Source organism: Equus quagga, chromosome 1, assembly GCF_021613505.1.
Source record: "Equus quagga isolate Etosha38 chromosome 1, UCLA_HA_Equagga_1.0, whole genome shotgun sequence".
NCBI classification, from domain to species: Eukaryota; Metazoa; Chordata; class Mammalia; order Perissodactyla; family Equidae; genus Equus; species Equus quagga.
Window position 1 is genome coordinate 18680584 of NC_060267.1, and position 141218 is coordinate 18821801.

Sequence of the window (141218 nt, forward strand, 5' to 3'; positions counted from 1 at the left end):
AACATTTTCCACTTTGTATGCTATACTTCACAATAAAACAGAGTGATCACTGCCTGCTTTGAAATAATTGTGAATTGTTTAAAGTCTGTCTCTAAATTATATTGGAGGAAAAGAAATGCTGTAATAAATTCAACATGTAATACTTGCGACCTACTCTAAAGAAAATTAAAAAAAAATTCCGAAATGATTAGAGTAACTGCTAAGGATCACAAAAGATCATTTTGAAATAACATCCATATGTCTCAGTTCAGCCTTAAGGGAATTAATTTATCCCAGGTTACCTAATGATCAAGTGGCAAAACTAGAACTAAAGATAAATCATGACATCATCTTCACCTTGGCAGATATATTCTGCACATATTAACCTAACCTAATTTGATACATTTCAGATTAGAACTTTTCCTGTGTTTTTGTTTGTTTGGTTTGAGTTGATATTTCATAGCTGAAGCGATTGATTGCCAGATTCCAGGGTTTGTTTGCTTGTGTGTGTGTGTATGTGAAGAAGATTGGCCCTGAGCTAACATCTGTTGCCAATCTTCCTCTTTTTGCTTGAGGAAGATTGTTGCTGAGCTAACATCTGTGCCAATCTTCCTCTATTTTATGTGGGATGCTGCCACAGCAGGGCTTGACAGGTGGTGCTAGGTCCGTGCCCAGGATCCGAAACTGCAAACCCCAAGCGAACTTAACCACTATGCCACTGGGCCAGCCCCATATTCCACGTTTTTATTAGGAAGTAAAAGAGGCTGAAGTTAAACTATAGTCTGAGAGACATAAAAATTTTATTTATTATCCTGAAGACTTGATAATCAGTGACTGTAATTGAAGAACATGATTTTTTAAAGTCTGGTGAACAAAGCTGAAGCTACAAACCACAAGAGGCACAAAGACAGGCAGAGAACATCTCATAAGGGTGTGCTTTCCCTTTGCTTGGACTACTTCTAATACCTAAGAATATTCATGTTGGCAGTCCAAACTGGGTGTCTTAGAAAAATTGGTTTCGGGGCCAGCCCGGTGGTGCAGCAGTTAAGTGTGCACAGTCCGCTTCGGTGGCCCGGGGTTCACTGGTTTGAATCCCGGGTGTGGAGATGGCACGGCTTGGCACGCCATGCTGTGGTAGGTGTCCCTCATATAAAGTAGAGGAAGATGGGCACAGATGTGAGCTCAGGGCCAGGCTTCCTCAGAAAAAAGAGGAGGATTGGCAGCAGATGTTAGCTCAGGGCTAATCTTCCTCAAAAAAAAAAAAAAATTAGTTTCATGGGATGCTAAATAGATGCTATCTGAAAAAAACTTATTCCAGGTCTAAATAAGTTTGGGAAACACTAGGTAAAATCAAGTTAAACTGGTTTCTTTACTTCCCAGAGCATTTAATATAGTAATGTGCTTTGTTAATATCAAAGTGAACGCACTATATAGTATGCAACTTTCCCCAAGGAGAGTTTTTTCTCCCAAGAGACTTCCGTGCAGGATTAATGTTTTTTTCAACATCCATTCCATAAAGTTCTATTACAGAGGTTTGATTAGGTAAGCATTTCCCATTTTACGGAAAACAAAACTGAGGTCCAAAGACATGGGTAATGTACTCAAATTCAGTTGTGTATCAGATGTTTAGAGCTGGAAAAAGCCTGAAATTATCAAAGGTTAAATTGTTACATCACAAAATTGGTGACAATGTCAGAACCAAAACTCAGATTTGAAACATTGAGTTCAGTGAGAGCACCTTGTAGGTTCATAAAAAACTTAAATTTGATCTTTAGTGAATTTGTTTCTATATGTAAGACATAGAACTAATACTGCTTTACAGTAAGTTCATTCATGGCATTTTAGCATGCTGTTTCTTTTTTTTTTTTTTAAAGATTTTGTTTTTTCCTTTTTCTCCCCAAAGCCCCCCAGTACAAAGCTGTATATTCTTCGTTGTGGGTCCTTCTAGTTGTGGCATGTGGGATGCTGCCTCAGCGTGGCTTGATGAGCAGTGCCGTATCCGCGCCCAGGATTCGAACCAACGAAACACTGGGCCGCCTGCAGTGGAGCGCACGAACTTAACCACTCGGCCACAGGGCCAACCCCTAGCATGCTGTTTCATTTGTACATTCTGTCACCATTTTTTTAAAAATTGATAACGCCTACCCTCTGTAAATGATTTATGGTTTATAAAGCACTCTCATTGTCTCATTGTCTCCTTTGATTGTCTCAACAACCCTGTGATGCAGGCATCCTTATCCCCATGTAACAAATGAGGAAACTGAGGCTTTCAATTGTTAAATAACAGTTTAATGTTTTTTCCCTTCTGCTCCTCAAAGCCCCCCAGTACATAGTTATATATTCTAGTTGTAGGTCCTTCTAGCGCTGCTATGTGGGACGCCACCTCAGCATGGCTTGATGAGCGATGCTAGGTCTGTGCCCAGAATCCGAACTGGTGAAACCCTGGGCTGACAAAGCAGAGGGCATGAACTTAACCAGTCAGCCCCGGGGCCAGCCCCACAATTTAACGTACTTAGTAAATGAACTGTTAGTTGCACTGGGAGAAGACAGTCCCTCCCCTCAGAGGACTTTAGTATAGTTAAGGAGACAAGACTTACATATATGAGACAGAGAATGATTACATGACAACATATAAGAAAATCCTTGATAGAATGGTACAACCTAGACAAAACTGCTGAAGGAATTCAAGGGGGAAAGATTACTGGAGATGGAATTAATCAGTGAAGGCATCGTTTAGAGATAAACCTTAAAATAGACTGTAAAAAAAAATGTAAAGATTTGGATTAGCAGACAGGAAAAAGAAGTACAGGAAAGAAGAGTGATATCAGCAAAGGCATGAACATAAGAACAAGAAACACATTGATGGAAAAGGCTTAGAAGGGAGATGGGTCTGAAATGATCGGTCTCTTAGCTGTGTAAGAAAAGTCAACCACGAAGAAGCAATGAGCCCCCAGTCACTGAATGTAAAATAAAACGGCACCATTTGCCAGGATTGAGCAGTTATTTGCTTTCCAACCCAGATTACATAGAAAAGCAGTAAACTTACACTCTCTACTGTAGACCCCAGGAGAGGAAAGGAGAAAGAAGCAAGAGAAGCCAAGCCCAAACTGGTGGTTATGGGTACCACCAGTTACCCATAACTGTAAGGGTACAGTTATTGGGTAACTTACCCATAACTTACTGGCCCTCAGATCTGTGACTGGGAAACACAGGAATAGAAGACATTTCTGTTTCCCCCATACCCTTCTTATTCCCTTCTTGATACTAATTCATCTGAAAGGTGCCTGACCTATTGATGCTAGGAGAAAATGTCCTTTGAGGTGGTACTTGCATAGTCTGGCTCACATGCTGACTTAGTCACTGTCCACAGAAGGATCTTCCCCACAACCTTTCTCAGCCCAGAAATGGGACTAAGGTCTGGCACAGAATGGATTAAAATAATTCCCTTCCAACTTTCACACACAGGGCACTGCTTTATTCTGTTGAAACTTGTCAGTGAAGTTTAAATCCAGAAAATTCAAGGTCTTGCTTAAAGCTATAATGGTTTGCAAATAAGCAGATGGACTATGGAAAGGGTGGATGAGAGGTGGGGAGAAAGAAGAGAATTTGGAAGACAAGGAAAAGGAAAATGAAGAGACCAACAAATTATTGAAATGAGATCTCTTTTAGCTGGAATCCTGTGTAAATTTTCTGCTGTAATTATTCAAAACCCACCTTAGCAAAACAAACAAAACCAGTTCGTTGAACGAGTTTCGATCTCTTGCAGTGATTAAGAGAAAGAGATGGCAAGGAACATAAAGACAAACAAACAAATCAGCTGCTCAGGATGGGAACTTCAAAAGCCAAAGCAATGGCATGAAATGTGTGTTCCAGCAAAGCTCTAACATGAACTAGACTGCTCCAGAGCCCCTGAGGAGATCAAATGACAACTGAAAAACACATCCAACTTCATAGCTGTTCTCTCCTTCCCAACAAGAGGGGAGGACTGAACTCTGGGAACAAACCTGCTAAGGAGGTGCCACTACTAGATCCTAAAAAAAAGTGAAGGAACATATTTTACCCTTGTGACAGCCTTAAGGCGCCATCTGCAGTTCTTAGCTAAGACTGCAGTAAACCCATACCTTCTGCTAGCTTGTTAGGACCACCCACTGTTTAAGAGAAAAGAAAACAAAGAAATACTAAATTCAAGTCGGGGAGTCCTCAAAAGCCCCTGGGTCCTAGTGTAGATGCAAACATAGCTTTACGACACAGTGCCTAGGAGAAGATGTAAGGGCCTTATTGGCTATAAGCTCAATGAGCAACAAAAAAAAGCTAATAAATTCCTAGACTGCTTGATTTAAAGGATGATATATTGTCCAGACCTTGAGAACTTAATAGCCCCACACCACCCCGTTCTGTCTGAACACATCTGAGAATTGCATTTAGTTCTGGGCACCACAATTTAAGAGCAATATTGACAAGAGCCATAAAAATGTTCAAACCCTTTGACCCAGTAATCCTACCCATGGGAATTTAGTCTGAAATAATTCAAGAGAATAGATGAATTAGAAGCATGAAAATATCGATGCAGCATTCTTTATAACAACAAAAATATATATATTAATAGCCTAAATGTCTCCCAAAAAGGGAATATTATATAGCATTAAAATATAGTGATGTGTTATTTGAAAAAATATATATGTAATGATAATGCATGCTACAACATGGATGAAGCTTGAAAACGTTATGCTAGTGAAAGAAGCCAGACACAAAAGGAGACATTGTATGACTCCGTTTATATAACATGCCCAGGATAGGCAAATCTGTAGAGAGAACATAGATTAGTAGTTGCCAGGGGTGGGGGGAGGAGAGAATGGAGAGTGATCATTAATGGGTACAGGGTTTCTTTTTGGGGTGGTGAAAACATTCTGGAATTAGGGTTCCTGGTTGTACAACCTTATGAATATACTAAAAACCACTAAATTGTATACTTTAGCAGAATGAATTTTATGGTATGTGAATTATATTTCAATTATATATATATATACATATATGTGTGTGTATATATATGAAGTCTTCATAGTAATATATATAAATGCTCATAATTCAATGAGGCAGAAAAACAGTACAAAATTATATCCCTGATGATTCAATCATGTAAAAATTAATCATGCACATTTATGGCTGAGGACTAGAAGAGAACATGAATAAATGAAAACAGACGGTTTGATACAGGTGAATTTTTTATTTGTGGGGGAGACAGCGGCCATTATATTGTTCTCTGAGCAATTAAATATTTTATTTTCTTCCCAAGACAGTGTCCACAAGAGGGCAGACAGAAGATGGCAAACCAAACCATTTAACACAAGCCTCAACTAGAAAGCTAAGAACCCAAAATCCAGTGTTGAAAGCAATCTTAAACGTCGTCTAAGTCCAACTTCCTTACATTACAAGGAAAAAACTGAGGCCCCAAATGGTAAAATGGCTCATCTAAAGTCAGCAGGCTTGTCATGCAAGAGGCAGAAATAGAACCCATCTCCTCACTTCTCCATCCGTCCTCTTTCTACCAAACTACAGTGCTTACTCAAACAAGGCAATGTTTAATCTGGAAAAGGGAAGATTTAGAGGAATAGGAGATAAAGGGCAGGTTCTCACCAAGAAAGAGTTTTTTGTTGGTTTTTGTTTTTTGTAGCAGAAGATACCAAATCTCGAACGAGGAAGTTATCTTCAATCCAATAAAAGAACTTTTTAACAATTGAAGATGTCAGAAAGGCGGGACAGGTAGGGGATTCCTTACTCAAACAAAAGCCAAAATAGTCATCTCTGAAGCAAGCTATTCTCAGGATTCTGCGCAAGATAAGTGCTGGAGGTAGAGATCTTCTCAGTTCCCTTCCAACTCTTTTTAAAGGTCTATAAATTTTTTATTTGTGGGAGTGGGAGAATAGGAAATCCTTGGATTTCATTAAATCAGCTCAGCTGGAGAATAAAGAAGGCCTCTGACTTGCTAATGTCTTCGCTTTTATTATTATTATTATTTTAGTGAATTTCTGCTTTCAGCTGATTTTCATAATGTCAGGTCCTTTGGAAAGCCCATCCCCAGAAAATTTTCTCCAGGATTAAAAGGTCCCAGGTTGGTGGAAAAGCACAATTCCCTTCCAGAAGTTCTAAATTCATATGATTTTGTGCCATTTCTTTCTTTTCAAAAAAAAAAAAAATAAAGCTGTTTGGGACAACATGGATAGACTTTGAGGGTATTATGCTAAGTGAAATAAGTCAGAAAGAGAAAGACAAATACCATATGATCTCACTTATATGTGGAATCTAAAAACAAAAACAAACAAGCAAAAAACCCCAAAAAACCAGCTCATAGATATGGAGAACAGATTAGTGGTTGCCAGAAGCAGAGGGTGATGGGCTGGGCAAAATGAGTGAAGGGGGTCAAAATGCACAAACTTACAGTTATAAAATAAATAAGCCATGGGGATGTAATGTCCAGCATGGCGACTATAATAACGATGTATTGCATATTTGAAAGCTGCTAAGAGAATAAATCTTAAAAGTTCTCATCAAAAGAAAAAAATGTTTCTGCAACTCTGTATAGTGATAGATGTTAACTAGACTTATTATGCTGATCATTTCACAATACATACAAATATTGAATCATTATATTGTACATTTGAAACTAATATAATGTGTGTCAATTATACTTCAATAAAAAAAGTGGTAATAGAAATAAAATGTCATGGCTGATAGCACAAATTTATGTCACAACAGTCAGAATTTAAACTCCAGTTCGGCCACTTAAAAGTCACTAGGTAAATTACTTAATGTCTCCCTATGACTGTCTATTAACCTATACAGTAGAAATAAGAATAACCTTCTCTGAGGAGTTGTTGATGGAATTGCTTGACATCACCACATGTACTGTGCTTAAAAAGTTACCTAGAATCTAGAAATAGTTCAATAAAAGGTTATTGTTATTCTTTAAAAAAAAAAAGGCTGGCCTACACCACTGGCTATTAGATATATGAACAGATGTCTTCTGTGGGTGAGTGGCTAGTCTAATCCTGGTAAGGACTCAATTTCAGCACCTGCTCACAGGCCAGGACAAGAAGGAAGATTATATCCAAACAGTTTCATCAAACAGTCTTTCCTCCTAAGAGGTAAACATTCTTTAACTTCTTTCTCACTTCTCACCTAGCACCCTGGCCTATACCCACAAAGCTCTCTCCCGTGGAAAACTTAATACCAATCCACACTAAACTGACCAATGGGGTTAGGAGTTGGGCAGCAGACCACCCATGCTGTAGCACCTCCTAAACTATAAATACCTCTGCTTTTCTGCGAAGGACTGAGACTCTAGATGTCAGAGCATGCCCTCCCTAATTGAAATGAATCTGCCAAAAGATGACAAGAGAGTTCTGCAAGGAGAATCTGCAGGTGAAAAGAGCCATCTTACAAGCAGTTCCCCATTTCCTTCCCACAAAATTCATCTCACTCTCAGAGTTGTCTCATTCTGAGAACTTCTGCTATTACAACTGGCCCAGAGGGGTTCTGCCCCATTTTAAAACTACAGCCTGAGAATGGCCAGACCCAAACCACTTCCCTGGTTCCCCATAAACCGCTAAAAAAGGGTGGAATTTTCTTTTCTTAATTATAAAACAAGACAGTCTAGAAAAGAGTTAGAGGGGAGAGGGACTACCTGTAACCCCACCACCACAACACAATCCACCATTCCTCTTTAGTTCTTTCCAATCATTATTTGTGGGCATTTATGCAGTGATTTACAGGACCAGGAGGAAATTTTTTAAAAAATACAAAATACACTAATACATTCTAGGAAAATTCAGCTGTACAGGTAGAACTTTCCTTTTATACCAGTTAACTCACTAGACACTCAAGCCCTATTTCTTTACATAAACTGAAAAGGGGGAAAGGAGCTACTAGTTATATCTGCTCACTCTACAAATGCTAGATCACAGCAACCCTTGAACCCTACCATACTATTATCTCAATTCTAGAGGAAACTAAAGCTCTAAGAAACCCAAGATCACATAGCTAGAAAATTGTGGAAGCACAGTCAAATCCTAATCTTTCTGACTCTAAAATTCACACTCAAAGTCAAAAGACAAGTCAGAGACTGGGGGAATATCTACAACACATATAACAAAGGATGACAGTTCCTAACAAGCAACGATACTAACAAAATAGATTCAGAGAGACAAATAGGAACCCAAGGTTTTCAAAAATAGGCAGATGATATGATCAGGCAATTCACTGAAGAGGAAATGCAAGTGCTCAATAAACATTTGAAAAGATGCTCAACTTCACTAGGACTCAGAGAAGGGCAAATTAAAGTAATTAGATACTGTTTCTCACCCATCACCTTGGCAAAAATTTAAAAGAGTGATAACAGTCCACGCCAGTTACAAAGAAAGGGACACTTTCTTACACTGCTGTTGAAAGTGTAAATTGTTAAAAATCTTTTCCAGAAGTTCCCTGATACAATATCAATCAAAATTTAAAATACACATTCTGTTTGACCCTACATTATCACTTATTGGAATCTAGCCTCAAAAAAACAAAAAAGCACCAGTACACATATTTAAAGGTATTTATTGTAGCATTGCTCGTGTTGAAAAAATAGAAACTGCTCGTCAATAGTTCCCACTTGAATAAATTAAAATATATCCATATTTTTGTAACAAAAACTCAATAAAATTTGAGAACAGTAAAATAATTTTCCAAATCAAGTAAAGCCCCTAATCACTCTTTTGTCTTTTTTCTTATAGACTATTTTTAATATATTTACACTTTGCAGATGTAGTACTACATATCATGTTAATAAGTTACTAATTAATAGCCTATGAAGGGGCCCACCCGGTGGTGCAGCGGTTAAGTGCGCAAGTTCTGCTTCAGCGGCCAGGGGTTTGCTGGTTCAGATCCCGGGTGCAGACATGGCACCGCTTGGCAAGCCATGCTGTGGTAGGCATCCCACATATAAAGTAGAGGAAGATGGGCACGGATGTGCGCTCAGGGCCAGTCTTCCTCAGCAAAAAGAGGAAGATTGGCAGCAGATGTTAGCTCAAGGCTAACCTTCCTCAAAAAAAAAAGGCCTATGGAAATGCCTCATTAAAATTCCATGTAATAATTGAAATTGTTAAGTACTTTTCAGAGAAAATGTATATCAATTTTTGGCAACTTTAAAAACGTGTGAAAGTTAATTTGGTCTTGAAATCATGGTATATAAGTTCATTGGCAAAAAACTTTTAAAGTTTTTTTATATATGAATGCAGAGAAAATACATCTACAAATTTCATTCCTCTCAGTTACTCAGACTATTTTTTTAATCTATAGGGAATACTAGCCAAAATAATTCTACTTTTAAAAATATATACTACTCAGAGTTAACTTCCAGAAAAAAAGAAAAAGTGTGAGAAATGCACACATGAATAAAGACAAGCAAGAAAGCTGATTAAAGGTACATAATTTTAACATCATAGACTGTTTCCTCCACACTTGGCTAGTTACTTGGTAATTAAACAAGGCCCCTTAAGATGCTCAAGCTGCTGGTTCCCTATGGTTTACCCAGAGTCTCCATAAGGGCTTATAAGATATAAAATAATGAATTTTTCCATGAGTTCCCATAAAACAATGTCATCTGTCCTTTCGCCAATACCCCAATGCACTCTATTTACACTTCTCATGACATTTAGTTCAAAACACTGAATAAGGCAGACTGTGATATCTGTGTACCTGTGTTATTATTCCCCACCAGACTGTAAGCGACTAGGGAGCAGGGTTTTTAGCTCAGAATCAGATCCCAAGTTTTGGGTAGACCTGAGAGTTCAGCCAGTCCAACCCTTCATGTAAAGTGTGAGGGCTCTCCACAACACTCCTCCAAGCAGAAGAGTCTGTGATGGGGGAACTACCTCTGCCCCACAGCAGCTTGTTCCTTCTTGGGGAAAGTGTAGCTCCTAGAAAGTTCTCCTATAAATGGAATTAAAATACTTTTATTGGGGCTGGCCCGGTGGCACAGTAGTTAAGTTTGCACGTTCCGCTTCGGTGACCTGGGCTTTGCCGATTTGGATCCCAGGTGCGGACATGGCATGGCTTGGCACGCCATGCTGTGGTAGGCATCCCACATATAAAGTAGAGGAAGATGGGCACAGATGTGAGCTCAGGGCCAGTCTTCCTCAGCAAAAAGAGGAGGATTGACTGCGGATGTTAGCTCAGGGCCAGTCTTCCTCAAAACAAACAAACAAACAAAATACTTTTCTGAAATTTTGAAATTTAACCCCAGACTTACCCCTTGGTAATCCAGAGAATAGATCAAATCCCTCTTGTCACAGAACAGCTTGTGAAATATTCAAACTTTCATATTTTTCCTTCAATCTCCTAACTCAGTTCTTTGTACGTTAAAAAAAACAAAACATTAAATAACCTTCCTCCATCACTCATCAAATTACCAGGAGTGGGATAATGTGGGGTATTCTCTAAAAGACATTTTATTTGTTTTATAATATGTCCTTCATTTCACTATCTGGTTTAAAGAAAAAACAGTCAGGAATACAACAGCCAAGAATTTAAAAATTCAAAACAAAAATACATTCTTCCACCATAATAGCTTTCCCGCCCCTTGAAGGTTTTCTCATCTCCACTGCAACCACAGTCTTTTTAAAGCTGTTGGGATGCCCTGAATGGGCAAAGCTGGGCTGGGACAAGCTGCCCGGCTCTGCTAGGAAGAGTCCATCCTCAAGGGAAAGTTTCTTCTCACCTCGAGGATCCCCTGGGCTTCCGGGGCTGACTCAGGACTTCATATGCAGCCTGGATCTCCAGGAAGTGCCTCTGAGCCTCCTCTGTCTGGTGCCGGTTGTGGTCAGGGTGCCAGATCTTCACTAGCTCCCGGTATCTCCGATGTACTTCTTCATTTGTTGCCCCCTCCGAGAGACCCAAAGCCTTAGGGAAACAGAAGCTAGCAAATGAGAACCTCCTAAGTGGTCAGGGCACCGGGGTCTCTCTCTGCTCCCTTGCTAAATCTGGCTGTAGTATCTCCAGAATTGGCTTCTACTTGTCCAGGGGAAAGATCTAGAGCCTCAGATTAGAATTCTAGACTTTTGAAACATGGGCAGGCTCTGGATCTCATGGCAAGAACCAGGATGTGCCTTTAATCACAGCTGCCCATTTTCCAACCTGGAACTTCGCATCCCTGTCAAGACCTCTTCCTTGCAAGAGAAATGAACATATATGTCCACCAAAGACATGTACAAGAATGTTCATGGCAGCTTTATTCAGAAAAGCCCCAAAGTGGAAACAACCCAATGTTCATTAACAATAGAGTGGATAGGTAAATGGTGGTATATTCATAGAATGGGACACTATACAACGAAAAGCAAAAACAATTGACAACTACATGCAACAGTATGGATAAACCTCACAAACACAATGTTGAATGAAAGAAGCCAGATACAAAAGAATACATATTGAATGATTCCATTTATACAAAGATCAAAAATGGGCAAAACTGTGGGGCTGGCCTGGTGGCATAGTGGTTAAGCTTGCACGCTCTGCTTTGACAGCCTGGGGTTTACGGGTTCAGATCCTGGGCGCAGACCTACACACGTCTCATCAAGCCATGCTGTGGCAGCACCCCACACACAAAATAGAGGAAGATTGGCATAGATGTTAGCTTAGGGACAATCTTCCTCAAAGATTGGCAACAGATGTTAGCTCAGGGCCACTCTTCCTTAACAACAACAACAAAAAAAGAATGGGTAAATCTAATCTATAGATAGAAGTTAGAATAGAGGTTCCCTTTGAGGAGAGGAGTATAGATTGGGAAAGGGCATGAGGGAACATTTTTAGGGCTGGAAATATTCAATACCTTGATCTGAGTGGCTGTTACATAGTTCTATATATCAAATTAATGCACTTTACTTATGTCATACCTCCATAAAAAGTAAATAATATACACATATCATTTTCCCACTCACTATTAGAGCCTCTGCACCTTCACCTTCGCACACAGAAGCCCAAAGAAGCCAGGACACCCTTCTGGGGCCTGACCCAGCACATGTGAAAACAGTACTTCCACATAAGGAGGATCAGCTCCAATAAGGCTTAGCGTAACTCTCGGACCGGTCCCAGAAAGGAATGAGAAGGAAGAAAGCCTTACCTGGTAAGCCAGCTGACGCTTCTCATCCTGGAAACTGCGAACAAACTCATAGAGCTTCTCCCACTCCTGGAAGTAAGTGCTACTGAAGCCAGGATCCCCCACCAGCAGCCTCCAGACTCGATAAGGCAGAAGCAAGACAGATTCCATGAGGCGGCCAAGGAGGGGGAAGAAGCTGAACCAACTCAAGAAGGAATCAAGGGTCTCTGCCACATAGCTGAGGGTGGCAGCTGTGTTGCAGAGGGCACTGTATGCTAGCGGGCCCGTGAAAGCAAGGTAAGCCAAGCCTAGGCGGTAGAGTCGCACACTGAGAGTCTCAGAACCAAATGAGGCTTTGTAGCGGCGATGCTTCTGGGCTGTGATGCTGGCAGCCAAGCTGATGGGCAGGATGGCTATGGGGCGGCCATAGAAGAGAGGAGAAGTAAGAAACGCCGCCCCTAGAGTATTCTTAAAGTCTGAGGTCTGGTTGCCAACAGCAGCCACCAGCAAGACTCCTAAGCCAATCGCCAGTGGGAGGCCTACAATATAGAAGTTGGCCATGAAAGAAAAGCTAATGAGAGCCACAAGGCCAAAATAGATGCCCACTATCATCTGGGCAGCAAAGCGAATGAGACTCAGGGGGGGTGTCCCCCGTCCTGAGCTCTGCCTCTGCCCCTGGGCTCTGTTGGCCTGAGCTACAAAGCTTGGGAGCTTCCAGAACTCCCAGAGCCAGCCCACCCCGCCACCCCCCAGGGTAAGCATCCAGAGCAGTGCATGGCTGTCTCGTCCCAGGTACAGGTGGTGGAGCCCAGCAGGGCCCCCTACAGCCCAGAGGGCATAGGTCAACAGGAGCCCCTTGGCCATCCTCTAGAGAAAAGGTTTCAGAACAAGTCCAGCGGCACCTGATGTTGCTCAGAGTGTAGAAATCTGGGATCCTCTGTGAGAATCATGTCCGTCATGGCCCCAGAGTTATCCTTAGACCCTAAGAGATGGGAAAAAGCAGTCATAACATGACACTCAGGTCCTAACACAGTAACCATTTCTCCTTCCAATATCAATGGAGTCCAGATCTTCCTGAGTGAACCTGAAATGCTGGTTCTCCCGTAGCCTTCAGTCTAGCATCTCATTTCTGTTTTTTTACAACCACAGCAACTCGATATTTAGGGGAGAAGAATGTTTTAAACGCTTTCAGTTGAGTAACTGAGAACTCCGCACACGGGACAAAAAAGCAAAGCTTAAATTTCAGCGCTCCCCTCAGACCACTGACTCCCCCTCCTCCCCAAATGACCCATGAGGTGGTGGGGGGGAGTGAATAGGAGTGAATACAATGCCCTTCCAAGTCCTACACATTTTGAAAGTCCCCTGCCCCACCCCCAACTCTGACTATGGCTGCACTCAGACACCTGGCCAAGGTTTTAGCTCCTCTCCAGCCTCCCGTCTCTCCAGGTCACGAGTCAAACTTGAAAGAGGTCTTGAATTCCCTCCACTTAAACAGCTCAGGAAAGCTACATTTTGATCTAGACCCTGGCACCCCATAATTCAACCACCTCCTTCCAGGGCAGACTTGGAAAGTCTCTCCAAAGCAGCCAGACGAATCCCCAGAATATCAAACCAGATGCCAAAGGTGTACCTGCCAGTCTCTACTCTCTGCGTAGTGTGGGCCTCAGGAGTCAGCACCCGCTAGCCCCTGGGTGAGCGGCCGTACCTGGGTACCCCGGCTCCCGGACCCCGGCGGATCAGTCATTTCCTTAGACCACAGAGTCAAAATGGCCCCTCTCACTCTGCTCCCACTGCCATCCAAATGGACTTTGTCTTTCAGTGTTTGCTTTGTCACGGAAGTCAGGCCGTCAGGGCCAGGCCCCTCCCTAATGCCCTCCCCAGGCCCCTCGGATCACCTTCCAGCCTCGGGCTCCTCTCTCCCGTCCTCTCGGATAAACTGTTTAAGGTTTTCCCGGCATATCCAGCCTCCCCAGGCTCTAAGGGACGGGCGCAGCGCCCCGCTCCAGACCGAGCACACCTGCACCGCGGCACCACAACCGCCAGGTGGCGCTGCCGCTTACGGCCGGGCGGGGCCGGGCGGGGCCCCAGACTCACCTTGTCCAGTTGCCCCGGCAAAGCAGCCGAGGGCGGTCCCCTATAAACGCAAAAATAGGCCCTTGATCGCCCCTTTCCACCCCTACAAATGGGAGAGTGACTCCTCCCTCACCTCGGTCTGCACTCTCTTCTCTCCCTACTCCGTTGCTCTTCAAGACTGCCTCAAATGGCTCCATTTCTAATTCCTCTAAGTCAGAGTCACCCACGGTCAGGCTGCAGAGAGGGGACCCCTCCCCGAGTTTGCCTCACTGCCCCACCTCCAGGCCTACCAGTCAGGGGGTACTACATCTAGACCTGAGCCTAAGACCTGAGGAGCCTCCCAATCCAGCGAGAGCCCCAAGTCTGCTGTATCCACTGGCTGTGGCGAGGAGAACCAGGAGCAAAAAGGGGTTGGGGGTGAGGGGCGTCCCACCAGGAGAGCGAGGCGCAGCCCAAGAGTAATCTGCCGTCCTCCCGCCTCGGTGCTGGCATGGAGCTGGGATGCAAGATGCCTTCATTTCAATGTCCCGGGCTCCAATCCTGGTTCTGCTATGTGACCTTGGCAAGTCATGCCGCTTCTTGGGCCTCTTTCCGCCTCTGTAAAGGAAATGCTTGGATCTCCAACGTCTCCCAGCCTCCACTTGGGGTGGTGTGGGCCTGGGGGGCTTCACCCATGTCGCCTCCCTGCAGTTGGCAAAGAGCTTCTGTTCCCTCCACACCGCCAGCCCCCTCGGTCCTTATCCCGGCCAGGGGAGGGAATGCGGCTCGCCGAACTGCCCCTTAGGGCTCACTGAGGGGCCAGGGCTGGGAGGGGCCCCAAAGCGACGCCGGAGCCACCAGCTGGGGGCGGGGGCGGACAGGGGCGGTGAATAATGAATGAGACTTAATTGGGCCCGCAGTGCGTGGCGGCGAGCTAAGCTCGGCAAACAGCGCGGGCGGCGGCCGCCGCCGCTGGACAAACAAACTCGCTCCGGGCGCAGGGAGCGGTGTGGGGGAGTCAGCGGCGGCAGGGGGAAGGGGCAGGCCGCCCGGGCCCCTGGGCCGACGCGCGTGGCTAGCTTCGAAGCCCGAGGAACCCAGGAGCGCGGGGCTGTGCTGCCTCCCAGAGAGTGGGGGTCGCGGAAGGGGCTCAGGGCTCGATCTCAGGAAGCCAGGACTGGAGAGGAAGAGAAGAGGCTTGTGCGATGGGAGTCAGGGGCCCAAGGGCGACACGAGCCCGAGGAAAAGATGGAGAAATGAGTGGAGGGCGGAGGAGAGGGGGAGAAGTGAGAGAGGAAAACGCGCACCAGAGGAGGGGCTGCAGCGGGGTCGGGGCGGGAGAAGAGCCGTTACCGAGAGGAAAGGGAAGAGCGATGGAAGAACAAGCGAAGGGAGGCGCGAGGGGCCGGGAGAAGACGAATTGGAGAAGAGTCAAGGAGAGGGATGGGAGGTGATCGGAATGAGAACGACAGGGCGCCGGGGCGGGCGGGAGGCACCCCTGCCTCCGCCTCGCCCCGCCGCGCTCCCGCCCTAGCGCTCTCTCCAGCCGCCCGCACTCACTTTGTCACAATTACGGGGCCGTCACTCGGCCCGGATTGTTTTCCCCAAATTGTTGTTCTATAAACTGGCGCGAGGTGGGGAGTGGGGGGAACTGACAAGCTGGAGCGGGCGGGGAGGGTCTGAGCTGCGGTGGGGGAGCTGGAGGCGTGTGTACCGCCAAGCGGACCCGGGGTGGGCAGGTGAATCCAGAGACGTTGGGAATTGTGTTGCTGCTCTAGCCGCGTCGCTGATCCCTCTTTTAACCTTCCTGGCCCTTCTCAGCCTCGGCTGCCTCGGTCTCCCCAGCAGAGAACTGCGAGGATTGGCGGGCAGGGGCGTCGGAGCCGGTTGTAGATGCGGCCCAAACTTCCCTGCTCGCTCCGTTCTCTTTTGTTCTTAACTACCCTCGTCTCTGGAAGAGGGGGTCTATTCCAGCTCAGCCGTCCCCAGATCGCCCTCGGGTGCCTGCTCCCCCCACCGCGGCCGTCCAGACTCCCACCCTCGACGGGCCTGGGCCGCCCCCTGCCCCGCCCGGCCCTCCAGCCCCGGCTCCTCGCCGCTCGGTGACCCACGCCACCTTGCTGTCCCTCAATTCCGCAAACATCTGTTGCGCGCCCACTGTGAGCCAGAGCCGCGCCAGCCTCCCTCCCAGCTCTCCCCCGCCACCCTCCCCTTCCCGGCCCGCCCGGCCTGTCGGCTTCGTGACAGCCGCCGCCGAAGCCCAGGCCCCGCGGGAGCGGCCGGAGAGGAGCCGCCGCATGGCTGGCTCCGACACCGGCCTCCCCGGCGGCTCCAGGGGCAACGGAGGGTGGCGGCCGCTGAAGCGAGACCGGAGCCGGCCCGCAGAGTTGGCAGAGCTGGGCGGGGGAAGGGGGGAGCCCCTGAGCGGGCTGGTCTCCCGGTCTCTAAGGCCTGTTGGTCTCCTCATTCCATTGCGCTGGGGTTCGGCCGGGGCCGGGACCCGCGGTCCGCGAGGTGGGACGCCGTTGGCTCCCGCGCCCCCTCCCCCCATCCGGGTGATTTACACGCGGGCTCGGCTCAGCGGCCGCTTCCCAATCAGGAATATCGACCCCGGGCGGGGCCCCCGGGCCGCATCGATCCCTCTAAGGCTCAGGATTTAAAAATGTCAAATTTGCCTTTTCCAAGTGGGCGGAGGGTTCGGGGCCTGGAGGAGGGCGGCTTGCGGGGGGTTGGGGGTGGGGGTGGGGAGGGCGGACAGCCGGGCAGGGTCCAAGGTGCCTGTGCCCTGAATAAGAAGCGACCCCCCTTCCCGGGCCCTGATACTGCGTGGCCATCCTTGGGTTGCAGTTGCCCCTGGAAGGGGGCAGGAAGGTAGCCCTACTCCTTTTCCCCATCCACATGAGCCTCACTGGTGCGCAGGGGTATTCCCAGAGGGAGAACAAAGAGACACATCAAAATGTAGGGAGACAGATTTGGAAGAGATTCCTAAACGTGGAGACATGCAGACACAAGGATGGGTGCAAAGACAAAGGTCTGGAGGCTCCAAGAGATACCCTAGCTATGAAGAAGAACAAGTCAACGGAAAGGTGGCTGAAAGACACAGTGAACAAAGCAGGGGACCAGAGAGCCAAAATCACCCCAACTCTCTGCCCTATAGACCCAGGAGATTCAGGCCTGGGGAGGAGGCCATGCTCAACCTTTTGGTGTGTTTGAGAGTGAGGGAAGGGAGTAGAGACAAAGCCAGGTGATGAAAGAGAGTTGCTAGGGAGGAGGAATTAGATTATCATTAGCATTATCCTCCCAAGGTGTCAAATAGTAACTGGACCTGAGATCCAAAAGGTAAGGGTCCCAGGGGCCACTAGCCCTGGCCCCAAAGAGGTGGGCTCTCTTGTGGGTCTGATGGTCTGCCCCTTCCCTTCTTGAGATCCACCTCCTCCTCTCTGACCACCACCTGCCTGGGGAAACCAGATGGGTTGGAGACCACACTTGTATTGCAGACTGTTTGTATATGCGATGGAGATTGTGTGTATGTGTAGGGGTGTGGACTGTAGAAAACTGGTACCACTTCCTTCCCCAGGACTCAGCGACTAAGTCTTCAAGATTTTGTGGGGGGAAAAATTCCACTACTTTCAGGAGGTCTGGGGAAGGGACTATTTGGGGAGGGGGGGTGCGGGGGGAGGGGGCAGATGGAAGGATGCAGTTGTCCAGACCAGCATTCTCACAGTTAACATCTCTCCCCCGACCCCCAGCAGCACACCTCAGCTGTCACCGTGCACACTGCCATTTCCTACAGAACTGGAGACAGAGAGCTGACAGCAGGTGGTGTGTTTTGGGGGGTGGGCACAGAGACAAGCAGGGAGAGGTGGCAGCTCATCCTCAGACACAGGCAGCTCACACCTCCACTGACAAAATCAGGCGGACACATCCCTAACACTGACACTCACAGTCACTGGTCCCCACTCCCGATCCACACCCATCAATCCTTGTCACACACAGCACCTCTGTGTGGGCAGACACGCGCAATTCCTCCCAGGTCAGGCTGAAGCGCCTAGTCCTAAGGCCTGTCCACATCGTTTCTTGACATCTTAGACCTTAAATCGCCTAACCTGAGAAAGGGCTTAGGTCCCGCCCCCCTGCTCCCCAAATTCTGCAACCAGAGCCCTCCTACAGCTGAGAGACCGAGCTCAAGGAAGTCAAGTACCAGGGTCCAGGGGAAGAATCGGGAGCTGACCGGGCGTTGGGGCTGTTAAACGTCTCCCTTTCTCTCCCTCCTGCCACTGGCCTCTTTCCTCGCACGTCCACTCGAGGCCCGCCCGGTCCGCCGCCCGCCTGTCAGGCGAGTAATGAATGCGAGCTCCCGGCCGTGGGCCCCCCCCCGGAGTCGTTCATCACTGCCAGCACCGCCCACCTCTCTGCCTCCCGCCCGGAGGGCCAAGCCAGCCCGGCGACGAGGGACCCTCTCCCCCCACCTCGACCACTAATTGTCAGATTGAGATGTTGATTTGTCAGCTGGGAGGTAGCGCCGAAGAATCCGCTGTAAAAACCCGAAGTCCTTGAACTTCTTCTCGGCTCCATTCGGGTTTGCCCAGCCTTGGAGCTTTTCTGGATTTGATGTGGATGGGTTGGATTTCACTTAAGAGTCCTGGGAATAGAAGCGTAGTATCATTCTATTCCGATAGGAGGCGCATCAGGCTACAGACCCTCAGTTTCCCGAGGGGGCTCGTCCCGGCCGCAATTCCCCTCGTACAGACCCGAGGCCCTAGAGCTTCGTCCCCAAGTCTCTCAGCAGGCGGAGCCTGGGCCACCATCCTTCTCTCTCCTGCGGCTAGAGTCCCCGCTTCTGCACTGGAAGTCCCCAGGTAGGGTTCCCCAGGATGCCTTCAGGGAACGCCCGGGGCCATATTCTGCCCTCTCTCCTCTGGGGGCCTCCAGCCTCCCGCAGTCCCGCCGTCCTCCGTTCTCCCGCAGGAGGCGTCCCTCCTGCTGCCCTAGGTGTAGGTCCACCCTTGCCCTGCCCTGGGTGCCTAGGCTGCAGTCCCACACCCGGCCTCTCCCCATCCCCGGCCCCCGAGCTCCCCGGGAGGCGAGCTGAGTGACGGGCGGCCAGTGATTATGCGGAGGGGGGAGCGGGGTGCGCCGCGGGCGGCAGCGCTGACCCTTCACATTTCCGATCCGCCGGGACCCTCATCCATCCGAAGCTGCTCTTTGTCTGGCCGCCTAATTGCCGGCGGACAGGATGGATGGCGGGACCGACAGCCGCGGAATCCCTAATAAAGGCCGCGGCCGCCGGGGAGGGAGCGCGAGAAGGAGGGGGAGCAAGAAGGAAGGGATGGAAGGAGGTGGGAGGAAGCACCGGGCCGCGGCCGCCAGCTCACAGCCGCTGCGCGGGGCGCCCACGGGAGCCAGGCCCGCCTAAGGTGCGGGAGCAGGAGTCCCGGGCCTACTCGAGTCCGGGCGCGGAGGGGGTGGGGCTCGTTAAGTCTCCTGCTTTTCGGAGAAGAGGAAAGAGCTAGGGGCCCCGGACTGAAAAAGCATCCTAAGGCCGACCCCGCTTAGCCGAGCCCTCGAGGCTTCCAGTTTGGCGCTGCCCCCCGGGCTCCGGCCTCTCACCAGCCGGGGCCCCTCCCTCGGCTCCCCGCACCACCCCTCCTCTGCTCACCTGTCGGTCTCCCAGCGCGGGATCCAGTATCCCAGCGGAGAAATGAGGGGTCTGACAGCTGTCTGTGCGGCCTCTCGCCACATTTCATTAACTGGAGGCTGAAGCAGGCTGACGGAGGGGACGAGGGGGGAGCAAAAGGAGGTGGAGAGGCAGGCTACGGGGAGGAGACGCACCTGGCCAAGGGTCAAGGGCTGCGGAAGTCAGACAGCAGCGCGCTCTCTCCTGACAGACGCCTTGGAAGTAACCTTTACCACCTCCCCTGGGAGCCAGGAGCCAGTCTTCAGCCCTGTGGGCGCTGGTGCGGCCCTTTGAACCCGTTGCTGCATGGAGCTGCGGTGCCGGGCGCTCCGTGCGGCGGAAGAGCGGAAGCCCTAGGCCTGGGGGCTCACTCACCCTCTCGCCCGCGGCTGAGGCCTGTGAACCCTCTGTGCCAGGGGACAAAGCTTGCAAGCTCTTGGGGCATGACCGTTCCCCCACCGGTTGTGGGAGGAGGAGAGCGACCCTCAACCCTCTCGGTCAGCTCTCCTCCCTTTCGCCTCTTGAGCACATTTTCCTCCGGTTCGTTTCGTTATTTTCTCCCTCTCTTTTCTATGCCCCCTCCTCCTCCGGCTAAACAGCTCTTCTCCGCAGCTAACTTCGGCCTACCGACATCCTTTAGCTAACAGTTGAGCACCTGTTGGGTGTCAGGCTCCATAGCGCTGAGGGTGGAGGATGAGGGACACACTGAGTCAAGGCCCTGCCCCTTTGGCCTCATTCTTAAGTCTCCCCTGAGACCCATTCATATCTCACTCCCCACTCCTGTCCTGCTTCTCTCCCCCATCCACTGCCTCCACACCATTTCTCTTCTCCAGGGCACTGAGACAGAAGCCAGGAGATCAGAATTCCAATTCTGGGGCTGCCACTTACAGGGCGTTACAGCACAGGCCATTTCTCCTTTCTAGGCCCCAGTTTCCTCATCTGTAAAATGTGGAGACACTATATCCACCTCTCAGGGGTGCTGCCAGGATGCAGGGAGAACTTGCGTGTAAAAGCCCTAAAGTACAGTAAGCCCTTAATAATGTTATTTTCCTTTTCGTGCTACCCCCATCCTCTCAGGTGGGCAAAGTTCTTTTCTATTCATACTGGGGGTGCGGTACCAGGCAACCCAGGCTGCCTCCATGTCTATGCGATCGTCGATGCGGGAGCTGAAAGCCAGAGAGTGTGTACAGAGTCGGGGAGAACCACACCATGAAAGACACTGAAAGGCGAGGAAGCAGAGTGTGCTAGAAAAGAAAAGAAAAAAAACCAAAACCCACTTCCTTAGATCCTAAGGTAACATCAGCCAGCTGGTTCCTCTCCTCTTACAGATGAGGAAATTGAGGCTTGTGGAGGTTACACTGCAAGTGACAGGGGCAGATCACACTGCCAGGATCTTCCCTCTCATGAGCCCCCTGTTGCTCATCTTCTCACCTCCTTTCTTCCCTTGAGAGAGTCTGGGTTACTGACAAGGAGTGTGGGAGAAGGAACAAAAAAAAGAGAACCTTCAAGGAGCCAGGACCTTTCCTCTAGACTCATAAAATTTTAACAGGAAAACTTCCTCAGAGTAGAAGGTACACATCACATGCAAATCATATGCTAATCACATGCTAATCCAAAGTCTGGTTCTCAGAACTCTGACACACACCTAGCTGTAAGCCCTGGGGCAAATTTGGGGGAGGCCTCTGGGTTCCAGGACAGGACAGGACAGGTGGTGATGGGTTCCATTAGGGTCTGGTTAAAGAGTTAGGATTCATTTTAGGAGTAGAGAGGAGTCAAGTCTATAATTTGGGATTAGGGTCAGGGTTAGTGCAGAGTCAAGGGTAGAGGTTAAGGTAGGATTCTGACTGGGTGGTGCTTTTATTTACTTTTTTATTATTATTTTTTTAAAGATTGGCACCTGAGCTAACAACTGTTGCCAATCTTTTTTTTCTTTCTGCTTTATCTTCCCAAACCCCCCTGGACATAGTTTTATATCCTAGTTGCAGGTCCTTCTAGTTGTGGGATGTGGGAGGCCACCTCAATGTGGCCTGACGAGCGGTGCCATGTCAGCGCCCAGGATCTGAACCCTGGGCCGCCGCAGTGGAGCGCGTAAACTTAACCACTCCGCCACGGAGCCGGCCCCTGGGTGGTGCTTTTAAATAAGGGAGCCTAGGGGACTCCTTAAAAGCTCCCTCTCCCCTCCCATCCCCCTATCAGCCTTGTCCCCACCTCCACTGCCCCTTCTATGTCCTTCAGCATACCCTTCTTTGTCTATTTCCCATACCCAACCACACCATCTCCCTGGGGCCTTCCAGTTTGGCTGCCTAAGCAGCTCTGGGTAAATCGTCCCAGACCCCACACTGGGCCCCACTATTTCCTCTTGAGCCCAGACACTTGACTTCTGGCTCCAGGAGCACTGGCTGGCCTTGACCCTACCCAGGTCCCTCCTCGACTGAATGTGACAGCTGCAGGGGAAGCAATAAGGACCTGGTGAGCTGGCAGCTTCATTCCAGAGCGTGGGGAAAGAGCAACAGAACATGAATAAATTCATGGAGCTGGCCCCTCGGCTCCCTGTGAGCCAAGCCTGCTCCCCCCACCACACACAACCCACTGCTGCCTGCAGCCCTGCTGGTCACCGCAGCTCACAGCCTGGGCTGGGGATGGGAGGAGAAGGGAAGCTCCCGAGAGAAGAGGGCTGGGACCTGGAAGGGGCTGAGGTGAGGGGCTCAAAAGGAGGGCCTTGGTGAGTAAGAGAGTGGGGTGGGGAGCCGAGAGAGCTCTGGTGACTGAGGGATGGGAGGGGAGGGAGGAGGAGGAAGGAGACGGGTGGTAGGACCTGGGTTGATGGGGCTTAAGGATGGGGCAGGGGAGGCCCGTGTGAGCCCCTGCCTGCTCTCTCCTCTCTGATCCATCCATCATCCAGCCTGGGGGAGCAGATCTGGAATTAGACATGCAAGGGGCAACATGGCCCTCAGCCCCCCGAGGAAGACAAATGGCGACAAAGACCTTGAATAAAATTTGTATTTATGGTTGGAGGAGGAGGCCCCTCCCCCACTGACTGCCAATCCTTTCTCTCCTAACCCTTTCAAGCACACAGGGGCCTCTCTCCACACAGGCCCAGCCCCGGCAACCTCTTTCTCCCTGTCCCATTGTGGGCTGGAAGGTGCAGGGAAGGGGAACAGGAAACAAGAGATGAGGACATCACCTTCCACCCAATAACCATGCCCCGGCGTGCCCTGTGCCCACCTTTTTACACAACTGATTCCTATACATGACAGTCTTGGCTTATCCTTATCCTAGTCTCAAGGAGCTCCTTTGCAGCCGTCCACCTGCAGGGTCTCCAACTCCAGGGACTCATCCCCACTTTTGCCCCAGTCCTGGAGTCCCTTCTGCAAGCCTCTGGCCCTGGGGTGCCTATGAGCAAGAAATTTCCGGCAGAGAGGCTAGACCCTAAGGAATGATGCAGCCATTAGCTTTTTCCCTGGACTCTGACACCTCACAGAGAGGGATCTAACAAAGCTTGTGTTCCCTCCGGGTCAACAGAATGACAGACACAGTCACCTCTCACAGGAGGGTGCCTAACACTTAATCTGCATTTTGGTTATGTTAATTTGCATAACTTCAAATCCCTCCCCCAAACATTTATTATGTGGGGTCCTACTTCTCTGGGTTTCCATCTAACCACAGACCTTTGAGGAAGGGAGAAGGGGCAGAGATCCTGGGGCTGGACAAGGTGTAGGACTAGGGCAGGGGTGGGGCTGGGCTGGGCTGGGCAGGGCAAGTGCGACTAGAACTGCGTTCTGACTATTTCTCCCCAGTAGACTGTCTAAACTCTTCAGTCCTGAGATAGGAGGGATGGCATTCCTGGGGTCCCACATTTAGGGACTAAGAGGAAGACATATACAAAACCTCCCTTGAAACAGCCCTCACACACACACATGCAACGACAACACACAATCTGCAATCCCACTCACCCAGGGACACACGAGGCCGGGGTCCCAAGGCCATGTCCACACTTGCCAGCACACTGTCACAATGCACAGGCCCAGAGCCTACCACTCTGCTCCAAGAACCGCCCCGCCCCCGCGTCTTCCCCACAGTTGATATGTCACATTGGAGTCCGAACACGGACCTGGGTGTCTCTCTGCAGCGCGCCATTTACATTTCTCTCTCGATCTGTCAACCTGTCTCGGCTCAGTCTCTCTCTCTCCGTCTCTGTCTCTCCCTCTCCCCCTCGGGGGCTGTCAGTTAGTCTCTTTCCCAAGCTTTGTCTCTGTCTCTGCGTCTCTATCTGGCTTTCCGTCTCTTGATTTCCCTGTCGCTCCTTCTCTGCTTTCCTGTCGGTTTCCTGCTCGCTCCCCAAGGCTGGTCTGCTTTCTCGCTCTCTCTCCTCCCTCACTCACTCGGCTGCTCTGCGCCCCCCAACACTGGGGGTCGAGGGGACGCGGGACTGGAGATCTACCTTTTTCCGTTCAGGCCACCATGTGCCAGTTGAACCCTTTACCATATGTTCTTTGGTCACGGGCACTGCGGGGCGTGGGGTGACGAATTTCTGTCTTTTCTCGCCCTTCTTGTTTGTGGGCTTCTCTTTGGGGGAGGAGGGTTCTTTTTAGCCCTGGAATCCGTCTCCGTCTTTTCTGTGTGTGTATCTCCACCCCTTTTTATCCCATCGCTGTTTCTGGCTTCTCTGGGCTCAGGGAATACCACACTCGGGGAAGAGGGTGAAAGTAAGGATAGGGTGGGGGCAGTGAATCCCTGCAGAACCGGCTCAGAGCGGGGCAGGAACCGAGAGGCTGGATGGACGCGGGTGGGGGCCTTTGCCTGCCCCGCCCCCGCGCTTCCCGCTCTGGGCACCAGGGGTCGCTCCGCCCCCCGCCGCTTATAGAGGCTCCCGCCGCGCGGCGGCTCACACCACCCGCACTGCCGCCCCGGGAGGGAGGGGAGAAGGTTGGGGACGCAGAGAGCCAGAGCGCTAGCAGGAGAGAGACGCGGGACCAGGGCTCTAGCAGGGGCTGGGGCAGCGGCGGGGGTCGAAAGGCAAGTCAGTGCTCGCCAAGAACCAGAGCGCAAACCTGTGAGGAGGTCGCGTCCGGTGAGCGCCACCCGGGACGTCCAGAGTGCGGAGAGTAGTCCCCGCTCCGGCCGGGAGCGATCCGTCTGGGTAGCCGGGGACCCAGGCGCCGCCATCCTTGAGAAAGCAGCTGTCCGGAGAGCAGGCATCCTAGATCTGTAAGAAACCAGCCGTCCGAGAAGCCGCTGATTTCAGGCGCCCGGGAGTGTTAGGCTGAACAGGAGGGTAATAGAGGACCGCGGGTTCTGAACCGTCGGGAGCTGCCTGTGGCCCAGCCCACGGGGGGACCTCCGCCTTGACAGATTTGGGGAATAGCACCGCTGAGGCGGGAGCCCTCAGGGGCGGGGGGGCCGGGCGCAGCCGTCGGGGGGTTCCCGACCCAGGCCCGAGCCCGGCCACCGCCTCTGGGGCCCGAGGAGAGCCCCGGGCCTCCGTCGCCATTGCGCCCAAGAGTGAAGAGGATCTGCTGGCCCTGGCCGCGTCTCGGCTGAGCCGCCGAAAGCGGGTGGCGGGCGCGGCCGTCGGGGTGGCCATGGTGCTGCTTCTGCTGGTGGCCATTCCACTGCTGGTGCAGAGCTCCCGCGGGCCGGCGCACTACGAGATGCTGGGTCGCTGCCGCATGGTGTGCGACCCGCATGGGCCTCGAGGCCCAGGGACCGACGGCGCGCCAGCCTCCGTGCCCCCTTACCCGCCGGGCACCAAGGGAGAGATGGGCCGGCGCGGGAAGGCAGGTCTGCGAGGACCCCCGGGACCGCCAGGTCCCAGAGGGCCTCCAGGAGAGCCCGGCAAGCCAGGTCCCCCGGGCCCTCCCGGCCCAGGCCCGGGCGGGGTGGCGCCCCCTGCTGGCTATGTGCCTCGCATTGCCTTCTACGCGGGCCTGCGGAGGCCACACGAAGGTTATGAGGTGCTGCGCTTCGACGACGTGGTGACCAACGTGGGCAACGCTTATGAGGCGGCCAGTGGCAAGTTCACCTGCCCCATGCCAGGTGTCTACTTCTTTGCTTACCATGTGCTCATGCGCGGCGGCGACGGCACCAGCATGTGGGCGGACCTGATGAAGAATGGACAGGTGAGATGCCCTCTCCCACCCAGCCCCAGATCCACCCGGGCGGCTTTATTTCCCTGCACTCATTACACAACCCGAACCCCTTCCCCGAACACCGTGGCTGAATCCAGGAACGGCCGGCTGCCAAGAACTTAGAAATCACTTCATTTAGCCAGAGGAATTGGGGGCTGAAGAAAGGAAACGACCAGCTCAGGGTCTCATGGAGCATTAGGAATGGTGTCAGAATTAGAATTCAGGACTCAAAATTTAATGTCTCTGCAGCTGCTACCTCAGACTCCGACTATAGGCAATCGTACACCAAACCTCTTTGGTGTCTTTCCCTGCCAATTAACATCCTTTCTCGTGCGGTCGTGAGACACCCTCTCTTTCGGGGTAGCCCTCCTGGGCTTCCAGCTTCCCAGACTGGCGATGGGCGAGTTACCTGGAGTCTTGCTCCTTCGAATTAGAATGGAATCCTGGTCTCAGGCAATGGACAGTTGGCAGCCATTCCCATGTGGGGACATTCAGCTTGGATTTTTGAGGAAAAGGTAAAAAGAAAAAAAAAACACTCTCTCATTTGCCAGGCAGGTCTGTTGCTAGCCCCAGGGCCTGGGGCTAGTCTACAGCAGGCCTTACCCTCTGCTGATAATACTGAATCCGTAGGCAGAGGTGGGAAATGGTAGGGCAGCTCAGGGGCCAGCCAGGCGGCTTGAAGGAATGGATTTGGAGGAAGAAAGAGGCAAGGGATGGAAAGAGCAGAAGCCTTGGGACCCCAGCCTGGTCAGTAGGCCCCACATCCTCCCTGGCAACCTCTCCGCGCCAGGTTCTGCTGCTCTCTGCCCCTGTGGTCAGATCAGAGTCACTGCTGCCTTGGCTTGGGACAATAGTCCTCAAGGACTCAGCTCAGGACTGGGACACGCATAGAAGGAGCAAGAGGCCGCAGGAGTGGGTGTCGTGTGAGGTGCTTGGGCCAGGCAGGCCAAGGGGGGGGGGGGGGGCGGGGTAAGGTTGGGGGTTGGGGCTGAGCGGTGACCTCAATGCCGGGATGGATAGGGTGGTGTTGACAGGGCGCATCAGGCCTGCTGTCTGGCTGTCCAAACCCCCGTCCGGATATGGCGCAGAGTTCTCCAGCTCCCAAGACCCGCAGGCACTGGACTGGGGTCTCCTCCCGGCAGGGCCGCCCCAGGAACCCAGGGAAAGGGAGTGAGCGTGTATGTGTGTCTGTGTGGGAGTGAGATAGTGCATGAGTGTAAGGGAGTGTGCGTGTGTGCCTGATGCGAGTGTGTCTGTGGGTGCGGGGTGCGAAGGTGTGAGAATAGAGCGGGGTCTATCTGCGTGTGGCGCTGAGTAAGTGTGTGTGGTCTGTGTCCGGTATCTGAGCGCAGAGGGGGCGAGGCTGTGTCTGAGCGTGTCGGTTTCCGAGGGGGCGGGGGCCGCGCGGCTCCCACTCAGTATTCTGCGGCGCGGGCGCTGCGGCCCTGGGGATGGTAAATAGTGATTAGAATAATGATGAATAATTAATAAGTTAATAACCAGCCCCGCGGGACAGCAAGAGTGGGAATGGGGAGGGGGCTGGCGGCCCGAGGCGACCGGCAGCAGCGAGGCCAGAGGGGAGGAGAGGCCTGTTAGTATGGAAGGCGACCCCCAAGTCGGGGCGCCAGCAGGCGGTAGGAGGGGAAATAGGCTCCCGGAGGCAAGAAGGCATCATTGCACTTTGCTATGGCCCGGCACTCTTGCGTACGCAGAGACACACCTGAGCCCTATCACACTGGGGGAAAGGAATGCAAGTTTAGGGGTTCAGCTTCTTAGAAATTTTCCTACAGGCAATTTTTATTTTTTAAATGGTAATCGCAAATCCTATATAGCATTTTATATGTGCAAAGCACTGTTCTAACACACTTCACGTGTAACAACTTATTTAGTCTTACCAACCTTATGAGGTAGGCTCTATTATTATCTCCCACCATATAGCTCAAATTGAGGCCCAGAGAAGGCATGAAACTTGCCTGAGTCACACGGCTAGTGAACGGCAGTGCCTGAGCAGCTCAGGGATCTCCTGGACTCTCCTTGTCCTCCCCTGCCCCTGCCGTCTGCTACCCTCACCGGGCCTTCACATGCCCAGCTGCACCTACTGGGCCCAACCCCTCTCATCGCTCCAGCCCCACACAGGACATGAGTGAGTTGTTCTCTTCTTCTCCCTCACTAGGTCCGGGCCAGCGCCATTGCTCAGGACGCGGACCAGAACTACGACTATGCCAGCAACAGCGTCATCCTGCACCTTGACGTGGGTGACGAAGTCTTCATCAAGCTGGACGGGGGGAAGGTGCACGGCGGTAACACCAACAAGTACAGCACCTTCTCTGGCTTCATCATCTACCCGGACTGAGCCGGGCCCCATCCCCCGCGCTCCCGCTCGCCCTGCGCCTGAGCTCCCCTCCTCACCCACCTTCAGCTGGCCCCACCCAAGGCGCCACCCCATCCTTTGAGAGCCTGGCGGTGGGGCCAATCCTCCCACTCCCGGAAGCGGCCTTAATGGGCGGACTCTTGGTGCTCCGGGGTATAAGTGGCTGGAGAGTGGAGGAAGCCAGGGCGGAGAAGGAGCAGAGGGGCTTGGGAAGGGACCAGTGGCATCCCTGTCTGCCTGTGAAAGCCGGGAGGTAGAGAGGCCACGGTCGTGGCTTTCCTCTGCCGGTAGCTGGGGAACAGTTTCACTAGCTAGAGCTCAGAGCCACTGAAAGCAGAAGGGAAGCCCTGGCATCTTGGGAGGGAGAGAATAGAAACAGGAGCCCATCTAGGCGGGAGGAGAGGAGACACTAGGATGGGGTAGGCGCTGGTCCTGTCATGACAACCTTCTCCTGCCATCCCCTCCTCCCCTCATGTCTATTTTCAGGCTCTAAGGTCTGGCCCTGGAAGCCTTCCTGTGAACTGGAGGAACTAATGAATTCTTTCCTAGCATTTAGAACTCATTCTGTACAGTCCCCATTTCATCACCATTTCACCCTCATCTGGGTTAGGCCCTGGGGCTACAGCTGCTGTTGCCTCTTCGAATAAAGTGAAGTTGGAGAATGTGTGTGCCTCCTAACTTGGTGCACAGAGTGGGCAAAAGTGGCTGACCCAATCCCTCACTCCTTCAAGGACTCCCACTGTGACCATCACTGTCTGCCAAAGCCTGCCTCCAGGGGAGAAGAAAAGGGGAGTAGCTTAGGGCTTCTACTCTGCTATGGAAAGGAAAGGGTCTCAGCCTCAGGACAGCTTTGAGGCCTTACATTGTAGGGAGACACCAACCAGAGTGACACTCACAAGGGAGGATTCCAAAGACACAGGTCTGGTGCTTCTGCTTTCTGCCTGATGCAGGGAAAGAGTTCTAAGAGGAGCTCTAGGGGCTAAGGGAGTAGCTGGTGGTTCCTGTCAGTGGCAGTGATCTCCAAGAGCTAGGAGAAGGGCAGGCGGTAGGCCCACATTTGCCCCCCAACACACTCCTAGCGCTTGCTGAGTGGGATGACTTCCTCCCTTCAGGACAGCTCCTAGGTGAGGGAGCCTAGGGCATCCTGAGAGCCCAGGGCTGGCTTCTAAGCTGGAGGACACTGCCACCATGTGGGCCATCAGAGAGTGACAGCAGTAGATGGCTTAGGTTGGACCAGAAGGAAACAGGTATTTTGACACTTAAGAAACTTTATTGAAGGACAAAAGGGTGTTGGCTCCCAGTCCATGGGGTGGACCAACAATAAATAAGGGCTAAAACAAAGGAGCAAGGCAGAGCAGGAGTAGGTGGAGGCGGATGCCTCATGATGGCGAGTCCTGAGGGACAGCAGAACCGACTGGAATAAAACACTGGAGACAGAGAAGACCTTGTCACAGCCCACTCATCCTTGAACAGTAGCCAACCCTGCTCCCTGACCTCTGTAAAGGAGCTGAGGTTGGCCCCTGCCCCACTTCCTACTTCCACAGGCTTGCCGTGCAGGCACAGCCTGGATGTGGAACACAGGCTCACCAGGGCATCCTGCCATTCGAGTAACGTGGCCACAGGGTTGGTGCAGACCCGGGTGGGTCCTGGGGGAGGGGCTCGGCTGGTGTAGAAGGCACACTCATCATCCAGGCGGGCTTCATGGAAGCAGTGGATGGCCGTCAGACATGCTTTGAGGCGCTGCCTCAGGGCCAAGGCTCGAGGGGCCAAACTGTTGGAGCCTGAGGGCCAAGGGCCACAGAGAGTTCAGGGCAGGCTCTGGAGTCCTATCCTCCCACCATAACCTGCCCTTTCTCACTCCCTTCCCAAGGGTCAAGCCAATTAGGAGCACAGGGCTGGAAGCGCAGCCTCTCCCTCCCTCCTGAGGGAGAGCCAGGCTGGGGCAGGGGAGGTGGGGAAGGGAAAGCATGGGATCACCTGGTGCAGGGCGGGGCCCCTGCTCCAGCATGAGATGAGGACCTCCTTTGTTCACAACCCCTTCCAACCAACTCCTTACCTGCCTGGCCTGTTGGGGGCTTCAGAGACTGGAGTGAGCAGATAGAGGGGCTGGCACAAAGTGGGCGTTGGGAGGAGAAGATCAGGCTGGTGGTCTCTGGAGCCCCCTGACTGTGGCAGGGATGTGGGCTGGCCTCTGGACTTCTAGGTTCCAGGGAGCAGGCCTCTGATGCCCCAGACTCTAGCCTAGGGGAGGGCTCTGGGAGTCCAGTCTGCCTCTGGGGACAGGCCTGAAGGGGTCCAGGCTCTACCGGAGGGCAGGGCTGTTCCTGGGCAGAGGGCTCTGGTACCTCAGGCTCTCTCCTATGGCAGGACTCTGGGGGCCCTGGCTCTGCGGGAGGACAGGGCTGAGCTACCTCAGGCTCTGCTCCCGGGCAGGGCTGTGGTTCCTCACCCTCCTCTGGAACGCAGGGCTTTGGCAGCCCAGAGTGCTGAAACAGTCCAGGAAGGTGGGAAGTCCCCAAACTGTGCTCTGGGGCATTCCGAGTTTTAGAAATCTCAGCCAGCAGAGGCCGAAGTTCAACCATATCCAGAGAGGAGCCTCCATTAAGGGGGGCACATTTGCCCCCTGCCAGCCCCTCTACCTCCTGTCGCAAAAGCTGCTGCAGGATACCAATGCGCTGTGGATGGGAGAGAGTAAGAGAGTACCCCAGTGAGGTGTCAAGATGTGGGTTCAAGTCTCTATCCACATTGTCCTATCCCATACCCGCCTCTTATGCTGTTTCTCCCTTTCCCAGCCCTTTCACTACCCATCAGGCATCACAGCTGTTGCCCACTCAGACCCACCTGCATCTTCAGCTCCTGGAGGTTGGGGGTTCTACTGGGGTGGGGTCCATAAGGAGTTGCCACAGGTAGTGTCCCAGGCCCCTCCTGCAACCTTATACAACTCTCCTGGTCAAATAACCGAACTGCAATCTGCTCCTGCCATATGATAGGGGAGGATAGGGGCCATGTGAGGAAGCTAGGCTAGGGCAGGAAGAGCAGTCTGAGTCCCACCCTCAGGAAGAAGGGACCAAGTTCCCTAACTGAGAGGCCTTAGACTTAGATTAAGAGGGACAGCAGAGAAGCAGGAGAGTTAGCTTTTCCAGAGAGCCCACCTGCCTCAAACTGCTGGGCCTCATGAGAACAGGAGAGTGAGGGATCTCAGCATGGAAATGCTTCTGATACTTACCCAGGGCAGGGCAGGCTCTTCTGGGCAAGACTGAGGGGAGAGGCCACTCAACCACTGGGCCTGGAATAGAGGCATGATGTCAACAAGGCACCCACAGATGGGGCCCAATCTCCCCTTGCGTCTTGACTCTCCCTGTACCCATCCATTCCCTTCCTCTCCAAGCCCTGGCCTATGCCAGCTACCTCCCCTGTCCTCTCGTACCTGTTGAACTCTGGGGGCTGATGGGATGGGTGTAAACTGGATTTTGGGGCGAATGGCCAAACGCCGCAACACTGAATATGAGGTCTGGAAAGAGACAGGAGTGGTTGAGCAGAAACAAAACCCAGACCTAGCAGAGATCCTGGCCAGACTGTTCTGTCCTTGCCCTGCCCCCAGGAGTTATGGATACAAACCGGAGCTGAGGGGGCAGGGGACAGGACACGCTGAGCCCGTCCAAAGGGTGATGGACGGGCAATGGAAGGTGGCGCCACACAGCCAGGGGAGGGCATCAGGTGGGAGTCATGGCTGTCCTGTGGAGAGGAACACAGAGGAAGAGTGAGCCCCTCCCCCTTTGTTCTCACTGCAGTAGCCAGTGTGATTCTTTTAAGACCTAATCAGATCATGTCACTCTCCCTTGTTCATCCCCCCACCCCATGGCTTTCCACTCATTGCAAGTAAAAGCCAAGGTCTTACAATAGTTTATAAGTCCTTACCCAATCTGATCCTGTCATCGCTCTAACCTCACTTTCTGTGGTTCTCCTTACTCTGCTTCAGTCTTGCTGGCGTCTCCTTCTTGCTGATCCTTAAACACACTAGGCACGTGCCCTCCTCAGGGCCTTTGCACCTGCAGTTCTCTTGGCCTGGCACTTCTTCCCCCAGATATCCGTATGTCTCACTCCCTCAATTCTTTCTTTCTGGTCTCCACTTAAATGTCGTCTCCTCAATGAGATCCCCCTGACTAATCTATTTGAACTTGCAGTAGCAATTCCCCCACTTCTGCTTCAGTACCTTTTTTTGTTTTTTTACAGAGAACTTATCACTGTCTGACATACTATATATTTTACACATGAGTTTATTTTCTGTCTCCTCCTTCTAGATGTGAACTTATTTACTATTGTATATCCAGAACCTAGAACAGTGCTTGTCACACAGCTGGTCAATAAATACTTGTGGGGTGAATAAATGAATGAATGCTTTTGGCTGACAAGTGTCAGATCTGTCTGACTCTCAGCACTGTATGGTAATACAAATATATACAGGACTGTGACCTCTTACCCCAGGCCCCAGACACCTGGTAAACAGAGGCCAGTCCCACTCTAGAAAGGGCGTAGGCCCATCTGAGGCAAACTGAGGGTCAATTAACATCCAGAGGCCCAGGCCCAGAACTGCCTGGCTCCACCCACAATCCTCAGTGCTGGTTGGGGAATTTCCCCAAGTATCTCTCTGCCCCTTTCCCCCATCCCAGGAGGGTCCCATCTCACCCTGGTTCGGGTTATCTCTCTGGTTTCTCTTAATGGTACCCGCTGGGCCAGACCAAGGGGACCCCCTCCTACTTCATCTGAGTGAGTGACAACTTCATGTTTTCCTTCAGGGAGAGAGGAAGCTAGGAGGAAACAGAAAATTTAATATAATGTCTGGAACACCCACCAAAGTCTGGCACAGGGCACTGCAACCTCCTCTGAAGAAGGTAAGCCAGTTTGACAGGCCTCACTCCACCATCAGGGGCAGGACCCATCCAGCATCCCCTTGGAGTCCAGCACTATCTCAGTAATCACTTATAAATCCGGACACTCTGAGTGGGCTAGGGGTGTGGTGATGGCTCTTAGGGGCTGAGGCGAGAGCAGTGAGTGGAACGTAAATCTTGCAGGCAGTGGCAGGGAGAGGGTAGAAAGGGGGACCACCTCCTTTGACACAAGTGCAACTGAGCCAACCTCTGGCCTATCAGGAAGGTCTCTTCCTTTCTGGCTCCTTCTGATCTCGCCTTTCCCCATCCCCCCCAGCCTGCTGAGCTTTCTCTTGTCTTGCTCCCTGCTGCAGACAGCCAGCTCGCCTGCCCCTATTCTCTTCCCATGGCCAGACACACTCACCAGGCTGGACTGGAGTCTCCAGGAGCAATCCCGAGGCCTGGCTCACTGAAGTCCTGATGACAATAAGGACAATGGGCTAGCAGTCACTGAGTACCAAGTATGAGCTGGGCACTGTGCTAAGTGCTTTACAAACATCATCTCATTTAATTCACATAACAACCTCTAATGATGATACAAACATTAACCTCATTTGACAGATTGAGGAAACTGAAGCTCGGAGGTTAAGGCAAACTTGCATAACTAGTAAGTGGTAAGAGTCAGGAACCAAACCCCAATTCCATTTATTGCTACAGTCTATGCTCTAGCCACTAAACAAAAGAGATGGCACCTCTCATTTCTGTCCCCTTCCCCCCCCCTACAATCTGAAGAAACTGATGCCATACTGAGGTCTGGCTGTGAAGGCCTGCACCCTCTTCCAAGCGCTCACCCTGGGAAGGCACAGGTTTCCTCCTTCCCATCCCGGGAAGTCTAAAGCTTCCGAGGAAGGCCCCAGCCCCGAGGGACCCCTATACCCAACACTGGATCATCCTTTTCCAAGTGACCCTCTCCTTCTCACCGGCTGCTTCCACTTGTCTCTCTTCTTAGCTCCTTGAAACTGGGGCGAGCGGAGGGGTGCAAGGAACGTCCTGAAGGTGGGATCTGACCCATAAGAGCAAGAGATAGAAGCAGAGTCAGAGGTAGTCCCCAAACCCTCCGGCCTCACCACCAATGTCATCTGCTTCCACAGAACCCCTCTGGCTTATCATAAGGTATCTTCTCTCCTGAGGCCCAGCTCTGTCCCTGGAAGGAGCTCCCAGAAGCACTGAGGTCAGCCCCTCAAGGGCACTCACCAGAGCCTCTAGCCTCTGGGGGCACAAGGTCCGGCCGCGTGGTCCTGGTCCCTCCAGCCTCGAAAAGCAGGAAGCCCTGGCAGGGTCCAGTTGGTGGGTGGGGGTTTTGGGGGCCAAATATGCAGAGGCCCGGGCACCCTAGGACATCAAAAGAGGCTATCAGCACAGGCTCAGGATTCCCTCCTCAGTGTACCCCAGCCTGATTTCCTCATATCCTTCCTGTCTCATTACCTGGCCCCTCCGGATGGTGCCTCCCTGGCTCCCTCGAACCAGGACTCTCTGAGCCAGACTGGGCTGCCGCCCCAAGTGACAGCTCTTCACCCCCTCACCTGACAGGATGGTGGCCAGGGCTGCAGGGTCAGCCACAAACTCTATGGCCCCTGGAGCCTCTGCAAGGGAAGAGGAGAAGGAAAGGTGAGAAGGAACAGGAAGGAGGAAGGCTGAAGGACCAGGGACCCTAGTGTAGTCACCTTGAGATAGAAGAGTGAGCCAAAGAAACCCATTCAATTGACCTCAGCTCACCAAACGTTCACAGTACTTTACATAAGTCACTGGGGCCCAGAGTTGAGTAAGACAAAGCCTCCATCCTGAAAAAGCTATTATCAAAGTATAGAGAGGTAAGAGACTCAAGCCAAAGGATGGATGTGTTATAAAAGAAGTACTGCAAGGTATTAGAATACAGAGCAATTGATCATGACTAGGGGAGTTGGAAAAGGCTTATAAAGAGATGACATTTTGCTGAAGGAAGGAGAGGGCTTCTGAGAGCAAAGAGCTTTCCAGGAACAGAGACCAGGACTCATAGTAAGCAGGAGATCAGGAGAGTGCAAAGCCCCAAAACCCCACTGCACCCATCCCATTCTCCCAACCAGCCAAGGAAACTGTGTGTTTTCAAGCCTCCAGCAGGTACCTGTCTGGGTCGAGGGCCCAGCCTCCACATTTTGTCCCCCAGGGCTAGGTTTGAGCTCCTCCAAGGGGTTTCGGAGCTGAGAGCTCCCCACCAATCTCTCTAATTTCTCTGTTTGATGTGTGGCTTTCAGCCTGAGGCCCGCTGAGTCAACGAGCGGGTGCTGAATACTGAGCTTCTGCACCAATCTCTGCGGGAGAGGAGGACAAAAAGCTGGGGTTCAGCGTTGAGGTGTATGGCTGGTGTGTGCTGCCTCGTTGTAGCTGCTGTCTTCACCCACCAGGCCCCTCTTACCCTTGGATCTTGGTTCTCCTGGTCCACGGCGCAGGACTTGACTGTGGGGAGAGGCAGCCGTCTCTGAGAGCGTACGGGAATCTTGCTAGGGGTGGGAGATACACCCGGGAGGAGAGGATCCTTCCTGGCTCGGAGGGTGGCCATGACGGCTACGACTGAGATGGAGAAGAAGGCAGGATGGAGGATCAAAGCTCAGCCAGTTCGGGTCATTGGTCTCGACATCCCTAATACTCCCACCTCCGCCCAAATTCACGCGCCCAGAAGACCCCGGCGCCTGCAAGGCCTCTCTTTAGGGTGCCACCTCCAGACACCCTGAGCCACTCTTTGGCTCCAGGACCCAGAGCTGCCTCTCCTCCCTATGAGCCTCTACAGCCCTCATTCCCTCCAAGATCCCCGTGCCTCGCCTTCACCAGAACCCCTCAGGGTCGCCCCACTTGCTTCGCTTTTTCCCTGACTCGGCTTCTGCTGCTGCTACTTCCCCAGTTTGTAAAATACGCCACGCTCCTGATTGGCTCGTCCGCACTCCCGCGGAGGCTCGTGACACCTGACTCAGCCGTCCAATCCGCAGGCTTTGGAGGCGGGGCCGGAAGAAAGACTAGTCGTCGAACCGCTGTCTGGCCAGGAAATTACTGACCCGGCTCAATCAGCCAATCCGAGAGCGGAGCGCGGGGTGGAAGGTGGGGGAAAGAGGAAGGAGGAGGCCATTCCGAGGCCGGGAAGGCGTGGCGCTCCGAGTCTAGGCGACAACGGGCGCCGTCGTACTCTCGCGAGGTCTCGGGACTGGTGAGGGAAGGTCGCTTCTCGCGGCTTTGTGGGATGGACTGGTTGCCCTGACTGCGGATAACGGTGTTGGAGGAAGGCCCGAGCGTCTGACCTGACTCTAACCAGAGTGCGGCGTCCAGCCTTGGGGACGTCATTCCAGACGCTTATAGGAAACACGTTATGCCGGGGACGAGGAACTGCCCCCAAACGGGTGGAGCGGGTTGAAGGGAATTGAACTGAGCCTAACAATAACAAAAATAAAAAGAAACAATCGTTTTCTCACTCCAGCCTCACGACCTGATGAGGCGTGATCTCCGTTTCACAGATCAGAAACAGGATTCAGTGTTATTGGAACTCATTCAACACTCAGACCTAGAGGAGAAGGGTCTCACCTGCCTGTTTTTGGCAGGCAGGGGTGTGAAACTGAGGGAACCTAGACTGAGGAAACCTAAAATACACTGGTTAGAACGGATGGGGTAACCCCTAATGGAAGATTGGAAATGGGCGATGGTTTCAAGTGGACGGGACTCTGGCAAATGTTGCCCTCTAACTACAGTGGTTCCTCTTATACAAGCCAGAGACTTGGAATTATTCTTGAACTCCACTTTCCCTCCCCTGCCAATCTCTCATTCACTCTTACTAATTTTACCTTTTAATTATCCTCAGAATTCATTTACTTTCTTCGTCTTCGTTACTACCACCGTATTCTACCCAAATGTCACCCAGAGGATTGCAGGAGGCTCCCGTCCTCCATTCTCTCTTGCTCTCCACTGTAATCCATTCACCGTGTAGCAGCTAGAGTAATCTTTCCAAAAAGCAAACCTGGTCATGATGCCGCTGTGCGTTGACCTCTCCCCACTCAAACTCCCGGGCTTGTACCACGGTCCCCCTTGTTCTCTGCTTTCCGACTCTGTTGCCCCTTTCAGTTCCTCAAATTGTCGTGTTCCTCTAGTCTCTGTGTCTGGAATGCCTTTTTTGCTTCCACTTTGCCTATTTGTGCCTGCGAATTGATATTCACTGTTACTTCCTTAGAGAGGGCTCCCTTGAAGCCCTCTACTCATGACCCGCTCTTATCTAAAAAAGATTCTTTGGTTATGTTCTTGAAGAAGAGTGTTTGTTTCCTCAGAGCATGTATCTCAGTTGGTAATTGTATGTTCATCAATGTGAAGATAATATGTTGTGTTTACTAAACTCGATCTCCTCTGCTAGATATCCATGAGGGTGCTGACCCTTTATTTTTGGCTTACCATCATATTTTCAATGCCTTGCGTTGTGCCTAGCTTGTAAAGGTGCTCGATATTTGTTAAATGAGTCAATGGATGGATGAATAATTGATCAAATGAATGCATGGAGAGACATGGAAGATCTCCAAGAAGTAATATTTGAACTTCCTCTTATAAATGAGAAGACTATTCTAGTCACTAGAAATAGTGCTTGCAAAGGCAAAAAAACAGGAAAGAATATGGAGTGTTCCAAGAGTAGTGAGTCCTTACGGGTAGATGGAACATAGGAAATAGTAGGAAATAAAACTAGAAAGGTGGTGGGGCCAGCCTGTGGCCCAGTGGTTAAGCTGGTGCGCTCCACTTCGGTGGCCCAGGATTTCTCCAGTTCAGATCCTGGGCGCAGACCTAGCACTGCTCATCAAGCCCTGCTGAAGTGGCATCCCACATAGCAGAACCAGAAGGACCTTTAACTAGAATATACAACTATGTACTGGGGGGCTTTGGGGAGAAGAAGAAGAAGGTAGAAAAAGAAGATTGGCAACAGATGTTAGCTCAGCTGCCAATCTTTAAAAAAAAAAATTAGAAAGATGGTCTGAGTTAAGATAAAGGGAAAGTCAGCTTGTTCCACTAACAGATACTGTGAATGTGCCAGATCCTAACCACTAGTTCAGGAGAAATGGCTGCTAACAAGCTTTGTGCACATACTGTGTATAAGGCCCTTTGCTAGGCATTTGGAATACAGGGAGGAATAAGACTGAAGTTTGAAGGATGGGGAGGCATCACGACAGAGGCTGGCTGCAAAGTGGCTTCACACGATTTTAAGGTAGTCAATGCAGGGCAGGTCTGGTCCTCAGCTTCACGAACCTAGGAGCTTGAGTTTGCCAGGCTACCCAGAGTAGATCTTGGGAGTGACTCACACTAACCAAATTCGTAAGAGAAATTGAGTGATTTACCATGAGTGATATACCTTTCGATGACCAAAATATTTATGCCTGCTCCTCAGGGCACCACCTTCACAGAGCCAGGGTACAAAGGAGACTGATTTTATATCAGAAAAGTCTTTAAAAGAGCCAATGTTCAGAATATCTGCCACTCCTATCAGAGCATCTAATCTGTTTTCTACGTAGCGGTCAGAGTGATCTGCTTCTGTCTGTCCTTACAGGACCTTGCATGCGAGGATTTGAATTAATCTTCCTCCTCAGGTTATAACATAATGTTTTCATCGGCATGCAAGTCACCTTTCTTGTTTTATTCTATCATCCCCCTTCATTCCCTGCCTGCACTCCTATTCCTCTCCCCCCTAGACATCACTCTAATGTGCTTGATATATATATGTTCTTAACTATGCACGTACACTTGTAAAATATGTAGGGTTGTGTATTAGTTTCCTATTGCTGCTGTAAGAAATTGCCATAAATTTAGTGGCTTAAAACAATGGGAAGTTATTTTCATATAACTTTGGAGGTCAGATGTCTGAAATCAAGGTGTTGGCATGGCTACATTCTTTCTGGAGGCTTCAGGGGAGAGTCTGTTTGCTTCCCTTTTCCAGCTTCCGGAGGCTGCCAGCATTTCTTAGCTTATAGCCCCTTCTTTCATCACTCCAACTTTTTGTATCAGTCATCACATCCACTACTCACTCTGATCTCCTGCCTCCCTCTTATAAAAACTCTGTGATTACATCAGGCCTGCCCATATAATCCAGGATAATCTCCCCATCTCAAAATCCTTAATTTAACCACATCTTCAAAGTCCCTTTTGCCATATAAGGTAAGATTCTCAGATTCAGGTGATTAAGGTGTGAACGTCTTGTGTTTGGGGGGGGGGCGTTATTCAACCTACTACAGGTTGTTTAGTATATGTGTTTTTCATTTGCATAAATGGCATTACCCTGTAATTCTATTTTTACTTTTTTCAGTGAACTCAGTTTCTGGGATCCATCCTTATTGCTATATATAATCTAGTTCATTGCTTATAATGGCTGTTTAGGATTCCATCATAGACATCCATTATACTTTACTTATTCACTTACCACTTCTATAAATAATTCCAGAGGATGATCATCTTAGTGGTCCCCTGTGAATGCATTCAAGAATTTCCTTGGGACATATATCCAGGAGTGGAATTTCTGGGTCATGAAGCTTATGCATACTTAACTTCACTAAGTACTGCCAGATTATTCTTCAAAAGGTCTGTGGCTCTTTACACTCTCAACAATGTTACTTGAAAGTTCTTATGGCCTCTATCCTCTCCAACACTTGATATTATACCACTTTCTAATTTTTACAATTCTAATGGGTTATTTTAAACTACTTTTCTCTGATTACTAGTGAGTTTGAGTGTTGCTTCATATTCTTTCACCCAACAGAGCTTCCCCTCTTTGAAATGCCTGCTCATATCCTCTGTGCATTTTTTACTTTTGGCTTTCCTGTCTTTATTCTTGTCAATTTATAAGATTTCACTGTATATTCTGCATATTAACCCCATGTCCACTTGAGACATTACAAATATTTCCTTTTGGTCTGTAGAGGAATATAGTTGATTTTCTATCTGGCAAACTTAATGAACTCTTTTCTTGGTTTTCCTAGTTTGTTGATTCTGTTGGGTTTTCTATAGAGATAATTATGTGTTTTACAAATAAAAACAATTTTACATGTTCTCTTTCAGTTTTTACACCTTGTTGAGTTTTCTGTTATTCTTGTTGGGTTTGTTTTGTTTTGTTTTTTTTAAGATTTTACTTTTCCTTTATTCTCCCCAAAGCCCCCAGTACATACTTGTGTATTTTTCGTTATGGATCCTTCTAGTTGTGGCATGTGAGATGCCGCCTCAGCATGGCTTGATGAGCGGTGCCATGTCTGCGCCCAGGATTTGAACTGGCCAAACCCTGGGTCGCCAAAGCGGAGCGTGCAAACTTAACCACTCAACCACGGGGCTGGCCCCTCTTGTTTTGTTTTGTTTTGTTTGATTTTGTTGGTTTTTTCTTACTTCATTGTACAGAACTTCCAATATTATGTTAAACAGTAACAGTGCCAGGGGCAATCTTGACTTGTGGGAAACCATCTAAAATTTTTCCAAAGAATAACCTATTTTTTCACCTGTTTTATGAAACAAGCTCAAACTTTACAGAAAATTCACATGAATAATACAAAGAATTTTTTTGCTTAACCATTTGAGCGTAAGTTGTCAATATATTGCCCCATCTCCCCCTAATATTTTAGTGTATATTTCCTGCTAACAAGGACATTCTCTTACATAACCACAATAAAACCATCAAAATCAGCGAAAGAGTATTAATGCATTCTTACCATCTAACCTTCAGAACCCATTCAAGATTCATCAGTTTTCTAAGTAATGTCCTTTATAGCAAAAGGATCCAGTCCAGAATCGTGTGTCAGATTTAGCTGTTATGTCTCTTTAGTCTCCTTCAATCTGGAACAGTTCTTTATTCTTAACTTTCAAGACCTTGACACTTTTGAGGATTACAGGCCAGTTATTTGCAGAATGTCCCCCAATCTGGATTTGTCTGATGTTTCTTCCTGATTAGAGTCAGGGCATCTTTGGCAGGACTGTCACAGAAATGATGCTGTTTTCTTCCTACTGCACCCTATCCGGTGGCATCCATTTCCCTTTGTCCTGTTACTTGATTAAAGTGCTATCTGCCAGTTTTCTCCACTGTAAATGACTCTTCCCCCTCCATAATTAATATTTTGTGTGAGGAAGTACTTTGAGATTATGTAAATATTCCATTCCTCATCAAACCTTCACTTTATTTACTTAATTATATCAGTATGGACTCATAAATTCCTATTATATTCAGTGGATGATTATCCAATGACTAATATTGTTGATTCTGATACTCAAGTTCTCTCTGATGTGGTCAGTGGGAACCCTTTCAAGTTGTCTTCTGTATTCTTTCAGCATAACCGTCTCCTGTTAGCATTCATCATTTTTTAGCATTTCTTTTCTTTCTGGCATAGCAACATGTTTCAGGCTCAATTTATACTTTCCCTGCATCAGCTCTGGAATCAACCATTTCTCCAAGGAGCTCTGGTTCCTTTTAGTGGAGAATTTAGTTTAGAAACAAAGAGCTGGACACTAGCTGTGCTCATTGCTTATTAGGCTATTGCTGCCCTCAAGCCCTCTCAGTGGACAGAGCTAGGGGATATACTCTACACCCACACACACATCTGAAAGCACCTCATTTACATCTGTATTTCTAGATCTAAATATATTGAAAACCACGAGTTTAAGATTGGCCTTTAGGGACTGGCCCCATGGCTAAGTGCTGAAGTTTGCATGCTCCACTTTGGTGGCCCAGGGTTTCACCACTGCGAATCCTGGGCACAGACATGGCATTGTTCATCAGGCCATGCTGAGGTGGCATCCCACATGCCACAGCTAGAAGGACCCACAACTAAAATATACAACTAGGTACCAGGGGGCTTTAGGGAGAAGTAAAATCTTAAAAAAAAAAAAAAAAAGACTGGCCTTTAAAAACCATATCATTTACCTGGCTTAAAATACTTCAAAGGCTTTTTATTGTTTTTACCAAATTATCTTAGGAACTTGCCAAAATAAGGGAGGCTTTCTTCTCTTTGCCAGACTCCTTTTAATGAATTGAGATTAAAAATTTTCACAATAAAAAGAGAGATCAGCCAAAAAAAAGATTTTGTTCTATAGCTGATTTATTTTAAAATTAAGATACCCAAATATTAAATAATAATCAGACATAACCTACAGTGGTTTCTTAGCCCTCTGCTGGTGAGGTTTATTCTTTCATTTCAAATATTTAAGATTCCTTTGTCTTAACAGGGGTAGCACAGAGAGTTTCATTTATGGTCAAGTTCTGTGGATGTGGCCTAGTCACTGGTTCCTGGAAGAAAGGTGTTAATATTCCCCTTGTGTAATCTTTATTAGGGCAGAAATTACTAACAATGATGACAACCAACTGCAACTTTTTCTTTCTCATTTGAGGTATTAAGAAGCAAGCATTGGGGCTGGCCCAGTGGCGCAGCAGTCAAGTGTGCATGTTCTGCTTCGGTGGCCCGGGGTTCGCTGTTTTGGATCCCGGGTGTGGACATGGCACCGCTTGGCATGCCATGCTGTGGTAGGCGTCCCACATATAAAGTAGAGGAAGATGGGCACGGATGTTAGCTCAGGGCTAGTGTTCCTCAGCAAAAAGAGGAGGATTGGCTGCAGTTAGCTCAGCGCTAATCTTCCTCAAAAAAAAAAAGCGAGCATTTTCTATTCTCTAACAGAAACCTTTAAAAGTAGCAAGCATACTGGTCTGGGCAAAGAGATATAAGAATTTTGTTGTATGTTGTATAAATTTTCTCTTGGACTAGACAGACCTCACTCCAGTAACAACAGTGATAATTTAGCAATTCCATTTCTTCTCCAGAAAAGGAAATATTGTAACATGGCTTTTCTAGAGTACTTTGCAGCTATGGTCAGGATCAACCAAAGTTTTTCCAAGTATTATGGCTCATAAGGCCCTACATTGTCTCCTTCTCTGCCTCCTCTCCAACCACATGCAGACCCCTCTCCTCTCTTACTAAGATCCAGCTACAATGGCTGGATCAGTTGGATAAACCCCATGCAACAGTGGCTTAAATGAGATATAAACTTATTTATTTATCTTCCACTTAAAAATCCAATAATACACTGTGGTGCAGGATGTTGATTGTGGTGGAGGTTGTATGTGTGTGGGGACAGGGAGTGCTATGGGCTGAATTGTGTGCCCCCCCCAAATTCATATGTTGAAGGCCTAACCCCCAATGGGATGGGATTTGGAGATGGGGCCTTTGGGAGATAGTCAGGTTTACATGAGATCCTAAAGGTAAGGCCCTCATGATGGGATTAGTGCCCTTATAAGAGAAACCAAAGAACTTGCTCTTTCTACTCCCCTCCAGCCCCCCACAATGTGAGGACACAGTGGGAAGGTGGCCGTCTACAAACTAGGAGAGGAGCCCTAACTATCAGAAACCAACCATGCTGGCACCTTGATCTCAGACTTCACCCCTGGAACTCTGAGAAAACTAACTTCTGTTGTTTGAGCCACCCAGTCTATAGTATTTTGTTACGGCAGCCAGAGCTGATTAAGACAGAGGGTATATGGAAATTCTCTGTATTTTCCAGTAAATTTTCTCGTGAACCTAAAACTACCATAAAAAAATAACGTTTGTTAAAAAAAAACAATTCAATAGTAGGCAATCCAGGGCTGGTACGGCAGTTTCTTCCAGCTCAATATCCTGTCCTTCCCTGGGTATGGCCCTTATCCTCAGGCTCCAGAGTGGCAGGATGTGGACAGGTTCGAAGAAGGAACAAAGAAGAAGCAGGAGAAAGGGCTCTCACCAGCTATCCCTTAAAGAAGAGCTGCAGGTTTGCCACATGATACTTATTCTTGCATCCTATTGGCCAGAACTTAGTCACATGACCATACCAAGCCCTATGGGAGGCTGGGAAATGTGGTCTTTATTCTGATTGGTGATATGCCAGCTGATATTTTTATTATTGTGGTCGAAGAGAAAACTGATTTTAGAGGACAGGTAGCAGCATCTGCCATCACTGGCCTTTCTTTAGTTCCTCAAACATTGCAAGCTCCTTCTGGACATTTAGGGCATTTTCCCAAGCTGTCTGCCTCCTTCTCAACCACAGCACTGTGTCCAGCTGCCAGAGTGGAGCTACCTGGGTTTGAATCCCTTCTCCTTTCTAACCCTGTAACCTTGAGCAAGTTGCTTCACCTGTAAATTTCCTCATCTATAACATGGGGATAATCATTGTATCCATCTAATAGGTTGTTCTGAGGTTTAAATTAGTTAATTCTTGACAAGAAATTTATTGGGTAAGCACTCAGTAAATGTTAGCTACTATTATTTTTAACTATTATTGAGATTTTACTTTCCCTCTCACTTCCTTAGAAATATCTTTCCTATTATTTCTTTCACTATTCTCTCTCATGGTATCTTGTTCTGTTCCTTCATGCACCTCCAGTTTATAATTATATATTTAATTGTTTACTTACTTGTATTATCTGTTTTTTCCACTGAACTGTAACCTCCATGAGTGGACAGTGTATTTGTTCATCTTTATGTCCACAGAACAACCTCGTACCATACCTGGCATATGACCTGAGAGCAGATGCTCAATAGATAGAAACAATGTAGAAACAATGACTGAATAATAGACAGATGGAGGACAGGCAACGTAGCTCTCGGTATCTACATGAGATGCCACTCATGGCTTTTGTTTTTGTTTCTAGCTTGAAAATATTTTTCTGTAATTATTATTTAGATTTAATGTTTTATTAATTTTTCTTCTTTTTATTTTACTTTATGAGGTCATATTGGTTTATAACACTGTGTAATTTCAAGTGTAACTTATTATATATCAGTTTCTGTATAGACTGCATCTTGCTCACCACCAATAGTCTAGTTTTTATCTGTCACCATACATATGTGCCCCTTTATCCCTTTCACTCACCCCCTCCACCCCCTTCCCCTCTGGTAACCACTAATCTGTTCTCTTTATCCATGTGTTTATCTTCCACATATGAGTGAAATCATACAGTGTTTGTCTTTCTCTGTCTGGCTTATTTCGCTTAACATAATACCCTCAGGGTCCATCCATGTTGTTGCAAATGGGATGATTTTGTCTTTTTTGTGGCTGAGTAGTATTCCACTATGTATATAAAACACATCTTCTTTATCCATTCATCAGTTGATGGGCACTTGGGTTGCTTCCATGTCTTGGCTATAGTGAATAATGCTGCAATTAACCTGTGGCCCTGAGCTAACATCTGTTGCCAATCTTCCTCTTTTTTGCTTTAGGAAGATTAGCCCTGAGCTAATGTCTGTGCCAGTCTTCCTCTGTTTTGTATGTGGCTTGCTGCCACAGCATGGCTTGGTGAGTTCTGTAGGTCCACACCCAGGATCCAAATCCATGACCCTGGGCCACCCAAGCAGAGGGCACCAAACTTAATCACTATGCAGCCAGGGTGGCCCCTCTCATTCTCCCTTATCTACTGTGGTGGCCGGCCACACGAGCCAAGGCTTGGTCAGTGACTGTAGCCACTGCATGTCAGAGCTAGAGGAGCCACTGGGAGAGGACTCCCAAGCCCACTGCCAGGCAGTCCAGAGCTGAGTGCCTTCCACAGGCCCCTGCTGACTCGCCTGCTCCATGACCCTGGTGTCTTCTATCTTCTTCCTCCCTCTGAGTGGCCCTGAGCCCCTGAGCCCCTTCCCTGTGTCACCCCTGCCTGAGCCTGGCTCCCCCTCAGCTCTCATCAGCTCTGCTAAGACACCTACGCTCAGCCCTATGTACCCCAGTGGCTGCGGGGCGAGGCGGGGAGGGGGGGGAGGAGGGGAGGAGGGGAGGGGGGCGGGTGGGGGTTGGGGGGAGCTCCCACTTCTCCTTCAGCCCTGAGGACACGCAATGGTACCTGCAGGCCCACACCCACCCAGAGTGTCTACAACCAAAGCGTCTACAACCTGAGTCCCCACGCCCTCCTGCACTACCCTGGACCGGTGGTGCCCCAGCCCCAGTGCCCTGACAAGTGCCCAATGATGCCGTCCCTGGCATCCAGGACCCCACTCCTCCCCTCTTCGGTCTCGGGGGCTCCTCTTCGTCCCCATTCAAGTTTAGGCTCCAGCCACCGCGCTGAGACGCCGGCAGGAGCCGGGGAGAAAGCTGAGGGGTTGGGAAGCTGGCCCCGCCGCCACCGCCGCCACGGGTCAAGGTGGAGCCAGTCTCCGAAGGCGAGTCGGAGGACCTGGAGGTGGGCGACCTCAGCGATGAGGAGAAGGAAGGCGCGGAGGTATTCCAGGAGCCCCGTGCCCCACCTGCGCCCTCCCCCTCGTCCCCGGCCCCCAGCCGGACCCGCGGGCACCGGGCAGGCCAGGCATGGTGTCCCGCAAGCTGCGCCTTAAAGGACCCTGGAGTGAAGACTCGCCTGGACAGGTAGGGGCCCGCTGCGGGCTGGACGAGGAGGGCAAGGGCCGAGGCAGAGGGACGCGGAGCCGAGCCCTCCCCCGAGCGGCGACCTCTGCCCGCCAGCGCTCCGCCGCCCAGCTCTCTCCGGAATGTCGTGGAGCCCCGCCGAGCCCTGCGCCTCTTTCGCTGCTTTACCCGCCTCCCAATTCCCTGAAGGTGAGGACGGCTCTCTGGTCTCTTCTCTGCCACCTCCCTTTCCCCTCCCCACATTATGTATAAAACTTTACTTTTAATGATGAGGGGTGCCCTGGTGGGCCACAAATCTCTGCAAGTGCCTGCTGTCCTTCTCCCGCTTCCCATCCCCGCTGTGGTCCTGCCCCTTCACCCCTCCACCCCATGCTCCTAGGACTGGCCCATGGGCAGGCGGGCGGGCGGGAAGGGGGTGCCCTGAGACCAAAGGGGAAGCGTCCTTGCCTCCCGGGGTGGGGTTGGGGGGGAGCAGTGCTGTGATCAAGCCTTATTCTCTACTGGGGACCTGAGGATAGAGAGGAGGGAGGGGCGGCTGCTGGAGACTGTGAACGATGAATGAAAACAATGAAACTTTGAACCTTTGAGGGGAAAAAAGAATTATCTGGATTTCTGGCCCACTGAGACTTCTTTTTCTGGTTTTAGAGCGTGGCTAAGTATGTGTTAACTTGTTGGTATCTATTTTCCGTCATTTCTAGAGGTTTGGATGTCCCGTGGTCAGTTTTACGTGTCAGCTTGGGAGGGCTGCCGTCCCCAAACACTAATGTAGGTGTTGCAGTGAAGGTGCTTTGTGGATGTGAGTAAAGTCCACACTCAGGTAAATTTAAGGGAGGGAGATTATCCTGGATAATCTAAGGGAGCTTGATTCAATCTGTTGAAAGGCCTTAAGAGCCAAGCTGAGGATTCCTTGAGGAAGAAGAAATTCTGCGTGTGGACAGCGGCTTTGGTCTGTGCCTGAGAGTCCCCGCCTGCCCTTCTTGATGACCTGCCCTCTGGGTTTTGATCTTGCCCAGCAAGCCCCAACAATTGTATAATCCAATGACTCGCAACGAATCTCTTAATGTGTATCTCCTGCTGGTTCTGTTTCTCTGTTTGAACCCTGACTGATGCAGATCTTGGTCCCTGCAAATGGGTGCTGTTATAACAAATACTTAAAAATGTGGAAGTGGCCTTGAAATTAGGTTATGGAGAGAGTCTGGAAGAATTTTGAGGAGTGTGATAGAAAAAGCCTAGCTGCCTCGGACAGACTGTTAGTAGAAATATGAGTGTCAACAACTCTGCTAGTGAGGGCTCCGAAGGAAGCAAGGAGCGTGGTAGAGAATGCCTACAGCATCTCAGAGGACGCCTAAGTCAGACGACTGTTGGTGGAAATATGGATGTTAAAGGTGCTGCTGGCATTGAGGGTTCAGAAGGAAAATGTTATTGGAAAATGGAAGAAAGGGCATTTTTTAATATATCATGGCAGAAAGCTTAGCAGAATTGTGTCATACAGTTATGTGGAAAGCCAAATTTGATATGGATGGACTTGGGTATCTGGCTGTGTTGCCAGGTGTTGAAGTTGTGGCCTGGTTTCTTCCTGCTGTTTACAGTAAAATCTGAGAGGAAAGAGATGAATTGAGGGAAGAACTGTTAAACAAAAATGAATCCGAACTTGATATTTGGGAAGCTCTCAGCCTACCCATATTGCAAAAGATGCTAAAATTAGGCCATTGACTGTCAGGAAAGTGTGCTCTGAAGAGAAATCCAAAGATGTACCTGGACAATCTTTTGCTAGTGCCTAGGGACGACCACAGGTCGGAGTATTCAGTCACACAAAGGGCCCTTTGGAGAGATTAGCCATGTGACTTATGGATCTCCTCAGCCATCAAAGCAGAAACCATGAATAGAAATGGGATTATCCTTGGGGTCCACCGGTGGCGCAGCAGTTAAAGTGTGCATGTTCTGCTTTGGTGGCCCGGGGTTTGCCCGTTTGGATCCTGGGTGTGAACATGGCACCACTTGGCACACCATGCTGTGGTAGGCGTCCCACATATAAAGTAGAGGAAGATGGGCATAGATGTTAGCTCAGGGCCAGTCTTCCTCAGAAAAAAGAGGAGGATTGGCAGCAGTCAGCTCAGTGCTAATCTTCCTCAAAAAAAAAAAGAAAGAAAGAAAGAAATGGGATTATCCAAAAAGATTTGTGGAGGTACCTCTTGTCTGACAGAGTGAATCCCAGAGACATTCACAGGAGACGTACACGATTCGTGCGAATGTCGTACAAGCAGAGACACTGCCAGCTTGAATGGAAAGAAATGGAGCGAGGGCAAAATGAAAGAAAGCCGTCAGACTGCCAAAAGGTACAACCAGAAAACAAACAGCTGGAAACATGTGGAAAAGGAAGGATGATTCCAAGGACAGGGCTGTGAGGCCAGAAGACAGAGCCAGGAACCACAGAGGATTATTCCCAGGCCTTGAAACCTAACGTTATTTTCCCAACTGGATTTTGAAATTGCTTCAGAAACTCTTTTTTCTCTCCTTTTTCTCCCTCTTTGAAAGGGAATGTCTGTAACTGTCATCGTATGCCTGTCCCACTGTATTTTAGGAACAAATAACTTGTTTGCTAGTTTCACAAGTCCACAGATGGAGAGGAATTTTCCCCAGGATCAACTATACCCATAGATGCACCCATACCTAATTTAGATGATTTAAATGATGATATTTGGGACTTTCGAGCTGATGAGATCCAGATGAGATTTTGCTCTTTGGTTGATACTATAATGTGTTGAGATTTTTAGGAACCTTGAAATGGGGTGAATTTATTTTGTATGTGAGACCAACAGGAATCTTTGGAGGGCAAACTATGATAAGCATAATAATGCCCTTCCCAAAAGATGTGCACATCCCAATCCCCAGAATGTGTGGATGTTTTCTTAGATGGCAAAAGGAACTTTAATGATGTAAATTAAAGATTTTGAGATGGAGAGATTAAAATCTCTCCTGGATTTTCTGGGTGCACCCAATGTAATAACAAGGATCCTTATAAAAGGGAGCAGGAGGATCGGAGTCGGAGAAGATGTGATAACTGACGCAGTGATCAGAGGGGTGGGACTGCTGGCTTTGAAGACAGAAAAGGGCCAAGGGCCAAGGAATGTGGGCGGTCTTTAGAAGCTGTAAAAGGCTCCTTGAGAACTTCCAGCAGAAACGCAGATCTGTCACCCCATTGGAGACTTCTGACCTCCAGCACTGGAAAATCATTACATTTGTTGTTTTAAGCCACTAAGTTTGTGGTAATTTGTTACCATGCAATAGGAAATTAATACAGCATGAAAAAAGGCTGCAGCAATGCCCAAGCTGTCCCCTCGAAACAGGACAAACCCTTTGAGGTTTACCCTGCTGAAGAATAACTAGAACTGTGAGCCTTGGTTTAGCGTCTGACGGCCCCACGGTGCGCTGCTGAGGGGAGCAGTTTAGGAGGCCGCATTCTGAGGCACGCCACCTCATTCTCCCGCCGACAGGATAGCCGAGCCCACTCACCTCTGCAGGAACCATCTCATTTAATCTTCGCAACAATCCTGATAGAGATAAAGAGAACTACTATTGTTATCTCCATTTTACAGGTGAGGAAACTGAGGCAAAGAGAGGTGAAGTATCTTTCCCAAGGTCATGCTTGTAATAAGTAGAAGATCCAAGATCCTGATGCAGATTCTTAACCACTATGCCATCTGTTAAACAAAAATTGTACTTTCACACTCTTTCATTAGTTTAAAAAATACTTGCTTGAACTATGGGATTAGATAATGAGTGTCAAAAACAGATTTAGGAACAAAACCAACCAAGATTTGTTATGCATTTAACAACATTTGTTAACTAGCGGGAACTGAAGTGCACAGGGGTCGAGAGCAGCCTGTTATCCTAGAGCTCAGTGTTATGATCTCTGAGGGTATGTCTCACGACGGACTGGAAAAATGTCAATCAATCTGGCAAGGCTAGTAAAGTGAACATCTTCTGTGGTAGTATGTGAGAGCCGAACCAGAGAAAGCCCCAGAAGTCAGCCTGCAATTGCTATTAGGCCCATGGAAGCCATAGGACAATTGAAGCCATGAGTAAGGAGAAACTATGAGTAAACAAAAGCCAGGGTAGAGGCGGAGGTCATTTGCTCATTGTGACAGGAGCAATAGAAGCAGTAGGACCCTGGCTCAGGGAACAGGGTGCTCCTGCTGCTGAGGGGCTTCCTGACCCCTCTCATGCTCAGCAGGCCCAGCCGGGCTGCAGAGCCCGTTCTTCCTGTGGGGCCGGGCCACACAGTCGTTTCTCGGTTCCTGGGAACCAACTCGCACTCCACCCCAGGCAGCTGCAATTCTCGTCCCCCTTATTTCCATGTGTAACCTCACAATTAACTCCCCCTTGCCCAGGATATTTGGTTAGTCTCTGTTCTTTGCAACCCAGATAACTGAACTCCTTCTTCAACCCTGAGGAACTATGCCTGCTACCACAGTGGGCACCTCCCCGGGACCCGGGATACATGTGCCCACCACAGTCCGGTCCCCTCTAGGGGATCGACTAGATAAATGTGGCCACATCCTTGCCTTGGAGATAACCTTCTTATAGATGTCGTGAAAACTATCTCCCTTCTTCCACCAAGTGGAGTGCAATAAAATCCATGTGGTATCAGCTCTCTTAATTACAGTCAAATGCCAGGCCTGTCTCCCTGAGGTTGGCATCAGATCCTCTTGATTAGAGTTGGATTCTGAGTTTTCCAAAAACCCTTCAATCACATCCAAGTCTGAGGTTCTGTCATTTCAAGAGGTGGCTGGGCCCACCTGTGACAACTTGATTTTTCTAAACTCCCCAGCATTTAAACATGTTCAAGTTTGGTCTTTTTTCAATTTTATTTTTTACCAGAATTCAAGATGAAAAATGTGTTTTATATGACAACCCAATACACATGTATATAAATATATTGAAAATAAAAGTTTTACCACACCCAAAGTTTTCTATTCTTTTTCTTTAAAAATGTTGGTCTTGACCCAATAGTTTATATTACAATGTTTCATGACCTGCACTTTGAAAATTATTGATCTAGTTTCTCCTTTCTTCAAAATTTCACTTCTCAAACACAGGTCTTTCTTTTCTTCTAACAGTCAAATGTCTCGAGAGAGTGGTCTGCTCTCTGCTTCCTCATCTCTCATTCACCCCTCAATTGACCATCTTTTGTCTCTGACGCTACCCTGCTCTGAAGCTGTCCTCGTTGAGGTCTCTTAACACCTTCCTTGTTGATAAACCCACATTTTCCAACTGTCATCTCACCTTGGCTCCTAGCATCCTTTGACACGGCTAGCCACTCCCTCCTGAGAGCTTTCTCTTGCCTAGCTTCCTGGGGCCACACTCTCCTAGTTATCCTCCTACAGCTTGGCCTGTTCACCCTCAGGGTTCTCTTCCACTGCCTATGCCCAGAGCCTCCCCAAGGCCCTTCTCTTTTCTCACTTTATACACGGTTTTTGGTTGGTTTTATTTCTTCTCATGTGGGACACCTGACAGGCCCCGTGCCCCTTTCTCTTCGGCTCAATCTTTCTTCCTTGTATCCAGTACAAATCATAGGCCACTGACTCTGATGTAAAAGTTTACAAACTTGGGATTTTGCTCACTTGAAAACCTAGACATTTGAAACTCTAAAGCTTTTGTCTGCTTTCCAGCAATCATATATCTCCCGAGGTAATAAGTGCCACTGAGTGAAAGGGAGAGAAGGCCAGGTGTATAAAGAATGTATGTGGAGGGTGAGGGCAGTGGGAAGCCTGAGAAATATTTGCAACGGATCTTATGGTTGATTCCCAGCATCCCTTCCATGCCTGACGATTAGCCAAAGGCAGTCAGTGGCTTTCCCCTGGTAACTGTCATTGCTCCAGGAGTGAACACACTGATGACATTAGGCAGACAGCCTAAAGGAAAGGACTTGCATCTCATACCTGGGAGCAGGTTTTGTCTTTCCTCCACTGGATGTGAAGAGAGAAGTGTCATCCAGTAGCTGCTGGCAGCCATCTTAGGACCATGAGGAGAACCATCCCAAGGGCAAAGCTCCCTTCAAAGAAGGAAGGCTGAGCAGAGCCATGGAGAGAGTCTGGGTCCTTGATGACACTGTTGAACTGTTGGATCAACCAACCTCAGAGCCTGTCTACCTGTGGCTCCTTGTTACATGAGATATTTCTTTACTTTATTTTTTTTTAAATAAATAAGGTGATATGTTATTTGTAGCAGAAAAGCATCCTGATAGATTCAGCATCTCAAAATATCACACCCAAACTCCAGACCTGTGGATCCAACTGCCCGGCGGCCCTTCCTCTCAGCTGTTCCACGGCATCTCACACTCAGTAAGTCTAAAACTGACTGTTGTCTTGGGCCCTCACCCCTCCCTGCTCCAATCTCCCTCGTTTCTGTGAAAGTTCCCACCATCTGCCTGGTTGATCAAACCCAAAACTTGGCTGGTCTTGCCCTTCCCCTCACACTGCCAATCTCTGCTTAGGTGCTGCAGATTTCACCCCCTGAACGTTTCTCAAATCCGTCCTCTTCTCTGCCCACCATCATCTCACATGTTTCATGGCAACAGCTTCCGAACTGCTCCTCCATCTCCTTCTAATCGTTTCTGCACACTACAGCCAGCTGACCTTTCCAAAATGCAGGTCTGAATCCTTCACCCTCCTGATTAAAACCCTTAAGTCTCCTTCCCTTTTCTTTTTTTTTTTTTTTTTTTTTAAACTAATTTTTTTTTTTTTTAAAGATTTTATTTTTTCCTTTTTCTCCCCAAAGCCCCCCGGTACATAGTTGTGTATTCTTCGTTGTGGGTTCTTCTAGTTGTGGCATGTGGGACGCTGCCTCAGCGTGGTCTGATGAGCAGTGCCATGTCTGTGCCCAGGATTCGAACCAACGAAACACTGGGCCGCCTGCAGCGGAGCGCGTGAACTTAACCACTCGGCCACGGGGCCAGCCCCTCTCCTTCCCTTTTCTTTAGGATAAATTCCAAATGCCTTAATATGGCATATAAGGCCCTCATTTCATCTTTCCAGCCTCAACACCATTCTTTCCTTTCTATTCTCTCCAGCATCATAGAACAACTTTCACTTTCCAAACTCCCTCCCTCCTACCTCCCACCTGATTTACCTGCCTGGAAAGCCCTCCTCCTCGGCTCACCTGACTGACCCCCGCTCATCCTTCAGGGCCCCGTGTGAGGGCGCCTCCTTGGGGAAGCCATCCCTACCATGCAAGGCTGCGTGCGTTAGGGGCTCCTCTTCATGCTCCCACCACACCGTCTCCTTATCCTGGTCATAGCACTCGTCGCCAAGTGGAATTCTCCACAGATTTGTCTATCTCTGCCACCCCAGGTTGTGACCCCCTTGGGAGCAGGGCTCCTGGCTTACTCCCTGCACTTAGCTCCATAATTGAGTGAAGAAGATCATTTTAAATTCAAAAGTAGACTTGGACTTGAAGGCAAGAGTAGGATGGAGCGGAGTTGAGGGCCAGCATAGAAGCAGACATTTTCAAGCAGGGGGAGGAGTGGTGGCAGCAGAATCTGATTTGCCGACTAAGAGTGTTGAATCGGTTTAGGTGGGTGGCAGGGCAAGGCCAGGGGAAAGAGACCATTGATGTAGATAATGTAACCCAGGCAAGAGATGATTGTGGCCTGGACTAGGGTGGTGGCAGTGGGGATGGAGAGAACCAGACAGAGTTTAGAAGTAGAATTAACAGAATGGGGGGGGGGGGGGGGAAGAAAAGAAAGGGGTAGAAGATGAAGTGAGTTCTAATTTGGGCGACAGAGGTCCTCGTGGTGCCTCCTTCTAGAGCGAGGAATCCAGAAGGAAGAACCTGATTGCAGATGGTGGAGAGGGAGATGACGAGCTGTGTTGGACACATTGAGTGTGAGTGGCCTTTGGGACACCCAGCAGGCAGCGGGACACTCAGGGCTACAGATGGGGAAAAGAAGCAAAGAAATGAACAGAGAGGTAGGAGAAAAACCAGAAGAGTAGATGGGAGTCATAGGTGCTGAGATCGTGGGAGCCAGAAAAGAAATGACTTGAGACAAGGGGAAAATACTGCTGAGTTTCCTCCCCATCTGGGTTGGCATCCCCACTTCCACAGACACAAATGCACTGGACAGGGTTCTCTTGACAGCAGTTTTATTTGATTCAAAAGTGACACTCAGATGCTGGCCCACGCATGATCATGGGGTCATGTCAGGGGCACACTAGTCCTAGGGATCATTGGCGTCTTACCAGGATGAGAAAAGGGGAACATATTGATCATGTCTATGTGTCAGGGCAGGGACAGGCCCAGCTACAGCTGCTGGGTAGGGCTTGGCCAGGGAAGGGGTGACTGGTGTCATCCCCAAGATACATGCAGAGGGAGAGGAGACTAATTCAGGACTGGCGTCGGGGTTCAGGCTTAGAGGAGGCCTAGGGAAGGGTCAGGGAGCTCTGGACCAACGGGTTCAGTAGCTGTGAGTAGAAGACTTGTCCAGCTCACTACGCTGCTCCTTCTGGGACTCTGTCACCACCTGCTGGGGGCAAGGCATGTGAAGGGCACAAACCATTCAGCACCACCCTCCTTCCAGCTCCTTTGGGGCACCGTGTCCCCCTCCCTGGCATAACCAGCTGAGCCTCCAGTCTCTCCATCCACCTTCTCTACCTCCCTCTCTCCCTCCCACCCCAAGAACCACTAACCTACAATACCCTAACGTCAGCTGCAGCCTGGCTGGGGCTCAGAAATAATATGGGAAACGATAGGGTCCCGGGCTCAAGTGATCCATCTCACCTCCCCATTCCGGGTCTCAATGGTCTTGATCAGAACCATCTTCCGGCTGTCCTGGGGAGGCTCCACCTCAGGCACTGGAAAAAGCACAATGAGGCGTGGAAGGGAGGAGGCTTGGGTTTTCTCACTCAGTCTTAGAGGGGAAGGGATAGGAGGGGAGGGGAGGACCAGGGCATGAGGAGCAGGAGCGAGTGTAGACCAGGGCTCAGTAGTTCTAGGAGAGAAACGATCTCTGAGCTGAGCCATAGCAAGAGTCAGGTCAGGGCAGAAGTGGACAAGGGGCCGGGCAGGTTGGAAGCCAGGCGTGGGGGACTTACCAGTCGTCTTTATACTTAAGGATGCAAAGGAATGGACTGGCACGGAGATCCTGCGAGCGAAGCAAGTGGTCGGCGACTCGGCCCGGGCCCCTAGCCTTCCCACTACGCCGTCCCAACCACGCCCTACCCACCTCCCAGCAGCCCCGCCCCTCACCGGCTCTCCTCGCCCTCCAGCAGCTTCCGGTAGGTGGCGATCTCGATGTCCAGGGCCATCTTGACGTTGAGGAGCTCCTGGTACTCGCGCAGGTGCCGCGCCATCTCCTCCTTTAGCTGCCGCAGCTCTTCCTCGAGGCGCGCGGCGCCCGCCTGGTACCCGCCGGCCTCCAGGGCAAACTGCTCCTCCAGCTCCCGCAGCTGTCTGAGCAGCGCCTCGTTCTGGGGGGAAGAGGGGGTCAGTGGGGGAACAGTCTTCATCGTCCAGCCCTCCGGGCCCGGGCGCGCAGCCTGGTACTCACGGTGCCGCGCAGCCCGTCCACCTCGCACGTCAGGCTCTGGATCTGGCGTCGGGACTCGTTCATCTCCTGCTTGGCCTGGCGCAGGGCCTCGTGGTTCCGGTTGGCAGCGTCGGACAGGTCCGCATACTGCGGGGTGGCGGGGGGGTGGGGGCAACCCGGCTGTGAGAGGACGGACGCGCCCTCCTCGCAGCGCCCCACCCTCCCAGGACCTCCCAGACCCTCCTGGGCTCTCGTACCTTGGACTTGTACCACTCCTCTGCCTCCTGCAGGTTCTTCGCCGCGATGCTCTCGTACTGCGCTCGGATGTCCCTCAGCGCCGCCGTCAGCTCCGGCTTCACGGTCGCCTCCACCTCGACCTGCTGCACCTGCTGGCTCTCCACGCTCACCTGCAGGTCTCGCAGCTCCTGCCGCCCAGGGCAACCAGACGTCGAGTTCCCGGGGCAGATGCCACGTGGGCCGCGCAGTTCGCGCACAGAAAAGAGAAGAAACACTTGAGTGAGAACAGAAGGGGGCGCCAGGGTGTGCGGCGCGTGTAGGACTGCGCGCCCGCGCCCCGCCAGCGCCGAGCCAGCCGCCAGGTTACGCTGCTGGCCACCAGGTGGCGCAGGGGTGGGAGTCAAACCACCTGTAGATGGGGGTTGAGGGGCTGCGTCTACCCAGCAAATCTCGCTTCTCTTCCTCAGGGCGATTTCTCCGCTCCACCCGCCAGTCTCCTCCAGAGCTTGTCCCCCAGCTCCCAGGAGACCACCTCCAACTTCCGAAGCCTTCCCTGACCGCGGGTCCACGCACCTCCTCGTGCAGCTTCTTGAGGAACTCAATCTCATCCATCAGAGACTCAATCTTGCGCTCTAACTCCAGGCGGGACAGGGTGGCGTCGTCCACGTCCTTCACGGGGTGGCAGTGAGGATTCAAGAGCAGGGAGGGGCTGCTCAGGCCGAGGAAGGGCCAGCCCCTCCCTGTCGGCCTCTGGAGGCATTTGGTCGTCTCCCTGTGCCCACAGATGCCACCCTGGATCCGCAGGCTGGGGATAGGGGAGGGAAGGCGGAGCACGACATGGGGCCTGGGCTCACCTTGCGAAAGAGCACGAGGTTGTGCTCCGCGTCCTCCCGCTTGCGCGTCTCCTCCTCCAGCCTGGCGGGAAGAGTGAGCAGAGGCTGAGCTGCTGGGTGGCCGCCAGCTCTCAGAGGGGCGCCCCCCAGGATCTGGGTTCGAGGCTGCTGCTGCCCGAGGAGGGGTCTTCAGGCTGCCTGATGGAATTGCCCCCGTTTTCTCTCTAACAGGCTGGGAGCGAGATGGGGCCCCTTTATATACAGGGAGGGGTCCCTTTCTCGCCTCCCCAGAGACTCAGTCAAGTGGTAGAGGGAGGGCGGGGGGGGGGGGGGGTTGGGGCCCCGGGGGGGGGGAGGCTGCCTGCACCCGCTGGGGTTGGCAAGGGGAGCCACTCCTTCGGGCGCTGGTGGGGACGGGAGGGGAGGGAGGAGCAGCTGCCTCGACGGCCACCGCCCAGCCCGGGCCCTGCCCCCTGACCTCTGCTTGAGCGCCGCCAGATCCTCCGCCAGCCCGTCGCGCTCCACCTGCACCCGGTCGCGCTCGCGGCCCAGCAGCTCCAGCTCCCTCCGCAGCTCGCGCAGCTCCTGCTGGCACAGCTGGTCGGCGCGCGCCTGCTCCTGGCCGCGGGCCTGGCTCAGCTCCCCGCGCAAGGCCGCGTTCTGCTGCTCCAGGAAGCGCACCTTCTCGATGAAGTTGGCGAAGCGGTCGTTGAGCTCCTGCAGCTCCTGCTTCTCGTTGCAGCGCGTGGCCAGGAACTCCTGGTTGAGAGCCTCGGCCATGGAGAAGTCGAGGCGCTCCGAGGGCAAGCGCAGGAGAGCGCCCGCGCCCGCCCGCGGACCGCGGAAGCTGCCCAAGCGCACGGAGGAGCTGGGCGACGCGGAGCCCAGCAAGCGGCTGCTCGAGAAGCGGGAGCTGGACGAGTAGGAGAAGGCCCCAGGGGACAGGGAGGGCGGTGGCCCGAAGGTGCGGCGGTATGAGGTGGAACTGACGCTGGCCCGGAGGCCCGACGGGTGGCTCATGGCGGCCGAGGATGGGCAGTCACCGCTGGCAGGGCTGGTCCAGAGCTGGGAAGGAGCCGCAGACCCAGACCGCTGCGAGGCGGCTTTATAGCTAGCCCTGCGGGCTCAGGGGGGGCACGGGCAGCTCCTCCCACTGGCCTGATGGCGGGGCTATGTGGGGAGGGGGACGCCCCACCCCTGCGGAGCAGCAGAAGCACCGCACCCTCCCTCCCGGGTTGCTGGCGCCCTGCCTGCTTGATTCCCCCTGTTGTTGGCTGGGAAGAAAGCAGGGATGACGACCACAGACGGGTCAGGGCCGGGGCTCAGCGCCTTCCTGCAAAGCATCCAGCGCAGGAGCCTAGAATGTGAGGGCCTGACTGGAGCTGGGGTCCCTGCCTGAAAGAGCTGGTAAAAATTGGGGGATAGGAGGACTGGAGGTTACAGGGCAGGCTTCTGGCACATCAGTAGGGAGGAGGTGGCCCAGATGGATGGAGAGTTGTCTTGGTTTAGGCCCAACAGCCTGTGCCTCCACTTGTCCCCTGAAGGCTAGGCTCTGCCTTCACCTGCTGTCAGCTACCCTCTCCATCGCCACACCCAGGGCGAGATGGGGGGCAGGAGGGCAGAGGCAGCTGAGGGGGTGGGGAAGGGCTGATCTCTCCGTAATCCCCAGGGCCCTGTGGAGGGCTGTTGCCTGGCGCCGCTCTGCTGCTAATGGACTGGCCCTTTCCCCTCCCCCTCTCCTGGACATTTGGCCAGGGGGTTGCCTGCTGATGTCTCAGCCTTAAAGACACAGCTCCCAAACCTGGACCTTCACCCGACCTCAACAGGGTGGGCACATGGGAGGGGTCTGAGGGTGACTGGGCCCAGCTCTGGGTCCCACTTGGGAAGGTCTGTGCCCTGCCAGGGGCTGAGCCGAGTGAGCTGGTTATAGGCTGTCTGGCTTTACTGGACTTTTCCCTTCCCCCAACCAACTGCTGCTCAGTCACGGGCCTTACAGGAACCAGGGTGATTCCTGAGGTAGGAAGGGGAGGGGGCTGAGGAGTGGCAGCTGCTGCCAAGGCTGAGAGATGGAGGGACTGGCAGGAACCGGTTTCTACTATTGAGGAGTTACAGGTACCCAGGGATGGGTGGGGCTGGATGGGGAAGAGATGGGGACGGAGAAGGTGTCCATCCCCAACGGTCCAGGGACTGAAAGAGGAGAGAGAAGGCCACAGGACAGGTCCACAAGCCCATGCACACAGATGCATAGGTACACCTATGTGTACACACACACACACACACACACATATCCCTTCCTACCCTCCCCCACCCGGGAGTTAGCAGAAGTCTAATGTCTGGCCTTTGCGTGTCAAACGGCTTCCAGAACACAGGCACAGGCTGCCCAGGACTGGACAGGGCAGCTCGGATGGTCTGCAGGAGCCGGGGTGCTGAGGCCTGTTGGGTTTTCCAGAAGCCATGGGGCTGCTGCTGCCGGGGACTCCAGGGCTCTCCAGCAGGGACAGGCGGACCTGTCCCTGAGGACGAGAGCTGGGCGACTGGGGATGCCTGTTTGGAAGTCGGGCTGGATCTCTGGCTGAGGGGGTGAGGAGGGCGGCTCCCTGGCAGGCCAGCTCCTCGGCATTGCAGGGCAGAGGAGCCTCCCCCGCTTTGTGCGGCCTCTGAGATGGGCCAACGCCCACGGCTCACTTCCCTACCGCCTTCATCTCTCCAGGCCCCTCCTTCCTTCCGGGCCATTAGTCTCTCCCTGCACAGCTGCCAGGTCCTTCTCCTTGATGGGTCTGGTTTGGTTGCCAGGGGAATGGGAAGACGGAGGACGGGAGAGAAGGGATGGGATGGATAAGCCAGGACTTGTCCCCCCTAACTCCCGGGATGGTGGAGGGGGAGGGTCCTGCCTAGGCTGTGGGTGGGGGGCTTGACAGGTGTAAGAGAGGGCTGGGGAAAGCTTGGTGCTTTCTGCCACAGCCCTGGGCTTCTGAGCTCCAGCTGCCATTGGCCTAGAGCCCCAGGGACCCCAGCCGAGGCCCTGACCGGCCCCTGCCTGCTGTCCTCCAGAAGCAAACTGGGAGTTTGAGCTGGTGCCACACACGAAGAGGCAGGCAAGTCCTGTGGAGGACCAGCTCAGGCCCTGTCTTTATAGGAGCTGCTGGTAATCCTGGGCCTTTGAGAGTGGAGGCCCCTGCCTGGGCCTGGGGAGTTCCAGGTGGGGTGTCCCCCCCCTCCCTGTTTAAGCTCCCAGCTCCCAGCCCAGATGCCCCAGAGGGCAGGGGACCAGGGCCTCCTCAGTAGGGCTCTGGGAGCTGTGGAGGGAGTTAGGCTGGGGCTGGGAGTGGGGGGACCAGGCCTGCTGGCAAGGCAGAGACTCCCCCCCTTACTCAGAAAGAGCCAGGCCTGGGAGATCTGGGGGCTGAAAGAAGGATAGGAAAGGGTCATGGTTGGGAGCCAGGGCTGTGGCATCCAGCTGCTGAGCTTCCCATCTGACTCCAAAACTCTATTGTATGAATTTAGGCTCATTACTCTGTCCTTCCATGTCCTTCAGTAAAAGGGGGTAATTGTAGCTTCTGCCTCATAGTGTTGTTGGGAGGATTAAATGGATAAATACGTGTAAAATACTTAGGACACACATAACAAAGGCTGAAAATATAAGCTAATTTTTTTATTATCCCTACTATATTATTGTTGTTGTTATTAATTTCCAGCTCCCGAGTGCAGTGAGGAGCTGGACCGCTTTTGGATTGTCCTCACTAGTGGCTGAGAGTAGTGCTGGACCCAGGGTGGAAGAGGGCAGGGACCTCCCGGCTGATGGAGGGAGGGGAGGCTGGCCGCATCCTTTCTCTGTCCTGGGCAAATAGTGTATCAATCAAGACATGCACTCTGGACGGACGGCCTGGGTGCCAGCACGGCCCCTCAGCTTAGTTAGCGGGATGCTCCGGGTTTGGGCGAGGGATTTAGCCTCCATTCACCCCATTTTCTTTATCCATAAGTGGGGATGATAATAACAGTATCTTAGAATTGGAGGATTGAATGAGTTACAAGATGTGAAGCACTTCGTGTGTGGCACACAGTCCACCCGTAGAAGGATTGGCCAGTGTTAATATTGCCCCTCCTCCTCTGCCGCCCTGGCTGCTCTGGTGAAGACTTGGAGAGAAATGACAATTGGACACATTCGGAGGTTTGCAAGGCAGGTGAGCATTGAATTTTAGGTTATTGACAAGAGTGCTACCAGATGACGGGCCACAGACTCAAAGCTGGATGAGGAGGGGTGTGTGGGCAAGAGAGGGTGGGAGATTGGCAGAGTAAAGACTGGACTCTTGATAGGATTCCAAGGGTATTTCTAAGGGAGTGGGCATTTGAGGCTAAGGTGGAATGGAGGGAAAGGTCATGGGAGAAGAGATCAGGCTGCCACGGGCACTTACTTGCTGTGTGACCCTGGGCAAGTTACTTGTCCTGTCTGAGCCTCAGTTTCTTAGTCTACAAAATAGGGATGATGACACCTCCTCTCAGGGGTGTTGTGAGATTTAATAATAGTACTATTTAGTAATAGTACTATTACTATTCCCATTTTACAGTTGAATAAACTGAGGCACAGAGAGTTTTGGCAACTTGCCCAAAGTCACACACATAGTAAACCAGTAATGTTTACATGTTTCCTCCCCCCTTCTCCGGATAATATGATCAGGTCTTATTTGCCTTTGTGTCGGTGGTGTCTAGCACAGGACCCAGGTCAGATAAATGTTGGTTAAACTGGAGGCAACCCTGAGGCACTTAAAAAAAATCTTTCCCATGGTTGTCAGTCTGGAAAATATAGAGATATATTGCTGCCACCTTCTGGCAAGAAGTTGGAATGACATGTCTGCAGTCTGAACGCATCTGCGACTCAAGGCTCATGAAAGGTTGGAATTTGGGAGGTGCTTCAAAATTAGTTATTATGACCACCTTTTTACAGATGAGGAGAATTATCCTAGGGTGTGTGAAATAGAAAAGCATCACTAGTATTAGGAGTTCATAGCCCTGATTTCATTCTTCCCCTGGACGCTAGGAGCCTCCTCTGTCCCCCCAGAAGCCAAAAGCCAGAGAAGGAGGCAAAATCCGCCCCCAACACCACCACCCCAACTGTGTCCACAATCTCCAGTCTTGCCCTCATTATAACATCGCAACTCCATCTGCCTGCCTGACCCTTCCAACCAGCTACCCGTCAAGTGGAGAACCGGAGAGTAGCTTACAGCCACAGAATGCTAAGTGAATCTCCCTTCTCATGGTGTGGCCTGGGGACCTGACTCAGAGTCACCCGCGGGCCTGTTAAAAGGCAGATCCCAGTGCTCCACTCAGATCTTCTGACTCTGTAGAATCTGCATTTTAACAGACTTCCTAGATGATTTTTAATGCACATGAAAATTTGAGGATACCTGGATTAAGATTCTTCTTTTTAAATTGTCCATCTTTTCCCCATTTTATTTCGAAGATTTTCAAAGCCAGAGGACAGTTGAAAAAATGCTCCTATGAACACTAATACACCCTTCTCCCAGATTTACTGATTGTTGATATTTTGCCACAATTCCTTTGAAAGTCAGTTTCAGACATCATGATATTTCACCCCTAAATACCTCAGCACGCACCTCCTAAGAACAAGGACACTTTCCTACATAACCACAGTAGTATTAATGCACTCAAGAAATTTAACATTGGTACAACATTCTCTCATATACAGTCCGTATTGAAATCCCCCAACTGTCCCAATAATGCCTTCATAGCTATTTCCCCCGAAATCCAGGATTATGTTCAGTTGTCCCCTAGCAGAGACAGGAGCCAGAGCACAGGGGTGAGGCTGGGATGAGTTTGGCAGGTTTGAGGAATTGGAGACAGCAGGTGAAGTGGGCAGGGAGGAGAGAGGGAAAGGTGAGCTTAGAGGAGTGGACGGAGTCAGAGCATGTGGGGCTTTGTAAATCAGAGTACAGAGCTGATGGCTTATTTTAAATGCCATGAGAAGCCATTGGAGGGTTTTAAGCAGGGAAATGACTTGGTCTGATTTATGACTTTAAAAGGTCAATCTGAAGACAATTTCAGAATTGGGACCTTCTATAAGACAATGATTCCTAGACTCTTTAAGAAGTCAATGTCTTTTTTTATGTGCGTGTGAGGAATATTGGCCCTGAGCTAATATCTGTGCCAATCTTCTTCTATTTTGTATGTGAGATGCTGCCACAGTGTGGCATGAAGAGCAGTGTGTAGGTCTGTGCCCAGGATCTGAACCCATGAACCCTGGGCCACTGAAGCAGAGTTTGCGAACTTAACCACTATACCACTGGGCCAGCCCCTCACTTCTTTTTAAATATAATGCAAATCACTGGGAAAAATAATGAAACATTTCCCCTTCCCCATATTGTAAGATCATATATTAGAGAACAATGAAGCCTCAGTGAGGACAGCCTGACTAGGGCCGAAGAGGGGAAGCTGTGGGAGTCCTAAGTAGGTGGGTCTGGTTTATGGAGGGTGGGAAAGCCTGGCAGAGGTGTTTACACTTGAGATGTCTCATGTTCAAGGAAAGAGCACCTCACCCAAACCGAGAAACCTGGTCCCAGTCTGGGGCCAGCCAGTGAGCTTTCTTTCCTCACTGGTAAAATGAAGAGGTTGGATGAAATCATTTCTGACATTCTTTCCAGGCACAGAGATTGTTGAGTAGGGCACTGGGTCATAACAGGAGCTTTTATTTATTTTTTTGAAGATTGGCACCTGAGCTAACATCTGTGGCCAATCTTCCCTTTTTTCCCCCTTCTCCTCCCCGAAGCCCGCCAGTGCATAGTTGTATATTCTAGTTGTGGGTCCTTCTGGCTGTGCTATGTGGGACGCTTCCTCAGCATGGCCTCATGAGCAGTGCCACGTCTGTGCCCAGGATCCAAACTGGTGAAACCCTGAGCTGCTGAAGCGGAACGTGTGAACTCAACCACTCGCCATGGGGCCGGCCCCAGAAGCATTCATTAAAGGTCATGGTGGGTCTCAGAGCACCGTCCCCAAGGAGCTGTAAGCTCTTCCTTCACGGGGTGATGCTCCAAGATCCTCCGGGTGGAATGAGCAGCAGTCCCTATGCAGAGAGGGGCAGGGGAGGGGGAGGCAGGGCAACTGGTCTCGGGGTGGTGCCCGAGCTGGAACATACACAGGACCTCATCCGCAGCTGAAGGGTCCATTTGCAGAGCAGCCCATGGCCAGGTAGTCTATGGAGGGCAGTGGCTGCATCCCCCACCCCCAACTCTGTTTACTGGGGTTGCCCAAGAGAAGGTGCAGACTTTGCGCAGGCCCACTTGGCAGACTCCCTCCCTCCACACACCTTCCACGCACCCCTCAGCCTGGAATCCCAGAAGGTTAGAGCCCGTGGGAAACTCTGGGATCACTCAGGCCTCCTAGCCCCCATTTTCCCAATGAAATGCTGAGATGGGAGGCAGTCCTGACAATTCCATGGGCTGTGAGGACATTCAGCCCTGGCTCTGGCCCCTGCTAGAGGAGCCCTGGTCACCCCTCCCTACCCAGGCAGGGGCTTGAGCACATGTATGTGCCTGAGATGTGGCAGGACGGGGGCTCCTGCCCATCAGGCCAGCTGCTGAGAGGCTCTTTTCTGGAATTGTGACACTCTGCCATCCATCTCACCCCACCTCCTGCAGGGAGAGGCCAGGAAGAGCTGAACAGACAGGTTCAGAGTCCGAGGCCCTACAATCTGCCCTGCCTGCCCTCTGCCTGCCGGCCTCGCAGGTGATCATGACACCTGGGCCCACTGGCTGTGAGCATCCAGCTTCTAGAGCCCATGGATCTCCCAGCCAGCGAGGGCCGACTGTCAGCGTCTGTTAGACGTTCCCTCCCTCTCCGGGGGCATTCTCTCTGCACACACTGCTGTGCTGGCGCCAGGCTGGAGGGAAGGGAGTTGATGGAGGAATTGGAGGTGGGGAAGGGGGGAGATGCATGGGAGAGAGAGGGGAGGGAGAAATGGAAGTGGAGGGAGGAGCGATGAGGGCAGGGGTAGAAAGGGGAGAAGGGAGGAAGAGTAGAGGAAACTGCCCGGGCCAGAAAAGGAGAACAAGCCTCTCAGGGACCCAAGGACCAGCCCCCCCCACAGGGAACCACCAGTTGAGTGATCCCTCTTCACACCCTGGAGCCTCCAGAATCTGCTCCCGTCCTTGTCCCAAGACTTCCCCGGCACCAACCCCTTGTCTCCAAGGGCAGCTCAAAGCTCTCGAGATTTGGGGCTGCCCTGGGCTCAGGCCCCTTCTGGCTAGGCTTCCGGGGAAGAGATGACTTCCAGAGTGGGCCTGCTTGCTCAACCATACCTCTGCAGGTCAGACCAGGGCTCCATCACAGTTACATATCAAAGGGAAGAAGGTACACTCTTCAGGCCTCTGTGTGCTTTCAATTTATGGTTTAAGTTCGGCCAAGTCTCCTGGAAAGACTGAAAGGAAAAAGCAGATCAGTTTGGTTGACCTGAAACTGCAGGGAGAGGAAGGCCAAAAACTGAGGAAAGGAAGGAGAGAATGGAGTCTTTGCTCTCCCAGGGCAATGTTTGCACGGGAAAGGAAGTTATACAGTTCTCAATAGGTCTTAATTGTTTTCTTATTATTTTCCTAAAAGTTTCTATGGCATAAGTCTCTTATATGAGTTAGAATGGTTTTGGCAGGAAGCAATGGAAGACCCTGCTCAAAATGTCCCAAACAATAAGGGGATTTATAATCCCACATAATAAAAAACCCAGGGGCAGAGAAGTTACAGGGCTGGTTAATTCAAAGGCTCAACATCCTAGCAAGGACCCAGGTTCTCCGTATCTTTCTGCTCTGTCATGCTCAGAGCATCAGCTTTTGTCCTAACGTTTGTCCCCTCGTGGTCATAAGATGGCTTCAGCCACTTCAAGTATCAGGTGCTCACAAAATAATGTCAAAGGTTGCAAGAGAGGAAATGCTTTCCCTTCGTTTCTTTTTAAGAGCAAGGAAATTTTTCCCCAGAGGAACATCTTCTCCCCAACCCCCACCAGCAGACATGATCTCACCTCTCATTTCCATAATTGCATCACATGCTGGTTCCATTAACCAATCCCCGCCAGAGAACTGGAATTACCTGGATCAGCGAGGACTAAGACTCACCCTAGGGGTGGAGGGGCCCAGCCTCCCCCTGCCCAACGCCTGAGCACTACTGGGCTGCGCTGGCAGGTAGAACAACCCACGGGGATGGCTTGGGGTAGCGACGCAACATGTGACAGCCTCTTCTGACATGTGGCATATACTGCCTTGAGTTTGCCTGTGTGATCTGTCTCTGCAGACTGAGGGGGACAAAAAAGCTAAACAAATTCCCTATAGTACACAACACAGGGGCTTGCACCAAATAGGTTCTCCAAAAATAATGAATTAAACTTAAAAACTGAAATGGCTGTTAAAATAGTATAGTTGGACATGATTACCTTTGCCAGGGGCATTTCAGTATCGGTTTACCGCCAGGCTAGACATCTCCTGTGAGTCGATGAGATATCTGATAAGAGCAGAGTGTGGGGAAGGAAGGAGGGGCAGCAGTGGGATGGTATTTATATTTATCCCCCCCCTGCCCAGTGGATTAAACTAATTTGAGAATGTAGACAAAACTCTTGTGTAATTAGGAAAGCTTTATATTCTGTTCTTATTTTTAAAAGAGAGAGAGAGAGAGTCTTCTGGTGTGAGATAAGTGGTTAAAAGTATTTTCTATCTTATGACTACAAGAGACGTCTCTAGGTCTGTGAGGGTCATCGTTGCTGAGTATTTCTCTCCTGCTGCAGATTCCGACGGACTGTGAGAGAAGAAAGAACTGTTGTCCCAGAACCTGCTCAGGGCTGACAAACTCAGGGACACCAGGCTCTTGGAATGAAGGGGGCAGTGACAGGCTAATGAGATGTCAGCTGAGGGGACTTTCTGCACAGGGCTGAAGGTGGGAACCTCTCCCAGCCCCACAACCCCAACACATCAGGTCTATTCTCTCTACACCTTCTGCTGCCCTGGGTCTCCTAGACAGCTGCCCTGGCATCAGGCTTTAGGAGCCATCTTCACCTTGTGGCCTGCCAGCTTCACCTTGTGGCCTTGGCTGACACGAGCTGATCATCCTGGCCCCTTGTGCTTAGGGGTGTGATGCTCCAGGTGTGAGCTGTCCTGTCTGCACTGTGGCTGGTGTCTTGTCAGCAGGAGTCCAGGCAGGTGGTAGCAGCTACTCTGCAAGGACACCATAAATCTATGAGCTGAGAATTGATTCAGAGTTCAGACAGAGGCCTGGACAAAAACGCTCCTCACTAGGGAAGCCACAGGCTTGGATAGGGCGGACCAGCTGGCTTTGCCCATCTGGACCAGCATGCTGCCTTCCGGGCCCAGGAATGAGGCTCCTGGGAGATGATCTGACAATGAATGATATAACGAGATCTCCCTTCTGTGGTGGTGGCTCCATCCAGTGGTCCACGCAAGGGCTGGCCCCTGTGGGCCTCCTGCCTGACATGGCCCGGGACGTGGCCCTTCTTCCCCAGGATGGAAAGGCTGCCAGGTGCGGCGACGACTTCCTCTGGTGCTCCTTGGAGGCTGCTCGGTAGAATGGAGTGAGCACAGGCTTTGGAGTCAGAGTTCTGGGGTCAAATTTCAGTTTGCCCACTTGCTCTGTAGCCTTAGGCTGGACACTTAATCTCTCCACGCTTCAACTTCCCCAGCTGTGGAAATGGATACAATAGCATCACCTCGCAGGGTGTTGTGGAGATCAAGAAACACCCAAGACATGAAAGCCCCCATTCCTCCCACAACCCCACTCAGGGCTGCGACACACACCTTCCACAAGTTGGAGGCCTGAAGACAGAGCCATTTGCCAGCTGCTTCCCAAACACTCAGGATGGCAGGTAGACAGGACAGCACAGCAGCCCCTCACAGCCAGTTTCTCCTTCTCACCCCAGCTCACAGCAGCTCTGCCTGGGCCCCGGGGCCCTCAGTGGCCGGCAGCCTCCATAGGGTGGAAGATGGTCGCTCCAGTCAGGTCAAGTGAGGGCAGCCTAAGCGCTCTGTCTGCTGAGCCAGAATCTGGGGCCACAGCCAGTCTCAGAGCCTGCAGCCTCTTAGGCTTTCTCCATTTATCCCCATCAAGCATCCGCAGCATCAGTGATGGCTGCAGTTCTGAGTCCAGACTTTCCATTTGCGCTCAAGGGCAGATCAGATGATTGTCAGCCACAAAGCAGTGACCTAGACCTTGGGGTCTGTTTGTTCTTGCTGCAGGCTAACTTCTATTCCCTCCCTGGCTAACACAGGAGGGGAAAATCATTGCTGCAAGGACAGATCCCTCCCCAGCCACCGGCACTTTGCTCTTCCAATTCCCCAGGCTCCGTTCTACTGGAATATTTTTTCTCAGCTAAACTCTTCTCTCACCTTCTTTCACCCCCACACCTTTGCAGCTGCTTAAATGTTTCCAATCTTTTTTTGCACATTTTGGCACATGTAGAAAATGCTTCGCCTGTAAGGCTTACTGAGGTAGTTGGAGGGGGCCGGTCCTGGCCGGGGTGACTGGCCCAGGGGCTCCAGGCTCTCCAGGTTCCACCAGGCTGTTCTGGTGGCTGAGGGATTATACCCAGGAGCCCCTGAATCCCATTCTCAGGGCACCCTGCTTGGGAAAGGCTGGTTCAGAGAATGGACCTCTCAGGTATCGTGGTTTATCTGCTCCTTCTCACACGTGAGGGTCCTCTTTCTTCCAAAGCTCACACTGTGGCAATCAGCAGATCTCCTAAGTTGGGAAGGTCTCCAGGTGTCCCTCTGGTGGCTGGACTGGCAGACTTCTCAAAGGTTCATTTTCATCCCAGACGCCCCCAAGCTCAGGCTGCAGGAGGAACCTGGCCCATCTGATAAGTAACATTAACTGGCTTTATACTCAAGGATGGGGCTGTCTGGGCCTTGCCCTGAAAGACATAAGACCTTGGTTGCTCTAGTGATGAATGTTGTAAGATGCTCCTGAGCACAAGCTGAAGCAGCTCAGGTGGGAAGCAGTGCCGTGCTGTGCTCACAGATAGAACGTGCACATTTTTAGATGCTCGCCTCAAAGAGTAAGGGGGCAGAGGTGAGCAGTGGATAAGGGGTGAAAACACCAGTGGGAGAAGAGAGTTAACTGAGCACCATCGGAATAAGCTCAGTCACGGAGCAAAGGTGAACCGTCGGCAGCTCTGTACCCACCATCTCCTGTCTTGCCTTTGGCATTCCCATCCTGCCAGCACCCAAGCACCAGAATTGGTTCCTCCCTTCTGTGTGAGGCCTGGCCCTTTGGTCGTCCTTGTCCTTTCCCATTGCTCAGTTTAACCTTATAGGCCACCTGAGTACCAGTCACCAAGCTCTCCAGCCACCCATATTCCTGCCTTCTTCTCCCACCAAAACCTCAGAGCTCCCTCCTGCCCTGCTAAGAACCACACTGCTTCCAACAGGTGCTTCAAAGAGTCCAAATTAGGCAACTCTTCTCCGATCTTTCCTACACACACGTCACTCTTCAATTTTCCTCACAACTCCCGTACTTCAAACGTTCCCCATGACATACCCTTGGGTCAAGTACCAACACTGTAACAACCTGTGACTATTGGAATTTTCTCAGCCAGCTCCACTTTCTCCAAGCAGTAACTTCCTAAAGTATAATCTTGCCATTGTAGGTTTTGACTAAGTATGGAATAAATCAGCACAATTCTAAGCCCTCGCCACGTGACTCTAGTATTTCATGAAATACTGGCAGCAACAGTTCTGGCAGTCTGGCTGGTTCCTTGAATTTTGGCTCCACCATTTATTAGCTATGTCACCTAGCCCCTTGCTACTCCACGTGTGGTCACAGCAGACCGAGAGTATCAGCTGGAAGCTGGTTAAAAAACGCAATTATCTGAAGCCCCACCTCAGACCTAGATTTGCACCTGCATTTTAATATCTACAGAGGATTCACATCCACACTCAAGTGTGAGAAGCATTGGCCCAACCTGAGCCTGTTACCTCACTTACAAAATGATTTCATCAATTGTCCATGAAACAGACACACCTTTGTACAGTACAGAGCAGCCACCTGAAATGTCGATCAAATGATCAGGTGGATCCTCTGCCAGCCTCCTCCATCCCTAATTGGCCTAGATTAAGCAGGGCAAGTGTTTACTGTGATACAGAAGCCAGCTTCACACTTAAAACAGAAACATCACTTTTATTGACAAGTTAGGACCACAACAGGCAGCTTCACAGAACAGAAATAAGACACTTCCAAGACAACAGAGTGTAACACTGCAGCAGACTGGTTAATACTCTTCACCTTCATCTTCTCCCTCGGCACTATCTGCTCCAACCTCCTCATAATCCTTCTCAAGGGCAGCCATGTCCTCACGGGCCTCAGAAAACTCTCCCTCCTCCATGCCCTCACCCACGTACCAGTGTACAAAGGCACGCTTGGCATACATCAGGTCAAACTTGTGGTCCAGGCGAGCCCAGGCCTCAGCAACGGCTGTGGTGTTGCTCAGCATGCACACAGCTCGCTGTACTTTGGCCAGGTCTCCACCAGGGACCACAGTGGGAGGCTGGTAATTAATGCCAACTTTGAAGCCAGTGGGGCACCAATCCACAAACTGGATGGTACGCTTGGTCTTGATGGTGGCAATGGCAGCATTGACATCTTTGGGAACCACGTCACCACGGTACAACAGGCAACAAGCCATGTATTTACCATGGCGAGGGTCACATTTCACCATCTGGTTGGTTGGGTCAAAGCAAGCATTGGTGATCTCTGCTACAGTGAGCTGTTCATGGTAGGCTTTCTCAGCAGAGATGACAGGGGCATATGTGGCCAGAGGGAAGTGGATGCGGGGATAGGGCACCAGGTTGGTCTGGAATTCTGTCAGGTCAACATTCAGGGCTCCATCAAATCTGAGGGAAGCAGTGATGGAGGACACAATCTGGCTAATAAGGCGGTTAAGGTTAGTGTAGGTTGGGCGCTCAATATCGAGGTTTCTACGACAGATGTCATAGATGGCCTCATTGTCTACCATGAAGGCACAATCAGAGTGCTCCAGGGTGGTGTGGGTGGTGAGGATGGAGTTGTAGGGCTCAACTACAGCTGTGGAAACCTGGGGGGCTGGGTAAATGGAGAACTCCAGCTTGGACTTCTTGCCATAATCGACAGAGAGACGTTCCATCAGCAGGGAGGTGAACCCAGAACCAGTTCCTCCCCCAAAGCTGTGGAAAACCAGGAAGCCCTGAAGACCTGTGCACTGGTCAGCCTGCAAAAGAAAAGAGAGTCTTCTTAATTTTAGCCTCGGTGAAAGCTGTAATGACTTTTTTGAATCCTAATAACACTGATTAACATTTTTTAAAATCTTCTGTATTTGCTGAGAAAGCAGTCATGAAGAGCTGCTAAGTGATTCAGAGAAACTTTTCACAATCAGCTCCTTGGGGTGAAAATCTGCTAAAAGGATATTTTAAAATGAACTATTTTCATTTCCACAGGTAGAGGAATCATGAGTTCTGGAAGGGATGCAGGGCTCAAGTTTTGGTGACCAGGAGGGCAACCTCTGGTGCCCTCACTGTGATCGCAGAGCAAGGGCAACTTCTTATCAGTTGGAGACCCACCAAGGGCCAGACTGGGACCACAAGCCCCGTACAACGATGTCGTAGGAAGATTTGGCGGCTGCTTTCCAGGCTGGAATACGACAGAATAGCTTAATTCCAAGGCCCTGCTGCTGGAGACGGGCTGGGCTGGATCTGGCTCTCCCAGTTCCTTGCTGAGTGACGTTGACCAAAGTCATTTCTCAATCTCAATTTTCATTTATCGAATGAGAAGAGTAACCTACCTCAGGTTGCTGAGAATTAAACGAGTACTTGGCCAGTGTTTGCCACAGTAAGCACTACTTACCAGAAAGCCTATTCATCTTGGGAAAGGCGATTTACTGTCACTGTTCCATGAGGCCTTCTGTCACTGGGCTTTCCGACTGAGCTATTCTGGTTAACAAACTGCTACTCTACAAAAGGACGATTTTAACCTTCAAATGAAGTATTCTGATGGCAACCCTCACTTTTCAAAGGTGCTCAGAGATTTGTGGACCTTCTCTACCAACCCTCAGTTCACTTCTCCTGTGAGTCCATACTCTGAGAAGAATGTACGGGGCAATCAAGCCCGCTAAGCCTCATGTGGATGTAGGAACACCACCAAGAACAAATACAATGGTTCTCGTAGTTAATGAACTTCACTCCAGAACCCCCAATGGCTGTTACTAGGTTTATTTGTCCCTAAAGGCAGGTCCTGATTTCCAAGCCAGAGTGTGTAGCTGAAGCTTGACTTGCAAACACAGGAACCATCAATCCAATTTTGCTGGGAAGACTATGATAAATATCTGGAAAAGTATGAAGCCATGAATGATGCAAAGCCATTCTTTTTAGAATAGACAGTTGTGGCTGGGTTTAGTATAATGTGATTTCCCCAACAAGGTACTCCACCCAAAGCTTCATTCTTGACTTTTGGTTAATTACTTACAAACTGCCCACATGCCTAAGGAGCCAAGAGTCATCTGATTGCCAGACTCTTAATTAGAATGATGCAAACAGAACACTTATCAACTTTATTGATGTGAGTGAGTATAGTTGCCCAAGATTTTTCTGCCACAGGGCCAGCTCCCACTGCCCCGGGCTCTGCTGGGAAAGTAAATGCACGCCTTCCTAGTTTCAAGGACTGACACTTGTTTCTGAGCTCCCTTGACTCCACTTTCAACATTCTTGGGAGTTTCCAGAGTCGGCTGTTTCTAGTCAGTGTTATACTGGCTTCTTGTGCTTTGAACTTTCTGTATTAACATAAGGCACCAGTCCAGATTTTTTTATGAGCTTAATCAGTTACATGTCAGAGTCAGCCACCTACTCACGCAGTGTGACTAAGATGACCTAAAAAGGATGTCTCAGCTTGAAGCAGGGAAGCTGTCTGATTAATATGAGCATGGATGTTTAATGGTCTTATACGTCAGTAACATTGTTAAAGCTCCGTGGTTCTCACCTTGACTCCAGGTAAACTGCCCTGACTGAATTAGCAATTGCCCAAACCTGCCTTGTAAGACACAGCAATAGGCAACAGAATACTTACCACCCCTGCCCTACATAGTTGTCCTATAACCCAGGACCATCTGGTTTAGAAGTCCAGTTACTTAGTGAGCAGTCTAAGGTTCATTTTACTGTGCAGAGAATGATTCTTATAGTTGGGTCTCTTGTAAAAGTGGAAGACAAAACTCTCACCCCTACTTTAAATAAAGTACTGTGTTTACCAGCTTCCGAATTCGGTCCAAGACGAGGTCGATGATCTCCTTGCCAATGGTGTAGTGCCCACGGGCATAGTTATTGGCAGCATCTTCCTTGCCTGTGATGAGCTGCTCAGGGTGGAAGAGCTGGCGGTAGGTGCCAGTGCGAACTTCATCTGGAAGAGGAAGACAAAGCAGCCACCCATCACTAACCACCTGCACAAGCCTGCCCAACCCCAGGGCATCAAGGGAGCCCCAGGGCAGACCTCCTGTCCCAGACCCCTGGGATCTCACTCGGGTTAGTGTGGTCAACTCACCAATGACCGTGGGTTCCAGGTCTACAAACACTGCCCTGGGCACGTGCTTGCCAGCGCCGGTCTCACTGAAGAAGGTGTTGAAGGAGTCATCTCCTCCCCCAATGGTCTTGTCACTTGGCATCTGGCCATCGGGCTGGATGCCGTGTTCCAGGCAGTAGAGCTCCCAGCAGGCATTGCCGATCTGGACACCAGCCTGGCCAACGTGGATGGAGATGCACTCACGCTGTGGATGTGGAAGAAAGGAAAATGTCAGAATATGACCCATCAGATAGAACATTTAGGAATGATTCACACCTAAATGACTAATTAACCTCTGGGATAGATGATCATGCCTCTGGAGGCCACTCCTACCCAGGGACTATTTCACAAGCAACCTTCTTTGTTGAAGACTAATTCAGAGAAAACGCTTTGAAAAACCAAAGATATGTTAGGTAAGACCAGAAACCAGATCCTGGCTTTGTAGCCACATTAGATATTCAAGGTCAGGTTCCTACCATTTTAGAATGACATAAGCTGTTCTATAGCCATACATTTTCTCCAGCGCCTGGGAAATATGCCTGTTGATTCCCCCAAGGCATGCAAAACTCCCCCTTCCAGCTCTGATTCATTCTGTGAGATTGTGTAACTTCTGAGTTCATTCTGGCCCCTCTTTAATCCTATTCTTTCAAAGACAAGAGCTTTTCCCTCTTCCTTTAAAACCAGCTTAAACCAGCAGACGAAAGCCATGTGACTCACGGAGAAAATACCAGATAAGCAGCAGTTAGCTGTATTTTAAAAACTGTGGTCAGAGGCAGCTTTTTAACCCCTTAGCAGAATTTAATCTTAAGGAAGAACATTTTCCCTTCACTATCAACACATCTGGGGGGAGGTGCTGGTAGCAACACACGGAAAGAAAAGCTAGGACTAAGAGTTCAAGAAATTAGCACTTTTCTAGGAAAATGTACATATATCTCAGGCACTGTGGAAAGTCTGGTTTCAAGAACTGAACGATAACGAGAAAATGTTTGTTTTCCTTTACTTGCTGAACAAGGTCATTTATAAGTTATCAAACGCATTCCTGCTTAGTAAAATAAGGCAACAGACCTAGACTCTATACCCTCAGACTCAAGAGGAAAACAAGAGTGTTTACTGTATTTCATCACGAGCCAGATTAGCTACTTTGGAGACCGGCAGAGGACTTTCAAAATATGAACTCCAAACATCTCCCACTACATCTTCCCCGAGTAAGAGGGTTTCAAGGTTTATAAAGCTAATAGAAAATTAGTTAAAGAAAATTCAACACAGCTGAGATCTCAAAGGGCCTCCTTTCATAACCTGAGGATAATAACCCCAGTTGCTCACACCTTTGACTTATAGTCCCCTCCTCCCCACCTCCGCTCCATGAGACAATCATGGTCTCCTGCTCGCATCAGCAAACTCAGCAGTACTTGCGTCTACTCGCCCGGCTCAAGGGCTGTGGGAGACAGGGGAGCTGCTTGTCCTAATGAACCCATGACTATTACCATTGCATCATGTTTACCTTTAACTGGACTTTGGAAATTCCAAGGCCTGAGAAAACTGGAGAGAACCAGTGATCTGGCCACCAAGAACCCCACGCCCAAGAAGACAAAGTATCCGACAGAAGATCCTCTCATTCTCAGGAAACGCTTCTTCCACTGAAGCCTTTTGAGCCCCAAACCTCTTCATTGTGCAGAAGTCTAAACTGCTTTCTCCTATAGACTGTGGCCTCTTGGTAGATGAAGTAAGACACAGGTGATGGAGTCACCTAACCTAGCTTTAACTGGATGAGCTGCCGCTGTCTTGTGTTAAAACCTATTAATCTAACCAGCATTTGCCTAAATAGGTCTGCTGCTCTCCTGCCCTTTAAACACTGCTTTCTGAATCACACTTTTAACAGTATCTTTTTTTTTTTAAAGCCTTGATGACATTTTATTTTTCGTTAATTGCATTCTTAAATTTTCTTTTGCTTAGGTCATGCACATCCGGAAACTGCTTCAGAAAATGGATCGTCTAAATGGTCTTTATCCAAATTATTTGAACCCAAGAACAGGTCGCTGGGGTCAGTGTAAGTGTTTCTAGTATAACTGATACTTTTTTAACAGTATCTTTTTGGGCTTGCTTGGTGAAAAGCTGTCAAGCAAGTTGTTACAGTCAGACACACTTGATAACGTTGGTGGTCTCTGAAAAGGGTAACCGGTCGACTATTCACTGTATTCCTTTTTTTAAGATACTAAGAATACATTGTCAGTACTAATTTACTCTGTGGTTTTATAAGAAAATATCCATTTAGAGATTTGTTTTTAAAAACTTGACTCAAGGGACAGGCCCAAGGCACAGTGGTTAGGTTCGTGCTCTGCTTAGGCGGCTGGGTTCGCCGATTTGGATCCCAGGGTGAATCGGCACACCACTCATCAAACCACGCTGTGGGGGCAATTGGCACAGATGTTAGCTCAGGGCCAATCTTCCTCACCAAAAAAACAAAACAAAAACAAGTAGAAAGCTTTAACTATAAACACCTCACTAAATTAACTCTAGAAATGCAGGATTAGACAACGTGGCAGTTAATAATTCCCTTCCGAGGAGGAGCCTGCCTGCATTTTCCAGGTGTATTCGTGCAATTGAAAGCTCTCCCCAGAGCCGACCACAGGTGACTCAGCAGCGAGTCACAGGGCGCTGGAGAGGGGGCGCCAGGAAGTGCCTGCACCTTCCGCGCGGGAGGGCACGAGGTGCTCCAGGGGTCTAGGGTGTAAGGCAGTGGGAAGGCGAGGCCATTAGGGGAAATGGAGGGGAGGGATTTTTAGTTTCCACAAGTCCTTGGGGACCAATATGAAGGCTCCCTGGCCTGCTTTGGGCGGTGGCGGGCCCTGGGGCGATGCTCCCTCACTAAGATCACTAAGACCCCTCATTAAGAGTAAGAGGGCTTTCCACGTCCCACCGAGAGCAGTGCCCAGGCCGCGTCTTCGAGCCCCAAGAGGGGTGTGCGCGGTGAAATCGGCTTTCCCAGCCCGCCCACCAGAAGCCAGTCTGCCGGGAGGCGTCCAGGACGCGGCGCCACGTGCAACCCGGGTCCTGCCGCCCCTTCGGACTGCGTGCTCCGCCGCCACGCCACCGCCGGGGGACCGCACTCACCATGACTGAGACTCCTAGGGCTCCGAGGGGCTGCAGGAAGCGAGGGGGCGGCGAGAAGGCTCTCCCACTAACAGACTACCAAGGAGTCCGGGGGAGAAGTAGTGGGGCCGAGCGGCCCCGAGGGACCTTATATACCCCTTCCCGGCCACGTGTCCGGAGGGCGGGCACCGGTCCCCGCCGCCCCGCCTCCGAGCTGCGCGGCCTGGGGCCAGTCGCCCGGCCGCACCCGGCCCGCGGGAGAGCAGGGGCGCGCGGCGCTGATTGGTGGGTTCAAAAGTTCAAACCATAACTCTTCGGAAAGAGCAGAACTAAGCAGGGGAGGAGACGTCCTGGGGTGGGGAAGAGGGAGGAGACGGCGACTGGAGCGAGGAGGAAGGCGGAGCGTCCGCACCGTCCTCGGTGGGTGCGGAGGGGCGTCAGATGGGCAAAGCCTGGGCGGGGACAGGCGCCAGGTACACGGGGCTGCGGCCGGAGCCCCGGGGTCCCGGCCCCTCGAGGGTCCCCGCCCACAGCTCCCTACATGTCCGGCCTGCTAGCCGCCCGGCCGCTGCCGCCTCGCCTCGCCTCCCCTCGCCTCCGCCGCTGAGACAGAGGGCCTGGTGCCCCATTCCAGGTCTTAATTACCACCCACCGGCCTGAAGCCCTTCTTCTCACCTTTTTTCGGTTGCTTTTCTTTACTTGTTTTCCTACCTCCTTGTAAATGAACCTTTTGGTTCCTAACAACAGTCTCCTTCCAGTTGGTGCAAAAGCAGTTTTTTTCAGTTCCTTATAATAACTCTTCCATGTTTTGATTGCTTACCGTGCAGAGTAGTTGGTTTTTCACACTAATCACATTTTATCCGTGCGACAAACCCTGTGAGTTATCCTTATTTTACAGATGAGGAAACCAGGGCTCAGAGGAATTAAACTAGTGGGAGGTCACACAGCTGGAGCGGTGGAGCTGCCCCTAGGCTCTCACCGCCTTATACCGCCTCATGCTAGATACACCGCTCCCACCAGCCCTGCAACGGTTTATTTCTCAGAAACATCCTTTATTTCAGTTGTTCTTTCTCCGCAACTTCATCATGCTATCTTAGTTCTTAAATTCCTTAACCATCTCTGGGTGATAAAGTTTATAGCAATATTCGGAGAACAAAAGTGACCACTATACAGAATAGAAGTTACAGGGCTTCTTCCTGAAGAAAGAAAAGGCGGGATGAAAGCAAAAATGGGTTTTGGATATAGAATAGGCAGAATTCAAGATACTCTCCAACTCACGCACACAAAAGGGATGCTATGGAAATATGTGCAGAGGTTCCTTCTCTGATTGCAAGTCCTAGTTCCTTCATGAAATGCTTATGGAGCTCCTATTGTGTGGCAGGATATTCTGAAATTTGGAATAACTAGCATCTTAGTCTGCTGCTAAATATTTTAGTCTTAATTAGTAGAGCTTTCCAGCTTTGTAATTTATTCCACAGATGTATTTAGATGTATTTAGCACAGTTTCTAGGTGCTTGGGAATATGTATGTGAACAAAACTGAAGATCTCTGCCTCATGGAGCATATGTTCTAGAGGGGGAAAGGGAAGAAAGACAAACAATGAACACAGTAAATAAGTACATTATATAATTTGTTAGAAGGTGAAGAGTGCTATAGAAAAACAGAGCAAAGTAAAGTGGAATGAGAGTGCTGGGAGGGGAAAGTATGGGGGAGTTGCAATATAAACAAGGGGGTCAGACTTAGCCTTAATGATGAGTGAGAGTTGAAGAGAGACTTGAAGGTTGTGAGGAGTTAGCCAAGAGGCTACTTGGGAGAAAAGTGGTCCCAAAAGAGGGAGCAGGGGGGCCGGTCCGTGGCCAAGTGGTTAAGTTCGCGCGCTCCACTTTGGCTGCCCAGAGTTTCGCCGGTTCAGATCCTGGGCACAGACATGGAACCACTCATCAAGCCATGCTGAGGCGGCATCCCACATGCCACAACTAGAAGGACCCACAACTAAAAATATACAACTATGTGCGGGGGGCTTTGGGGAGAAAAAGGAAAAATAAAATCTTAAAAAAAAAAATTACAAAAAAAAAAAAAGAGGAGCAGCTAGAGCAGCAAAGACCCCTAGGCAAGAACGAGCCTTTAGCGTTCCTGGAAGGAAGGGCAGGGAGGCCAGCTTGGTAGGCGGTGAGGCTGGACAGGAAATGGGAGCCAGATCTTGTAGCTTCTTGTAAGCCACTGCAAGACCTGTGGCTCTTACTCTGACATGGGGAGGCGATGTAGGGTTCAAAACATGGAAGTGACGTGACCTGATTGCCATTTTTAAAGATCACTCTGGTTGTTGTGTTGAGAATAGATTATAGGAGGGCACAGGTAGAAGCAGGAAGACATTTTAAAATGATAACTCACTGCAGTAATCCTTTTGAGAGATGAAGGAGACTCAGACCAGAGTGGTAGCAGAAGTGTTGAAAAGTGGTTAGAGTTGGCTACATTCTGAAGACAGGGCCAAAATGATTTCCTAAAGGCTCACATGTGAAGGAAAGAGGAGCCAAGGATTACTCCAGAATTTTTAGCCTGAAAGAGTGAGAGAGGAATTTGCCATCAACAGACGCAAAAGGCCGTGAGTGGGGCAGGCATGGAGGGGGATGATATCAGGGGTTTGTTTTTGGTCATGTTAAGCTGAGATGCTGATGTCCATATGGAGATGGAGATGTCCAGGACACAGCTAGATGTGAGAGTCTGGATCTCAAAGGAGAGACATCTAGGTAGAGATACACATCTAAATGCCATTCTAGGGGCCAGCCCCGTGGCAGAGCGGTTAAGTTGGCATGCTCCACTTTGGTGGCCTGGGGTTTTGCCGGTTTGGATCCCAAGTGTGGACATGGCACCACTCATCAGGCCATGCTGAGGCAGCATCCCACACAGGACAACCAGAGGCACTCACAACTAGAATATACAACTACGTACTGGGGGGCTTTGGGGAGAAGAAGAAGGAAAAAATAAAAAAATAAATGCCATTCTAAAGTCATGACACTGGGTGAGATCACTGAGGGAGTGAGTGTAGAAACAGAAGAGAAGAGGACTAAGGACTGAGCTCTGGGAAAAGAGGCAGAACCTGTGAAGGACATGGAGAAGGAACAGCCAATGAGTTAGGAGGAAACCCAAGGGTGTGAGGTCCTGGAAACCCAGGAAGGAGTGATCAGCAGTGTCAAATGCTGCTGATAGGCCAAGGAAGATGAGAACCCAAAAATGACCACTGGATGTAGCCATATGGAGGTCACTAGTAACCTTGATGAGAATAGTTCAGAGTGGCAATTTAAGAGTAAGAGGCATTTTATTTCTAGATTCTGTTTTCATATGATTCATTAACAAAATACCTTTATTTTTTCTTCCTCTCACTCCCACCACCTCATTCAAGCAGATAGCCCCCAAGGAACCACAATATATTTAAGGACTTGCAGTCCTGATTACCTTGGTTTGGATTCTGGCTTTTTTTGTTTTCTAGTTGTGGGTCCTTGAGCAAATTTTGTAATCTCTCTAAATCTCCCCCCTTATGAAATGAGGATAATATATAACTCTCAGGTGGATATATTGTTGTGAGGATTAAATGAGATAAATAATACATAGCAAATACACATAGCAAAGCACTAAATAAAATCAGTGTTTATTACTGTTGGAGGTGGTAATGGTGGTGGACAAAATTAGAGATAAAGATACATCGTCTTGCATTTTAAAATTATTTTAAGCATTGGGATCCATATATTTTGTGTGTGTATGTGTGAGAGGAAGATTGGCCCTGAGCTAATATCTGTGCCAATCTTCCTCTGTTTTATGTGGGATGCCACCACAGTGTGGCTTGACGACCAGTGCTAGATCCTTGTCGGGTGTCTGAACCTGCGAACCCCAGGCCACCAAAGTGGAGCACGTGAAGTTAACCGCTACACCACCAGGCCAGCCCCTGGGATCCATATTTAAGTTTGCTGCCCCCCTGCTGGGGTTTTTTTGGGGGGGAATCTCTTTCCTAACTTTTATGTAAATAGGTCTTCATGGGTCTAAAAATTACTGCGTGAGAAAAAGCAGAAACTGATTTTACTTTCTAGTTGAAATTTTCCAGAATTCACCACAAACATGTTGTTATTAATAGAGAGCCAGTGCTCTGCCAATTTTGGCGATATAACTTTGGACAGGCATTTCTTCTCCTTTGGCCCCAGATTTTGCATGTGTGATATGAGGGGACTGAGCAGGATCATCTCTAAGGCCTCTTCCAGCCCTAACATTCTGTGATGCTGTGTCTTGAGGCATCTGCTGTACACGTGACCAGTACAAAAATGAGCAGAGTTGAAAACATGCTTCATTCAGTCAGAGTCTCCTAAGAATCACCAGAACATTCAATAAATACTTACAGATGGGGCTTTTGCTGGAGTCTTACAATGCTTTATGGAAAGAAGTGTTGCATACTTACTCTGGCTTGGGGGAGCTTGGATCTTAAACTGTTGTCGTGTAGCATGTCCACAAAACATTAGTAAAGAGAAAAGAATTCAGATAAAACCAAGCCTTATGTTTTTTCAGTCTAATGCCTGTTTTCTATCCTAGGATACCAGTAATACTGAAGAATTTATTTGTGTTCAGTTACAAATTACATGTTACAAATTATAAGGGAATACAAATATTCTGTGCTCATAAACAATTTATAACAAAATATTTTCTACTCCAATAGCACCTTGGAAGAGTTTTCCAAAGCAAGTTTTTAACAAAGATATTTATTATGGAACTGTGGGAAATAAGGTCCTGAAACTTGAAATAATTTACCTTAAACCACAGGAGGTAGAACCCAGAACAAATATCTAAAGTAACAGTTGCCTTTTTATTTTACTTCTAGGCCCTATGTTAGCCTGTTACTGGCTCTAGTTCATAAGGAAAGGAAGTCACTTATTGCATTTGTTGTCTTAAGGCAAGGCTACTACTAAAACAAGAAAAAACGACAATTTGTCCTACTTTCAGGACCTCCAAACGAAAGCTAGGACTCCTTGCAGTTAAATTCAACCACCTTCTTTATGCTAAGCATTTTTTAAATCTATGTATTTTGAGAAAGTTGTTTTTTCTTCTTTTTACTCCTTGTAAAGACAGAAGACCAGGACATTATTTTCTAGATAGTATGTAATTTTCTTTTATGGGAAAAATAATCCTTAGATCCTTTAACTTTCACTTATTGCTCTTTTTATCCTGAAAATATTTGCAACCTTCAAAACTTTCTTAGGCATTCTTTCAAAGTCCTCCCCCCATGTCTGGAGTGGTGTTTTGGACTTCTTCCCTTCCATCAGGACTCTTTACATGAAATGCTGGTTCCATTCTGGGAGACTACCAGAGAGAATTGGCTTTCCTCTCTGAAATCTCACATTTTATTTCCACTGAGTTGTCATTTGGCTTGTTCTAATCTGCTTTTCTGTTCCCTAAAAATACAGTACTTTGGGGTCGTTTCCTCACAGTGACTAACTGAAACAATTGAGTAGGTTGTGTTTCCCCTGTATTTCCACTTTATATGCTACAGCCAAGCCTTCTTACCCCAAGCTCTTTCTCATCTTTCCTGTAATTAATAACCATTCTCTAGATCCCCCTCCCCCATCCTTTTAGGTTAGACAAGTAAAATTCTCTTGCAGAAAATTAAAAGGAACTACTCACCTTCTTCAGTCATCTACATGATTATTCTGGTAAGTGGACCACATCCTGGAGTCTGGAAATCTTTTCTATTTATGGCAATGTTTATTTAATAATTTTATTTATTCGTGTACCTAAAAAGCACCCAGGCAGCCCAAAGTGGAAGGCCCCTGAGGTCTTCTTTCCTTGTGACTGACTTCTTGCCAGCAGCTGAAACAGTGGGGGATTTACTTCGAGTCTGTGAATCTTTCTCCTTTCACTTTTCTGGGCATCTTTCTACCTGCCCCTTCCCCTCCTTCCGGGCCACAGAGCCAGCCATTTTCAGTATACGTATTTGTTTTTTCCTACCTAATTAGCACAACAGCACCTCCATACAAGGGAATATCAGTGCATAAATTATACACAGGAAACTTAGAGGCGAAACAGTCTCGTGTTAACTCAAGTGGTTAGTTTAATTTGGCTGAAAGCTTACAGCCTCTTCCAGTGCCTGTTTCTTCCCACTTCAAGTCAGTGGGCTTCTCCGTAATCTGAAACCCTTACAATTCTTTTGTGCCTGACGCCCTGTTCAGCTGTGTGCTAGAGCCAACTGTTAGATGTTCGGGAATTTTATGAGCCAGTTGAACATCATGTTGGTAGCTTGAAATCAGCAATGGTGGATATATTTACACCATGGAAATTGGTGGATACTGCAAATTAGACTCTCACCTCCACTGCTAGCTGGTTGTTAAACATTTACCAGCACACTACTGCCCTACTTCCACACTAGTCCAAGTCAGGCCATTTCTCTTAGTTCTTTTTTAGTTCTGGCATAAAAAGGACTTTTGTTTTTTGTCTCAGAGCTTGGTTCATTCCTTGGCTTCTGGGTGAACCTTCTCCTCACAGCCAATCAAAGTGTAAAAGCCAGCCTGGCTTCTCCTCCCAATTTGGGCTTTCAGGGCTATGACAGGGGTAGCTCCTAGTCCTTGCAATCCCATCAACTCATTCTTTTCCAGCCCTTTAGTCTCTCGGGTTATAAAAGCCCCCAACTCCTTTATTGCCCTACCCCCTCCACCCCAGCATCTCCACCACAAGTACCAGCGTCACCACTCTGGGGTTTCAACCCAGGACTGAGGAGTTTACATGCTATAACTTATTTATGCTTCACAATAACCCTGTGAGGTAGAAACCATTGTTACCTCCATTTTACAGAAGAGGAAATTAAGGCTCACGGAGTTAAGTAACTTCTCTAAAGTCACACTGGCGCATCCAGCCTTCCTCTCTGGAATCCTCTGGAGGTCAGCTTTAAGGCTATAATTTCAGAACCACTGTCTTCTCTCCAAAAACATTAATGTGGAACCACTTTTATATCCACAACTTTAATTACATGTTTATTTCCCCATATCATCCAAACCTGGAATGATCCCCAAACCCTTCAGTTATAAGACAGTTTTAAGGAAGGAGGCTGGTACAGAGGTCTAACAGATGTGGGCCTGTACGTACAGGCCTCTTTTTATAGCACTTTGCTATTTTGATCCTCCAGTCTATGTACTTTTTTCCTTACCCTCCAGCATATTTTGTTCCAACAGAGTCAGGAATATAAGCCCTTTAAAAACCCCAAAAGGTCTTTGCTTGTTTCTCATAGATCAACACTTCCTCATTTTAAATTATATACTTCTTTGTTTTGGTAAGTTGTGGTCCCTACTGACCTTGTAAACGGGTTATGTGGAACAGCCGGTAACTACAAAAATCAACTTGCTTTCCTTGTTCCCTCAGCAGCTCCATTTATTTGTACTGAACCCAAGGGACAGAGCCTGCCTCACATACTGTGGGAAAAGAAAAAGAGAAGAAAACAAAGAAACAAATCTTACATTCAGGCTGCTCTTCCCTTTTACTCTGCCTGAAATGACTGATAGTAAACCAAAGTTGTTTCAGAGTAAAAAGAATTAATCTGGAATGTAGGTCACCTAACAAACTGCGAAACCTGTTTCCTTGATGCCGGTTTGCTCAATTGCACTGGGGGGTTTCATGGCCTCTGGTCAGGGCCCAGACAGCCTGCAATGGACTAAATGTTTGTATTCCCCCAAATTCATATGTTGAAATCCTAACCTCCACTGTGACGGTGTTAGGAGGTGGGACTTTGGGGAAGTAATTAGGTCATGAGGTGGAGCCCTCATGAATGGGATTAGTGCCCTTATAAAGGGGATCCCAGAGAGCTCTCTTACCTTGTGGGGATACGATGACAAAATGGTGCTCCGCAACCTGGAAGAGTGTCCTCACCAGAACTGGACCATGCTAGCACCCTGAACTCGGACTTCCAGCCTCTAGAACTGTGAGAAATAAATTTCTATTGTTTACAAGCCATCCAGTTTATGCTATTTTGTTATACAACTTGGGTGAACACACAGCCTAACCTCAAGCACATTGTTATGGAAACCGAAGTCCAGGTATGAGGGAAAGGAGTGGTTACTTACTGTCAACGAAAAGAATCCATAACCAATCTGTAAATGAAAATTTGGGTGAGTTTATTCTGAGCTTAAATTTTAGGATTATAACCGGGAGAGTCTTTCCACAAAGGAACAGAGCACTCCAAAGAAGTGGGGGTACATAGGGTGGTTATATACCCTCAAAGAGGGTGTTTCACATGATTGAAATGTCCCTCCCACAATAGTCACAAGATTGCCCTATCGGCACAGCACTTGATGGACACAGCAGGTAGTGGGTCTGCTATCTTGGTGGGCATAGCAGGAGGCAAGTCTATTGTCTCAAGCTGGGCAGTCACAGGTGAGAGCACAGCAATCAGCTTCTAGCCTAAGGAAAGATACTTAATCCTTAAGGAGACGCCAACACTGGGAGGGGGAGGGAAGTTGTACCTTTATCTCAAGGGCCTTTGTTCTTGCCATAGGGAATCTCTAAAGCAGGTATACAATGCATGCTCAACGGCCTCAGTCAGGCCCTTTTGGAAAGCCAAGGTCAGGCCGAATTAGGTTTACACCAAATGGCTTCTTCATTTATTCCAATATATCCTATTACTTGCCATTTTTATTTGTCATTACTTAGCAACAGAATCATTTGACCTCTAGAGACAAGGACAGAACAAAATGCAAAGGGAAAGACACTGGGAGGTAGGGAAAGCAAAGATTAGAATAATAAAATATTGAAGTGAGGACTTGTCACTCCTCAGTGACAAAAGTGTAAACGCAGAGCCACTGTAACTACTAGGAACTGGGAATTCTGGTTTCCAGTGTGATTAAATAACACAACCTTTGGCAAAGGCCCCAGGTGTAGTGTCTGAGCTTCCCCATCTGCAGAGTGAGGATAACACCTGCTCTAAACAGTCTTGGAAATAGATCACTGGATTGGGATTTGGGAGATCTGGAATCTAGTTGTAGCACAACTGACTGAGTGGATCTTACGTACATCATTTGTAAAACAAAATATAGCCTCTAAGCTTTCTTATATTATTCAGTCATTTTACATAGTGCCTTGGAAATGTAAAGATTTTCTAGAAATGCAAAACTACATTATTATTTTATTCAATCAATATTTATTTGGTCCCTAGTGTCTATCAGGCACTGTACTAGGAACTGAGGATGAAATGAGGCCCGTCAAGGAGTTCATTTTGCATTTAGGCAACAGACACGATGTAGGAAGAAAAATAAAGCTGAGTGAGAAAGCTGGAAAGTAATGAGCAGCGCCGCTTTACCTAATGTGGCAAAGAAAGCCTCTCTGATTTGAAGGAAGAACTGAGCCATGTGCATGTCTCGGGGAAGAGCCTTCCAGGCAGAGAATGGCTGGAGTAGTGTGAGTGAAAGAAAAGGCAAGAGAAATTTCTTTGAAGAAAAGAAAAGAAAAGAAATTTCTATGTGGTCAATCTTGTAACCTATGTAAATTATATAAATTAACCCATATAAGTATCTCATGTGTTTTCCCCATTTACAGAGAGACACAGGAAGTTATAATTTCTCACCGAACTGTCAACAAAAAAAATCCATAACCAATCTATAAATGAAAATTTGGGTGAGTTTATTCTGAGCTGAAATCTGAGGACCATGGCCCGGGGCCTTTCTTCCCAAAGGAAGAAAGGGCACCAAAGAAGTGAGGTGTACAGAGTGGTTATATACCCCCAAGCAGGACGTTTCACATATGATTGAAATGTCCCTCTCACAATAGTCACAAGATTGCCCCGTCAGCACGGCGCTTGATGGACACAGCAGGCAGTGGGTCTGCTATCTCAGAGGGCATAGCAGGAGGCAAATCTGTTGTCACAGTTGAGCCTAGCAATCACTTTCTAGCCTAAGGAAAGATGCTTAATCCTTAAGGAGATGCCAACGTTGGGAGGGGGAGGGAAGTTGCACCTTTATCTCAAGAGCCTTTGTTCTTGCCGTAGGGAATATCTAAAGCAGGTATACAATGCATGCTCAATGGCCTCCGTCAGGCCCTTTTGGAAAGACAAGGTCAGGCCGAATTAGGTTTATACCAAATGGCTTCCTCATATTCTCCAATATATCCTATTGCTTGCCATTCCTCAAAGACTGCAACTTCTCACATTCTTCTCCACCCACACTGCTGTATGATTCTTTTACCCATCTCTTTTATTCCTCATTTCTCGAGGCATAACAGCTGCTGCCACTGTCTTCTATATCCTCCAAGATCCTAATCTACACCTGCCTGTTCACTCCTAGCAGATAACCTGGATTCCTAATTTAGTGATGGGACTAAGAGCTCTAACATGAGCTCTTACAGCTTTGATTCCATCTTCAGCAGTGTCCGTCTCTTGCTCCTGATATTTTCCCTCCCTCATCTCATCAGGGTCTCCTCCAATTTTATTGATACTAATCCTATCCACTTGTGCCCTAGTTTTCATTCCTGTTCATGGCCTCTGGGATCTTGCTTTATAAATTAACCCTTTTTCTTGACCCTTCAGTCTTTGTCCAAACAAATTAGGACTAAACAACTCTAGTGTCATTTCCTGCTTGAGTTACTACCCTACATCTCTTCCCTTTTATTCACATTTGACGCTGTTCTTTCCATCCTCCCATTCACTTCTTAGCTCTAACAAGGATCCCCACCACACCACCCCCATCATGATTTCAGTGTTAAGCACCCCACTATCCAACTATCACCTCCACCTTTCCAGCCCTAGAAAACCAATCCCAACATCCCTTCTACTTGACCAGACTGACAAGCCATTGATCCTACCACCTTTTTATTGTCTTTTACCCCCTTATGCCCTCACGTCTCTCCTTCCAGAATCCATCACTATAATTGCACTCTAACTTACACCTGCAACTCTCTTGCTCCATTTTCTTTGTCATGTTCACTTAGCAAAACCTCAAAGCTGATTAAATCTAACCCTGCCTACCCCATGCCTGCAGGCAAGGCTGGGGCATGCTGACAGGTCCATTAAAATTTATAGCTATGAACCTCCAGTGGGCCTTACATTGCTCAGCAGTCATACTTTATTTCCCCTAATCTCTTCACTTTCCCAATCTCCTCAAAGTCTTTTTATATCTTCTTCACTACCCTCAAACTCCCAAAATTTCCTCCACATTCTCACTCTCAGTTCATAACTTTGCATCCTTATTCACTGAGAAAATAGAAGCAATCAAAAGAGACTGTCCACAAGCCCCTACTATACACTTTCCTTGTTAAGATACAATTTTCAAAAAGTTAAAATCATGACTCGTGTAAATATAGCATAAGCGTGTCCAAGATTTATTAACTAAGGGAATCAAATGATAAAGCTGGTGCAAAGAACATTTGAGGAGCAGGAATTTATGTGTTTCATCAGGAAAGGCACTTAGATATTAGAATAAGATTGCTAGGTTAGGTTAGCTACAAAACCGGTTAATGCCCTACGAGGCAAAACAAATCATAACCTGCTATTTTTCCCATAGGCCAGAAATTATTTGTATTTCTCTCAGACAAGAACTATTTACATTGCTATAAGTTTTCTATAAGAAACAAAGTTGTAAAATACTCTAGTCAGCAGTAAGCAGAAAGTCAAGCAAAGGTGTACCTGCCTCTAGAACATCAGGTAATTGCCAGAGGACCTGCAAGACAGAGCACAGCTCCTCACTAAAAAGATACCCCCTAATCCTGTTTGCCTATTTTCCAGTTTGGAATAATCCTTCTTAACAATCTACTTAGTTGTGACTGTATCCATATACCCTTGCCTGTCTTCCAGCTTCTTAAGAAAATCTGTCCATGCTCTTATTCAAAGCCAGCCTTTCCACTCATATGTTATAGCCCATCCACTTTTGCCTGCTTAAGGAGATTACTCTAGTGAACCTCTTTTCTGTCTCTTGCATCAATTTTTCCTCTCTACTCAATGTTTTCTTTTAGTATAAAAGACGTGTTCTTCCATCTCCAAAAGAACCTCTCTTGATTTCACTTCTGCCTGTGGCTATGATCCCATTTCTCTCTTTCTCTTCATAGTAAAGAATTATCTACAATCACTGCCTCCAGTTTGTCTCACCCCATTCCTTGAACCCACTGGAATCAGGCTTTAACCCTCACTACTTCTCCAAAACTGCTTTTGTTAAGATCATCCATGACCTCCACATCACCAAATACATAGTTCTCTGGTCTCATCTTATTTAACCTACTGGCATCATTTGACACATCATCCATCATGGTGAAATACTTCACTTGAAGCACTTTCTTCACTAGGCTTCCAGGACTCTTCTGGTTTTCTTCCTGGCTGCTTTCTTAGTCTCCTTTGTTGTTTCCACCTTTGTCTCCTAAATTTACTGTCAAGGGCTCAAGGCCTCCCTTCATTCCTATTTATGCCAACTCCTTTGCGGATCTCATCCAGTCTCTTGCTTTATGTACTCCGTACACTGATATATACATATGTCTTCAGCTTCTAATGCTTTCTAGAATTCCAGACCCATGTATCCAACTGCCTGTGGGACTTCTCTGCTTGGATATCTTAATAGATTCTTAAACCTAAGCTCCTAATCTTCCTGCCCAAACATGCTCCTCCCCTTTCCCATCTCAGTTAGTGGCAACTCTATTCTTCCAGCAGCCTGGGCCCAAAACCTTGGAGTCATCTTTGGCTCTTCTTTTTCTATCACTTCCATCAATCTATCAGCGAATCCTGTTGGCTCTCCTTTAAAATATATCTAAAGTATGACCACTTTTCACTCTCTCCACTGTAGCCACTTTGGACCAGTGCCACTGTCCCTACTGCTTCTACTCCTCTTGTCTATCTACTGTCTACTCCTGGCACAGCAGCCAGAGTGATCCTGTTAAAAAGTCAGATCATATCACTTCTCTACTTAAAGCCTTCTAAGGGTTTCCCTTATGTGGTAGCTTGTCTCCAAGAGAGGTGCCTTCAATTCCTTCTTCAACTTCCAGCCCATCAGGGACATACAGCCCAATCAGGCCTGCTCTCTGCCCTACGCAACCACGGATCTGCTTTCAGTCTCTATACATTTTCTGGACATTTCATACAAATAAAATCACAAAATAGACAGTCTTTTGCATCTGGCTTCTTTCACTTAGCATGTTTTTGAGGTTAATCCTTGTTATAGCATGTATCAGTATTTCATTCCTTCTTATCACTGAATAGTATTCCGTTATACGGATAGCATATTTTGCTTATACATTCATCAATTGATGGACATAGGATATTTGTTGAGAGTTTTTATCATGAATGGTTTGGATTTTGTCAAATGCTTTTTCTGCATGTACTGAGATGATCATGTGGGTTTTGTCCTTTATCTTCTTAATATGGTGTATTACATTAATTGATTTTAGGATGTTAAACCAATTGTGAATTCCTGGGATAAATCCTACTTGGCAACAGTGTGTAATCCATTTTACATGTTGCTGGATTCAGTCTGCTAGTATTTTGTTGAGGATTTTTGTGTCGCTATTCATAAGGGATATTGATCTATAGTTTTCTTTTCTCTTAGTGTCTTTGGCTTTGGTATCAGGATAATACTGGCCTTCTAAAACGAATTGGGAAGTGTTCCCTCTTCTATCTTCTGAAATTATTTGTCAAGAATTGGTATTATTTCTCCTTTAGATATTTAATAGGCTTCACCAGTGAAGCCATCTGGGACTGGGCTCTTCCCTGTGGAAAGATTTTTGAATACTAATTCATTCTTTTTCATTTGATATAAGTCTATTCAGATTTTCTATTTCTTTTGAGTTGGTCTTGACAATTTGTGTCTTTTTAGGGATTTTTCCATTTCATTTAAGTTGTCTAATTTATTGGCATAAAGTTGTTCATAATATACCCTTATTTTACTTTTTGTAGAGTAGATACTGATATCCCCTTTTTTTATTCCAGATATTGGTAATTTGTGTCTTCTTTCTCTCTCCTTCCCCGCCCTCTCACTTTGGTTAATCTAATTAAAAGTTTGTTGGTCTTCTCAAAGAACCAACTTTACCTCCCTGATTTTCTGTATTGTTTTTCTGTTTTATTTAATTGATTTCTGCTCTAATTTTTATTTCCCCTTTTTCACTTGCCTTGGGTTTAGTTTGCTCTTCTTTTTATTTTTGACTTTCTTAAGGTAGAAGCTTAGATTATTGATTTGAGACTTTTCTTCTTTACCAACATAGGTGTTCCCCTCAAAGCACTTCTTAGCAGCATTCCACAAATTTTGATAGGCTGTGTTTTCATTTTCATTCAGTTCAAAATATTTTCAAAATTTCACTGTGATATTCTTCTTTGAGATCTAGAAGCATGTTTAATTTCCAAATATTTGGAGATTTCCCAGATTTCTTTCTGTTGTTGGTTTCTAATTTAATTCCACTATGGCCAGAGAACACAGATTGTATGATTTGAATTATTTTAAATTTTTGAACACTTGTTATACATTCTGACGTCTGATCTATTCTGGGGAATGTTGCATGTGCACTTGAGAAGGATGTCTACTCTGCAGTTATTGGTCAGATATCAATGAGCTCAAGTTGGTTGATAGTGTTGTTCAAGTCTTCTGCATCCTGGCTGATTTTCTATCTAGTTGTTCTATCCATTATTGAGAATGGCATACTGAAGTCTCTATTATTGTTGAATTGTCTATTTCTCCCTTTAATTCTGTCCATTTTTCTCTCATGTATTTTGCAGATCTCTTGTTATATGTGTACATGTTTACAATTATTTTATATCTTCCTGATAAATTGGTCCCTTTATCATTATTAAATATTTCTCTTGGTCTCCAGCAGCATTTTTTTTCAGCCTTCAGTCTATTTTGTCTGATATTAAAATAGCCACTCCAGCTCTTTTATGGTTACTATATCTATGGTATATTGTTTTTCATTCTTTTACTTTTAATCTATATATGTCATCGAATCTAAGGTGTCTCTTGTAGACATCTTATATTTGCATCTTGCTTTTTTATACATTCTGCCTTCTGTCTTTTGATTGAGATGTTTAGATCTTTCACAATTAACGTAATTATTGATGTGATTTGATTTACATTTGCCATTTTGGTATTTGTTTTCTATATGTTTCCTTTCTTTTTTGTTCCTCTCTTCCTCCTTTACTGTCACCTTTTGTGTTAAATATTTTTAGTGTGTCACTTAATTCATATGTAGATTTTTTTAACATATATTTTTAGGTATTTTTCCTTAATGGTTACTCTAGGGATTACAATATACAACTTAACTTATTATTGTCTATTTTAAGTTAACACTAATTCAGGAAAACGTAGAAACTTTGCTCCAATATAGCTCTATCCCTCCCCCTCCTTTGTGCTTCTAATATATATATTACGTACAATGTATGTCCTTATATTGATAATATTATTTATTATAGTTATATTTATATTATATAATAATCATATATCACATATCACATATATATGTTATAACCCCATCAATATCATGTTATAATTATTGCTTTATACAATTTCATATTTTTTAGAGAAGTTATATGAAGAAACAAGAAAATGTGTATTTATAGAGGCTTTTATATTAACCCACATATTTACCATTTCCAGTGCTCTTCATTTCCTCCTGTGGATTTGAGGATGATAATCTGATATCCTTTCCTTTAGGCTGAAGGACTCCCTTTAGCATTTCTTACAGGGCAGGTCTACTAGTGATAAACACCCTTAGTTTTTGTTTATCTGGGTATGTCTTAATTTCTCCTTCTTTTATTTTTAAAGATTGGCACCTGAGCTAACAACTGTTGCCAATCTTTTTTTTTTCCTGCTTTTTCTCCCCAAATCTCCCCAGTACATAGTTGTATAGTTTTTTAGTTGTGGGTCCTTCTAGTTGTGGCATGTGGGACGCTGCCTCAACATGGCCTGACAAGCGGTGCCAAGTCCGTGCCCAGGATCCGAACCAGCGAAGCCCTGGGCTACCGAAGCGGAGGGTGTGAACTCAACCACTTGGCCACAGGGCCTTGAAGGAGACCTGGCATAAAATGTGGTTGTTCTTGCACGCGAGGCATCCACAAGACTGGCTGGACTTTTCTGCAAACAGAATGTTCTGCCTGGTGAACTCACAAGGCCCCAGGAAAAACATTGCTTGCAAACAAGAATGTTTTATCAGCTCCTCAAAAGGAGCAAGCCTGGGACCTTGGGAGTTTGAAACATTATGAAGGAACCTGTTATGAACAGATGTGTAGGGGAAAGGTCATTATTGTGGGACGCCTGCGCAGGTTTAGGTCACTGACTCACTGCTTTGGCAAAAGGCCGGCTTTGTTTAGGGGCTATAAGAATAAAGAGCCCGGCTAGCTCGGGGATATAGGAGAAGACTACTGCACAGCAACCGGTGTTCATGTATTCATTTCGTCGGCAACATCTGGCACCCAACGTGGGGCTTGACCAGACTGAAAGGGTAAGCACCCCGGGCACTGCAAAAGGGGGACTTTCAGGATCTGACGAAACCGAAAGGGACTTCACCCCGGAAAAGTGAAAGGGGGACTTTCGGGAATAGGTACATCTCAGTGTGGGGCCCGAGACCGAAAGGGTAAGCACCCCAAAAAAGTGAAAGGGGGACTTTCGCGAATAAGCACATCTCAATGCGGGGCCCGACGAGACCGAAAGGGTAAGCACCCCGGAAAAGTGAAAGGGGGACTTTCGGGAATAGGTACATCTCGTCACGGGGCTCGACGAGACCAAAAGGGTAAGCACCCCGGAAAAGTGAAAGGGGGACTTCTGGGAATAAATAAATCATGTGGAATTCTAATTCTCTAAGGTCACAGTATTTAGACCTCATAAAGGGACTCCTTAAGTCCATCGGGATAAAAGCGTCCTCTCGGCGCTTGAATGAATTATTTCGGCATATTGAATGCCATTGTTATTGGTTTCGTCATCAGACAAAGGCTCAGTTAAGTTTGGGGGAGTGGAGAAGGAACAAAGAAATCTGTAACTGGCTGTGATCAATTAATTGTAAACACCACTGCACTCGGACCAGCCAGTCTTGTGGATGCCTCGCATGCAAGAACCACCACATTTTATGCCAGGTCTCCTTGAGGCCGGCCCTCTCCTTCTTTTTGAAGGACAGTTTTTTGGGATATAAAATCCTTGGTTGATAGTTTTTTTCTCTCACACTTTGAATATATCATTCCACTGCCTTGCGCCTCCATTGCTTCAGATGAGAAATTAGCCATTAATCATATTGATATTACATTGGACATGAGGGTGGTTTTCTCTTGATTCTTTCAAGATTTTCTTTTTGTTGTTGGCTTTCAACACATTGTATGTTGTGTTTAGTGTGGATCTCTTGTAGTTATCCTACTTGGGCTTGTTGAGCTTCTTGGATGTGTAGATAAATGTTTTCAATCAAATCTGCCAAGTTTTTAGACACTGTTTCTTCAAATATTTTTTCTGACTTTCTCTCCTCTCTCATTACACATATGTTGATAAGTTAGATGTTGTCCCACAAGTTTCTGAGGCTCTGTTCATTTTCCTTCAGTTTTTATTCTTTCTATTCTTCAGTGGATATTTCTGTTGCTCTTTCTTCAGGTTCACTGATTCTTTTCTTCTGCCATCTCAAATCTGCTTTAGAGCCCCTCTAGTGAATTTCTCATTTTACTTTCATCTTTTTTTTTTTTGAGGAAGACTGGCCCTGAGCTAACATCTGTGCCCATCTTCCTTCACTTTTTATACATGGGATGCCTGCCACAGCATGGCTTGCCAAACGGTGCCATGTCTGCACCTGGGATCCAAACTGGCAAACCCTGGGCTGCCAAAGCAGAACGTGTGAACTTAACCACTGCGCCACCAGGCTGGCCCTAGTTTCATTTCTAGTTATTGTTTATTCATTTCATTTCTGGTTATTGCTTATTCATTTCATTTCTAGTTATTGCTTATTTTCACCTCCAGAAATTATATTTTTAAAATTTTTAATAATTTGTTTCTTTATTGAGGGTCTTTATTTGTGGATTCATTATTGTCTTACTTTCTTTTGATTCTTTAAACATGATTTCTTTTAGTTCTTTGAACATATCTATAATAGCTGCTTTGATTTCTTTGCCTGCTCAATCCCAATTCTGGGGACACTCAGAGTTTCTACTGACTTCTGCTTTTCCTGAAAATGAGTCATACTTTCCTACCTCTTTGTATATTTTATTGAAAACTGGGTATTTTCAATAGTATATTGTAGCAACTCTGAATTCTGATTTTCTCCCTCAAGACTGTCTTTTGTGTTTGTGTGTCTAATTACCTGCCCAGGTTAAATCTGTGAAATCTGTCTCCTTTGAAGCGTGTGGTTGCCGATATCTCCTCTTGCTTTATTTTTTCCTGTTTTTATTTTTTAAGTCTAGCTTTCTAGGGGTCACTCCTGTGTCTAAATAGCCTAATGGTCAGCCAAAGATGGGACAGATACTGTGCTCAAACACCTCCAGCGAGTAAGGCTTCCATCCTCTGATAAAAAACTCATGTGTGGGCAGGGGAGCACATTCAAAGTTCAGGCTGTTTTCAGTTCTATTTGGGCTTTTACTTTTACTTTCCATTGAGCCCTTTCACAGCTCCTCTCTGCACAAATCCTCAAGGTCAGCCAAGAATATGTGGCTACCTTAGGCCCTCTGTTCTCAGCTGTAAATGTGCACAACCTCAGCCAGGAATACACTTGCCCCAACCACAACTGTAACCTCAGGTTAGTAGAACCTTGGCCCTTTGCTGTTGCAAATCAAGTGAGCCCTCTTTCTGGCAGCAAAGCTGCTGGTCCTCACAGCACCCTCACCATGGCAAAATCTCCATGCTGACTGGGCTTGGGGGAGGGCTGGGGAATGGGAGCATGCCCAGGCAAGGATGCCACAGATTCCCACTGTTATCACTGAACTTCAGCAGTTTTCAAGCATAAACGCTTCTCAGATTATTATATGCCTTCTGTCAATTCCTAGAGTGCTAAAAATGATTGTTTTCAACGTTTCTTTCCAGCTTTGTAGTTGCATTTGTAAGGAGAGGATTTGCCTACCTCCTCACTCTGCCATAGGGTCCTGCCCGCCTCAGTAAATATTTGCTGAATAATAAGTGACTAAACCCCCTGTAATCTGCCTTCTACCTCTACCACTCTACGGCAACCGTCTCATCAGAAATGACCAGCTGCCTCCCAGGCACTAAAACAGGCTCTGAGTGAGCCAGACCTGAGTGAATCTCTGCTCTGCCACTTAGTCATGGTGCACTGGCAGGTGCAGTTAGTTTCTCCAAGTCTTAAGGGTTTTTTCCTTCTGTTAAACAGCCTATGGTGGTATTGTGAGGAGGGTGGGGTCTGAGTAAGCACGTGGGTGGACACTTCAGGGTTCTTTTCCAACACAGTGTTTGTCAGGACGCCCGAGCTCCTGCTCAGACTGTGAGTCTGGGTTGCCTCTTGGCTTCTTTTATCACCCTTACACTCGATGGAGACAGAACTGGTGGGGACGCAAGGGTAAGATCATGAAAATCCTTTGAGGTTGGATCTATAATACACAACTACGAGATATTATTATGCCTTATTATGATGTTCTTTGGGAACTTTTTAAAATCTTTCTCTCTGGGAAATTTTAGTCATAGGAGAATTTCTAAAAACAGGGAAACTACTGAAATCACTCCCCTAAATTCCTTTTTCCCTGGACATTTTAACCATTATAATGTTGATATCTTCTGAAAGACCCAGATTACAGATCTAACTCCTTCTTAACCATAAACTCTCACATTTTTAGATGTTTCTTCTTCTGAGAACCAGGGTCCCCAAATCAGAAATAAAACATCAATTTGGAAAAGAAGGAACATGGCCAAACAGAATGCTTGGAATTTGAAATGAAAATAGTGTGGCAAGGCCATCAACATTCAGGGCCTGGCTGAAAATTCAGCTCTTTCTACAGGATGTTTATGTTTAAAAACAGAATAAAAAACAATCACTCTTTCCACATTCTCTTAAATTTCTTCCTTGTTGTCCTCCCTTTAATTAGCCATGCACTGTTTATCATTCACTGTTGTTAGTTGTTTCTTCTTGTGTCAGCCAGGCTGCCAGCTCTCTGTGCATCCTCTTTGATGCCTGGCACTTTTCCTCACGATCTCCTCAGTCAACAATTACACTCATTTTTATCCCCTTACTCAGAAGCCTTTGGTGATGTGACTCTCCACTGTCCCTAACAGTGGTCCTCAGATTTTTTTTGGTTGCATGTTTGTACATCCTCTCTCTAATACACACACACGCATATAATCTTTTTAAAAATTATTTACATACTATTGTATTTCTACTTTATATAAATTATAAACATCCACCAAAATAGAAGGTTTAAAAGGATGACATAAAAAAAAGTATAAGAAGAGTTTGTAACATTTTCTCTCTGTCCCTCTTGCATACCCCACTCTGGAGCCCACTGGTCTATAGGATAAAATCCAGGTTCTTGGGGTCTAGGTACCTTGAGAGTACACAGCATTGACAGTATTAAGGGGGTCAATTTCCAGACTCTGAACTATTAAATGTCCCCTCTCATGACAGTGATCTGCCTGGGAATGGCTGGCACGAGCTGATCTCTCTTTTCCAGCCTCCCCTTCCTAATTGCTCTGACCCTTCACAACACAAGGCACCCCTCAGGCATCCTGAACTGTGCTTGGTCCCCAAACGAAGGGATGATTAGAGAACGCATCTTGCCTGAGGGAGTCTCTAGAGAGCCAAGTAAGGAACACCAACAGGGCAATACCCTATTTCATCCCCTGGACAAACCTCTGGCCTTGGACAGAAGTTATCTTAGAAGTCACAAGTGAGGTGGTGGAAGACCTTGTAGTAATATAGTGTTTTTAATTAAAAAACTAAGTTAAACTTTTTCTATTAGAAAATAAGTCTATTTAACTGACTGGTTTGGGCAGGTAGACTGGTTTTGCCAATTAAGAGACATTTTTCAGAAGTGGAATGGGCTAGATCTGGGGCCCCACGTTTTGATGAAAATACATGCAGAGCACTTATCTGATATACAATACACCAGAAATTCCACCATCTGCAACTGTTTCAACTTCTTTTTTTCTCTTCTGGGGAAGATTCACCCTGAGCTATCATCTGTTGCCAATCTTCCTTTTTTTTTTTAATGTGAGCCACTGCCACAGCATGGCCACTAACAGACAACTGGTGTGGTTCTGCACCCAAGAACTGAACCTGGGTCACCAAAGCGGAGTGCAACGAACTCTAACCAGCAGGCCATCAGGGCTGGCCCTTGTTTCAACTTCTTACGAACACTGCCTATAATATTCATAACCACCCCAGATTCTTTCTCTTTTTATCTTTCCTCACTCCTCCTCAGGCTTCACCACACCCAAACCCACATCTATGCTCCTAGGCACTCTTCAGGTCTACACCTGTGGACGTGCTCATGCCAGTTCCTCCACTGGAAATACCCTTCCCCCCCCTCCTATGTGTGTTGACTTCCTACCTAACATCTGCTTGGTCTGAGGCACTAATTAGGCACTGAGGATGCAAAATGAACATAATAATAGCCTTGGCCTTGTTTTCATAGGATGTAAGAGTCTAGTATGGGAGACAGACAGATAAGCAGTGACAATATGGTATTACAGAGCTAGGACGGGGGGGAATCATGAGGTGTTGAGAACTCGGCGGGGCACCCTCTCTTCACCTGGGAGGGGTGGGGGTGTGGGGGTGGGGTAAAGGAAATCTTAGAAGAAGAAGTAGCCAGAAAGTGAAGACCCACTGACGAGCAGGAGTTAGCCTGACATTTTGTAGGGAGGGGCGAGAAGAAGATTGATCTACGCTGAGAGAATCAAAAGTGAGTTGAAGTGACATTATTAAGGCAATTCCTCTGTGAAGTCAGGATTTTTTTTTTTTTGAGGAACATTAGCCCTGAGCTAACTGCTGCCAATCCTCCTCTTTTTGCTGAGGAAGACTGGCCCTGAGCTAACATCTGTGCCCATCTTCCTCTCCTTTATATGTGGGATGCCTACCACAGCATGGCTTGCCAAGTGGTGCCATGTCTGCACCCGGGATCCGAACCAGCGAACCCAGGGCTGCCAAAGCAAAACATGCACACTTAACCGCTGCACCACCTGGCTGGCCCCATGAAGTCAGGATTTTGACCATGAGAGATACACTTACCTAACTCTAAGGTCCGCATAGAAATTTCCACCAAGTTCAAATCTGTTTCATGTTTTTTGAGAGAATGGTCACATTTTCTCAAAAGCCCAATTTAGAACAGGCTGAAAGTCAAGGGAGAGGTCATCTCTAGAAAAATTTTCCCCTGCTTTTTGCCAAACACAAAATGTTTAAATCCCAAGCTCATTTGTTGGGAGAATGGGTAGCCTTTTTGTATTGAGTTTGCCTGAAATAGTGCTCACTGAATGCTCTTGGGATGTCCATGAAGAAAATGACAGGTAGCTTGTACATGGAGGCACCCTCTAAACAAACAAGTTAATGAAATAAGGAGAACCACGAAGAGAAAAGATTCAGTTTCCAGGGACTGCCTGTGCCACACAAGAGGATTAAACCGTGAGGGCTCGAGGTAGCTGGCTTCCACTGCTCCGCCTCTGATCCCGTCCAGCTCCGTCCTGAGCCAAAGGCCCTGAAAACACCTTCACTGAGGGATGTTCAGTTCTCCACTTCATGCCCAACACTCACGATCCTACTTTGTTATCAAGCTATTTATTTCTAAGAAAGACTCCTCTACAAATACACTAGTAGAAGAGAGGTATGACAGATGTGGCATCAGCCATCAAATATCTGCCAGACTGGTCATAGTTTGGTACCCAATAACTCTTTGTTCATTCAAAATAGAAAATATACTCAGTCTTCTAGTTCTCTGATATAGTCTACCCATGCATCGCAATGTTTTTAAATTTTATTTCTCATCCAGTTTTCTTAGTTGTTTATCTTCTTCAAGCACCCATATGGAGGATTAACATTTTCTCTATGAAACTATTTACTATGGCAGTAGAACCAGGTAGGTCTAATGCATGAGGGCTTAATTATTGAAGCCCCAAAGGATGTCCATATAAAACAATGGTTGTATACGGAAGGCACGTGACATGGACCCCAAGGACTACATAACCAGTTAGGCTCCAATAGGCTATATTGTTCGTAAATCTACTTAATCTCTTTCAGGAAAATGTTATAAGCTTATCCCAGAACACAAAAACTCACTTTTGTTAGAAAGTTATTATCAAGCTCTGGAGGGTCAGAGAACTATGTTTGATAACATTTTTCCATTACAAACGTTTCCTGTCAGAGATACCATATTTTTCCAAATGGGTGGGCCAACTGTAATTCTGCGCTAAAATTCTGCTTTCTACCAGTTCCCCAGGCGTTTTCTGATTATGGCCTTTAACAAAGTTGGCAACAACGGCGAATGCAGGTTCACACCGAAGTATGTATATAAATGCGTTTCCAAATGGGTTTAGACCCTTCTGTGGAAAGGGCCTGAAGTCTCCTAAATAGAAAAATCTTCAAGTAAATCAGAGCTGACTTACAAGTTTGGAAAATGGTAGCAGGGCTTAGTGACCTTCTATCAAACCACAGCCAAGGCCACATTTGAACACCTCCCCACTCCCAGATTAATTTTATTTCTGTCACTCTCTTCACCTTAAAAATTCCTTCCATTTAGCAAAATCAGTTCCATTCAGGAGAACAAATACATTGTGACTTCTGTTCCTGGTACTTCCCCGTGTGCAGTGATGGAATACAGTTTTCGTTTTTACGCCCTGCAGCTGAGGGACCTGCGGGGTAATGAAATGAGTTATGCCTCCTCCTCTCCCGAAGCCCCACGTTCTCCTAGGAGAGCACTCATGTAGCATATGCCGGCTCCCCCAAGCGGAGACCATTTTCTCGCAGGCGGGCAGTTGAGCCTCCTTTCCCATAAGTTGACTGCTACCTTGGCGCCAGAGCCCTTCCTGGGCGGAGGGCCGGGCTCTCACCTGCAGCCCGTCCTCTCCTTCCCGGGCGGGGCCTTGCAGCGTCACAGCGCGTCCAGCAGATGGCGCCGCAGCTGAATTTTCGCGAGCTGCTCTCACGCCTGTAGAAGAGTCTGGAATAAACAGGAAAGGGAATTTTTTTTTTTAAGCATTTTAATTTTCAACATCTATTGCCTTCTCTGTCGAGACAGAGGCTTTTTTATTTGACTAAGTGGAAATGCATGAGAGATGTTTAAAAAAAGCAGTGATTTCGAAATCCCAAATACATGTTATTTTACGATTTCCACTCTTTCCAAGCACTCAAAAGCAAGTTTTCAAGGGGCATAAACTGTCACACGAGCATAGAGGTTCAGAAACGTCAGCACCGGGGCTGGGTGAAGAACGGCTGCCTCAAAAGAGCCCACAAGGCGTGGCGGGGTTGGGGGGCTGGGTGCGCACCATGGGGCCGCGGCGGAAGTGACCTTCATGGCGGGCGGGGCGGTGGCCGCGGGCGCCTCGAAAACAGCGCCGCCTGCTGGTGACAAGGGAGAGAGCTCGGCTCTCGCCAGAGGCTGCGGCGTCGCTCCCGGGACCGCGGAGACCAGACAGGCGTTCTAAACACCGTTGCACTCACGATGTTGCACGTTATGCCCCCTGCCCAACAAAACTGAAAGTAATGGGCACAACCAGAGCAGACTTTCTGTGGAGAAGAGAACTGAGAGGCCTGTTAGCGTTTGGGTATACAGTGTTTCAAAGGGCCTGACGGTTTTTAATGCTTCCTAAAGCTAAAAAAGGTGGGTTTGATTTTTATGGTATAATTGTTATTTAAAACAATCTTGAAAGAGAGTGAAAATAGAACCCGTTAGAAGCTCTCTTTCATTTAGCCTATCCTGCTTTTAAATTACTTACAAAATATTAAGAGAGGTTATTGGAAGCAAACTGGAAAAATTTGCGGGCAGGGGGTTGAGTTTCAAGGTGATTGTGCTTATCATTTCTCTCCCCTCATTTTTATTCCAGGATTGTTGCAGTGCCGTTTCTAGAGTCCCTCCTCCTCTCCCCACTTCCTTTTTCTCTTCATTCATTTGACAGGAGCCTCTGCAACCATCTGCTTAGAACACGTCATCGTCATCCACTGGGAGAGAATTGTGGTACCACCTTTCTCCCCCTATGGCTGAAGCCCACAGAAAGAAGATGACGGGTTGCGCTTCTGCTCTTGAGCCAGCGCGGTTGCCGGGAATTGTGACCTGCAAGATGATGCCAAAGTGCAGCATCTCCCTTTTTATGCTACAGAGAGCTTTATGTTGCCCTTCATTAAGCTGAGGTTTTCTCCTCCAGGGCCCTGTCCTTCACGTTGTGCAAATGATGCACTAATAACTTTCTCGTCCCTTCCATTTGCAGAGATTCAGAGTATTACGTGTAAGAATTGTGCATCGCCATTTTTCTTCTAGTAAGGGAGTGAAGACCCAGGTGGACAGTTTCATTTGGACTAGTCATGCAGTTTTCAGGTCCCTGTTCTCTGACATGAAAATTCCCACCTCCCATCAGGGCATAGCTGTAGGCATAAATTGTAGACTCTGGTTCAAAACAAGGTCCTCTCTTTTGTCCAGTAGCACCAGAAACACCATAATTAGGAACCCAACTGGAACAGAAGCCTTCTTGAGGGTCTCGGAGAAGGAAGCTTGGGCCCCTAAGTCCTGTCTGTGACCTCTTGGGCTGTAGCCTTCACATTCTGGATCCAACCAGATGAGCACTGAGAGGGCAGTGTTTGGAGGACAAAGAAGAGCAATGGATATACAGTAACATAGTGAATCAAGGACTGGATCCAAGACAATGCCTGACATTTGTTTATCCACAGAGAAACAGAAGTAAAGGAGGGGAATGTGTCCCTAAGTGTTACTGTGTTATAAAAGTGTCCTTCAGGGAGGGGATACATGAACAGGGCAGCTGATAACATGAATACTGTGCAGGCAGGCACCCGTCTGCCCACATCCTCAGGACTGCTGAACCCAGTGTTGCTAATCAGCAGGGACACAGCTCTGAGCCTCGCCTGCTGCAATCCTCCGAGGGAGGTGGCTCACACAAAGCAAAGCGGCTTCTCGAGGGGGAGGGGCGCCCGCTTTCTCTTTGTTCTTTCTTGGAAAATGGGCTCTCTCTCAAGTCGCTACACCAGCTGCTTCACCTCCTGGAGGAGGGCAAAATAAATTAATCGCCAATAATGATTTGGACAGCAGATTTTTGGAGCCCTGAACTCTGTGAAATGCGGGGTCAAACTATTTTTAGAATTCTAACATGCCATGAGTTTTTATTCTGGGTTTCTAGGCAAAAACTTCAGAAAGGTGCCCCTCTTTATCAAATAAAACTAAAAAGGTGGCCTTCAGAAAGGGGTGGAGACAAGAGTGTTTTGAATCCTACTTAACCTAATAATTACATGTCCTGCACCTTACACCTAAGAATCTCTTTCTTGGGGCTAGCCCATGGCCGAGTGGTTAACTCCCGCACTCGCTTGGGTGGCCCTGGGTTGCGCTGGTTCGGATCCGGGTGCAGACATGGCACCGCTCATCAGGCCACGCTGAGGCAGCGTCCCACATGCCACAACTAGAAGGACCCACAACTAAAGTACACAACTATGTACTGGGGGGCTTTGGGCAGAAGAGGAAGAACAAAAAGAACCTCTTCCTCACAGAGGTATGATTTAATGAGCAAATTCCTTTGTCTGCTAAGAAATCCCTTCAGCACTAAGAGGGCTCCCTGAGAAATCACACTGTTTTACACTATAAGTGATTTTTTTCTCATAAGAATGATTTCACATAGCTCCTTTGAAAGTAAAGACATTCAGAATTGTCTATCCCTGACTTAAGTGTGGAAGGAATTAAGACAGAGGATGTTTGTTCTTGTATCAGGAATAGGCGTGCCACTCCCCAAGCACTCAGAGCATCTGCTGCCTGGACTGATTCTTAAACCAAAAGCCACACATGGCTTCTGTGCTTGACAGCTGAGGTGGCCTTTTATGTCCAGTTGGAATTTCAGTTTGGGTCGGCTGGAATGGGTTCACATACACATCAGAAGATGGACTCTGTGGGTCAGAGAAAGCTTCTGGGGCTGAGAGAGACTAGGCTGACATTGTGGAAATACTACAGGTTTATTTCTTGGGAATTTACCCCCCAAAATAAGGTACTTTCAGTGCCTTCATGTGGCATCCTCAGGCTCTTTAAGCCAGTCCCTACTCTTTGGGGATTTTTATCTGCTCACTAAATATCAGCTATTTTGTCCAGATTAACAGAATATCTGCACATTGCTACTCAACCAAGCCTTAGGCCATGGTGGAGAGCAGTTCCTCTGGAGAGGCTGGCAAGCTCATTCTCTCCAGTAGTCTCAAGAGGAAGTGAGAGCAACCCCCAGCCAGGAAACCAGCACTGGGTTAGCGGCTGATCTAATGGCTCAAGTTCTACAGGTGAGGTCCAGGTGGGCTTCTAAAATAATTCTGAAGCTAGATAAGGAAGGAATAAGCAGGTGTTAAAGGATCATATGTATATCTTTGTGATTAACAGAAAATTTTGATGAAATAGCCACTGGGCATGAATATCCATAATACCACCCTGTGTTTATGTTATTCTCTCTTACCCAGAGAGCGTATTACAGAATGCCTTTCATCTGACAGGTTCAGAGATCTCTCCAGTGTTAACTTTGCACATTAAGGCACTTCGCTTTAACAACTGTAATCACTCTGAGGGCAAGAGCCCTGTCTTGTAATTCCTTTATGCTTCACACAGTACCAAACAGGGTATCAGACATGCAGTGGGCGCTCAGGGAATACTTGCTTTAAAAAAAGAAAATGGACTAAAGGAACAATGAATGGCTGTGCTTTAACTCTGAGATTAGGCCTGCCTTTATTGTCATGTCTGAAGAAACTGGACAGTGGTACGTTACAGACAGAAAACGGAAGTGGGGATATTGCAACTTCTCTGATGAGAATAATGACAGCAGCTGACTTTCCTCTATACCCAAAACTGCATAAGTACTTTACATACATTACCTCCTTTAAACCTCACCACAACCCCACAGCCTGTTCACTTTTATTACTATCCTTCTTTTACATATGACAAAACATTACCCAAGTTGCACAACTAATAAATAGTCACATCAGGACTTGAATCCAGAGATCAGTTAGCCTCCAAAGTCCATGCTTTTAGGTACATTCCTGCTCCAGAATATCTAACAACATGCATAGCTCCATTTACTAACCACCCTTCTTAGAGTTATTGCCTCACAACATAGTATCTGAAGTGGGAGGGAGGGAGGGGGAAGAGGGTGAGCAAACACAGTTCATAACGTACCCGTTTGCATGGTTTTGATGTTCTTTCCGGTGCGTTATTTCGTTTAATCCTCACAGCACCCTGGCAAAAGTATGTCACTATTATCTCTAATCTATAAGGAATATATCTCTGGAGAACTAGTCAGATCAAAAAAGAAGTAAATGCTAAAATTCAGAAGCTGAGAGGTAACAACTCAACTGATAACTGATAACTCTACTGTGCCTCATCTCAGTCCTGAGTGCTGGTCTGGGTGCCTCCTTATGTTTCCTTCCTTTCTCACTTGTTCACACTCCAACGAACCATCAAGCTTACACCTGTCTCTATCGGCCCCATAAATACAAATATGGTTTATGTTGATTTGCTGTGCCACTAAGTCATTTCAAAAGCAGAGGCAAGGTGCAGAAGAAACAGGAAAAGTGACAGTGCATGAAATGCTATGTAACAATTAAAAAGAATGGATTAGATTTAAATGTACTGCCATGAAAAGATCTCCAGAAGGCAAAGTAAGTAAAAAAAAAAAAAAAAGCAAGTTGCAGAATAAAAAGTACAGCATGGTACAATTTATATTTTAAAAAGGTTCAAAACAATATGATACAAACATATACATCTATGCAAACACACATATAAACAGTTGGTTATGTCCCAAATTGATAAGTGGTTTCTCTGGGGAGAGGATGGGAGTGGGGTGAGGTGCACAGCATTGGCAGACCTTCCCTTTATCTTTTTACAAGATAATTTATTCAAATAGCGTGCATGTAAAAGAAAAAAGAGAGAAAGAAAGGACAGAAAAGAAACAAGTGAGGCTGTTAGAAAATAAAAGGTTAGCAACATGCCGTAAAGTACAGTAAGTGGTTCAAAAACACCACACGAAAATCCACTGCCTCATTCATGTCCATAAGAGACGGAGAGATTGGAAGAGAGTCCTCATGTTGGCATTATGATTATGAACCAGCTGATTTTAGAAATGTAATGTCTCCTGACTCTACCAGAAAGACAGAGCAGAGAAGTACACTAGCCTTGGAGCCAGATGACCTGGGTCAAGGCCTGACTGCATTTTTCTGTTACCAGGGCCGTGATTTCCTTATCTGTCGATGAAGATATTGGCAACATACTTCACAGGGTGCTTCGGAGATTAAATGAGGTAAGGCACAGGGAAGAACAGCAACATCATGCAGACTGACACTTACAGCTTATAAACCGTGTTTGTGTCTACTGTCTTCCCATTCTCTCTCTCCCACTTCAGAGAATTATTTTATCTCACACCTTTAAGATGTCTGAGACCGCACACTGAGGGAGGGTTAAATTAACAAACCATTAGTCTTCAGTATAATTGAGGATAACAGGCCTTTCTTATTTGAGGCTTTAGATTATGCAAATACATAACTGTTAAGCTTCAATATTCATGTATTTATCCTAAGGAGTATATTTATTCGATTCCATTTATAAAACATACCCTTTTCCTGTGAAACCTACTTTTGAGTTAAGAACTAAAATATCCAAATCAGAGAGACCATTTAAAGTGTAAGCCAAAAATATAATACAAATTTTTTTGCATCTTAAAATGTGCTAGTGATCCTACTAAAATTTCAGGCAGTTCTGAAATTTCGAGAATCCAATGATAAGCCTTACAATAAAAAAAAGTTGCAAAAATAATAAGAGAAATCCTATATACCACCAACATAATTAAACACAAAAGAGAAACATGGACAGATTAATAAATATCAGTTGCATGCACACAGCCCTATGTCCACGGCCGCGTGATGTAACTATTTTCAATTACAGCCTCACCTTTGAAACAGAGCCAGGTCCTCCTCTGCTTTTGCTGGATGTGCATGTGCTAAAAAGCGCAGGGACCTGAAGATTTCTGGTGAAGTAAATGAGAATCCAGTTTAAGTTGTTTTGCAGTTTGAGTTCAGAAAGGGTCCGCTTGAAGGAACCTACTCCAAGCACACAAAGCCCACGTCCCTCCCAAGCTCCTCCACCCCATTTCACTGGGCTGTCACTTTAGAGCTGGGCACCCATTGTTCACTTTCTTCCACTCTAATTAGACTTGACAGATTGCTCTTTCTAGCTAGACTGGCTACTGCCAAGAACGGAGAGAAGAGATGAGGCTGACCTTGTCATTATGCCCTTGGGATCAGTGCCCCACCCCCACCCTGGTCCACAGACACTGAAATGCATCCCCAGCAGCTCACATCTGTTCCCCTTCTCCTCCTCCAGGTTCGTTCTCACTTGCCTCCTGACATTCTCAGCACCACTGACTTCGCTTTCAATACTGTGAGATTCAAACCCTCATTTGCTGTGGGAGTGGAATAAGTGTGCTCTAATATTTTTCATATTAATTCTATGGCCCTTGTTTCCTGCAGGCCTGGAGGGAAAAAATAGACCAGTTTTTCTAAAGGGAAAGATACTGCAGCGCCACTGGGGAGCTGGGAAACACGGATTGCTTCATGAAGGAGAGCTCAGAGAGGATTCCGGGCCTGGCGCTACCTCCACGTGTCTGAAGCAAATGCCTTGCCCCGCTGTGCTCAGTTTCCATATCTGTAAAATGCCATCAATAATTCTTGAATCTTCATCATATCAAAAATATGTTATACTGGTATTATATAAGAATTAGATAATAAAATGATAGAGCTGGAAATGATCTTAGAGATCATCTAGTCCAATATCTTCATTTGGAAGATTAAAAAATAGCCCAAAAGAGGGAGGTGACATGCACAGTGTCATGAAATTAGTTCACAGACTTAAAACACCTGGCGCTGAATAATAGCTTGCTAATTAGCTTTGTCACTCACCTGCCTTTCCCCAGTTTATCCTATGCTTGATAATAAACCATATTGGCCAGGAAAGCAACTATCTTTCTCCAAGGAAGGAATTCTCCTCACCCAAGGACTATGTTTTCAGAAATGCTTCCCTTTACTGAGAATCCCATGGTTTTGTAATAGAAGCTAAGTCACCCAATGCTGCATGACTCCCCTTGGGGTACAGGATGGAACTCAACAGGCTGGAGGTCTGGGGCCCTGCTCTCAAATATGAGTGGCCCTGTCCTTGACCTAAGTCTGACTGTGCCCATGGCCTCAAGAGCTGTGAGCAGGATAGACTGTTACGAATTTCTTCTTGGAACAAATCTAAAGTTTCCCAGGTTTTAATGTAACCGATTCATTTATTGTTCATTCACCTACTCACAAGCATTTTTTAAAAGCCCATTTTTTGCTAAGTCCCTGGGGCTGATAAGACTACTATGATGAGTAGGACTCAGCCTCAAGGAGCCTCAAAAGGAGCCAGCAGTGTAAACACTATGTGCAGTGGAGCACTGTGGGGGCCAGGATGGAAGGAGGAAATGGTCAATTTTCCTTCGTTGGGATTTAAGGCATCAAAAAACGTCACAGAGGAGGTGATACTTGAGCTGAGCTTTGGGAAATGAAGGTTATTTTCCAGGCGGAAGTGAGGCAAGTACATGGCATGCAGACAGAACATGAGCCTAGCATTTCGGGGAAAAGAGAAGTTTTTGGCCTGCATAGTATGAGGAAGCATCAAGCAAAGATGAGATTGGAAATTTAGGTAGAGATCAGTGAAAATATTATATGACACAGGAAGAAGTTTGAATTTTACCATGGCAGCTCGTGGGAACCAGTGATGAGTTTCAAACAGGGAAATAACATGATCCAAACTGCATTTTAGGAAGATGGCTCTGATGGCAATGTGGAGAAAGGATTGGGGAAGGGGTGGGAAGGAGCAAGACCCAAGGCAAAGAGACTTTAGGAGACAAGTAGAAAAATTTAGGTGAGCCAAGACAGCTGACCCAGTCTCTTTAAAAGTCAACAGGAAGGATGAAAAGGAGGGGACTGTTTTTGTTTCCAAGAGACTTCAATTACATGCAATGTGTGGACCTAGTTTGGATCCTGATTCAAACAGCCCAAATGTAAAAAGAAAATCTGGAAGACAAACAGAGTATTAGATAATATTATAATAGGCATTCTTATTAATTTTGTTAGGTGTGATAATGCTACTGTGGTAACATAAAACAGCATATTGTAATGTTTTTGGGGGAGATACCATAATATCTGGATTTGCTCTAAAATACTGTAGAAATATTGGATGAAGTATCTATGGCAAAAAGTTAATAATTATTAAATCCAGAGGATGGACATGTAGGGGTTCATTATACTTTACGTACATTTGAAAATTTTCAATATAAAAAGCTAACATTCTAGGCAAAGGATAATGAGATCCTAAATTAAAGAAGTTACAGTGAAAATGGAGTGAAGGAGAGAGCTAGGAAAGATAGTAAAAAGGCAAAATTAACAATACTCTGACTGGTTAAAAGTGGCCATTGAAATTGAAGAGTTGAAGTGATTTGCAGGCTTTTGCTTGGGGGCCTGGATACATGGGAAAGAGTTTATTCTTTTGAGCATGTGGAATTAGAGTTTTAGCAAAACACTGAGGTAGTGCTGTCCAGTAGGCAGTTAGACACATAGATTTAGAGCTCAAGAGAGAGCTTGTGGCTGGTGGCGTTGATTTGCGAGCTGTCAGCTCACTAACACATGAGTGGTGATTCAAACCCTTGGAAGTGCATGGCAGGTGAAGAGGGAAGATGGCTGAGGAAGAAGCTCAAGGCAAACTTAAGAAGTGGGGAGAGGAAGAACATGCAAAAGAGACTAAGAAGAATAGCTACAGGAATATGAGCAGAAAGAGGAAAAAACAATTCCTGGAGAGTCTGTCAAGAAACAATGAGTCAAGAGAATCAAATGCCCCAAGTTAAAATATAAACTCATTGCATTTAGCATCTAAATGACAACTATCAAAGAACTTTCAAGAGAGTGTAATGTGCTGAAAAGTGAATGAAGGGAGAGTAAGCAGAGCCTGGAAGATGGAGGAGGGCTGGATGGCGTGGTCCTGACAGGAGTAGGGAATTGGCAGGGAGGTGACTAGAAATGATTTGCAAACAGGCAAGCTCTGGGTCCAATGGGATGATCAATAATGTCTCTTCAAGGGGGATTGGTTGAAGTGGCTTCCTGAGAGGAAAAAGACAAGTTTCATTTAAGGCAAGGAGAAGGAGGGTGCATTCTGTAGAGGTTAAGAACGTAGGGAGGGTGCAATAGGACAATGATTCCAGAGGGCGCTGTGGAAAGAGTTTACAGGAGGGCAGAAGGGGATGCTTTTCACCTCTGGCTGGCGTATCTTAGCAACCTCTTCAATGGTCTCCCAAATACAATTCTCTTCACACCATACCCTCTTGCAGGCATCAAATTTGGAAAATGTTTGCAAAATACAGCCTTGATCATGTCAAACCCTTGCCCCAAAACGTTCCTTAGCTCCCAATACCTTCTGAATTAGGTATATTATAGGTATTTAAAACCCTTCCATAATCTGATCCCAAACTACTTTTTTCAGCTTGATCTCTTTGGGTTTGTTTTGTTTTATTTTGTTTTCCTTTTCATGAACCTTCCTTCCAGAATGCCAGGCTATTCATTATCCTCTGAACATACTAACTACATGAAATAGTATAGAAAAATAGCTGAGAAGTGTCTAGCATACAGCGGCATTCAACAGATGTTAGTTTTTGGATACTGAACTATTTATAATTCCCCTCCAACCATTTCATGCAGTTCTCTTTACCCTAAAGTCTCTTTCCACCTTTCTTCATGTCATACGGCAAGATTCAGTTCAGATGTCATCTATTCTAGGAAGCCTTTCCTGGGTTCTCAGGCTGGTCTGGGGTGCCATTGTCTGGGTTTCTGCAGCACCTCCCCTTCTCTTAACGCTCAGCCTATTAGATCTGCTTATATGTCTGTCTCCCTCATTAGAGTATAAGCATCCCAAAGGCCAAGGCTGTATTTTTTTTACATATTTATAGCATCACTACCTAGCACAGTACATGGCATTATATATACCAAAAAAAAAATGTATTGAACACAACTTTGTTCCCTTTCCTCTTTTCTTTAACTGCCTTTTTATATGATGTATGATATAGTTTCTCACGTGATATCCTCAGTCTACTCCTGAACGGCAGTGGACATTGTTTTTGTCACCCCAATGTCCCTTCCTGCTCTTCTGGCAACAGGCCTGATTTTCTTTGTGGATTCTCTGCTCTTGGTCTTTGTGATCTGGATGGGGCTTACGCCGCCCCTGGCCCAGGGTGGAGGACCACACACAGGCCTATAGCAGCCAGTTATTCTCCCATTCCTGTGGCCTCACTGATTGGTTTGGGTAAGTATGTGCTCTAAGCCTTTCCAGTCAGAGTAAATCTCAGGACTTTCTTCAGAGTTACTAGAAGAGAGGTTCTTCTCTCTCTCTCTCTTTATCGCTCTCTCTCTACTTCTGCTGGACATGGAGTCAATAGGGTGCAGGGTCATTTGATACCACAAGGGAGAAGCCTGTCTGAGAATGAAGGCAATAGTTGGAGAGAACACAACCAAGAGAAAGAGAGTCCTGGTGATGTAAACAGAGCTGAATTCAGCCACGCTTGGAAAGAAAATGATTGCTTGTCAGTTTGTCTTGGGTTTTCTGTCATTTGCAACAAAACCATCTTAACTGATATAATATGTATAGGTATCTAGTACACTGCTTGACACATGAAACTACTGAATAAATGTGTATTTAATAGTTAAGTTGTTGTGAGGAACAGCAACTATTTATTTCTATAGGGCAATTTGGCAATATGTATCTACAGCCTTAAAAAAGATCAGCCTTCTGGAGATGGATGGTGGTGATGGTTGTACAACAATGTGAATATACTTACTTAACACCACTGAACTATACACTTAAAGATGGTTAAAATGGTAAATGTTATGTTATATATTTTACCACAATAAAAAAATGAATAAAAGAAAGAAAAAGATCATTAGACCAGAAATAAAGGCTTATAGTCCAGTTAACACATGAAAACATAGGGACAGGAAAGCTTGCTGTACTGTACCAATAACACTAGTAATCATTCTCTACTTTTAGAAATGCATCATAGGAAAGTAATTAGATAAGTATATGAAGTATGTTTATCTGAGCATTATTTATGATATCAATAGGGACTGGCTAATAAAATTATGATATATTCAAATAATGGGATATTATATATTCATTAAAATGATAAAGTAGATTTATATGCCACTTCTTATGAACATATATATCAAAGTGCTAGAAATATTGGAATTATATTAATATCAAATAGTTTCACAAAAATAAGGCAAGACTTTTTATAAGATTTATGAATTGGAGCCAAATAGTTGGAAGGAAGAACATCATTCAGTAACTGGTAGGAGGTAACTGCTCACTCACAAAGCACTTGCCGTATTTCATTGAATTTCAGATACCATTGGTTGTAAGATGCTTCCTGATTTCAGAGATGTTAAAATGTGAAAAAGTATGTGTCTTGGAATTGACCAAATATAATACGTTTAGAGGCAGAAAACTATGCATGGAGATGAGTAGGATGAAGGGAAATGGGCCATGAAAATCATTAGATAAAGAAAACTCAAGAAGAAAAGAGTTTTAAAGTTTACAGAATGAAATTATTTTACACCTGGTGAAAAGAAGCTAGTAAAAGGCTTTGAGGAAGGTTATAAGATGGTCAGAAAAACATGCACTGAAGGTTAATTTTGTATCTAAACCAAAGGGAGCAATTCTCCCTGGCAATTTGGACACTGTATATTAGGTAACAGTGAGGGTTAACTCATGGACATTTGTAAGGTTTCTCTATTTTTTCTTAAGTGGAGGCCGGGCTTGTAATTTTAGCTTCCCTCTCCCCTGTTTTAAGAAGGGGTTTGGCAGCTGAAGAGAGAATAAAAAGGTATGAGAGCAATGAATTGCTAGTACTCAAGGAGAAGGATCAAATGTCTACATTTTCCATGTAAACAGAATATAAGGAACTCAAGACTTTCACTAAAGAGCATTCTGTATCTCTTCCTGTCTTGTTCAAAGCTTTCAGGAAGCGTCATTCTGTTATAAAACTCAACTACTTCTATCCAAGCAGCCTCACAAGTTAGGAATCTGACCAGCTGTCCACGGGGAAGTGGGCTAAAAAAATGTTAAGCATTCTCTCTCTCTCTGTGTCTCTCTCATACACACACACACACACTCACACACTCACAGAGTTCAGTGCTTAGCAAGACCACATATATATGCTATTTACTCACATAGCTTGTTCCTCATTTTCAGCTATTTCTGTCCTCCATAAAGTGGAAGTATTAGGGAAGCGAATTGCTCTTAGTTATTTCTATGACTCACAGTGAGTTCAAGTCAGGCGCTCAGGACCACTGCCACCAGCAACTGCTGCATCCAGAGGATCATCCTAAGGTCCTCCCATTTGATGTGCTTACTGACCACAGACAGAGGGACTTGGCTAAAAGTCAGAGATGTGGCCCTAAGCAAAATGCATTGGTAAATAAATTTACCTCATAGGATGTCAGATCTAGAAGGAAAGCTAAAGAACATTTAAGTCCTGAAATTCCCAACCTTTGGTAAGTAACAGATTCACCTTAGAAGCTTTTGAAACATCTTGGGATACAGTTCCAGGGTTGTATATTTTTCAAAAAGCTTCACAGGCAATTCTGCTATCCATTAAAGGCTGATAATTACTGTTCTAATCTCATTCCTCTTATTTTACAGATGGTAACCTGCGGCCCAGTGTGATCGCTAGCTTGCCCAAGATCACACACCTAGTAAAAGCAGAATCAAGACTAGACTTCAAATCTCCTGATTTCTGGCCCAGGGTCTTTATTCTTACACTAGCATCCAGCCTTAATGACTGTTTTCCAAATATTTACTATTATTCCTTCATAATTCATTTGAAAATGTGTAGTTTAACCATTGGTTATTTAAAAACAAATCACAGAATTCCAAAGTCTAGCATTTATAAAAGAAGTCAGTCACAAAAGACCACGTATTGTATCATTCCATTCATATGAAATGTCCAGAATAGGCAACTCCACAGTGATAGAAGTAGGTTAGCAAATTACCAGGAGCTGGGGAGGGGGTGGGTGGAAATGGGTACAGGGTTTCTTTTTGGAGTGATGCAAATGTTCTAAAATTAATCGTGGTGATGGTTGCACAACTTTATGACTATACTAAAAACCATTGAATTGTACTCTTTCAAAAAGTGAGTTGTATGGTATATAAATTATATCTCAGTAAAGCTGTTTAAAAAATCTAGCACTAACTTCTCACTGGATTCTGAAAGATTATTTAAATATTTTACTTACTTCATTCTTCAACATTTCTCTAAAATAATAGGCAGTCTCCAAATGGGTCTTATGCTTAAATTTAGTTTGTCCCTACTTAGGTCCATTTCCCAGCACCCCGTACCCCCAACAACAGATTAATCTTCCCAGAGCTTAGTCTCACATCTGGGACCCTTGTCCTTCATGCCACCAGATTCTGTGCCTTTGCCAAGATTGTTCCCTCCACTGAGAAGGCCAATTTCTATGTTCAAGGCCTCGTTCATATGTCATCTCTTCAAGGGATTTCCTTTCCACCACACTGGGGTGGCCTTCCTTCCAGGGTATAAAAGGTGACATTTTGACCAAATGTTTTGATATCATGTAACGAGGGTCATCAGCCTTCCAGCCTGGACTCTTTGGGCCCTTATCACCCACCAGTGACCCCTTTCACTAAGTTAATGCCACATTTAGTTTTTCTTATTGCAGCACCCCAGGTCCAGCACTAAATTCTGTATCTGTTATTTTGCTTGTTTGTTTTTTGTTTTCTTCTGCCCATTATATTATCCTTCCCCTCCTCACTCCCATCCCCCTTCCCCCCTCCTCCCTTCATACCTGGCTAACTCTTGCTAAATATTCAGGACTCGAAAAATATCACCTCTTCTGGGAAGGCTTCTCGGACACCTCCCCTCACCAGTAGGATGGTGGCCAAACTAAAGTAATGGCGAGGGAAGTACAGAAAAATGGACGAACTTGAAACTATTAAGGAAGGAGAGTTGGTAGAGCTTGCTACTGTGAAATAAATGTAAAAATAAATCATAAAGATCAAACAGAATAAACGGGGAATTTGAGAGTAAGAATTGGTAACAATTTACAGTAATTTCATATATGTTTTTCCAAGCTTTGTGTCATCTGCAGTTTTAATAAGATGGACCCTCTGTATCCTGCCAAACACATCTTCCTTAAACATCCTCTTTCTGATATTGCTTTATTGATCTAGGGCCTTTAATGACTCTCTCCTTGCTAATGCACCAAGGCTTTAAAGGCCTTCATAGCAGGTCCAGCCCCTCCCATCAGCTCCACCCTGCTGTGGTGAGGCTGGCTGCTTCATCCTCCTGCACAGGCCTTGCTCCTTCCTGCTTCTAGTATTTTTGCCACCACTTGCCTAGGGCAGTTTTTTCTCTATGCATATCTGAGGGACCATTCAAGACTCAGCTTCAGGAAATCCTGCCTGCCTGGTTCATGCCTCCCCATGCCCTCTGAACTCCTGAAGTGTTCATAGTTGATAGCATCCAACTTGGCACTTAATTATACATGCTCATCAACAGTAAACATAGTTTACTGTTGTTTTAATGTGCATTAGTCATATTTCCCCCAACTAGATTATAAATTTATTGAGGGTAGGAACCATGATTTATACTTCTTTAAGATCCTAAGTTCTGGAATCAGATTATGCTCAAATCCTGGCTCTCCTACTTGCCGGCTATGTGACATTAGGCAAATGGCTTAACTTCTCTATGTCTTAGTTCCTAATATTTAAGACGGAGATAATAAAAGCACCTATTTCACAGGAATGGCTATATGGCTAAATGAGTCAACTCATGCACAGCGCTCAGCAGATGCCTGGCAGATTGTAAGAACTCAATAAATAGGGGCTGGCCCCGTGGCTGAGTGGTTAAATTCGCCCACTCCGCTACAGGCAGCCCAGTGTTTCATTGCTTTGAATCCTGGGTGCGGACATGGCACTGCTCATCAAACCACGCTGAGGCAGCGTCCCATATGCCACAACTAGAAGGACCCACAACTAAGAATATACAACTATGTACCGGGGGGCTTTGGGGAGAAAAAGGAAAAAAATTAAATCTTTAAAATAAAATAAATAAATATGAGCCATTACTATTATCCCCCACATTGCTTAGTATATCATTGAACACTAAGTAGATGCCTAAAAATTAGTTTTTGCTGATTTAGTAGGCTGCTTATAAATCTCTTTCAGAGGCCTGAGAGAATCAGAAACTCTTATGTTGAGACAACAAGAGTGTATTTGTACAGACAATAATTACTTTTAAACATTTATCAGGACAATTTTACTTCCCAAATTTTGAAGAGCATCTCACCATTGCCCCCATGTATTCCATCACCTGGGGCCTGGAGCCCAGGTGAGGTAATCAAGAGAATTATGTCCTTCGCTTTATAAGGAAACAGGGAATCGTCATTAGATGGCAAGATAGAACTCAGACGCCTGGAGTATTCTGGTATCAAGCACCAGTCATCTGCTCAGAATCCATACTGAAAAGTCCCTCTTTGTGTAGTTTTCTGGTTTTGATTGTGCATACCTCAAAGACACAAACATAAATTACTGTATTGGCCTGTTGGTAGTTGACGTGACAGTATGTCTAGTATGGAGCAAGACAATAATAAAGGTGAGAAGAAGGTAATTAAAGACCCGAGGCTGAGCTCTAAACACACACTATTATTATATTTTATGTTATACCAATTACCATGCATGACCCTCCCCCTAATACTCTATAAAGTAAATGGCTTCAACCAGCTTATCTGGAAGAGCCAAAGCCTTGAGTCCCATGTGGTCCCTGGACTGCATCCTGGTAAAATCCTTGGCACTCAGGTTACTGTGGAGAAAACAAATTATTGTTGTAGGGGAGGAATATGAGACTGCAGCAGTTGATACACCTGGAGAGTTGTGGGACGCGTGCGGGATCCATACCATCATAGAAGATCGTAGAATGCGAATTGCTTTGTAAAGAAATTCTTTACAGTTATTCCTCTTCTTTTACATTTAAGTGTTATAGTTTCCAAATTAAAGACTAAAAAATAAGAACTGGTTGAGAAACAGAATCAACTTCTTTATTTTAGGACGTGAAGATACAAGACATGGAGGCTAGAAGCCAATTGCACTGAATCGCTATTCCACCTGCTGATGGTTCCCTTTGTCCAAAACCTCCTAAAATGATGGATGAGGGGCTGTAGCTGTCGGGCAAGGCGGAAATCAGATGCAGACATGGGGGGATGCCAAGGGTGTCATAGAGTGAGAACGCCTGGCTTCCAGCCTGGTTCTGCCACCACCTGGCTCTGCGTCTTTGGAGAGGTCACTCCACTTTTCTGGTCCAAGGCTCCTCACCAGTAAGATGACCAATGAGAGACAGGGAAATCATCTCTAAAGCTCTTTCAACCCTGACATTTTATGATTCTGTTGAATCTAAGAAAATCTATGCATTATTCCGCATTTTATACTACTCTTTCTTTAAAACAACCATCTTTCTCTCTCCCCTCCTCCTCTCTCCCCCTTCCTCTCAAACCCTCTCAGAGTGCACACCCTGTCCCTTTCTCCCTCTGACTTTCAGTTTAGAATTTGAAAAATATTCCCAAGCCTAGAAATATTGGTTACAATGATGTACTCCTTACATTTTTTCCCCTGGAGGTATCTATGAGGCATCTGCTGAAAGCTTGAATTTAAATCTGTAGTTTCAAAGGAACATGAAGGCTGATGACACTGAATGTCTGGCATGTGGAACTGTCTCAAGGCCGGTTCCCTACATGAGCTGAACAGTAGTTTCACACAAAGCTAATGAATATACTGCTTCTCTATTTCCCTTCAAATGGTTCCTTAAAATTAGGGTCGTTCTAAAGTCTCCATAGGTGTTCTAAACCACACTGGGTCTTTCAATACTGTTCTCTGATATAATTTCTGAGCAAGCAGTCAGCATGAAAAATGACTAGGTCAGCTCTCTCTGTGTGTCAGTGCTTGGCAGCACAGCTCCTTTGGGATGTGTTTCCTGGCATCCACCCAGCCCAGCTATCAACAATAAAAGCTTCTCTTTGTGCTTCCAGTAACTCATAAATAAATCTCCTCAATCCCACCTGTTTTCTGAGAAGAGCTTCAACCGTATCCTTTACCTTGGATTAAAAGAAAGAGACACGATTGCTGTTTTAAGAAAATAGTTTTAAATGTCCACTAAGCAACTGTTCCTTTTCATTGTTTCATACTCCCAATATTTAGATGTGTAATTTGAGTTCCAGTCCCTTTAGTTGCCAGGTTCTGAGACTGGACTGCTTTCCCACTTTATGCTAATTGCCTTTTTGAAGCTGCTCAACCCTAAGCAATCCTCCTGAGTGTGGAAAGTGTTAGTTGTGAAGATGGGCTCATTACCTGAGCTGCAGGGAATGCATACCCTCCAGCAGGCCCACGCCACACAAGGGTCAGGGCAGTGACCTACATGGTGGTGGCTTCAGGAACCCTAATAACCATTCCCAAAGGTGAGAGGGCCAGGGCTGTTGGCCTCTGGGGGAGTACCAGGCCAATACTAAAGGAAGAACAAATAGAGTTCCTATTTAGCTCAACAAGAAAACAGTCAATCTCAGCTGCAGCCCAAACAGGTTGGATTTCTTAAACACCTCTCATTAAAAAGCTCCTCTGAAACATTAAGCCTCATATTATTGTTCTGAGGTAAACATTAATCCTATTTTCCAGCAAGATGTAGAATGAGGTCAAGCACATTATTTCCTACTGCAGTCAATGTTGGAATTGAAAAAATCTGCTGAATCCATTCTGAAAACTACATAAATGAGTCATTTCAGCTGATTTATTGTTGAGCTCATATGAGCAACATGTTTCCTGAGGCATTAAAAATGGAAGGAGGGATTTTTTTTTCCTCTGTCACATTCCACTGGCCACGAAAGAAGCCCAGAAGGACCAGAAGTGAATATTACCAAAGAAAATCTCCTATCTGTACTCTGGTCCCTGCAAAGGGAAATAGATTTCTGTCTTTGTCCATATTTCCCTCTGTTGTAATGCCAAACTCTGCAAGAGAAATTTGCACATGTTCCCACAATTCAGACATGTCCAAATTCCCCCTTTCTTTAGGATACCAGCCATAGTGGATAAGGGCCCATCCTAAAGACCTCACTTTAACTTGATTACTTCCTTAGAGACCCTGTCTCTAAATAAAATCACATCCTGAGGTACTAAGACTTCAACATAACAATTTTAGTGGGAGACAATTCAACCCGTTAGACTGTCACAAACAGGGATCCCAGGGATAACTCTGGGATGGAGTTTAGCACGTGCAATGTTTATTAAGGCTTGTCCTTGGGATCAACATCTGGAGAAGGGAGAGAAAGGAAGCAGGACTAGGCAGAGGGGTAAGTCAAGTTGTGATGCAGGCTCCATGCCTTAGCTGACCCCACAAGGTGCTCTGGAGCAACAGCGACCCTTCAGAGTTGTCCCAAGTTGGGGTGAGATGGCCAGGGCTTTATATGCCACATCAATCAGTCATTGGACCTAGCCATCTCAGGAAGGGGCTTGGGCAAGGCAGCCGTCTGCAGCTGAGGCAGTCTCTGAAGGGGCTGACAGCTGAGTGCATCTGCCAGCAGCACTCCCAGCAGCCAGGGCAATAAGCCCTCAGTAAAGGGGAATCTAGGCAGTGCATCACAGAGTCCACCACACTGGCTTTGAATTCTATAAAAACGGAATAGGCTGTGTGTCTTCTGCAACTTGCTTTTTAAAAACATTTATGAATATTTTCAAACAAATGTAAAAGTAGAGAGAACAGTATAATTAACCACTATATACTCATTATCTAGATATATCAATTATCAAAATTTTGCTACCCTTGCTTCATCTATCCCTTTCTCTCTCTTTCTTTGACTTATGATTTTAAAGCAGACTTCATGTCATTTCACTCCCGCATATTTCAGTATTCATCTCTAACAAATATGGACATTTTCTTACATAACCTCAATGCCATTATCATACCTAAGAAATTAACAACAACTCCTTGGTCCATATTCAGATTTCCCTGACTATCTAAAAAACATTTATTTTTATAATTGGTTTGTTTTAATTAGGATCCAAACAAAGGGAACACATTATTTTGGTATGTCTCTTATCTCTTTTAATCTAAGCCATTCCTTTTCCCTTTTATTTCCAAGCTATTATCTTCTTGAATAAGTAAAAATAAATTAAAATAATGTAGGCCATTCTTAATTTGTTTATTTGCTTCTTAGAGGTTTATTTCACTTGTTCCTCTATTCTCCGTGTTTCCTGTAAATTTGAAGTTAGCTCTCATGCTTGATTAAATCCAGGTTCAAGGATCTATGTCATAGGTAGCGCTGTGTGCTTCATACTGCATCACATCAGAGAGCACACAATTTCTGGTTATCCAATTCCTAGTGATGCTAAGACTCATCGGTGGGTTCAGGTTGTGACCACCTGGGCCCTCCATTGTAAAATGCCCCATCAACCTTTCTTGCAATGGTATCATCCTTTGATGATCTTTGCCTGAATCAATGATTTGACATTAAGAGTTGCAAAGGGGTGATTTCTGTACTTTTGCCCACATTTATTAGCTAAAATATTCTGTAAAGAAGTGGTATTTGGTTGCCTGAAACATAATTCATATGGAAAAGATAGGATAGAACTTAATTCTTTTCCTTTAAATTGACAATTTTCAGAATATAGTGACAATTGTTTTTCTTTCTCTTTAAAATCTCATTATGAAATCATGATTTAAAAAATACTATCAGTGTGTTTCCATCAATTGCAAAAATTGTTCTTTTGAATGCTTATAGTGTCCCATTTTTGCCCATTAGGAGCCTCTTCATGATAGCTCCTGTGACCTTTTGAAACAATCTCACTAATTTTTTGAGAACTTCCTTGCTTTCTGGAATAACAAGATGTCTCAGGCTCATATTGTACATTTTATGCCCCAGACCAGGAATTAGTCATTTTTCCAAGAAGCCCTTATTCTTTTTAGTAAGAAATAGGTTTTTTAAATAAAATTTTTGTTGTAAAATAGTTTTAGATTTACAGAAAAATTGTGAAGACAGTACAGAGAAATCTCATATATGCCACACCCAGTTTCCCCCTATTATTAGCATCTTACAATAACATGGTATATTTGTCACAACTAATGAACCAAGATTGCTACATTAATATTAACTGAAGACTATACTTTGTTCAGATTTCCTTAGTTTTTACCTAATGTCTTTTTCTGTTGCAGGAACCCATCCATGATACCACATTACATTTAGTTTTCATGTCTCCTCAGGATTCTCTTGGTTATGACAGTTTCTCAGACTTTCCTTGTTTGTGATGACCTTGACAGTTTTGAGGAGTTCCAGTCAGATATTGTGTAGACTGCTCACCAACTGGAATTTGTCTGATGTTTTTCTCATGATTGGGCTGGGGGTTCGGGGGCTTGGGGAGAAAGACCACAGAGGTAAAGTGCAATTCCCATCACATCATATCAGGAGTCCATCCAATTAACATGCCTCTCACTGATGAGGTTAACCTTGATCACCTGGCTGAGCTAACGTTTGTCAGGTTTTTCCACTGTAACTCTTTTCCTCCCTCTTCATACTGTACTCTTTGGAAGGAAGTTATTAGGCACAACCCATACTTAAGGAGTGGTAAATTATGCTCCATTTCCTTAAGGGGAGAGAATCTACATAATTATTTGGCATTCTTCTGCATGGGAGCTTTGTCTATTCTCCTCCATTTATTTACTTATTTACTACTTATGTCTTCAATTATTTATTTATATCACTATGTACTCATAGATATTTATTTTATGTCCTGGATTTTAATCCAGTATTACTTTATTTGTTGCTCAAATTGCTCTGGCGTTGGCCATTGGGCTCTTTCAGTTGGCTCCTGTGTCCCTCTGACCTACCCCCATCATTGTGGGGTTTTTTGAGCACTTCATTACTTTCTGGCACTCTAAGACACTCCAGGATCACCCTGTATATTTCTTGCCCTAGTCCTAGAATCAGCCATTTCTCCAAGGAGCCCTGGCTCCTTTTACTGGAGAATGTTATTAGAAATACAAGATACGTGTGATGTTGCTATTAGGGTGTGTCATTGCTTCTGGGCACTCTTAGCTGACAGAGAAAGGAAATATATATATTACACAGATATTTATTAATATTTCTTTCTTTTTTGCTGAGGAAGATTTGCCCTGAGCTAACATCTGTTGCCAATCTTCCTCTTTTTGTACGTGAGCCACCCCTACAACATGGCCACTGATAGACTGCCAAAATGGAGCACACCTAACTTAACCACTAGGCCACTGGGGCTGGCCTATTAATATTTCTATATGTAACCATTGATACGTATTAAGTTAAACACGGGATCATACTAATGTCTCCAACTCTAATCCATGGGTCATTTTAGCTTTCTCCTCTTGCTTGTCTGTAACCCCCAACTCCAACACTAAGAAAGAAATATGGCTCCCACCATCCACTTACTTAATTGTTCAGTTACAGTATAGATATATAGTGGTTTCAGAATTGTTAATTTGTACCTCATGGGAAACAACTTTATTGACTAGAGCACAGTGCTTATGTAGGCTTCCTTTTGCCTTTAGACTTACAGGCTGCAGTCCTTTCCAAAGTTACTTAGAGCAGCACCTTTTCTCCCCATCCTCTTCAGAGAGCTTGGTTTATGCATTTGTAATATAGCTAGATTCTTTTATCATGTTGTATTCTGGAATCTCCTGAACTCCTAATTGATTTGTGAAACTCACAATCTTGGTGTTAAGGGAGCTGTTTGCTACTGGGATGTAATTATTTCTAGACCTATTCAGTGAACAGAACCAGGGAATAATTTTTTTCATGGCTACACTCTTTCTTAAAAAAAAAGCAAACACGGGCCAGCCTGGTGGCCTAGCGGTTAAGTTTGGTGCGCTCCACTTCGGCAGCCCAGGTTCAGTTCCTGGGCGCAGACCTACACCACTCGTCAGCAGCCATACTATGGCGGCAACCCACATACAAAATAGAGTAAGATTGGCGCAGATGTTAGCTCCAGGTGACTCTTTCTCAAGCAAAAGGAGGAAGATTGGCAACAGATGTTAGCTCAGGGAAAATCTTCCTCAACAAAAACAAACAAAAAAACAGCTTTACTAGAAATAATTAATGTACCATACAATTTTACCCATTTAAAGCACACAATTTAGGGCTGGCCTGGTAGAGCAGTGGTTAAGCTCACATGCTCTGCTTTGGCGGCCTGGGGTTCGTGGGTTCAGATCACATGTGGGGACCTACACACTGCTCATCAAGCCCCCCTCCGGCTGCATCCCATGTAAAAAAATAGAGGAAGATTGGGCATGGATGTTAGCTCAGGGACAATCTTCCTCAAGCAAAAAAATAAATAAATAAATAATAAAGTGCACAATTTAATGGTTTTAAGTATATTCACAGAGTTGTGCAACCATCACCACAATCAATTTTAGATTATTTGCGTTATCCCACAAAGAAATTCTGTATCCATCAGCAGTCACTCCCCACTTCCCCCAAGCCCCTCCCATACCCGCTCTTCCCGCCAGCCCCAGGCAACCACTAATCTACTTTATGTCTCTATGTATTTATCTATTCCAGACATTTTATATAAATGAAATCTAATATCACGTGGTCTTTTACGTCTGGCTTCTTTCACTTAGCACAATGTTTTCAAAGTTCATCTATATTGTAGCATGTATAAGTACTTAATTCACTTTTATTGGTGAATAATATTCCATTGTCAGGATCTACTACAATTTATTTATTCATCAGTTGATGAACGTTTGGGTTGTTTCCACTTTTGGGCTATTATGAATAGTGCTGCTATGAACATTTGTGTATGAGCTTTTGTGTAGCCACACGTTTTCATTTCTCTTGGGCACATAGCTAGGAGCAGAATTGCTGGGTCATATGGCAACTCTATGTTTAACATTTTGAGGAAGTGCCAAACTGTTTTCCAAAGCGGCTGCACCATTTTACGGTCCCACCAGCAATGTCTGAGGGTCCCAATTTTTCTACATCCTCAGCAGCACTTGTTATTATCTGTGTTTTCTATTACAGCCATCCTGGGGGTATGATGAGGTATCAGACATTCGTTTTTAATCATAGAATCTTCTTGCATCTATGCTCTGTTCCCAACACATCTTCTATGGTAGGAAAGTTTATCAGGTAAATTTCATTTAATGATTACAGTTTATTGTTGATAAACAGCTCTGAAATAGTGGGGAAAGAAGGAAACCTAAATTTAGATATTCTCAAGCTCAGGACCTAAGTTTCTGCCTTCTTATGTGTATAAAATGACAACAATAAGAATATCTATCCCATATGGTTGTTGAATGAATTAATTGAGATCACAGATGTGAAAGTTCTCCGTAAACTGTAGGGCACTATACAAATGTCATTATTACTAGCTATGTGGGATGCTGGCAAAATAAAAGCTTTTCCTTAATGATGCTCCTTCATATGATGCTGCACTAGACTTTGAGCTCCTAAAGGAGTGAAGCCATACGTTAATCTTTGGGACCCCAATAGTGTCCAGCACATGCTTTGTGCCACCTTCTCCTTTACTTAAACTCTCAGGCAACACTCAGACCCATAGATAGGAATTACTTGCGTGCTTTTTCCTCAAGAATTCACTTTTCTGCTGCCTTCTCAGATCATTAGAACTTCTGTAGGCAGGGCTCTCCTGGATCTCCAACTTGTTTGCTTCAGGTCTTGCCTTCTCTTCTTGTTTCATCTATTTGGATTTAGCAACTCAGCTTTAGGATGTCGTAACCTTAGAACTACTTGCCTAGAAACTTGATGGGCCATTGCATTTGGCTATTGACCCATGGCTCCATACCCTATATCTCACCTCTCTGCCCCGCCTGGACACTTAGGACATTATTAATTGTATCATCTGGGGAGGGACACTAGACACTCATGCCCTATCAGTTACCAAATCCTAAAAATATGCCACTAAAACTCTCACATTGGATCCTTCCCTTCCATTTTCACCGCTACCTGTCTAGCTTAGACTTCCATTACTTCTCACATCTTTTTAAATCATATGTCCATCTTCAAGTAACTTTGCCACTAGAACAGAGTAAATGGAAAGGAAATAAGGGTACCATGAATTCTGTTTTAAAATAGGATACCAGTAGTAAACTGAGCCATGGCATGGAGCTACACATACAAAAATCTAGTGCAGTAAATTTCAAACAGTACATTTACTGTTTATTATTTACTGTCATTAGTAGGTCAAGAAATCAATTTAGTGAATTATGATCAGTATTTAAAAAATGAAATAGAATAGGATAGAAAATAGATGGTATTAAGCATAGTAAGAGTAGTATTTTTTTTGGGGTATATCATATGAATGCAAAATGTATTTTTTACAATGGGTCAAAGATCAAAAGGTTGGAAAAATATTAAACTAGTGGTATTCTATATATTCTGTTAAAAAATGATTGGAAACAACTTAAATGTTAATCTTGATCTATATTTAGCATGAAAAGTTATACCTATAAAGGATTAGAACTCAGAATTCTTGAGTTTGAACTCTGGCTCTATTATTTATTTGGTGACTTTCAGCCACTTACTTAAATGTTTTGTGCCTCAATTTCATCATCTGTAAAATGGGGATAATTTAGTACCTATCTTCGAGAGTTATAACAAGGAATAAATGAGTTCATACAAGTAAAGTGCCTATAATAGAGCCTGGTACATAGTAATAAACTAAGAAATGTTAGCTATTGTCATAAATATTCTCAAATCATTTAGCAATAGAAGTCAGGATTTTTAAATCTCATTTTTCTAACAATTAGCATTCTAAGTCAGGTCATAAGGCTTCTCACACACAGGCATATCATCTATAGACTAAGCCTATTATCTATAGATTTCAAGAAAGATTCTTTGGGTGATCATCTCAGAATTCAAAAGCCACCTACGGGTGCTGTTATGAGAAAACTGTGCTCTCTCTGCAACCTGCTTTGTACCTTCTCTCTTAGACATTCCCAGATATACCCAGTGTTCTGAGATGTGGATCATACCATAGCCTGTCCTGTGTCAGACGGTGAACACAATTTCTACCAACTCTTGTGCTTGATGCTGTATGCCCTCATTTAATAAAACTTTTATTAGTATACATCACTGAGCAGATGACTTCCTTCATTTATACAATATGAGAAGTTCAGCAACATGATGCCCAGTGACATAAGGATGGACTCTGTTTCACTGAAGTTACACTGCTGATGCATTGCTTTTTGAGAACTCCTCTCCTAGAGGTTTTCTGGTAAATGTTTAACTGGCTCTGAGAGAGAGGGGAAAAAGCCCTGATTTGTATCATTTGTCAATTTCCATGGTATAAATGCTCCCATCATGACAAATTTCAAGCTACCAATGTGATGTCACTGAATATAGTACAGAGCTGGGAAGAGGTGCTTAGAATCAGTTCTCACGAGCCCTTACAAGCAGGCCATGGCACACCACCTGCATGTGACTATTTTATGTTTTCTGCCCAGTGTGTATATAAGAATGAAAGATTTTTTAAATTATCAAATAATTCTTTGTTCTGAAAATACCAATACAGTGGACTTTTTGGTTATACAAAGGGAAAGGAAAGATTTTATTCTAGAATGAAGATTTTGAGATAGTGTGGCTCCAAGACACTGAACCAACCTCTGGATAATGCAAAATGTTACAGCTCTCCAGATTGTTCTTTTAAAAAAGCATTCCTTTCTAAATTAGCATTCAGACCACACAGTCCCTAAAAATGATCTCCTGTTCTTATTAGATAAGGAAATGAGAAGAGGAGACCAGATGAATGCAGAAAGGCTCTAAGGGCAAGTCTTTGCCTCACAGTGAAAAAGAACTACCAGGTTGACTGAATTGGGGTTGCAGAACCCAGTCTGAACCATCCATCTAAAGACTCCACTGGGTGTTATTACATACTGAATAACTTAGATTTGGGGAAATGCAAGGATAGGGAATTTCAGGGTTCTGGAGGATTGTCCTGGTAGGGCCTTTATGGTAAACCCAGAGGGAGCAGACAGTATGAGTCTCAACTACCCTATTAGGGGACAGAGGGACTCCAGAGTCTACACTCTTCACCTTGACACAGTGATGTACTACACAATTTATCCCCATATAAAAAGCTTTCTCTATTAAACAGAATACATAGAATAGTGGTTCAGAGTCAAATGCTGGAGCTGGATAGGTCTAGGTTTGAATTTTCATTTTGCCGCATATTAGCTTCGAGAGACCTTAGGCATATTATTTAACTTCTCTGAACCTCAGTTTCCTCAACTGAGGAAAAAAATGAATATAATTGTATCTATCTCCTAGAATTATTTTGAGGATAAATTAGATAATACATATGAAGTACTTAGCCTTGATTATGTGCTCAAAAATTAGTAATAATGACAACAATAAATATCTCTTCAGACCCACTTTAGGAAGCTGGATGCCTGATGTTCAATAGACCTGTATGTCATCTCGGCATGAATCTTTTCTAAATCTCACCCCAGATTTACAACTGTTTCCAGGTAAGTGCAGAGCCATAACTGTCTGTGTCTAGGTAGGAGATATACAGGAAACAAAATTTAAAGTCTGCAGTTAGACAAGATGGCTTGAGTAAGTGGGTTGTGTTGATTTGTAAGGTTCATCCAAGAGCCGATGTTTAATTTCAAGAGATGATGTCAGTTATTTTGGGGGATGATGCTGAAATGGGTCTTTATCAGAATCTTCTAGACTTCTATTTGAAGTGGTGCCATCATTTGTACCATGGCTTCTGTGGTCAGTAAGGTGATCTCAGGCTGTCAGCAAACACCGACGGGACCCTCCTGCCTCAGAACAGGAAGTCATCTAAATCTGACACAGTCTTTCTTCTCTGTGTTCCTGGTCTCAGACTCTTTATTAAGCATTTAGTTAAAGCTGGTGACACCAGAATATAAACCTTATTTTAATTAAACCATTCCCCAGGGTTCTCTTAGTGCTCTGCACTGACAGAAGTAGCATCCATGAAGAGGAAGCTGAGGATGAACTCTTTGTGAGAAGTCTCCATTTTATACTGATTTTCACTGGACACAAGATGGACTGTTTGCAGTAGGACTGTCGGGGATAACAGGCGCTGGATTTTGTGCAAAGATTTTTATCTCTGGTGTTTCTGGCACTGATTAAGGTTTCAGGCAAACAGAGGCACTGAGGACCTAGCAACAATCACTACGGAGCTTCCTGGTTGCCAGCAACAGTAAATACCACAGAGACACAAGGACACAAGCTTTCACACATGGACAATGAGACCTAGAGCCTGGTTTCCTATTTCAGATACAACAGAGTCCTCCAGGTACAGCACAACAGTTCCTTCTTTCCCCCTTTATATTAGATTTTTAAAATTTTGTACAGAAACACATATTGCCCAGGAGCCTGTATGACCATCTTGCTTCTAAATTTGTCCAAGAACACTTATATTCTAACCTCCCTCTTAGTACTGTCCCTTTTTACTATTTTCAGGAGAAATGGAAGGAGATAGTGTATATCTGACTTTAGAATTTGAAATAATGTATGACTTTAATATGTTTGTAACCGCCAGTCTTCTGTAGGAGTTACAATTGATTTCCACCCTTCTGAAAATATTTAGGAATACTAGCTGAAAGATCTTTTTCTCCAAGTTTATTCCCTAATTTGTTTTTAGAGAAGGTAGAAGCATACAGAATATGAGATAGAGCACTGGAAATTTAAGGTTTTTCCATGACTCATTCAAGGAAATTGCGTAACAGCCTTCCTCTGCCAACCTCATGTACTCTTCTTCTCAAATACCTTCCTATTTTCCTTATTCTATTCCTCCACTCATCTCTTTTTCTATCCTTTGGATATGGCATTAACTTTTTTCTCTTTTCTCTAAGCCTGTGAAACTCTCTAGGGTATAGTCATGTGTCTGCAAGGTGGTAGGGGAAACTGAAGTACCCCCAAGCTGGCTAGTCTGTTTCCTAGCAACTGTAAGATACGTTGCTTAGTAACGAGAGGAGAGTGAAGTCACTCTTACATATCTAAAACTATCGAAATCATTAAAAAATATTAATAGTGGGCTTATTAAAATATGCTAAATTCAGAGACAATCTTACCATGGAGGGGACTTAATTTCAGGCCATGCTATCTTGAATAAACCTCTGTATCTCTTATAATCTGTATATTAGAATAACAGATTGCTGTTCTTATAAACAGATGAAGAAAAAACCCCACAGCCTTTTCTAATCCTTTCTCTTCAACACAAGCATAATCAATCTTTATGGGGAATGGAGAAGTGTTTCCTAAATGATCTTTTAATGGGCAGATGAAGAAAAACACAGGCTTCCTTCTCTTCTGCACATGTGTAATTGACTTTTAAATCTAAAGAAAGATGGAGACATGTTTCCAAAAACACCCTTTTAGGCTGAGCACCATTGGGAATTGTGTCTTTCAGGATTACAACCGTCTGGAGAGTAATTCTCTATCAACTTATCCAGGGGTTATCAGAATTTGGAAATAACTGAACCACACCACCCAAAAGCATCAAAACTCTGTAGTTCCAAAACGGTAAATTATTAATTCTAAGAGAATACTATTTACTGAACTAGATCTACTTAATCAGACTCTCTGGTGCAGAAACTGGGAATCAGTACTTTTTTGTGTGTGTGAGGAAGATTGCCCTAAGCTAACATCTGTACCCATCTTCCTCTATTTTGTACGTGGGACGCCACCACAGCATGGCTTGACAATTGGTGTGTAGGTCCGTACCCAGCATCTCGGCTGCAAACCCTGGGCTGCCAAAGCGGAGACACGAACTTAACCATTATGCTATGGGGCCAGGCCCTGGGAATCAGTATTTTTAACCAGCACCCTAATTATTTCAGCAGCCTTAGGAAACACTGGTGAGGAGAATGATCCCAATATGTTACAAAGGCTTATCTTCTACTATTTTGGCTCTTGGATTTATACATGTAACGCCCAAAGAGGAAGCTTCAAAGACCAAGTCCTATATATTCTGCCACATCCTCTCCTGAACTAGGCCCTTTGCCTAATAAAATTGGTCAAGCTTTAGAAGATTAGTCATTTGTTCACTCTGCAAATATTTATTAAGACAATCTTGAAATATAATTGACAAGATTTCATAATCAGTTGGCATTAACTTAAATAAGTTAATATACACAAAGTGATAAGAATAGTGCCTGGCACATGGTATTATATGAGGTTATTACTTTAATCTAGGTTGGTATACTAGAAAGATGTTGCCAATGAACAGGTATTGAGAATGTAGAATAATTGAGAACATAGAAATCTGAGGAAGGTAATGGAGAAAAATAAATAACTCCATTTAAATATATTGAATTTGAGAAGCCTGCAGGTCATCCAGAGGGATAAAACCAGTAAGAAATATGATTCTCGAAGATGAGGGCATGTTGCATATTAAAAACGAATTCTGACTTTTTATGGAGCTAGCTCTACATAAAAATGGACCAGCTATAATTCCTCAGTAGTTTACTTCTAACAATATCAATGCATCTATAAACCCTTTTGGAGGCAGTAAATTTTTTTTGGTTCACTAGTAGGTCAATCTCACCCTGGTTTATCTATAACATGGAATTAATTAAGACAAAGATTTGAGAGAAAAATGGGAAACACACATTTGAATGGCTGGGGGAGGGGACTCTGGAGCTTCTTTTGATTACTGTTAAATCCTTGCAGTCAGAGTACCATGGCAACCTTCCCAGTCTGCCACCTAATTTCCATCTGCTGTGAGGGGAAGGAGGGGCGGGACAGAGGCCGCTCAGTGTGCATTCTTGTGAGTGTGTGTAATTTGGGTTAATGAAATGCAACCAAATTATAAATTGGGTTTCATGGAAAACTGAGATTATCTACTGTCTTCTCACTTCGTTTTCTTTCTTCTCTTCTCAGGATGCCTTCAAGCCTTTTCAAGATTTGTTCCCTTTCTCCAAATGTCAGATTTCATCAGTAGGCTTCAGGAAACCATCTCCCCAGCGACCCAGAGCAAAATTACAGATTAAAATGTCTATCTCAGGGGGCCGGCCAGGTGGTGCAGTGGTTAAGTTCGCACGTTCCGCTTCTCGGCAGCCCGGGGTTCGCTGGTTCGCATTCCAGGTGCGGACATTGCACCGCTTGGCAAAAGCCATGCTGTGGCAGGCGTCCCATGTATAAAGTAGAGGAAGATGGGCACAGATGTTAGCTCACGGCCAGTCTTCCTCAGCAAAAAGGGGAGGACTGGCGTAGTTAGCTCAGGGCTAATCCTCCTCAAAAAGTAAAATAAAATAAAATAAAATAAAATAAAATGTGTATCTCAGAGCATATATATTTTGTTAAAAAGAGTAGTTCAGTAAATGACTGAACATCAATGAGTGACCTCAAAGCATTGTCTTACAATACCTGGGATGTATTTTTAATATTACAGAGTACAGGAATTTATTCTGTTATTTTAGGTCTTACTTCTGGAATAGAAATTCATTAATATTTATCTCTGCTATACATATAAAAGTCCTTCCAAAAATAGATGAAACCTCAGTTAGCAGGATCACCACAGATAATTCTTACCATCAGTATCCAGAAAAAACTATTATTTACTAATATTGCATTGTGTTGACCAGAGTTTGAGAAAGGTTATGTTAAACTTTAAATAAAATTCCGAATTTAGTTGTGGGATCATATTCTTACCTCAGTGTTAACGCTGGAAGTTGGCCGAGGTGAATGCAGCAGATGGTCTTTAAAGGGCATACAGAGTGAGAGGCAATTCACTCAATGTATTGATCAGTACTGAGCCCTAAAATGAAGCTAAGTATAAATTCAGCATGTCAGCATCATCATGTCCATCTCCTTGTTTAACTTTGGAGTTTGAAGTGTGTTTTTGTTAGAGAATTTAAGGGAAACCTACTTGCTTGAATTTATCCTTTCACACTCAAACCTGCATGAGGAAGGCAGCGTAAGGTAGATAGGTACAGTCCATTTCACAAAGGATGCAGAGGCAGTGATGTGGCATAAGACAGTGAACACCACGGTGGAATGAAGTTGTGAAATTGACCCAATTCTGTGTGTCCGGCAGCTCCTGCACTGACCTCTCTCTCATGGCACTCAACACAAAGTATTGTAATAACAGTTTCCATTCTTGGGTCTTGAACTCCTCTGGGCCAGGAAACATGTTTTATGTCTTCCGTGCCAAGCCCTTGCTGTATACTTACTTCTTTGTTGCTAAATCCAATGAACATTCTTTTGTCCTTATTAACAACCCCTGTGCAGTATTTGATATTACTCAGCACTCTATCTTGACAAAGGACAGTCCTTCCTTAAGTCAGTTTTATCATCCACTAACCAGCAATCTTCTAACCAGTCTCCTTGCCTATGTTCCCCACATCCCCAACTCTGTTCTATCTATTCTCTCTGCACATAGTAGTCAGAACGATCTTTCTTGCTTTCTTTTTCTTTTTCTTTTTTTTTTGAGGAAGTTTAGCCCTGAGCTAACATCTGCTGCCGATCCTCCTCTTTTTGCTGAGGAAGATTAGCCCTGAGCCAACATCCATGTTCATCTTTACTCTAATTTATATGTTTCTCTACTTTATATGTGGGACACCTGCCACAGCATGGCTTGACAAGTGGTGCATAGTCCAAACCCATGATCCGAACTTGTAAACCCCGGGGCTGCCCAAAGCAGAATGTGCAAACTTAACTGCTGCACCACTGGGCTGGCCCAGAAGGATCTTTCTGAAATGCAAAGTTCATTAATCCTCTTTCCTGTAATGGCTCTCAGTGAGTTTGGAATAAAGTCCTTTCAAAATCAATTCTCTACACAATCCTCCAGGCTCATCACTCCCCAATCCCCTTTCCTTACACTTTATGTAACAAACCATAACAAACCACTTCCAGTTTCTGAAACTCACTCAGTTGTCCTTGTGTTTGCATGTGCACTCTCTTCGCCATTTGTACCTACTACTCTTATTTATTTTTCAAGACAGTCCCAAGTATCGCCTGTTCCAGGAAGCCTTCCTACATCCTCTACTCATCACCTGGCACAGAGCTGGAGGTTATAGGTAATGTATATCTCTGCACAGGATCATGCCATGATTCTTTCTTGGGACTTTTTTTTTTTTTTTCTGCTTTATCTCCCCAAATCCCCCCTGGTACATAGTTATATATCTTAGTTGCAGGTCCTTCTAGTTATGGCATATGGGATGCCGCCTCAACGTGGCCTGACGAGCAGTGCCATGTCCGTGCCCAGGATCCGAACCCTGGGCCGCTGCAGCGGAGCGCGAGAACTTAACCACTCGGCCACGGGGCCGGCCCCTTTGGGACTTATTAGAATGCATTATAGCCAATTAAACCTTAGCCAAAGAAACACCTATTAATACCTCAGATTATGCCTGGCCCAATATATGCACCTTAGTAGGCAATCAATATGAGTTTCCAAAAAGAAGAAACAAATGAGTAAATGTTTGAAACATAGGGTTGATCACCCATATGAGTTAATACTTGGGTTAAAAAAAGATTACAGTAATTTAGAAAATAATAAAGTTGAAATATGCATGAGCTAGAAAGAGAGAAAGCTTCCCGTATATATATGGTACCTCCATTTATGACAAAGGTGTCACTGCAGTCCAGTGAGGGAAAGATGGTCTTCTAATAGTGCTGAGTCAACTGGATATCCACATGAGGAAAAAAAATCTTGATCCCAAACTCATACAAAACACACACAAAAACATTAATTCTCATACGTATTGTGGAACTAAATGCAAAAGGTTAAACAATAAATTCTTTAGAAGAAATAAATCCTTTAGGAGAATATGTTCATGACCTTGTGGGTAGGCAAAGATTTCTTAAATGTAACTCAAAAAATGCTAACAATAAGGAAAAGGTGATAAACTGAACTACAGTAAAATTAAGAACTGTTCATCAAATGATACCATTAAAAGAGTGAAAAGGCAAGCTACAGAGTGGGCAAAGATTTTTTTTTCAATATTCAATCCAACAAAGGACTCTCATTCATAATATATAATGTACTCCTACCCATCCCCAAGATAAAGACAGGCAACCCATGAGAAAATATGAAAAAGATTTGAACAGGCATTTCACCAGCAAGGACATCCAAATGGACCACAAACATATGAAAAGGTGTCAACTTCATGAGTTAACAAATTACAGTTGCAATGTGATACGTATTATTATAAACTCTCCTGAATGGCTACACTGAAGGAGGATGAGGAATAACAGAACTCTCCTACACTGCCAGTGGGAGTGTACATAACTACAACCCTCTGGAAAAATCTGCACTTTTCTACTAAACATATACGTGCCCTATTAGCCCACAATTCCAGTCCTAGGCATACAGTAGCAGAAATATATATAGCAGACATTTATAAATATATCCACCCAAATACTTGGACAAGAATGCTTATAGCAATGCCATTTGTAACAGCCAAAAACTGGAAACAATACAAATATTCATTAACATTGGGAAATGGATAAATAAATTATGGTATAGTCATACAATAGGATACCATACAGCAATGAGAACAATTTACAATTGCATTCAACAGTATGAGTAAATTTCACAAACATAATACTGAATGAAAGAAGACACATATAAAAGCGTATATTCCATTTATATAAAGTTCAAAAAGAGGCAAAATGAATCTATTGTGCTACAAGACAGCCGGGATTATCTCTGAGAGCAGACAGTGGCTGGGTAGGGGTACGAGAGGGAGACCTCTCAGATAGTGCCAATGTTCTGTCTCTTGATCGGCATGCTGGTTATACTAGTTTGTTTGCAAAAATTCATCAAATTGTACATCTATATAGGCAAAAATTTATATATGCATGTTATCCTTCAATAAAGAATTTTGAAAAGAAAGAAGAAAAAAAAAAGAAAGCCTTTTCAGTTGGTGACCATAACTGCACCTGAATTGTGTTTCCCATTCAGTGACATAACTTGAAATTCTGGATTACACTTGGAGAATTCCATTCTCATCCCATACCACCAGCATATAATACTGTTGTCATTAGATTCCAAAGATACATCTCCACCCCTCCTGTCTTGACCTTGCTCTGAGCAGTGCCAATCTCAGATTCCTAGTGGCTTGCAAGACTTCCACCCCCAATCCCTCTGTCACCTCAAAGTGTAGCATTCAGTTTGTAAGATGACACCAACTGATCGGTCCTGCCCTCCACACCTTTCCCACAACACGCACACAAATGCATTTTCTGCTCAGACTTGCAACTTCCCTATTTCTGTAAAGAGCACCACTACCATTTCATTCTCTTAGTTCTCCAGGCTCAAAACTCTAAGGGTTATTTTGACCCTTTCTTTTCTACCTCATGTCCAACCAATCACCACAGGGATTCTTCCTTTACATGGTCTCTTCAATTATCCCTTTCTATCCATTCCCACTGTAATTATGATAGTCTTAGACCTTCTGCTTTAGATTATTGCAATAACCTCCTTCTTAGTCCCCTTATCTCCGGTCTCTTTTCCTATTCCACTTACCTGTCAGATTAATTTTATGAAAATGCTGTTCTCTTTCCTTCACTCTTTTCTATAAGAACATAAAGGCTTCACACTGTCTACGGACTCAAGCCCAAACTCCTTCAGACCGGGGTTCAAAACACTTTATTAACTAGTTCCACTCTCCCTGTATAATGCATCACCTACAATTCCCTTGCATGCCCTAATCAAGCCAATTTCTTTACCCTCCTTGATACAGGCACCAGATCATCATCATACTATGTCTTTGCTAATATTATTTTTCCTATTTAAAATACTCACTCTACTCTCATTCCATTCAGTTAAGAGCCACCATTCCTAATGAAGGCCTCCACGATAAACCATAGGTCATAATACAAAGACATTTTCCTTCCTTTGAAGTTTCTATAGCTTTCTACTCAAGACAGTAAATAAATTGTGAAGTAGATAAAATTTGTCTTCAGCATCCACAATTTCCTTTTATGTCCTTTACAATTTTACTAAGAAATTTTCAAATATACTCAAAAATAGAGAAAATAGTATAATAAGCTCCATATACCCATCATTAAGATTCAACAATTATCAAGAGTTTTGCCACAATCTTTTATCTGTCACTTTTTTCCTTTTTTCTTTGCTGAAGTATTTTAAAGCAAATCTCAGACCTTATTTCACTTAACCTGCCATACCTCTGCATGCATCTCTAAAAATTGTGGAAATTTTCTTAGATAACACTACCATTATCACATTTAATAGAATGAACAATAATTTGTTGGTATTATCTAATCAGCAATCCATATTCAAATTTACCTGGTTATCTCCAAAATGTTTTACATTTGGTTTGTGTGAATCAGGATCCAAACATCTCTTGTTATATTTGGTAGTTAGTCACCAAAATCTCTTCTAATCTACAGCAGTGACCTTTCCCACCTTCTTCACCCCATTCTACCACTGGCTTGTTGCAGAAACAAGACAATTTGTCCTATAGAATGTCGCATGTTCTGCATTTGTCTGTTTGCCCCCCTCTTTTTTTTTTTTTATAAATTTCCTTCCAGTTTATTTATTTTTTTTTTTGATGAAGATTAGCCCTGAGCTAACATCTGTTGCCAATCCTCCTCTTTTTGCTGAGGAAGACTGGCCCTGAGCTAACATCCGTGCTCATCTCCCTCTACTTTATATGTAGGATGCCTACCACAGCATGGCTTGCCAAGCAGTGCCATGTCCGCACCGAGGATCCAAACCCGCAAACCCCGGGCCGCCGAAGCGACCGTGCGCACTTAACTGCTACGCTCCCGGGTGGCCTCCTGTTTGCCCCCTTCCAATGTCATCTGACTTGTTCCTCTATTCCCTGTCTTTTCTGTAAATGGAAGTCAGCTCTAAAGGCTTGATTAGATTCAGCAAAATTGTTTGTTAGATCACTTCATAAGTGATGCTGTGTGCTTCCTATTGGATCACCTCATAGGTTCACAAGGTCTGGTTGTCCCAGTTTTAGTGATACTAAGATTGATCGGTGAGTTCAGACGGTAAAGGCCTAATCCTTCCATTTAAAAATTCCACATGAATACTTCATCTGAGTTTTCATCCACTGACGATCTTTGCCTGAATAAATTATTTCATTAGGGGATGTAAAGGGTGATTTTTCTAATTCTATGATTACTTTCACATTTACTAGTTGACATTATTCTGTAAAAGAATGATTTCCCTAATTAACTAGGGTCATTCGGTTACCTTGAAATACAGTTTGTACGGGAAGTGCAGAACAAATGTTCAATTCTTTATTTGACTATCTGATTGCCAGTGTGTAGAGTATGGAATTGGTGCCCTAGTTACTTCCAGTGGTGCAATGGTAGCAGATGACGTTTTTTTTTCTGAGGAAGATTTGCCCTGAGCTAACAACCGCGCCAAACTTCCTCTATTTTTTAGTATGTGCTCTGCCAGCACAGAATGGCCACCAACAGGGCAGTGAATGTCCGGAACTGGGAACCAAACTTGGGCCGTCAAAGCAGAGCATGCTAAACTTAACCACCAGGCCACTGAGGCTGGCCCTCAGATGATTATTTTTAATTCACTTTCTTCTCTTTGTTATTTTTCTTTTCCTTTATGGGGATATCTTTATGAACTCATTAGTTTACTTTGTTAAAATGTTTTATTATAAAAATTGCATAAATACAAAAATGCATAAAGTATAACTTTACAGCATAACAAATAATTATAAAGTGAACATCCAGCTTTTATACCCCTTTGCCTCCCTTCTCCCTATGAACACCAACTCTTGGGAAATTATCTGAACTTTAATGTAATTTAAAATCAATGTGTCCTCTCAGAGATTTTTAAGTATAAGATTTACTTCTATTATGGAACTGAAACAGCTATATTAAGGATTTGAGATCTTCATCTTAAAACTAACAGGCAGCCATTGGTCTGCTTTAAACAGTGGAGTGATATGATCTGTATTACATGACATGATCTGTGATACATATCATAATAAGATCACTCTGGTTGTTGTGTGAAGACTGGACTGGGGGTAGGAGTGGATGTAGAAGAAATCTAGGAGGGAATTGAGGTTGTCCAGGCAAGAGATGATGTACTTACTAGAGAGGAGGCAGTAGAGATGGAGAGAAAAGAATAAGATTTGAGAGATGTTTAGGAGGTAGACTTGACAGGACTTAGTTACTGATTCTATGGTGGTCAGAAAAGGAGAGGGAGATAGCAAGAATATTTCCCGTTTCCGACTTGAGAAACCAGGTGTATGATGCTCCATTTACTGAGCAAGAGAACCCTGTAGGAGGTATATGTTTGTGAGAAGATAACTAGTTCAATTTGGGATACCTATGAGAAAGTCAGCCAGAGATTGGAAGTTGACTATACAATCTGGAACTAACAAGAGATGTCAGGAAGTCATGGGCAGGGGCTGGCCCCATGCGTAGTGGTTAAGTTCACATGCTCCACTTGGGCAGCCTGGGGTTCGGATTCCAGGTGCAGACCTACACACCACTCATCAAGCCATGCTGTGGTGGTGTCCCATATACAAAGTAGAGGAAGACTGGCATGGATGTTAGCTCAGGGACTATCTTCCGCAAGCAAGAAGAGGAAGATTGGTAAAAGATGTTAGTTCAGGGCCAATCTTCCTCAAAAAAAAAAAAAAAAAAGTAGTCACGGGCATATGGAAAGGATTTGCAGCCTTGGGAATAAATGCACTTACCAGCCACTAGGAGTGAATGAGATCACATAGAATAAAATGAGGAGAGTGCCTAGGGCTGAACCTTGAGGAACTCCAACATTTAAAGATTAGGAAAGGAGGAGGAACCAGTAGAAACAGAAGAAATAAAAAATGTAGGAGGGAAACTCAGAAAATGTAGAGTTTTTGAGGCCAAAGGAAGAAAGTGTCTCAAGAAAGAGATGATAGTCAACTGTGACAAAGTTTATCACAGGTCAACAGGAACTAAAAAATGTCCAGTGGATTTAGCAACAAATATGGAGGGCATTTGGTTTCAAGGAGTGGTAGGAGCAGGATCCAGACTGGAATAGATTTAGGGATAAATATAGGAGGTGAAGAAGTAGGAAAAAAAGTGTTAGACAACTCTCTTGTTTCCCACATAAGTTATGATACATGGGGTCATGCAGTGGATTCTAGCAGGCTCCTCCCCAAGTACATACAAACACATGCTGTTCTATATATACACAGATGTATGTATGTATCCTAGATGCATATACCTGTTTTATTTCTACAATTAGATTGGAAGATTCTAGAGAAAAGAGACAATGCTGCTACCTCCGAATTCCCTATGCTATCTAGGATGGTCCAGGGCAAACTGTAGACACTCAGTAAATGCTTATTGAATAAAAAGGGTAAAATATCTTATTAAATTACTGACTATGAGATATTTAATGAAAATATGCACAGAGAGAAGCTGTTCATTTAATTCAACAAGTATGTATATAATGACTAGTATATACTAGGCACTTTGCCAGGGACTAGGATTCACATTTTAATGGAGAAGAGGTATAGACACAAAAATAAATAATTTAAATTCCAAAAATATTATAAAAGAAAAGACGTTTTATGCTAATCTTATTGTGGACAAAAATAAGTCCATTAGTAAGATGTTAATACACGTATATTGATGTAAGTTAAAGAAACTGGCAGTAAAAATAAGTGAACAAGCAAAAAGAACGTCTTTTGCTTTTCATAGTTTGCATGCTATTAAGTCAGATAATGAGGAACAAAAGGAAAAAATTGTTATCTCCCATTTATATATTTAAGATTATCAGTACTCAAATAATCTATTTCTGACCTAGATTTTAGTGTTACTTATGCCCAAGGGGAGAAAAAAAATCCTCATTTACATAAGGAACAGAATGGCTCTGAGATAGAATTACAAAGAATCAACTGCATGAACATGCCTCTCTTTTATTTATTCCTCTGTAAATTGCATAAAGAACTGAGACTACTGAGGAAATGCTGCATTTCTTTTATATTGCAAAGAAAATAAAATTCAAGGCTGTGCCTCTCATTCTTAAAAGGAGATTTACCATGGTCCAGCAGTGTCTGATTTATTTCATTATTAAAATTTTGAAAGAAGTACTTTCAATGAGCTACTTATTAATCCTATACTTCCCTATGCCATTTAATTCTTATTTTTGTTAAATGTACTTCTGGGTTCAGAAAGAAACTTTCAAGTCACCCTTAATTTTCCTATCTCTTTTCTGAAATACACTCTGATTTGCTAAAGTGATGGAAATAAGATGATGTTGAAGAATATTTTTCCTATGAAATATGCAAGAAGTAGATAAAATTATTTGTGTGTTGGGTTTTATTTTTTCCAGAGAAGACTACTGCAGCAAATTAGAAGAAGTAAAGCAGAGCTGTGGATAGCAGGCGAGAAAAATCCATGGCCGCCATTGTCACGCCACAACCTGCAGCAGCTGTCTCCTCAAGTCTCCCCCTCCCATACCCTGCTCTGCCTGCCAGCCCAGGAGGGATGAATGGGCTCTGCAGAGCACTATAAATGGTGCCGCAGACCATGACAATCTGTTGCTGAACACCAGAAGGAAAAATTATCTGCCAAAATACAAATTTTCAACTTTCGTGGCCATAATAAACCTCCTTACCTCTGAAATTTCATTAGCAATGTCAGATGGTACCCAGTCCAGAGTCTTATTCTGCATAGCCCATCCTTGTTGATAATGGAGCCTTTCTAAATAGCAAAAGAATGTTACTGCAATCCATTTTCTAGGGGTGAAAGCAAAGCCTTTTTGACCCAAGAGGCAATTGAGCAACCACCAGTCTCTAGCTGAATAGCAACTGTGTGAGTCTGGTTACAGTTCCCACAGTTTAAAGCCCAATCTCAAAGGAGATGTACCAAGTTCACATAAGAACCACATAAAAAAGAAATGCAGTTATTGAGCTGACATCACACAGTTGTCTGTGGAAGGAGGCAACATTACAAAATGGTCTTTTTACAATATACAGCTCTCTTCTTAAATTTGGTGTCTCAGTTCTTTTCCTCTTTCCAGAAAAGAGACAATGCAGAAAATAAACTGCATGCACAGGTAGAACTAGCTTCTGAACTCAATTCTTCCTCCCTGTATTTTCTCAATTGTATATCAGGAAAGATGATTCATTTTAAATGAATATATTCATAAAATAAATTACATATTACATACATATATTACATAGGCTTCTGGTAAAACAATATTTCTAGTAGACTATTTAACTATGATACGTTC

At 46.1% G+C, this 141218-nt stretch overlaps 5 protein-coding genes, 1 long non-coding RNA gene and 1 pseudogene across 13 annotated transcripts; 3 read left to right on the plus strand and 4 right to left on the minus strand.

Annotated features, from left to right (window-relative positions):
* Positions 1 to 8957: 8957 nt before the first annotated feature.
* On the minus strand, positions 8958 to 14136 carry DNAJC22 (DnaJ heat shock protein family (Hsp40) member C22). 5 transcript variants are annotated; one of them, XM_046655530.1, is made up of 4 exons: positions 13815 to 13899; positions 12134 to 13091; positions 10736 to 10917; positions 8958 to 9948 (listed from the first exon to the last, which is right to left on the minus strand). In XM_046655530.1, the coding sequence occupies exons 2-4, from the start codon at positions 12971 to 12973 to the stop codon at positions 9936 to 9938; spliced, it is 1035 nt and encodes a 344-aa protein (XP_046511486.1). In that variant the 5' UTR covers positions 12974 to 13091; positions 13815 to 13899; the 3' UTR covers positions 8958 to 9935. The 5 variants fall into 5 exon arrangements, with proteins under 5 accessions (XP_046511486.1, XP_046511484.1, XP_046511476.1 ...); XM_046655528.1 differs by lacking the exons at positions 8958 to 9948; positions 13815 to 13899 and adding exons at positions 10147 to 10201; positions 14005 to 14136; XM_046655520.1 differs by lacking the exon at positions 8958 to 9948 and adding an exon at positions 10147 to 10201 and having other exon boundaries at positions 13740 to 13946.
* Positions 14137 to 25160: 11024 nt separating this feature from the next.
* Positions 25161 to 28937, plus strand: C1QL4 (complement C1q like 4). Its single transcript, XM_046640973.1, has 2 exons — positions 25161 to 25957; positions 28140 to 28937. The coding sequence occupies exons 1-2, from the start codon at positions 25421 to 25423 to the stop codon at positions 28317 to 28319; spliced, it is 717 nt and encodes a 238-aa protein (XP_046496929.1). The 5' UTR covers positions 25161 to 25420; the 3' UTR covers positions 28320 to 28937.
* A 667-nt stretch (positions 28938 to 29604) lies between these two features.
* Positions 29605 to 36144, minus strand: TROAP (trophinin associated protein). 2 transcript variants are annotated; one of them, XM_046674620.1, is made up of 15 exons: positions 36096 to 36144; positions 35658 to 35812; positions 35367 to 35553; positions 34691 to 34848; positions 34460 to 34597; positions 34186 to 34268; positions 33630 to 33682; positions 33024 to 33145; positions 31956 to 32072; positions 31765 to 31848; positions 31564 to 31623; positions 31179 to 31313; positions 30394 to 31012; positions 29925 to 30118; positions 29605 to 29764 (listed from the first exon to the last, which is right to left on the minus strand). In XM_046674620.1, the coding sequence occupies exons 2-15, from the start codon at positions 35799 to 35801 to the stop codon at positions 29717 to 29719; spliced, it is 2142 nt and encodes a 713-aa protein (XP_046530576.1). In that variant the 5' UTR covers positions 35802 to 35812; positions 36096 to 36144; the 3' UTR covers positions 29605 to 29716. The 2 variants fall into 2 exon arrangements, with proteins under 2 accessions (XP_046530576.1, XP_046530568.1); XM_046674612.1 differs by having other exon boundaries at positions 36062 to 36137.
* Positions 36145 to 37250: 1106 nt separating this feature from the next.
* Positions 37251 to 46601, plus strand: LOC124226989 (ETS domain-containing transcription factor ERF-like; annotated as a pseudogene).
* An 8142-nt stretch (positions 46602 to 54743) lies between these two features.
* On the minus strand, positions 54744 to 58222 carry PRPH (peripherin). 2 transcript variants are annotated; one of them, XM_046676301.1, is made up of 9 exons: positions 57672 to 58222; positions 57215 to 57275; positions 56934 to 57029; positions 56381 to 56548; positions 56145 to 56270; positions 55844 to 56064; positions 55690 to 55739; positions 55376 to 55449; positions 54744 to 55118 (listed from the first exon to the last, which is right to left on the minus strand). In XM_046676301.1, exons 1-9 carry the CDS (start codon positions 58211 to 58213, stop codon positions 55053 to 55055), a joined length of 1404 nt encoding a protein of 467 aa, XP_046532257.1. In that variant the 5' UTR covers positions 58214 to 58222; the 3' UTR covers positions 54744 to 55052. The 2 variants fall into 2 exon arrangements, with proteins under 2 accessions (XP_046532257.1, XP_046532254.1); XM_046676298.1 differs by having other exon boundaries at positions 54744 to 55121.
* Positions 58223 to 70349: 12127 nt separating this feature from the next.
* Positions 70350 to 77022, minus strand: LOC124235482 (tubulin alpha-1C chain). Its single transcript, XM_046653577.1, has 4 exons — positions 76880 to 77022; positions 73751 to 73973; positions 73461 to 73609; positions 70350 to 71435 (listed from the first exon to the last, which is right to left on the minus strand). Exons 1-4 carry the CDS (start codon positions 76880 to 76882, stop codon positions 70461 to 70463), a joined length of 1350 nt encoding a protein of 449 aa, XP_046509533.1. The 5' UTR covers positions 76883 to 77022; the 3' UTR covers positions 70350 to 70460.
* Positions 77023 to 103365: 26343 nt separating this feature from the next.
* On the plus strand, positions 103366 to 107964 carry LOC124235507 (uncharacterized). Of its 2 annotated transcripts, XR_006887505.1 has the most exons (4): positions 103366 to 104206; positions 106137 to 106209; positions 107289 to 107345; positions 107435 to 107964. It is a non-coding gene; the product is annotated as an uncharacterized LOC124235507 (long non-coding RNA). The 2 variants fall into 2 exon arrangements; XR_006887506.1 differs by lacking the exon at positions 107289 to 107345.
* Positions 107965 to 141218: the final 33254 nt, after the last annotated feature.

Coding starts and splice junctions, on each gene's coding strand:
- PRPH (XM_046676298.1), bottom strand. CDS start 58,213: ATGAGCCACCCGTCGGGCCTCCGGGCCAGCGTCAGTTCCACCTCATAC. Junction 56,271..56,380: donor AGGAGTGGTACAAGTCCAAG/GTACGAGAGCCC, acceptor GCCACCCCGCAG/TATGCGGACCTGTCCGACGC. Junction 55,122..55,375: donor TTGAGACCCGGAATGGGGAG/GTGAGATGGATC, acceptor CCTTGCCCCCAG/CAGGTGGTGACAGAGTCCCA.
- C1QL4 (XM_046640973.1), top strand. CDS start 25,421: ATGGTGCTGCTTCTGCTGGTGGCCATTCCACTGCTGGTGCAGAGCTCC. Junction 25,958..28,139: donor ACCTGATGAAGAATGGACAG/GTGAGATGCCCT, acceptor CTCCCTCACTAG/GTCCGGGCCAGCGCCATTGC.
- LOC124235482 (XM_046653577.1), bottom strand. Junction 73,610..73,750: donor CCTGGAACCCACGGTCATTG/GTGAGTTGACCA, acceptor TTCCTCTTCCAG/ATGAAGTTCGCACTGGCACC. Junction 71,436..73,460: donor TGGACCGAATTCGGAAGCTG/GTAAACACAGTA, acceptor TTTCTTTTGCAG/GCTGACCAGTGCACAGGTCT.
- DNAJC22 (XM_046655528.1), bottom strand. CDS start 12,973: ATGGCCAAGGGGCTCCTGTTGACCTATGCCCTCTGGGCTGTAGGGGGC. Junction 10,918..12,133: donor AGCGTCAGCTGGCTTACCAG/GTAAGGCTTTCT, acceptor TGTTTCCCTAAG/GCTTTGGGTCTCTCGGAGGG.
- TROAP (XM_046674620.1), bottom strand. CDS start 35,801: ATGGCCACCCTCCGAGCCAGGAAGGATCCTCTCCTCCCGGGTGTATCT. Junction 34,849..35,366: donor TGGGCCCTCGACCCAGACAG/GTACCTGCTGGA, acceptor CTTCCCTTGCAG/AGGCTCCAGGGGCCATAGAG. Junction 30,119..30,393: donor GCCCCCAACAGGCCAGGCAG/GTAAGGAGTTGG, acceptor CTTGGCCCTCAG/GCTCCAACAGTTTGGCCCCT.